The sequence below is a fragment of the Aspergillus mulundensis genome (genome assembly GCF_003369625.1).
Source record: "Aspergillus mulundensis strain DSM 5745 chromosome Unknown scaffold_3, whole genome shotgun sequence".
Lineage (NCBI taxonomy): Eukaryota > Fungi > Ascomycota > Eurotiomycetes > Eurotiales > Aspergillaceae > Aspergillus > Aspergillus mulundensis.
In genome coordinates this window covers 612,599-750,774 of record NW_020797891.1, presented here as the reverse complement: position 1 = coordinate 750,774, position 138,176 = coordinate 612,599, and the positions used below count along the sequence as shown (strand labels likewise).

General features: G+C 46.2%; 35 protein-coding genes across 35 annotated transcripts; 17 read left to right on the top strand and 18 right to left on the bottom strand.

The window, feature by feature from the left end:
* Positions 1 to 31,107: 31,107 nt before the first annotated feature.
* On the bottom strand, positions 31,108 to 32,203 carry ddiA (putative DNA damage-inducible v-SNARE binding protein Ddi1; the record flags this gene model as incomplete). Its single annotated transcript, XM_026746028.1, has 2 exons — positions 31,108 to 31,799; positions 31,906 to 32,203. The coding sequence occupies 2 exons, from the start codon at positions 32,201 to 32,203 to the stop codon at positions 31,108 to 31,110; spliced, it is 990 nt and encodes a 329-aa protein (XP_026605024.1).
* Positions 32,204 to 33,909: 1,706 nt separating this feature from the next.
* DSM5745_04011 (putative salicylate hydroxylase) lies at positions 33,910 to 37,975 on the bottom strand (the record flags this gene model as incomplete). The annotated part of the gene is made up of 7 exons (XM_026746027.1): positions 33,910 to 34,468; positions 34,518 to 35,162; positions 35,681 to 36,620; positions 36,665 to 37,502; positions 37,561 to 37,635; positions 37,690 to 37,815; positions 37,865 to 37,975. The coding sequence occupies 7 exons, from the start codon at positions 37,973 to 37,975 to the stop codon at positions 33,910 to 33,912; spliced, it is 3,294 nt and encodes a 1,097-aa protein (XP_026605023.1).
* Positions 37,976 to 38,298: 323 nt separating this feature from the next.
* On the top strand, positions 38,299 to 40,181 carry DSM5745_04010 (CocE/NonD family hydrolase; the record flags this gene model as incomplete). Its single annotated transcript, XM_026746026.1, has 3 exons — positions 38,299 to 39,093; positions 39,145 to 40,040; positions 40,094 to 40,181. 3 exons carry the CDS (start codon positions 38,299 to 38,301, stop codon positions 40,179 to 40,181), a joined length of 1,779 nt encoding a protein of 592 aa, XP_026605022.1.
* Positions 40,182 to 40,447: 266 nt separating this feature from the next.
* DSM5745_04009 (cupin domain-containing protein) lies at positions 40,448 to 41,020 on the top strand (the record flags this gene model as incomplete). The annotated part of the gene is made up of 1 exon (XM_026746025.1): positions 40,448 to 41,020. One exon carries the CDS (start codon positions 40,448 to 40,450, stop codon positions 41,018 to 41,020), a length of 573 nt encoding a protein of 190 aa, XP_026605021.1.
* Positions 41,021 to 41,226: 206 nt separating this feature from the next.
* On the bottom strand, positions 41,227 to 41,657 carry DSM5745_04008 (uncharacterized protein; the record flags this gene model as incomplete). Its single annotated transcript, XM_026746024.1, has 2 exons — positions 41,227 to 41,307; positions 41,367 to 41,657. The coding sequence occupies 2 exons, from the start codon at positions 41,655 to 41,657 to the stop codon at positions 41,227 to 41,229; spliced, it is 372 nt and encodes a 123-aa protein (XP_026605020.1).
* A 298-nt stretch (positions 41,658 to 41,955) lies between these two features.
* On the top strand, positions 41,956 to 43,549 carry DSM5745_04007 (uncharacterized protein; the record flags this gene model as incomplete). The annotated part of the gene is made up of 3 exons (XM_026746023.1): positions 41,956 to 42,363; positions 42,411 to 43,030; positions 43,102 to 43,549. 3 exons carry the CDS (start codon positions 41,956 to 41,958, stop codon positions 43,547 to 43,549), a joined length of 1,476 nt encoding a protein of 491 aa, XP_026605019.1.
* Positions 43,550 to 43,868: 319 nt separating this feature from the next.
* DSM5745_04006 (DODA-type extradiol aromatic ring-opening family dioxygenase) lies at positions 43,869 to 44,857 on the bottom strand (the record flags this gene model as incomplete). Its single annotated transcript, XM_026746022.1, has 3 exons — positions 43,869 to 44,615; positions 44,672 to 44,802; positions 44,854 to 44,857. The coding sequence occupies 3 exons, from the start codon at positions 44,855 to 44,857 to the stop codon at positions 43,869 to 43,871; spliced, it is 882 nt and encodes a 293-aa protein (XP_026605018.1).
* Positions 44,858 to 45,637: 780 nt separating this feature from the next.
* On the top strand, positions 45,638 to 48,518 carry DSM5745_04005 (putative C6 and C2H2 transcription factor RegA-like; the record flags this gene model as incomplete). The annotated part of the gene is made up of 6 exons (XM_026746021.1): positions 45,638 to 45,890; positions 45,949 to 46,119; positions 46,165 to 46,940; positions 46,998 to 47,132; positions 47,188 to 47,312; positions 47,372 to 48,518. 6 exons carry the CDS (start codon positions 45,638 to 45,640, stop codon positions 48,516 to 48,518), a joined length of 2,607 nt encoding a protein of 868 aa, XP_026605017.1.
* A 518-nt stretch (positions 48,519 to 49,036) lies between these two features.
* Positions 49,037 to 50,530, bottom strand: DSM5745_04004 (PHP domain protein; the record flags this gene model as incomplete). Its single annotated transcript, XM_026746020.1, has 1 exon — positions 49,037 to 50,530. The coding sequence occupies one exon, from the start codon at positions 50,528 to 50,530 to the stop codon at positions 49,037 to 49,039; it is 1,494 nt and encodes a 497-aa protein (XP_026605016.1).
* A 373-nt stretch (positions 50,531 to 50,903) lies between these two features.
* Positions 50,904 to 51,779, bottom strand: DSM5745_04003 (uncharacterized protein; the record flags this gene model as incomplete). Its single annotated transcript, XM_026746019.1, has 1 exon — positions 50,904 to 51,779. One exon carries the CDS (start codon positions 51,777 to 51,779, stop codon positions 50,904 to 50,906), a length of 876 nt encoding a protein of 291 aa, XP_026605015.1.
* A 772-nt stretch (positions 51,780 to 52,551) lies between these two features.
* On the bottom strand, positions 52,552 to 53,820 carry DSM5745_04002 (NADH:flavin oxidoreductase/NADH oxidase; the record flags this gene model as incomplete). The annotated part of the gene is made up of 1 exon (XM_026746018.1): positions 52,552 to 53,820. One exon carries the CDS (start codon positions 53,818 to 53,820, stop codon positions 52,552 to 52,554), a length of 1,269 nt encoding a protein of 422 aa, XP_026605014.1.
* Positions 53,821 to 54,607: 787 nt separating this feature from the next.
* DSM5745_04001 (Acyl-coenzyme A oxidase) lies at positions 54,608 to 56,869 on the bottom strand (the record flags this gene model as incomplete). The annotated part of the gene is made up of 4 exons (XM_026746017.1): positions 54,608 to 55,297; positions 55,347 to 56,013; positions 56,060 to 56,433; positions 56,504 to 56,869. The coding sequence occupies 4 exons, from the start codon at positions 56,867 to 56,869 to the stop codon at positions 54,608 to 54,610; spliced, it is 2,097 nt and encodes a 698-aa protein (XP_026605013.1).
* Positions 56,870 to 57,827: 958 nt separating this feature from the next.
* On the top strand, positions 57,828 to 58,634 carry DSM5745_04000 (Ubiquitin carboxyl-terminal hydrolase; the record flags this gene model as incomplete). Its single annotated transcript, XM_026746016.1, has 2 exons — positions 57,828 to 57,885; positions 57,934 to 58,634. The coding sequence occupies 2 exons, from the start codon at positions 57,828 to 57,830 to the stop codon at positions 58,632 to 58,634; spliced, it is 759 nt and encodes a 252-aa protein (XP_026605012.1).
* Positions 58,635 to 59,051: 417 nt separating this feature from the next.
* Positions 59,052 to 60,819, top strand: DSM5745_03999 (uncharacterized protein; the record flags this gene model as incomplete). Its single annotated transcript, XM_026746015.1, has 4 exons — positions 59,052 to 59,471; positions 59,553 to 60,048; positions 60,108 to 60,683; positions 60,743 to 60,819. 4 exons carry the CDS (start codon positions 59,052 to 59,054, stop codon positions 60,817 to 60,819), a joined length of 1,569 nt encoding a protein of 522 aa, XP_026605011.1.
* A 306-nt stretch (positions 60,820 to 61,125) lies between these two features.
* Positions 61,126 to 62,280, bottom strand: DSM5745_03998 (FAD-dependent oxidoreductase; the record flags this gene model as incomplete). The annotated part of the gene is made up of 1 exon (XM_026746014.1): positions 61,126 to 62,280. The coding sequence occupies one exon, from the start codon at positions 62,278 to 62,280 to the stop codon at positions 61,126 to 61,128; it is 1,155 nt and encodes a 384-aa protein (XP_026605010.1).
* Positions 62,281 to 63,345: 1,065 nt separating this feature from the next.
* On the top strand, positions 63,346 to 64,629 carry DSM5745_03997 (uncharacterized protein; the record flags this gene model as incomplete). The annotated part of the gene is made up of 4 exons (XM_026746013.1): positions 63,346 to 63,495; positions 63,549 to 63,653; positions 63,715 to 63,755; positions 63,825 to 64,629. The coding sequence occupies 4 exons, from the start codon at positions 63,346 to 63,348 to the stop codon at positions 64,627 to 64,629; spliced, it is 1,101 nt and encodes a 366-aa protein (XP_026605009.1).
* Positions 64,630 to 66,604: 1,975 nt separating this feature from the next.
* DSM5745_03996 (uncharacterized protein) lies at positions 66,605 to 67,393 on the top strand (the record flags this gene model as incomplete). Its single annotated transcript, XM_026746012.1, has 2 exons — positions 66,605 to 67,023; positions 67,087 to 67,393. The coding sequence occupies 2 exons, from the start codon at positions 66,605 to 66,607 to the stop codon at positions 67,391 to 67,393; spliced, it is 726 nt and encodes a 241-aa protein (XP_026605008.1).
* A 192-nt stretch (positions 67,394 to 67,585) lies between these two features.
* On the bottom strand, positions 67,586 to 68,374 carry DSM5745_03995 (putative GPI anchored protein; the record flags this gene model as incomplete). Its single annotated transcript, XM_026746011.1, has 3 exons — positions 67,586 to 67,991; positions 68,058 to 68,182; positions 68,252 to 68,374. 3 exons carry the CDS (start codon positions 68,372 to 68,374, stop codon positions 67,586 to 67,588), a joined length of 654 nt encoding a protein of 217 aa, XP_026605007.1.
* Positions 68,375 to 70,338: 1,964 nt separating this feature from the next.
* On the bottom strand, positions 70,339 to 71,397 carry DSM5745_03994 (ankyrin repeat domain-containing protein; the record flags this gene model as incomplete). Its single annotated transcript, XM_026746010.1, has 1 exon — positions 70,339 to 71,397. One exon carries the CDS (start codon positions 71,395 to 71,397, stop codon positions 70,339 to 70,341), a length of 1,059 nt encoding a protein of 352 aa, XP_026605006.1.
* Positions 71,398 to 71,906: 509 nt separating this feature from the next.
* DSM5745_03993 (putative acyl-CoA dehydrogenase) lies at positions 71,907 to 74,072 on the bottom strand (the record flags this gene model as incomplete). The annotated part of the gene is made up of 4 exons (XM_026746009.1): positions 71,907 to 73,437; positions 73,505 to 73,558; positions 73,672 to 73,792; positions 73,940 to 74,072. 4 exons carry the CDS (start codon positions 74,070 to 74,072, stop codon positions 71,907 to 71,909), a joined length of 1,839 nt encoding a protein of 612 aa, XP_026605005.1.
* A 586-nt stretch (positions 74,073 to 74,658) lies between these two features.
* On the bottom strand, positions 74,659 to 75,888 carry DSM5745_03992 (aromatic ring-hydroxylating oxygenase subunit alpha; the record flags this gene model as incomplete). Its single annotated transcript, XM_026746008.1, has 1 exon — positions 74,659 to 75,888. The coding sequence occupies one exon, from the start codon at positions 75,886 to 75,888 to the stop codon at positions 74,659 to 74,661; it is 1,230 nt and encodes a 409-aa protein (XP_026605004.1).
* Positions 75,889 to 76,264: 376 nt separating this feature from the next.
* Positions 76,265 to 78,601, bottom strand: DSM5745_03991 (Amino acid transporter; the record flags this gene model as incomplete). Its single annotated transcript, XM_026746007.1, has 8 exons — positions 76,265 to 76,402; positions 76,452 to 77,397; positions 77,448 to 77,508; positions 77,557 to 77,586; positions 77,636 to 77,726; positions 77,780 to 77,936; positions 77,986 to 78,224; positions 78,332 to 78,601. The coding sequence occupies 8 exons, from the start codon at positions 78,599 to 78,601 to the stop codon at positions 76,265 to 76,267; spliced, it is 1,932 nt and encodes a 643-aa protein (XP_026605003.1).
* Positions 78,602 to 79,700: 1,099 nt separating this feature from the next.
* DSM5745_03990 (uncharacterized protein) lies at positions 79,701 to 82,710 on the bottom strand (the record flags this gene model as incomplete). Its single annotated transcript, XM_026746006.1, has 5 exons — positions 79,701 to 80,147; positions 80,202 to 80,409; positions 80,463 to 80,644; positions 80,701 to 80,986; positions 81,032 to 82,710. The coding sequence occupies 5 exons, from the start codon at positions 82,708 to 82,710 to the stop codon at positions 79,701 to 79,703; spliced, it is 2,802 nt and encodes a 933-aa protein (XP_026605002.1).
* Positions 82,711 to 83,280: 570 nt separating this feature from the next.
* DSM5745_03989 (Zn(II)2Cys6 transcription factor) lies at positions 83,281 to 85,430 on the top strand (the record flags this gene model as incomplete). Its single annotated transcript, XM_026746005.1, has 6 exons — positions 83,281 to 83,357; positions 83,412 to 83,483; positions 83,534 to 84,097; positions 84,148 to 84,336; positions 84,392 to 84,651; positions 84,721 to 85,430. The coding sequence occupies 6 exons, from the start codon at positions 83,281 to 83,283 to the stop codon at positions 85,428 to 85,430; spliced, it is 1,872 nt and encodes a 623-aa protein (XP_026605001.1).
* A 75-nt stretch (positions 85,431 to 85,505) lies between these two features.
* DSM5745_03988 (DJ-1/PfpI family protein) lies at positions 85,506 to 86,213 on the bottom strand (the record flags this gene model as incomplete). The annotated part of the gene is made up of 1 exon (XM_026746004.1): positions 85,506 to 86,213. The coding sequence occupies one exon, from the start codon at positions 86,211 to 86,213 to the stop codon at positions 85,506 to 85,508; it is 708 nt and encodes a 235-aa protein (XP_026605000.1).
* Positions 86,214 to 86,746: 533 nt separating this feature from the next.
* On the bottom strand, positions 86,747 to 87,733 carry DSM5745_03987 (2OG-FeII oxygenase superfamily protein; the record flags this gene model as incomplete). The annotated part of the gene is made up of 1 exon (XM_026746003.1): positions 86,747 to 87,733. One exon carries the CDS (start codon positions 87,731 to 87,733, stop codon positions 86,747 to 86,749), a length of 987 nt encoding a protein of 328 aa, XP_026604999.1.
* A 282-nt stretch (positions 87,734 to 88,015) lies between these two features.
* Positions 88,016 to 89,282, bottom strand: DSM5745_03986 (acyl-CoA dehydrogenase family protein; the record flags this gene model as incomplete). The annotated part of the gene is made up of 2 exons (XM_026746002.1): positions 88,016 to 89,025; positions 89,087 to 89,282. The coding sequence occupies 2 exons, from the start codon at positions 89,280 to 89,282 to the stop codon at positions 88,016 to 88,018; spliced, it is 1,206 nt and encodes a 401-aa protein (XP_026604998.1).
* A 280-nt stretch (positions 89,283 to 89,562) lies between these two features.
* On the top strand, positions 89,563 to 91,768 carry DSM5745_03985 (Zn(II)2Cys6 transcription factor; the record flags this gene model as incomplete). Its single annotated transcript, XM_026746001.1, has 6 exons — positions 89,563 to 89,702; positions 89,756 to 90,526; positions 90,580 to 90,643; positions 90,703 to 90,889; positions 90,947 to 91,121; positions 91,183 to 91,768. The coding sequence occupies 6 exons, from the start codon at positions 89,563 to 89,565 to the stop codon at positions 91,766 to 91,768; spliced, it is 1,923 nt and encodes a 640-aa protein (XP_026604997.1).
* A 259-nt stretch (positions 91,769 to 92,027) lies between these two features.
* On the top strand, positions 92,028 to 92,598 carry DSM5745_03984 (DUF4334 domain-containing protein; the record flags this gene model as incomplete). The annotated part of the gene is made up of 2 exons (XM_026746000.1): positions 92,028 to 92,041; positions 92,100 to 92,598. 2 exons carry the CDS (start codon positions 92,028 to 92,030, stop codon positions 92,596 to 92,598), a joined length of 513 nt encoding a protein of 170 aa, XP_026604996.1.
* A 1,236-nt stretch (positions 92,599 to 93,834) lies between these two features.
* Positions 93,835 to 94,671, top strand: DSM5745_03983 (uncharacterized protein; the record flags this gene model as incomplete). Its single annotated transcript, XM_026745999.1, has 1 exon — positions 93,835 to 94,671. One exon carries the CDS (start codon positions 93,835 to 93,837, stop codon positions 94,669 to 94,671), a length of 837 nt encoding a protein of 278 aa, XP_026604995.1.
* Positions 94,672 to 98,519: 3,848 nt separating this feature from the next.
* On the top strand, positions 98,520 to 99,487 carry DSM5745_03982 (uncharacterized protein; the record flags this gene model as incomplete). The annotated part of the gene is made up of 4 exons (XM_026745998.1): positions 98,520 to 98,538; positions 98,590 to 98,620; positions 98,844 to 99,003; positions 99,482 to 99,487. 4 exons carry the CDS (start codon positions 98,520 to 98,522, stop codon positions 99,485 to 99,487), a joined length of 216 nt encoding a protein of 71 aa, XP_026604994.1.
* Positions 99,488 to 100,162: 675 nt separating this feature from the next.
* On the top strand, positions 100,163 to 100,804 carry DSM5745_03981 (uncharacterized protein; the record flags this gene model as incomplete). Its single annotated transcript, XM_026745997.1, has 4 exons — positions 100,163 to 100,210; positions 100,260 to 100,607; positions 100,659 to 100,708; positions 100,768 to 100,804. The coding sequence occupies 4 exons, from the start codon at positions 100,163 to 100,165 to the stop codon at positions 100,802 to 100,804; spliced, it is 483 nt and encodes a 160-aa protein (XP_026604993.1).
* Positions 100,805 to 104,813: 4,009 nt separating this feature from the next.
* DSM5745_03980 (uncharacterized protein) lies at positions 104,814 to 105,070 on the top strand (the record flags this gene model as incomplete). Its single annotated transcript, XM_026745996.1, has 2 exons — positions 104,814 to 104,879; positions 104,930 to 105,070. The coding sequence occupies 2 exons, from the start codon at positions 104,814 to 104,816 to the stop codon at positions 105,068 to 105,070; spliced, it is 207 nt and encodes a 68-aa protein (XP_026604992.1).
* Positions 105,071 to 106,251: 1,181 nt separating this feature from the next.
* Positions 106,252 to 106,729, top strand: DSM5745_03979 (uncharacterized protein; the record flags this gene model as incomplete). The annotated part of the gene is made up of 2 exons (XM_026745995.1): positions 106,252 to 106,352; positions 106,411 to 106,729. The coding sequence occupies 2 exons, from the start codon at positions 106,252 to 106,254 to the stop codon at positions 106,727 to 106,729; spliced, it is 420 nt and encodes a 139-aa protein (XP_026604991.1).
* A 21,016-nt stretch (positions 106,730 to 127,745) lies between these two features.
* Positions 127,746 to 128,120, top strand: DSM5745_03978 (uncharacterized protein; the record flags this gene model as incomplete). The annotated part of the gene is made up of 1 exon (XM_026745994.1): positions 127,746 to 128,120. One exon carries the CDS (start codon positions 127,746 to 127,748, stop codon positions 128,118 to 128,120), a length of 375 nt encoding a protein of 124 aa, XP_026604990.1.
* Between the last annotated feature and the right edge of the window lie 10,056 nt (positions 128,121 to 138,176).

The following is a 138,176-nucleotide window of genomic DNA, read 5'->3' as shown; positions in this document are numbered from 1 at the left end:
TTAGTGCATAATTACTTTAAATAACAGGGTGTTAACTAGCAAGGTAAGAAATAATATTATATTTATATAATAAAGCTATATAGCATAATTTTATATTTTTTTTTATTATAATAAATAATAATAGTATTTTAAAGCTTATAATAAAAATATAAACTTAATATATAGTTAAAACCTAAAACTATTTTTTTATAATTTATTTAAAAGTTATAAATAACACGGGTAAATTAAAAATAGGCCTAATATTTATTAAAATATAAAAAACTTTTAAAAGGGCTTTATATTAGGTCTAGCTAATATTAGCTTGCATGTATTAAAGTGTAAATTAAAATTAAAAAAAAATATAAAATTAGGACTAGTATAATATAACACTACTTTAAATTTATTAATATCTTTAACTAGCAGGAGATTTAAAAGCACTGCTAGGGTAGTAAAAATAAGTAATAATAGTATTAATACTATATTATTAGGACTAGGAGATAAAATAGGTGTAGGACTTAATAATACTTATAATATAAAACTTGCAGCCAATGCACGTGTAGCTAGTTTAATTAAAAGCTAAGTATTCTTTTTTAATATTTTTTTTAATTACCTTTATTTATCCTGTTATTCGCGTAAATATTAACACTATTATTAGTATTAATATTAGTATTAGTATTAGTATTAGCATTGGCATTAGTATTAGCATTAGCATTAGTACTAATAATATTAAAAAGTATGTTTTTAATTTTATACTGTAAAGTATTTACATCCTTTAATACTAATTAATTAGTAATAAAATTTAAAAGCCTACTATAAATATATAAAGAAACTAACTTTACCTATATTTATTTTATCTTGGTTATTTAGGGTTGTTTCCAGGGGCGTTTTAATAAATAAAATAAAATAATTTATATTTTATACTAGCTACTTTATTAAATTTTAGGTAGCTATAATATTACCCTTAGCCTTTAAATTTAATAGCTTTTAATTAAAAAAATTATATAATTTTAAGCTTTAGTAACTATAATATAATATAATAGTAGTTTACTAATAAAAATATAAAAAACGCCAAGGTACTACTAAAAAAAAATTAAATAATATATATATAATATTTATTACAGGCTTAAACCTAAAATTAATAAACTACTTTTAGTACCTAGTAACCTATCTAGGTAATAATAGGTAATATTTAAAAAAGCTAGTGTAAAAAAATACATGGTAAAAGTAGGAAGTAATTAAATAATATATAATATGCTTATTTATTTTTTAATAGCATTAATTATTAAACTAGGATAAAAAATTATTATAAATAAATAATAAATAAAATATAAAAACTAAGCTAAATAAAACTAGGATAATATAGGAAAATTTAATAAACTTAATTTAAAAATTTAAAGGTGGCTAAAAAGCAAGTTAAAAATTACTAAGTTTTTTATTTTAGTAAAGCGGGCGGTGGTTATGTATTAAGGTAGTTAAATTAAAAATTAATTAAGTTATATTTTTTTACTATATATTTTTTATAAAACTTTATTTACTAAGTCTTCTCCTGTCCCCGCTTATTTATTATTATTTATTATTTTTTTATAATTTTATTAAGTAGCTAGGCTATAAATCTTCCTTTTTTAAACTTAATAAAGTTATAATATTATTATTTAAGTTTTATTATATGCTATTATACTACTTTATTATAAATAATTATAAAGGCTAGCTGGGCTAGTTTAATGCTATAATAAAATAGCTATTTCTTACTTAAAATTTAAAGTTTATTTTTTTAATACTTTTTTATACTAATATTTAAAAATTATGTTATTAATATATTTTTTTAAAGCACTTTTATAGGGGCTTTTTAACTATTAAGTAATATAGTATTAAACTTTTAAAATTTACTTATATTTTTTTTAACACACCTGCGGCTAGCCTAGGTACTATAATTAAAACCCTGGCCCCTGCTTATAAATACTCCCAAGCTAAAAAAAAATTTATTTATATACTAACTTAATGCTAGTAATCTTAAAGTAGCAGCGGCTTTAATTAATAACAATAATAATAAAATTAGTAAAAAATAAATTAAAAAGGCAAAAAATAAAAATAAAGGCCCTGTTAAAAAAAATAAAAAAGCAAGGTTATAAATAAAATAATAACTTTTAAAAATACCTTAAAACTAAAACTTAATAATTTTAAATATTAAGTGCGGTGGCTTTTTATCCTTAATTTTAATTATATAGGCTTGGAAAATCTTATTTATAAAGTTTTTAGTATAAAATTAAAAATAAATATATTATTTACTAAGGTATAAATCAAGTTCCTTTTTATAATATATAAATAAAAATATAAAACCTTGGATTAAGCAAGAGTAAGTTATATTTTAAGTTTTTTAATATATTTACTAACCTATTTATTTTTTGTAAAAAGAAGTTATTAATAAAAAAAGTTTTAATCTTATAAAAGTAATACTAGGCTTAATATTAATAGCTAAGTATATTAATTTTTAATAGCTAGTGTTTTTTTTATATAAATATTTTTTAATAATAAATTTTTTAAAGTTTTTTACTAGGCTAAACTAATTTTAATTATTAATAATATTAATAAGCTTAGGCTTTAATATTTATAATATAAGTTATATTTCTTGTTTATTACTAGTGTTTTTTTAATTAAAAAATTATAAATATTTATGGCAACTTGCTTATTATAATTAAGCTTTTTATAAATAACCTTAATGTTAATAACACCGCCAAGGCTAATAAAAAGTAAAAAAATATTAAAATTATTTATAATAAAATAGCACAGGTAAATACTTATAAAAATATAACTAGGTAATACTTTAATAAAAAGTGTATATATTATTTTAATTACTTAATACCCTTTAAAAAAAGCACGGCACTTAATATTAATAAATTAATACTATTTAATTTTTCTCCCTTGCCTTTGCTAACTAAAAATGCTAAAGCCTCCTAGGCCCCGGCTAAAAAAGCATTTACTACTTTAAATTAGCTATAAATTTTAAGGCTTGTTACTAAATAGTAACTTTATACTTTTTATATTTTTTATAATATTTATATATTATAAAATAATATACTTTTTATTTATTTAGCTGGCTGCCCTGTATATATATTTTTATATTTATAAAGCTTTATATTTTATAATAAATAGTAATGCCCGGATTTTTACCATAGTGTGGAGGGGCGGTACTAGACCATGGGAGCTGGAGGAGCCAAATAATAACGGTAACCTAGAACTAGACGGCACATAGTACAGGTAGGAGTAATAGTAGGAAAAAAAACATATATATTAAGGTAAATAATAAACTAGGTATAAAAGGCTAGTAGCAAGGCTATAAATATTATAAAAATTAATATTAGGATGTAACCCTATTATATTTTTTTAAAAAGGGGCTAAAACTTACTAGTAGGCAAGACTTTTCCCTACTTATATTTTTTATTTTTTTTTAAGGTAATATTTTAAAGTATAATAATTAGCTATGCTCTGCTTAGCTAGCCTTTACTAGGCCTTTTTTTTTACCTTTTTTATTTTTTTTTTTTTTTAGTGTTATGTATAAATAATAATTAAGTAATTTAATAAATATATTTTAGAGCTTGTTAATTTTACTAGGGCAAGAAGTACTAATAATAGTTAACAGGCGGCTTAGCTTTATTTAGCGCTTTTTTAATAGCCATGGCCACGTGGGCAGGAATAAGGGTAGGAGGTAATATTATTTTATAATAATTATAGCTAAAATTATTAAAATACTTTTATTTTAGCTTTTAAAATTACATGTATATATTTATAGTAATAAAAATAGCCTTTTTTTTTTAGGACTTAAAAAAGTTGCGCTTAATAAATATATTTAGGTTAAATACTAGCTTTATTTTATTAACTACCTTAGCTAAATTTTATTTATAATATTTTATTAAGGTATTACTAATAGCTTCTAGCCCCTAGAGTTAAATAGTTAGGGTAAATAATTATAAAATTTTTAAGTAATAATTTAAAAAACTAAATAGGAAGGTAGGGCCAGGCATAAGGTTATAATATATAATAGCTAATTTTTTTTAGGTGCCTTTTTTTATTATTTTAAGTGTTTAATAATTAGCTAACATGGTAATATATTAGGGTAGTATTATACGCCTTGTTTTTATAGCTAGTTTAATAAATTTATATAATATTAATAAGTATATAATTTATATAATAAGCCACAAGCAGGGGTTTTTTTTCTAGTTTATATAAAAGTATTTAATATTATTTTTAGTTTACTTTTTATTTTTCACGTGGTTAACTAAATTAAAAAGGTTATTAATACCATCCCGTGCCTTTACCCGTGCTAGCCATGCCTTTACTTTATTTTTTTAATACATGCTTAGTAAAACCTTAGTATAATTATTATTATTTTTTATATTTAATAATAATAATTCTTAAATAATATTTACTTCCTGCCTATCTTAAAGCGCTTAGTTAATATTAATATTTATATATTAAAAGTAGGTGTAGTTTCCTTGCTAGGCGTACTTTATATAATATAAATATAAAATTAGTTAGTACTTATAATTAGGCCTTAATATAATATACCAAGCCTAATAAAATAGGTCCTGGCGTATAAGTTACTAAATAATAATATAATAAGTATTTTATAGCTAGCTATAGTTTAGTGCCCCTTAATACTTACGCAGGTAGTAAAAATAAATATTTATTTTTTTTTAAGCAAGGTTTAAAAATTAGGTATTTAATTTATATTTCTTAGGCGCTAGATCTCCAAGTTCTTTAGCTAAATAATTAAAAAGATTATTAATATTAATAAAACCTTGGTTATTAAATAAACCTTTATAATTTTTTTTTTATAATTTACTAGGGAGAGTGCCGCGGGTAATTTTTATAATATTAGGGTGTAAAAATAACTTAAAAAGCTAAAAATACTTATAATAATATTAATAAATACCTAGCATGTTTTTTAGGCGCGAAGGTTAAACTTTTTATTAAAATTATATAAAGTAAGCCTTGCTTGCTATAATATTACCTAGGTTTAAATAATTTTTTAAAATAAATTTAATATAAAAACATAATACTTTATTAAGTAAGTTAATTTTTATACTAATTTTTCCCCCTAGTTATTTTATATAAAGGTGGTATATATACTAGTACTTTTTTTTTAGTATTAGTATAATTCTTTTATAAATTTATTATAGGGTACGTGCTTATAAGGCGGTGCTTTATTTTTTACTAGTTTTAATTATAAAATTAATAATAGTTAGTACTTATGTATAGTAGCAGGTATTTTTACTTTTAATAGGCAGGGCTAATACTTTAGTAAACTTAAGTAAGTATAAGTTTTTAGTAACTTTTTATATTAGGTTAGTTATGCTATCTTGTAATATTTTTTATATAATTATTTTTATTATTTAGCAGCTAGTGGCACATGGTGGTAGCTTATTTAATTAGCTAGTTATTTTATATCCAGGTAAATATAAAATACTAGTAATAAATATTTAGTTTATACTTATTAATATATATAAGACTACGGTGTTATAGGCTAATCCTTAACTAATTATACTTACCTATTTTTAGTGGCGGGCTCCTAGGGCTAGTAAATTAAAAAATATAATATTATTAATATATTAAAAGTGGGTTAAAATATAATTTTTAAACTTGCTAAGTATTTTTTAAAAAATAATATTATAAGTAGTAGTATATCCTGCGGGTTTAATTTTAATTAGCTATAAAAAGCTTAAGGCATGTAATCTAGCCCGGCTTTAAGTAATTAAATTATAGTTAAATAATAGGGCAAGGCTAAACTAAGGTAGTAATTAAGTTAATAACTAATTTAGGGCACAGGGAGTTTTAACTAGGTTTAATATATAAATAAGCACGTGGGAAGTTACTAGCTAATTTTTTTTAATCTTTTTATTTATAAAGTCCCGGGCGCGAATAAGTTTATTATTTCTTATAATTAATCCTAACTTTTTTAGGTAGTAACTATTATAACTAGGCTAGGAGGGCATGCTTAAGGCATAATTAATATTTTTAGGTGTAATAATTAATATTATATATTTTTTTTATTTTTTATTACCCACGCGATCCACCATAGTATTATTAATATTATTTTAAATAGCTTACTATTTAGTATTTAAAATTAAGCTATTAAATATTTTTTAAACCCTTTTAGCTAATAGTTATAAGTACACGTGCTTAAAAATATTTATAATAATATTTATTTAATTTTTATTATTATAATACTTAAAAATAAAAATATCCTATATTTTTTTTACCTTAGCGCGCTACTTTTTTATATTTTTAATAACTTTTTTAGCTATATTTTAAAACTTATTTTTATTAATAGTTATAAAGTTAGTTACTTTTCACGCCTTGGCCTTTAAAACATGTTTTTAAAGCTTTATAATAGTATTTTTTAAATTATTTTTTATAATAAATAGCGTTATAAATAGCTTTTTTTATTATTTATATTACATGTTAAGCAGCATGTTTTTAATAGCTTAAATAGCTTTTTTTATACTAGTATAGGTTGCTAGTTTAATCTTAATTAATTATTACTTTATAAGGAAAATAGCACCCATGGTTATTTAGGTTTACTTTAAAATATTTAGTAAACACGGGGTTAGGGCGTGCTGCTAGGGCTAGTAAAGGCTTAATAATTAAAAAGGGCGGTATTAAATAATATTAATTAAAAAACTTATTTATATATATAAAAAGGCACTTTTATTATTATAATTATTATTTAATTTTTAAATATTTTAGCCTTTAAGTACTTGGTAGCTATAGGGCTAGCAGGTTTTAATATACTTAGTGCTAATATTTTAGCTAGGTTAAAAGGCTTTTATTTTTTTTTTTTTAAGCGCTTGTGTTGGGTGGCTATTACTTTTTTACTTTTTTTAAAGGGGTTAAAATTAAAAAAAAATAATAGGGCTATAGTTATAATACCTAGTACCCTAGCATGGGTAGTAATAATTTAGGCAGGTAGGTAGTTAATAAAAAAAAGTAGTATATAATAGTAGGAAATAGTAGGTAAAAATAATACTATAAATTAAAAAAAACATAAGATTAAATAGCAAGAGTTAAAAAAAATAAAAAATATAAAATTTTTAAAAGGCACTAAGTTATAATAGGTAAAGCGGGTCCAGGTAATAATAAGTAAAATATAAAAAAATTAATCTTAACTAATAGGGGGGTAACATAAAAAAAATTAATTAATAAAAGGTAATATAAAGAAAATTAATTAATAATAAAATATAAAAAAAATTTACTTAGTAACTTTTTACTTAGTAACTTCTTAACTTTTTACTTAGTAACTTCTTAACTCTTTACTTTTTACTTAAAAACTTTTTAACTTATCTTGGCCGGTGGCGGTAGTATAATAATAATTAAATCTTATTTATTTAGTACCTAGCTAGCTTTTTATTTTACTATTATATTTACTTAGTTTTTTATATTTAGGTCTTTTCCTACCTTTTATTTTTTTATTTTTAAGTTTTTACCTTGTTTTCTGGGTTCCGCGGTGCCATTAATAAAGTTTTTATTTAAGTAAAATAGCTTTAACCTATTATTATTTATTATATGGGCCATGCGTGTGCTATTAAGTTTATTTAATTAATAAGCTTTAATATTAATATATACTTTTTTAATTTAGTAGGGTCCTAGTTATTAAAACTATAGTTTAGCTATTATTTTTAAATCTTACTTTTATTTACTATTTTATAAAAGCATGTAGTTACCTTTTTTTAGCAGGGTGTGCCTAATAATATAGTTATTATTTTAAATATTTTTATTTTTTTTTTAAATATATTCTAGTTGCAAAACCGCTTTTTTTATATTTTTATTTTTTTTTTTAATTTACTAGGTCCTTATTATAATTAAGTTTTTTTAGGTATAAATATTTTTTTAAGGTAGGGTTGCTTATATAGGTACTTTAAGTTTAATTAAAAGAACTACCTTTTAACTTATAAGCATTTAAATAGGAGTTATCCTAGTAATTTTATAAGTTATTAATTAAATAAACTATAGCATTAGGTAAAAGTATTAGGTTTAGCCTTTTTTAATACTATTAGTAAGTTTACTAATAATATTTTTAATAACTTAGTTTATATATTTAATAATAGTGTTTACTTTTAAGTATTATGGCAAGATATTAGCTTGCTTAACCTTATACTTTTATAAAAAAATATTAATAACTTTCCCTTTTATTTTTAATTTTTTATCCAGGACTATTTGGCAGGGAACTTTAAATTTATAAATAATATATTTAAATAGGAACTTTATAATAGCAGGTATATTTATAGTAATTAGTAATTTACCTTTAAACTATTTTAATAATAGGTATGTTTTTAGTACTATATACCTAAAATTAGCGTTAGGAGGCATGTAAATAATATTAATATTAAATATATTAAAAAAAGTAATATAATAATAAAATAAAGTTTTTTATACTTTTACTAGGGATTTTTAGCTTGGTAGGTAAGATATTTTTTTACTAAAATTATTATATTTATATAGCTACCTAACCACTAATATTTAAAAAATAAATAATTATAAGTGCCTTCGCGCCCCCTATACCCTAATTTCTTATATATTATTTTAAGAATTATATAGCGTTTTTTTATATTATTAACTACTTATTAAACTAGCTGGCCTTTAAAGCCTCTTTAAAATAGATAGCCTTTATATAAAATATAAATAGTAGCAGTAGCTTAAAGCTTGTGGTAATTTAATTAGCTTATTTTTAGTAATTTTAATAGGGTTATTAGGTACCGGGCGATCTTGTAATACCTTGCTAAATAATAGCCTTTTAAAAATATACTTATTTTTAGGTTAGGTTTATTTTTATTCTTTTTTAGCAGTGGGTTATAATTTTTTAGGGTTTTTATAAATTTATTAAAGGCCCTTGCCCTAGTTAATTATATTCACGCCTTAATTACTCCTAGTTTTGCTTTTACCTATTTATTAATATTAATTTTAGTATTTTTTTATACTATATTTTTTTTTATAATAGGCCTGTGTAATAAAATATTTATAATTATATTTTTATTACCTAGTACGTGCTTTATAATAAAGTTAAATATTTAAATTTATATTAATTAACTTACTACTAGCATGCCTAGTAAATTAAATATTAACTTATTTAACTAGCCCACCAGGGTGTTAGCATTAGTTTTTAAAAAAAAAATATATATTATATAACTAGAACCTAAGCTTTTTAAAAGCTATTATAAGGCCTTAATATTCTTTTTTTTTAGTATTATATTATTTTTTTATATTACTTTATATACTAAAGTTGTATCTTACCGCGTGTTATTTCCTGTTTTTTTTTTATATAATACACGCTTTTTATTTATTTAGGCTTATGTTTATTACCAAGATAATTATTAGCAGGGTAATAATATAGTTAATAAATAGCATACATGGGAATATCGCGATAATTTTTTATAGGTAAATAAAGGTGTTTTTTTATTTTTTTTTTTACTACCAGCGGGTATTTTTATAAAGTAGCAGGTGTAGTAATTTAGCTTTCTAGGCATAGTAATTAATAATTATTTTAAATTTTATTATTAGCCCTGTAAATTTGCAAACTTGCTTAATATTTTAAGGCTTAGGCTAGTAAAAAACCTTAATTACCTTTATTATTTTAAAATACCTTTTATTATAGTTACATACTTATTTTATAATTTTAAGCCCCTTTATATAAAATTATAATTTTTTTATTAAGATTATGGCCCTGGCAAGCTTTACTAAGTAAAGCGCGTGATTTAGGTTTACTAGGTATTTTAATATATATTATTAAATTTCTAGTAAAGCTTTTTTATTATTATACTTAGTTTTAGGTTTTTTTATATTAATATTATTTAAAAATATCCTTACTATTAATAGTATTAGTTTTTTTAAAATTTTCTTTTTAACCTTAATAAACTAGGCAACTAAGTTTATGGCTTCTTATATAATAGTTATTTACTAAAAAAGACTTATTATGGTATAAATAATAGTTTTATTCCTATTTTTAGGGTTTAGGGTGATTTAGTTATACCTAAATATTTAATTAATAAAAAATACCACGGCCATGCTAGTAAACTTATTAAAAAATTTATTAGTATTTAATAGAAGGTTCGCGTTTTATATAGTAACCTTATTAAGCTTAATAGTATTAATTATTAGTTAGTAGGCGCTGGGTGTTTTTTTAATAATTAAAAAGTACAGGTTTTTGTAGGGGCCCTAGGAGTGTTTAAATATTTTAGCCTTTAGATATTTTTTAAGTATTTTAATTATTATTTTTTAGGCTGCTCTTGAGATCTTAATTAAGGGTACTTACCATGCTTAGTATTTTATTATTTATAATTACTATAGGGGTGCTACCTTTAATTATATATAGTTAATATTTTTAGTTTTTTATCCCAGTGCTCCTTTTTTTTAATATAGTATATTTAGTAATATTTTTTTTTCTTGTGCTATTAACTAGTTTTTAACTTTTAATTTTATAACTTTTTTAAATATTAATTAGGTTCCCCGCAGGAACTAGGCAATTTATAATTAAAAATAAAAGTTAAATTTAGTACTTACTTTGGGCGCCTGGCAAAGGGGATAGTATTATTTAAAATAAAGTTTTTATTAATTTTTTATGCCTTTTAGTATATTACCTTTTTTTATGCTATTTACTGGTTGCACTTTATTAGCTTTTTTTTTAAATAAAGTTACTAGCCAGGCTATATTTAAAGACCATACCCTATGTATTTTTTTAGTTTTATATTTTATTTATTAAATATATTTTAGGGGCTTGCTTAGGCATTTTAATAATTTTTAAGTAATTTTATTAGCGGGCGCTTTGTATATATTAAATAAGTTAGGTATAAACTTAGTAATTATAAATTTATAACCTGTAATTAGCTTAATAATTTTATATTTATTTAAATATAAAATTACCTAGCGCGAAATTAACTTAATTTTTAGATTTTTAAATAGCTGGGGGGTGTTTAGGTAATCTTTAACTTACTTAATAATTTTATATTTAATTAAACATAAAATTATTTTAACTTTTAGTTTTTTAGGCGCTTGGGCGTAGCTTGGGTGTTTAGCCGCCTTATTAAAAACCTTATTTATTAGTTATTTTAGGGCCCCTGGTATTATTATTCTAGCTTTTATAATAAGTAACTACCTAATATTATAATTTTTACTTAGTTTTTTAAATCCTGCCTAGGCTAAATATCCTTTTTATATTTAGCTAGTAATAGCTTTTAGGGTATATAAATTTCTAGGAGTTAGTTTTAATTAATAAAATAAATTATGCACTTTATATTACCATTTTTTTTAGTATTTATTATAAACAAGGCTTGGTATTAAAAGGGCTTTTTTAGGATAAATTTTTTTTTAAATTATTTAGTATAAAATAATTAACACTTTAGTATATAAGGTCCTTAATAATTATTAAAAGGTTTTTTATAATACTTATATAGCTGCCCTTAACTTAATTTATAATTATTACTTTTACCTGCGGCTTTGGCTTATAGGGTAAGTTAATTTTTTTATATAGTTATTTATTAATAATATTAAGTTCCGCGCTGGTATCCAGGAGCGCTTTTATAAACTATTTTTTTACTTTAATTAGGATTTTAATACTTAGGAATATATAAGGGTTTTTTTTACTAGGAAGGGGCTTGGACCTTAAGCCTTTTATAATAATATTTATAAGTGTTACTTATATATATTAAAAGGGTATATTATTAGTTAGCTTAGGCCCTAATACTAAGTTTATAGTAGCTATATTTTTTAAAATTATTTAGGGGATTTAGGTAACAGCGCTGGGAGGGCTTAAATTTATAAAAAGCTAATAAAAAAATATAAAATATAGGTGTTTAGATACCCTAAAAAGGTTACTAATTATAATATTAGTTACTAGTTACTAAAGTACGTGGTTAAGTATAAAGTTTATTAGTGTTTTTTTTTTTAGCTTAGTTACTAGCTTGTTTTTAACTATGGGCTAGGATTAAATAATAGCCTAAGGCTTTTTATTTTTTTTTTTTTTTTATATTTTAACCTTTATAGCTTTTATTACTTTTTTCACCCGGGGCTGTTTTTCCGTGTTTTTTAGGAGTTTAGACTTCTTAATTATCTTATTCACGTGCTAGCTAAATCTTGCTAATTAAATAATAAGGTACTTATTATTAATAGCTTTATATTTTTTAACCTATTTATTAGCTATAAATAACTGTAGTTATACCTTAATTAAATTATTAAATTTATAATTAAAGTTTTTACTATTTTTGGTATTTTTTCCTAGGTTTTTAGTGTTTATAAGCTTAATAATTAAGGCTTTAATAATATTAATGTTTACCCTTAAAAACTCTGGCTTTAACTAGTTTTTAATAGCTTTTAGCACTTGCTTTATTATTAGTACTTTTAGCTAGTTTTTAATTTTAGGTTTTTTATCTCCCGCCTTGCTAATATATAGCCTATTAATATTTAAGTTTTTATAATATATTTTATTTATTATATTTATTACTTATATAATATAAGTGCTTACATAGTATTTTAAAATTTTATAGTAATAATAATTATTATAAGGCGGGGGCGCTTAAACCAGGAGTACTAATATATTATTAGGCAGGTATTATTATTTTTAGTATTATTAAGGCGGGTACTGCTAGGGTGGGTGCTGCTAAAATAAGTATTATTAAAATAGGTATTATTAAGGCGGGTATTATTAAAAAACAGCTTTAGTTTAGGGGGAAATATACGCGGTAGTTTAGTATATAAATACTTAGGGGGGCGGTATTTACTATATATTTAAAGGGTAGGGGGGCTACTGTATTTATTAGGTTATTATAACTTTAAAATTTAGTTATAATACTTTAATAGCTTTTATAATTTTTTAAAAATTATTTTAGGCAGGGCTAGAGTGCCTTTTTTACTAGCTTGTGGTTTTATTAAATAGGACTAGGGGTTTTTTAATTATTAAAATACTAGCTATATACCTAAAAGTATTTAAAATATAGCCTTTTTTTTTAGCTTTTTTTTTTTAGGAACATAATAACCTTTTTACTAATTTTAAGGTATAGTTTTTTTGCCACCAGGGTATCTAGCGTGTGCTTTTTAATTATTTTATACTTAAGCTAATAACAGCTTCTTACTTTTAGCCTAAATTTTTTAAGGATTTATTAGGCTAGGTTACTTGGGAGGCCTTAGGTTAACTAAATATATTAGGTATAATTATTTAATTTATTAATTTATATAACTTGGGCTAAGATTATGTTATATTTTATAATATAATTATAAAGGTTATTAGTTCACGTGCGTGGCTAGCTTTTAAATTTTTTAAAATACTAGTATAATTACTTAATTTAGCACTAGTTAAGGCGCTAGTATTTATTTAGTATAATAATTTTTAAAACCTTTTAGTCTTATTTAGCGTACCCTTTTAGGTTCCTAATAATATTTAAAATACTATAATTATAGTAGCCTACTACTTAAGTAACTTTTTTTAGTTTATTATAAATATTTTAGTTTTTATAAGCTTGCTTATATACTTTTAAAAACCTAATTATATTTTTATTATTAAATATAAGCGTGCCTAAAGTACTAGGAATTAGTATAAGGATAATTAATAAAGGGTAATACTTTTTTTTTATTATATTTTTTATATTTTTAAAGGTGCTGGTATTACTACTATAAAAGTTACTAAAGGGCATGTAAATTTTATTAATAATACCACCAGGCTTACCTTTAACCACGGGGGATATATTACTAAAATTTTTAGTTATAAGCATGGGTATTTATTTAATGTTTTTACCCCCTTTTTTATTTAAAGACTTAAATACATGGAATATTTTTACTTAATAATAAAAGTTAATAAGTAAGTAGTAGGCTTGTATATATTAAAAATTTTAAATAGTTTTTTAAAGGGCTAGGTTTGCAAATACTTAATAAAAAATAAAACTTTATAATTATAAAAAAGAACTTATAAAATATTTTTACTTTATTATTAGGTACCTAGTATAACTACCTAAATAGGCCCTTAGGAGCTTTGCTTTAAATTTACTAGTTATATTTATATTAAATTTATTAATTTTATTATTTAATTTATTATATTTATTAAGTAATTAGTATTTCTTGGGATTGCTAGGTTTATTATTTTTTTAAAAATTATTAGGGCGCTTTATACGCGGCCTACTTACCTTACTTACTAGGTTTAATTTATACTTACTATTTAATTTTTTTTAACCTTTAGGCCTTAATAGTTTCTTGCCCCTTTTTTTAATAATTTTAGGTACCTAAGTTATTAAGGCATAGCTACTAGTATTAAAAACTTTTAATTTAAGGGTTTAGCGGGCGCCCTTTTTACCTTTATAATATTAAAAAAACATGCCCTATATTAATTACTAATATATAAAGGGGTGGTACTAAACTATAAAAGTTAAAAAAGCTAAATAATAGTGGTAATCTAGGATTAAATAGCACGTAATATAGGTAAAAGTAATAATAAAAAAAAAATATATATATATTAAGGTAAATAATAAACTAGGTATAAAAGGCTGGTAGCAAGGCTATAAGTACTACAGGAATTGATGTTGGGGTGCAACCCCACTACAATAGTAATATATAATTAGGTAGCTTTAATAATCATGTTTAATAATTAATTTAATTTATAATTTACTTTTTAAAAATATTTTAGGATAATTATACTAGGGACCTTATTTTAAGCAAAGAAATATAATAATAATATAGTAAATAACTTTAATAATCCTATAGGCACCTAGTGGCCAAGGGACCTAAATAAATATATCCTTGTCAGGGCCAATGTTTTTCTATTTGATGTCACCGGAGCCAATCCACTGTTAGTCCGGAGTTAACACCTTAGGTAACCTGAGCTTTAGCCTTAGGCTGCCAAGGCTTGGCATATTTTATTATTATATTAGGTTATATAACTTAACTAAGTTATTAATATTTAGGGTTTTAACTACTAGTTAAGTAAGGCTAAAATAGGCCTTAAGTATAAGCTAAAGTAAAAACCTATATATAAAGTATTTAAACCTATATTTACTTTTTAATTAAAAATAGCTTAAGTATAGCTTAAAAATTTATAAAAGTAGCCTTAAGGCCAGCCTTTTTTTTAAATTTTTAAGTAACTTTTTTAATATTATTTAACAGGGTTTAAAATACTTTATTTTTATTAATTAAATTTTTTTATTAATATTTTTATTATTAATAAAGATTTTTAAAACTTATTAATTTTATAGTTAAAGTTGCTTGCACCTACTACTTTTTAAACTTTTTTAATAATAATATTTTAAATTAAATTTTTAAAGGGTAAGCAAAGGCAGTCTGCAGGTATTTTAATTAAGATTTTTAAAACCTAAACTTAAATAGCTAAAAAAGTATTCCCTTTTTTATTTATACTTAAAAATTTTATTACTATTAAAAATAGTTAAAAAAAAAATTAACTTAAATAATTTAATTTATTAGCTTAATAAAGCATAGGGTAAAATATACCTTTTACCTTATTATTTTATATTATTATTAAAGCCTATTAATTTAAAATTTATTATAACTAAAAATATTTTAAAAAAAAGTGGCCTAAAACTATAACTCCTAGCCTATTTATTTTTTAACCCTAATATAATTAATATTATATATTAAAATTAAAATATTTTTTAAAAAAAAATAAAAAAAAGTTGCCCCTGTAACCCAAAGCTAAAATAGTATTAAATTATTAATTTTTATATTAATTTTTTTATTAATCCCCGCGCTAATTTTTTTATTAATATTTTTAGTAAGCTTTAAAAAAAATTAACCCTAGTAATTTTTTTAATTTTAGTTTAAAGTTAAGCTTAAATAACTTAAGTTATTATTTTAAAGCTATTTTACCTTTAAATCCTAGTGCTAGTAAAGCTAGCTTTAAAAGGTTTAAAAGTTTTAAATATATAAAAAAAGGTACTAAAAGGCTATTAAAAATTATAAGCTTTATTATAAAAAAAAAGGCTTTTTAAAAGCCTAAAATTAAGTTTAAAAAGGTTAAGAAGTTAAAAAAAAATATAACAAAGCTTAAAATCTAGTTTAAAAATTTAAAAAATTACTTTTATAGCGCCCCTAAAAGGTTTTAAATAAATAATAAAAAAATTATATTTATTATTTAAAATACTTTAAAAAACGCCCGCAATTATTAAAAAGGTTAAGTTAAATTTTAAAATAATAAGTAGACCTAGGCAAATTTTAAAAAATTTATATATATATAAGTTAACCTAGTTATAAACCAGGGCCACCGCGCCGCCTAGTATTTTTTAATTAAATAATAAAATACTTAAAATACTACTTTTTAAGGACTTTACTTTATAAAATTAAGCTTATACTTTAATAATCTAGAGTTTAGGGCACAAGTACTTACTAAAACTTATAATAAAAATATTTACTTATACTTAAAAAAGTTAAAAAAACCCCTAAAAACTATGCTTAAAGTAAATATAATAATAATTTATATAAAGTTTATTAATAAGCATAACAAGGCCTTAAAGGCTAAAAAAAAGTTTAAAGCTAGTTTTAACTTTAAAAATAAGAAAAATAAGAATAAAAAAAAAAAAAAAAGGTAAAAAAAAGAGTAGTAACTTACTCTTTAAAAAAAAAAAATACTATAAAAAAAAGGGTTTTTATTTTAATTATAGTAAATTAGGCCACTTGTTAAAGGCTTGTTTAAATAAAAAAAAACTTAAAAAAAATTAATAAAAAATAAATAATAATCCCCTGGCCCTAAGTTATTAAAGTTATATAATTTAAAAAAAAAACTACTTTTTCTATCCTTGCGGATCTTAGGATACAAAAAAATAAGGTAAATTAATAATTTAAGGTACTACTTAATACTAAGGCTAATATTAATTTTATTTTAGTTTAATATTTATAAAAGTAAGATATTAAAATAAATACTAACTATATAATATAGCTAGTTTAATATATTAATAATACCTTTATTTTTTATTACAGGCATTTACAAGCCTGTACTTAGGTTTATAATTTAAAAAAAGTTATAAAAATATTTAATTTAGTATATTATATTATTAATTTTATTTATAAAAATTATTAAGTAATCCTAAAATATCCCTAAATAATTAAATTAAATCTAGACCTCCACCTTATTATAGTAAAATAAACCTAGTAAAATTATATACCTTTTATTAAAATTAAAATATTATAAAAGTTTATAAAAACTATGCGCAAGAAACTAGTACTTATAATACTTTATTAATTAAAAAAAGTTAAAAAGGAAGTAAAGGTGGTCCTGCCACCTTAATATATTTATTAAAGTAAAGTTTTTTTTTAAGTAAAAAGCTGCTTAACTTTTAATTAGTAAAGTAAAGTATAAAATCTTATTAAAAAAAGGTAAAAAGTTTTTATAAGGTTTTATTTATAGTCTTTCCCAGCATAAGTTATAAATATTAAAAAAGTATTTTAATAAAATACTTAAAAAAAATAAATTAAGCTATTTTAAAGTAGTGCCGGAGTGCTAGTACTTTTTATTTAAAAACCTAATAAATTTTTATATTTTTATATTAACTACCGCGGTTTAAATATAATAACTAACAAAAATTATTATTTATTACCATGTATTAATAAGCTAATAAATTAGCTAGTAAATATATAATATTTTACCAAGCTAAATCTATATAACACGTATTATAAAATATAAATTAAAAAAGAAAATAAGTAAAAAATAGCATTTTAGACCTGTTATAATTACTATAAGTATATAATTATGCCCTTTAGCTTAATAAATACACTAGCTATGTTTTAATTTTATATAAATATGGTTATAAGCGGGATTTTTAATAAATTTTATATTATTTACCTTAATAATATTTTTATTTTTTTTAAAATAAAAAAGAAACATGTGTATTATGTTTAAAAAGTCCTTAATTAATTAAAAAAACATAATTTATATACAAAATTATTAAAATATAGTTTTTATAAAAAAAAGGTAAAGATTTTAGGCTTTATTATTAAATAAAAAAAAATATTTATTAATTTAAACCATAGCTAGACTGTTATTAATTAGCTAGAATTAATATTATTTTATAAGTTATAGGTTTTTTTAGGCTTTATAAATTATTTTTAATATTTTATTTTTAGTTATACTAAAGTAACGCGTTTAATAACCTAGCTTTTAATAAAAATAATAAAAAAATATAAAAACAAGCCTTTTTTATTTCTTACTAACGTAAAAAACATGTTTAAAAAAATTAAGTTAAACTTTACTAGGCTACTAGTACTACAGCACTTTAATTTTAAAAAAAAATTCTTATTATTATTAATATATTAAGGTTTATTATTACTAGGATTATTATATAGCTAAAGTAAAAAAAGTTACTTAATAAAAAAAAATAGGACTAGTAGCGCCCTATAGCCTTTTATTTTTATTAATTATATAAATTAAAGCTTTACTATAAGGTTTATAATTAAAAACTACTTATAATAGTTAAATACTTTAAAAAATAATATTATTATTTTAAGGGCTTTTTATATTTTATACACGTGTAGTATAATTATAATAACCTATGCTATTTTTTTATAATAAAAGTTTTAAATTAAAGGCAGGTATAATAGGCGGAATTACTTATAACTTATAACTTTAAAATAAAGTATAAGCTAGGTAAGTATAATCTAGTAAATATACTATTATAATAATTAAATTATATAATAAAAAATAAAAAGTATTAAGTTAAAATACTCCTTACTTTATAAAAAAAGTTAAGTTTATTTTTTTAATAAACTATTATTAAAATAGCACTAAAGGACCTAGCTATTCCTTTGCATAATTAAGCTTATAAATACTTAAAACTTTTAAGCCTTAAAATATTTATTATAAAAATAGTAAGTAAAAAAAAATCACTAAACTAGTTATAAATATTTTTTAATAATAATTAATTATAGCCTAATAAAAGAACACTCTTGCAGGCTAATTATAATAATAACTTAAAAATATAATTTTTATTAATTTAGGGCAGGCCTTTTTTATTATTAAATAATATAAAAAAAAAACTTTTTTTTTATAAAAGTATTATTTATATACCTCCCGTGCCTGCGTTGCAACATAAAATTATAAAATAATATTATAATAATTTTTATACAGGCTACTTTAATTATAAAAAAATTATTAAACTACTTACCTGTAAGTTTTAGTAAAAAAAGCTTAATAAAAATACACGTGTGTATATTAAAAAATATTTTTTATATTAAAGGTTTAAGGTTTTAAGGCAGCTACCTTAAAAAAGTTTAATATTTTTTTTAATATTAAATATACTATAAAAAAATATTTTTATAAACTTTATTATTAGCCTACCTTTATTAAAATATAAAGGGCGCGTTTATAACATAATTTTAGTAATTATAAATTAATTTAGTAAAAAAATAAAATATTTTTTTACTACTAATAAAATTACTGCGGAGAAGTTAGCTAATTTATTTATTAAAAAAATTATATATAATACAGGGTTACCCTGGAGTATAATAATAAATTAAGGTTTACTTTTTATTTTAAAATATTAAATAGCCTTTTATTAAGTACTATATATTAAGTAATAACTTAGTATAGTGTATTATTTTTAATTAAATAATTAAATTAAATACTAAAACTAGATACTTAAAACATATTTACACGTGTATTATAATTACTAGTAAAGTAATTAAGTATTATACTTACTACTAGCATGCTTTATTTATAATAACTTAAAAAATAACTTAACTAGCTTTACTTTACTTATAATAAGCCATGGGCAGGAACTAGTAATTCTTAGGCTTAAAAACCTAGGGAAATTAATATTTTATTTTTTTATTAAAAAGCGCTTATATTATTTAAAATAGCTTTATAAAAACTTATAAAATTATATAAATAAGGCATAAAAAAAGCAAGCGCTTTACTATAATTAAAAATATTATTTAGTAAAATTTAAGGTTAAAAATAATATTTTAATATTTTTAAAAAATATTAAATTAATACGCCCAAGCAAGAAACTTAACCTAAAGTATAATAAACCCTTTAAAATTAAATTTATTATTAAAAAGTAGGTATATTAGCTCTGGCTTACTAGTATATATAGTTAGTTAAAAATTTATTTAGTATTTTATATTTTTTTAAAGCTATTTATATAGTAAGATAAGCCTAAAAAAAATAATTACTAACCACAAAGTTAGTTAATAAAAAAAAGAATAGGAAGTTAAGGCTATTYTTAAAAAATAATAAATTTATAAATATAATAAATTTCTTATTAAGTAAAAGGGCTGGCCTAGCTATAAAAACTTATAAAAACTACTTTTTAATTTTAAGCATGCATAAAAAGCCCTAGTAAATTATAAAAAACTAGCTATAATAATACTAGTTCGCCACTAGTTTAAAAAAAAAGGTAATAACCTTATTAAGTTAAATACCTTTTTTTTTACTAGGTTTTAAGGTTTAATAAACCACTAGCATTATTAAAAAATTATTAAACTATTATTTAATTATTATTAATTACCTATGGCTTTAAAAAGGGGTATAAAATTTTTTATTTTATAAGGTTTTAAAATTATACCCAAGGCTATAAATAAAGTAATTACCTTTTTTATTTTTTTATAAGGTTTTAAGGTTTAATAAATTATAGCTAAAATACCGCCGGCTTGGTATTAAAACTTATTTTAAATTATAATTTAAAATAAAAAATTATGTTTATATTAAAGCTAAAGTGTTAAAAAAAAATCTTTTATTTTTTTTAAAAAAAAAAATAATAACTAACTACGCGGCAAAGGCCATAATAAAAAACTATTATTTAATATTAAAAGTAGGAGCAGGGGCCTTTTTAGGCGTTCTTTTTTTATACCTAGTATTTTTTTTAAAAAAAGGCGTAACAAGCTTGTTTTTTAATAAAAAAAATATTAGTAAACTAGTAACTATCCTAGCTATTATTAAAATAAGCTAGGGGCTATTTAATAATAAGTTAAAAAAATTAAATAAGCTTTTATATAACTAAAGCTAATACCTTTATTACTTAAACCTTAGGGCTTATTTTTTTATTATAAGCCTTTATTATTAGTTTAACTTAATAACTAAACATGTTTTAATAATAAATATATTTATTATAGTTGCCGGGGTTTATTTATTATAAAAAGGTAATATTTTTTTTTATATAAAATAGTAAGGGGAGACAAGTGCCCTTATTATAAATATAATAAAAGTAATTACGCCTGGGGGCTAAATAAATATAGTTATTAAGGCTATTAATTAATTTATTATTTTTATATACCTAGATATACTTTACACACCGCAAGCAAATTTATTTTTTATTAGCTAATATTTATATTAAAACTATTTTACTAGTAAACTAATTAAAAATAAAAAGTATTTATAAAAAAAAAAGGCCGGAGGCTAAAAAAAAAAGCTTAAAAAGATAGTAGTATAAAACCTATAATAAGGGTATTAGTAAGGGTAAAGGCTAGTATAATATTAGGTAAAGTAAAAAAAGGTAAGCTAGGGGGCGCGGGAGCTATAGTTAAATAATAAAATAATTATTATAAAATTAAAAGTTAATATATTTAATAAAGCGCCGGCGGAGCGCCACTAATTAGTAATTATTAAAATAAAAAAAACTTATTAAATTATTACCTATAACCTTACTATATATTTTAAAAGTGCTTATTAAATATAAGTTATACTAATTATTACTATTATTATTACCGCCTAAGAACTAATTAAAATTAAAATTTTTAAACCTAAAAAAAAATAGGTATAAAAAAAAATTAGGGACGCCAAGGGCTTCCAAAGTTAGTAAAAATATTATATTAAAGGGGTTTTATAACTATACTACTATGAAAGTTTAAGGGGTAAAGGCAGGGGTATTTTAAATTACTATAGTTATAATAAGGCGCTTTTTTTTACTTATTAAAAAGCCAGGGTAGCGCCTAAAAGGGCTTTTTTTTAATTATAATAAAAAAAAATAATTTTTTATTTAATAAAAAATTTAATAAGTTTAGGAATTTATAAAATTATAAATTATATTATAATTTATATTTTTATACCAGGTATTATTAAAGCGCCGCCTTTCCCCTTTTAATTATAAATAAATATTATATTTTATTTAAAGCGTTATAAATTGTCACACCCACGGGTGCCAAGCCCCGATAAGATAAGGAAACTAATAAAATAAGAGTTATGGTAACATTAACCTAACACGCAGTAATAATATTATCACTATTTTAATAGTATATTTAAGGCTAACGCCCTAGCAAAGAATAGTTAGCCAAAAGTTAGTTTTTATGTATTTTAGGCCTTAAGATTTAATATTAATCCCTTATTAAATAGCCTCTTAGTACTTTATTTTATACCTAGTTAGCTTACTCAAGGTTTTTATAGTTTTAACTCTTTTACCTATTAACCACCTATAAAACGTGTACTATGCTGCTAGTATACTCATGCCTTATCCCTAAACAGGACTATTTTAATAGTCCTAAAGAAAAACCCTTTAATACTTAATAATTTCCTATTATTAAGACTATTAAAAGTACTACTACAAAAAATTATTAAAATACTTGTAAAATACTAGTAACCTAATAATTATAAAATATAAAAAGGTATATTAAGTGTTTAAAAAATTAATTAGCTAAACATAACATACCTTTAAAATAATATTAATATTAGGACAATTTACCAGAGGATTATAGTAGGATTAAAAATAAAAATATACCTAAGTATAATTTTAATTTTAGCCTGCAGTAATATCTTAACTAGCTTAGTATTTTAAAATTAAACTTTAAAAAAGCACCTGGAAAATATAAATTAAATTAATAATAAATTCTAGGAGCTTTAATTATAATAAAATTAGCATGTAAAAGTAACTAGATTTAACATGCTAATAAATTAAAGGGTATAAATAAAAAATATTAGGGATCTTTTTAAAAATACTTTAAAAAATAAATAGCTATAATCCTAAGGAGTTTAATAACTAGTTTACTAGATACTATAGTTAAACTAAAGTTAGCTTGTTAAAAAAAAGACTAAGATCCTAGGGATTTTGCTAATTATTTAGCTATATTAAAATAATATTTTTTAAAAAATAATAAAAAAATATAAATTTAACACTATTTTAGCAAGCTTTTACCTTTACTTTAAGATAAAATTTATAATCTTAATAATGCAGAACTTCTTAATACTAAAAAACACCTAGTTTAACTTGCCTTATAATATTAGTCTTGTATGTTATATTTATAACCTTGCATTACCTTATATTATAATAAATAATTAAAACCCGCCAAACAAAAAGGAAATACTATTAATTTAAAAGGGAATTAACGCGGATTCACCCGCGGTAAGAAAACCTAAAAAAGAAGTTATTTTATAAGATAAACTTTTAAAAAAAATTATAATAAAATACCTGCGGGATAAGCTTTTAGTATAATAAAACCCTTTTAAAGTTGTACTAGAATAATACTAAACTAGGATTAGTTAAAATTAACTTTTATAATATATTTTAAGTGCGGGAAACCTAGTTATATTATACCTAACTATATAAAATTATTATAAAACCCTAACTTTTAACTAGTAAATCCTAATTAAACTGCCAAAGTTTATAAAATAGTGGTTAAAAACCCTTAAAATAAAAAATATTATAAGAAAAAGCAAGATAATTAGCAAGAAGGTAAGTATATAAATTAAAATAAAAGTAAAATATACAAGAAGAAAAATAAAAAAAAGTTAAAGTAAAGTCTTATGCCCTAGCTTAATATTTAAGAATAAAAATAGGTAAGTATTTTTAAATAAAAATAATAGTAAAAGCTCCGTGGAATAAAATTAAAACCAGGGCAAACTTAAATACTAAAGTAAAAATAAATATAGTAAGTATGGAATTTATTAAGCGTGCTTATTTAAATTAGGTAAAACTTTTTTGTTTTATTTTAAAGGGATACAGCGGTTAGTAAGATAATTTAAAAAAAGTATAAAAAGTACTTATTAAAGTTACTGATTTTAGGGGCACCATAAAAACATTTAAATAGCCTTATATAAGAATTAAGTAAACCAGAGTTAAATACCTAATTATTTTTTTTATTATAACTATTTAAACTATGTACATTTATATAACAGTAAATTAATAATAGTTTGGTAACAAAGTAGTAAAACACTAAATTTTTAAATAATATAAGTTTATAAAGGCTTGCAGGAATTAAGCTTATATATTTATTATTATTTTTTTACTTAAAAAAGTTTATAACAGCAGCAAGTTAAATTAAATAAATAATTTACTACCTAAACTTAATATATTTTAAAACATATTTTCCTCACACGGTGTAAAAATAATATYTTTAAAGTTAGTACCTACGCATGGTATTATAATAATAAATGGCTAGTTACCTTTTTATGGGCTAATCTACCCTTTTTTACCTGCTAAATTAGCCATGTTACACTAGTATATTAATAAAAATATTTAATATAGTTATATTAAACCTTTTAAAAGTCCTGCTGGAGCACCTATCCTTTTTATGCCTAAAAAAAATAAAGGCTTATAATTATGTGTTAATTATTAAGGGTTAAATAAAATAATAGTTAAAAATTAATACCCTTTACCTTTTATTTTAAAAATTTTTAACTAGATTTTGGGAGTAACCCGCTACACCAAAGTTAATTTAAAAAATACCTATTATTATATTTAGGTTTGTGAAAAAAACTAATAAAAAATAGCTTTTTAATATTAATATAATTACTATAAGTATATTATTATACCTTTTAGTTTAACTAATGCTCCTGCCACTTTTTAAAGTTATATTTATTTTATAGTTTATAATATTTTGGATTAAATTTATGTTATTTACCTTAATAATATTTTAATTTTTTTTATTAACCCCAAGCAACATGTTAAATATATTAAATAAGTTTTTAAATAATTATGCAAGGCTAAATTATTTACTAATTTAAAAAAATATACCTTTTTTAAGGAAGAGGTAAAATTCCTAGGTTTTATAATTAATTAAAACGGTGTTAAAATAAACCTAGAATAAGTAACTACCATAACCTTATAAAAAGAACCTTGTTTTTATAAAGCCTTATAATCCTTTTTAGGTTTTATTAATTTTTATTGTTGTTTTATTTATGATTTTGCACGAATTGCCTTACTATTAACTAGTTTAATAAAAGGAATATAGCATGGGAAGAAAATCAGGCCCCTGTAATTTTAAAAATATAAAAAGCTAGTATTTTAATTTTTTTTTAATGCCTTTATAAAAGCCCCCTTGTTACATTATTTTAACCCTATACAGAAAAAATAATTAAAAGTAAATGCTAGTAACACGGGAATAGCTAGAATATATTCTTAACTAAATAATATAGGGAAATATTATTTAGTTACATTCTGGTCTTATAAATTTATTAAAGTAAAGATTAATTAGTTAATTTTAAATAAGGAACTATTTACTATTATTTAATTATTTTATTATTAAAGGCAATACCTTAAAGATTTCCCTTATAAAATAATGGTATAGTTAAATCATGCAAATTTTTGTTTTTTTATGCAATAGCAAAAGTATAGTAAAAAGTAAGTAAAATAATATATAAATCTAGCAGCATATAATTTTAAAATCCTATATTATTCAAGTAAGTATAACCCTATAAATACCCTATTTAAAAGGTATAAAAGCAAGATTAAAACAGTCTTAAAAAAAGATTTTTTAGCACTTATTAAAAAAAAAATGGTGCAAGGTATTAAAGTATAAATAATTACTTACCTAAACTTAATATAAAGTTTTTATAAAAAAGAGCTTAATTTAAATAAAAAACAAGATATTTAAGTCTAAAATATTAGGTGCAATAAATGCTCTAATATTTTTAGGAAATTTTCTTGTTTTTAAAATAAAATAAAGTTAAATCTTAATTTTAAAGACCGTGGTACCATAAATATATAATTTAATCTTAAAAAAAATTAGGTTTTAGCCTAGTATCAAGTCTAAAATACTATATTAGTTAAAAATATTTACTTTAATTACATATTAAATTATTTAACAAAGTTACTTTTAGTGTTATAATTTATAAATAATTAAACTTAGGAGTAAATTAAAGCCTTAAAAGCAAAAAATTAGGCTAAAAAAGCTAAAAAATTAAGTTTTAAAAATTAGTTAATTATAAAAAGTAATTTACTAGCTTTTTAAAATTAAATTTATGTTTTACTAAATTAAAGGCTTAAAACTATAATTATTTAAGTATATTATAATAATCCTTTAGCAGGATATTTTAATTTATAAAAAACTAAATTTCTAGTAAAATAAAAGTTCTTTTAGCTAAAAATAAAAGCTATAATAAAAACTTTTACCTATTTATGCCCTATATACTAATATACCATGATGCCTTAATACCAACCCTATAAAAAACTATCCACCCTACTAAAACTAAATTACCCTTTTTTTAAAATTAGCATGGATTTTATTATTGGCCTACCACCTACCATATATTAAAAATAATATATTAATACTATTTTTGTAATAGTAAACTACTATATAAAATAGTATTAATTTATTTCTATTTTAATATTAATCCAAGCCCATAAACTAGCCAAAGTTTTTTATTAAAATTAGACTTTAAATTATGGCTAGCCTAAAGGTATTATATTTAACTAAGATTCCCTTTTTACAAGTAAATATTAGGGAAAGCTATAGTTTTATTATAAAACTAAATTATATTTATTAACTGCTTTTCACCCCTAAATTAATAGACAAACTAAGTAAATTAACCAGGTTTTAAAATAGTACCTATGCTATTTTACTATAAAAAATTATTATGCCTAGCCTACATTACTTAAAACAGCATAATTTACCTGTAATAATACTAAAAATATTATTATTAAAATATTACTCTTTTAGGCTATATATAGCCAAGACCTAGAAATTATAGCATGGTTTAAGGTTAACCCTAAATAAATAAAGGTACCAGCTACATTAGCCAGGATTAAAAAACTTAAAAAAATCTAAATTAAATATAAAAAAAACTAGAAAAAAAACATGGAATATTATTAAACCTACTATAATAAAGGCTGGAAAAACATAAAATTTAAGCTAAAATAACCTGTTAAACTTAGTACTAAAAATTTAAATTTAAAAGTGCTAATAAAACTTAAGCCTAAGTTTATTAGTCCCTTTTAAGTACTAAATAAAATTAATTTTATAGTATATTAACTCCTACTCCCCAAGAAGTATTATTAAATATATAATATTTTTTATATCTTGTTACTTGAGCCTTGGCACAGTAAAATTAATATAAAAACTATGCCTAATTTAAAAAAAGACAAAAAATAGGAAATTAATAATATTATTAGCCATAACTTTATTAAAAATAAAAACTTATACCTAGTAAAATAAAAAAAATAGCCTTTAAAATATAATTAATAGGTTTTTATTAAAAATATAAATACACTAAATCTTATTTAAAAGTATAAAAAAAGGCAAGCGCAGCAAGATAGTTATTTATTATTTANATAAAGTATTATTAAGGGGACAAGGCCTTAATATTACCAAGCTATTGCCTGGTATAATTAAACTAAAAAATAATAAAAATAAATAACCAAGGCGCCAAAAAGGCACCGGAAATAAAATAAAATATTAATTTTAAAAAAGTAAAAAAATAAAAAGACACTACCACTAATACTAAATATATAATAAACCCGGCTAAATGCCCTTAATAGTAATAAAAAACTCTATCTTAATATAAGCAAGTCTAGTATTAAAATCTAGAGTATTAATAAAATAAGCCTAACAGGCAAGCTTAACTTTTTTTTAAAATTAAAATTTAGTAATAAACCACTAAACGTGGCCTAAATTATTAAAAAAAAGATAAAGGTATAATTGTAAAACTTTAGCATTATTTTCTATATTAATAATAAAAAAATCTATAAGCTAAATAATGGGGAGTAAGGCATAACATAATAGTACTTTCATGCGGTATTAAAGATTTAACTTTTGCTAGTCCTTTTTTACCTTGCTTAAAAAAAAGAATTTTTTTTAATAAGCTTTTTTTATATTTTTAAAGGCCTTTAGCAATTAAATTATTATAAAGTAAATTTAAAAAATAAATTCCTAGCCCTACTAATACTTTTTATTTTTTAAAAAAAGCTTTACCCCTTTATTATTAGTCCGCGGGTAAAAAAAATAATAGTATTTAATAAAAAGCTATAAATTATAGGCGTCCCCTGTTATTATTACTTTAACCTAAAAAACATAATAAATTAGCCATAAAACACAAGAGAAAAAATATTAAAAACTTACCGGCTTGTAAGTCTTATTATAGTAAAAATAAATCTTATATAAAATTAATATAATAATATTAAATTTATAACTAAATTAAAATAGCATGTTATTATTATTTAAATTACTAGCTTTTAGCGCGGACTAAAAGCATATTAGGTATTATAATACTATTAAATAAATGGGCACACGCGATAAAACCCTGTGGGTTTTACTAGCTTTTCTGCCCTTTTTAGGCTTCTTCTTTTTTTTACTATTTACAGCGCCCTTTTTTTACTTGCCTTTCCCTTTTAAATTATTTAAGAAACCTTTACTATTCCTGTTACTATTTTTAGTGGCAGTAGTGGTAGTCTTTAGCAAGGGAGGGGAATAGATTTTAAACCTTATTATAAAAGCCATAAGATTAGATAGCCAGTAAAAAAATAAAAAAACAAGATGTTAAACTTTAAGAAACAAAATAAGGGAACCAAAGAGATAAAATAAAAGAATTAAAAAAGTTAAAAAAAAAAAAAAAAACTAGAAAGTAAATAAAAATTTATTTTTTTATATTTAGCTACCTGTATAATATTAATAACATAACACCATAATAATTATATTAACCTTTTTATTATTTATAAAACACTACCTATTTATAATCTATTAATGCTTAAGTTAATAAAAAGTAACTTAAAACTTTTATTATTTACTAAAATAGCTATCCCAGCCACTAAAAGTAAAGCTATTTAAAAATAAAATACTAATAAAAAAATACTATTTTAAGCCTTAAAATAACCCCGCATTTAATAATAAATTATTCTAAATAAAAAAACTAGATAATTAAACATAAAACTAAAGCAAAACAACGGTAAGACATGTTTATTATAAAAATTAAAGCTATTTAAAAATTGGGTTAATCTTAATTAAAAAAAGGCTAAGTTATTACACCCACGGGTGCCAAGCCCTAATAAAATAAAAAAACTAATAAAATAAAAGTCACGGTAACATTAACCCAACACGCAGTAATAATATCACTACTATTTTAATGGTATATTTAAGGCCAACGCCCTAGTAAAAAATAATTAGCTAAAAGTTAGTCTTTATGTATCCTAGGCCTTAAGATTCAATATTAATCCCCTATTAAATAGCCTCTTAGTACTTTGTTTTGTACCTGGTTAGCCTACTCAAGGTTTTCACATAAATAATAAAAATAAGATACTAAATTTAATATATTAAATAATACTTTAATAAAGTTAAGAATAGTAATAATAAAGCTATGTTTAGTATTAATATTAATAATAATAGTAATATTTTATTATTATTTTTTTTTAATTTAGCAGCAGGTCACGGACAACCCTTTAATTAAAAAAAAATTATTAAGGTTAATATTTTTTTATTTAATATTACTAAAGCTAATTTACTATTAATTTAAAATTAATACCTTAAGTAACCTAAGCTTTAGCCTTAGGTTATTAAGGCTTAGTATACCTTACTATTATATTAGGTTATATAACTTAACTAGGTTATTAATATTTAAGGTTTTAATTACTAGTTAAGCAAGGCTAGGGTAAGCCCTAAGTATAAGCTAAAGTAAAAACCCGTGTGTAAAGTATTTAAACCTATATTTACTTTTTAATTAGGAATAGCTTAAGCATAGCTTAAAGGTTTATAAAAATAGCCTTAAGGCTAGCCTTTTTTTTAAATTTTTAAGTAACTTTTTTAGTATTATTTAACAGGGTTTAAAATACTTTATTTTTATTAGTTAGATTCCTTTGTTAATATTTTTATTATTAGTAGAGATCTTCGAGACTTGTTGGTCTTACAATCCTACATTAAATAATCTTACTATTTTTATAATACCTATAAATATATTACAAAGTATAATATTAGGTATTATTAAATTAAGTCTAATAATTATAGTAGTAATATAATAGTAGTATAATAGTACTAAATACTATTAGTATTTATAATACTAATATAATAAAGTAATTAATAAAAAATACTTAGTTAATACTATAGCTATAATTAACATAAATAAAATATGGATTTTTATTATATATTAAGCAAATATTATTACGCGATAAAAATTATTATTATATTTAAAAATTTATACTAATTATTATAAAACACGTTACTACTAATAAACATTTGCCTAATAAAACAGTTACCTAATAGTTATTTTTATTTTAACGCCTAATATATAGTTATTTTTAACTTTATTATTGGTTCGCCGTCTAAGCAACATCCGCGGGAACCCCCCTCTGCCCGCATGGCCGCATAAGATGCATTCTACATATGGATGTCTTGCATCCCTAACTCGAGATTAGGAAAAGATACCCCCACCGTATGCGTGCCCGGACTAAATCAACGAATCAGTGAACTCCAATCCCCGTACATGGTCACAGTGCTGCCATGGTTCAGCTGCCTTGATGGGACGGGAACTACTCATCACTTCGCTGTGCTCCATCGGGGAGCATCCTCGCTCCAGATTATTACTGTTTACCATCAAACCTGATCTACAATATCCTCTACCGACAGGATAATCGCAAACAAATAATACGTTGTTAGTTACTATCATAAACATCGTAGGAATGGCCCCCAGCTTTGAAACAACAACCCTGAGCAACTGGGGAAGAGAAAGCAGGTTCCGGCGGTATGTAGGTTGCTTATCTTGTACGCACTGATGTATGACACTCGAAGAGTGGGAGAATAGGACTAGTTATTGCACTCTGCAAGGACAGATGCGTGATCCACAGTACAGACGTCTAGTACTAGCTTCATAGCCCTATTTACTAGTATTACCGGCATTATTGAATCAGAGATAAGCATTGCCTATAAGAATAAGCTCTGCATTATTTGCACATGTCATAGCATCTCCTTGTTTCAGTGCCCAAGCTTAGTCTTTACGGTCATTACAAGGTGGAATAAATCAATCGCTTATATCAGAAACCCAATTGCCCTTTCTAAGTCTCCGTTCGCTGCCTCCAGCGCACGCGTAGCTTCCTCACGTGTGAATCCAAGCTCCGTGATCTTCGCAATTGCGGATTCAGGCCAGCGCGGTGATGGTCTCTGCGCGGGAGTCGGGCGAGACGAAGATGCGGTCACGTTTGCGGGCGCGGTAGGTCCAGGAGCAGGGGTGCTCCCGCCAGCCTGGTGAGTGACGGCGCCAGTTCGCGCACCTACCTCTGCGCCATCGGCACCCTTAATCCTAGGCTCGTCCTCAAACTCTTCAAGAAGGTGTTTGGGAATCTCTGCCTCACCCAGGAACGGAACTGCCTGGTCCTGAATGATGAGCGCGCCGCGGCGAAGGTCAATGCATGCCTGGTGTCGCCTGAGCATGTCGAGACCCAGCAGGAGATCAATGTGTTTTCCCTCCATGACAGTAAATGAGCAAGGGAGGAACATCTCGCCAATTTTGATCTGGGCGGAGTGAACCCGGCCAAGGATGTTTGCTGTGCCGACACCCTTTGCAATGCCGCCGTATCGCGAGTCAACTAGGCGCATGATATTGCACGCTATTGCGCAGTCAGGAGACATGATTGTGACCTGGGCGCCTGAATCAACAAACGCGTTAACTTTATGGCCGTTCACTTCAACAGGAATATACAGCATCGTCACGCGGCCAAATGCTGTGACACAGGTTAGCGGTCTGTGCTCAAACTCCATGCAGGGCGGCCCGGCCAGCAAGCGGCCACGACAACCGCCGCCCCTCATTTAATCTAGGAGTCAACATACATTCAGGGTGATGCTCCATGGCATTATGAAGGTTCTCCGTGACCGCATTCTGGCGGATGATCTCCTCGATCTCTTTCTGGTTCTCCGGGTTGAAGGGGTCGGCGTTCAGCATCGCGATACGGGCTTCCTTTTCTGCCTCCTTCTGAGATTCTAGTCGCTGCTGGTGAAGTAATACTTCGCGGAATCGGTGCGGGTCGTGCGCGACTTCTGCCAGCTCGGGGTTGCGCTGTCGCACGGCGTCGCGCACACGGGGGTCGCCTAGGATGTGCAGTCGGATCATCTCGGGATCAGAGCCCATTTGCTGCTGTTGTCGCTGTTGAATTTGCTGCGGATGTTGAGCACTTGGGCCGCCGATTCCTGTCGGGCGAGCCTGGCCCTGTGCCGATGGCGCACCTCCACGCAGCGTGACGTGAACGCCCAACATGTCCCCCTCTGCAATACCAACCTGCTCGAGTGTTTTGGAGTCGTCGCCGAGTAGTTGCTGATTATATACCAGGCGTTGCGAGGAGGGCGGGATGGTGGTTTCACTTTCAATGATGCTTTTGAGGAGCTCGATTGTCATGTCCGGGCCGACAACCAAAGGGATGAGTTCAAGGTCGGCCTGTTCCGGTCGGATCACGTTTATGGTAATGCGCCTAGAGACAAGCTGTGTTAGTCATAGTCCTGCTGTAGTAGTGATCTGTATTGACTTTATCTCGCCGACTTACATGGTGGCTAAGCTCGGTGGTGCGGGGAAACCGGAGGTGGAGGGGCGATGGTGAAAGAGGAAGAAGACAAGGAGCAGAACGATCGGTCCGGTTCCGACTGATGTCTATTATACACAGAAATTCGGAGCAAGCGGCTAAAGAGGGGGGGAAAGGAGGCAAGGCTGGATGAGGCTGATATGATACAACGACGCGAGGAGCTGATGGGTCACAAGCCGCGCGGAGGGAAGGCCGTAGAAGTTGAAGGATGGAGTGAAGGAACAGGATAAAGACAGACGAGCGAGCTGAAGTGAGCTGAGCTGAGCGTAATGGTGACGATGGAAGCGAAGAGAAGTAAGAAGTACAGCGCAGGGTATCTGAAACGCAAGGAGCTGGTCAGAGCAGTTACTCAGTAAGTGGAAGAAGGTGCGGTGGTTGTTCCTGGTCAGCGGGCGGAGCTGGAGGAGAGAAAGTCACCGCTCAGGCAGCCATCATGCATCCGTCATTCTACAACGTCGAGGTTGCCAGGACACGGATCATTTCCGAATTTGCCTCAAGCCATCTTCATGGGAGATACTGGCTCATTTACTACTTGCTTGCCTGCCAGAGACTGTTAAGTTGATCTCGAACGGATGCTCCGAAATATATCTTGACCCCACTCCATCACTTTGCGCAAGAACGTGTATCCTTGTAGCAGCTACATGCTCGAGGAACAAGGCAGATAAACACGAATCCCGGCATGACTCGAGGCAGCCGAGATTCAAATCAATAGGTATCGCTGGGGTATCCTTGAAGTGCCAGGCTCTCCTCGCTGATGGTGAGAACTAGTCGGCCGGGCGAATGAAACCACCAACCAGAAGCGCTAGAAAAGACGTTTCGATGGGCGCGACGACCCGGAGATACACTACATCGAGGCTGTTGCCTGTTCTGGTGTTGTGCAGACAGGGCTAACCGTTGATGCGCACATGCATATGCCAACGCAAGGACCAGCACCTGGATTCAGGACTTTTGAAGGAACATCACGAATACCAAGGCGAGGACAAAGCTCCTTCTAACTACATCGATACAGTCAAAGCGGAGATTATCTGATCCTGAGCGATCGCCCTGCCTATCTTGTTCCTTGGATCTGTTTTCCAAATTGTGGTTAGAGACGGGCATAGCCGTTGCGATCTAGACTACAGGTAGAAGCGAAGCCATCTGGATCGGTATATGGTTTCTTTTTGCATGCGCTGGCAACCGGCCTAACCTGTCGGCTCCGAACTCAAGAGTCTCAAATGGTTTGAAGACTAATATACACGTGCGCCAACTTGGCGTAACTGCTCTATCCCATCTGCATGACCATACCCTGCTTGATTGCGTCCATTTCCTTCTTGCCAAGTGGGTCTTTCTTGTTGAAGCTGTGTTGCTTGCGCCGTGCGCTGGTCCAAGAGGTAATGTCGAAGCTGTCCCCGCCCATACCCTTTTTCTGCACTGTAAAGATCGTGCCGTGCTCTTGGGCAAACGCCTTGTAAGCCTTGGCCCATTTCCACGGATCAGCAGAACGGCGAGGGAGCTTCATCTCATCGTCTTCATCGTCCTCGATGGCCTTCACAAGCTTATCGGTCTTGGAAGGGCCCCGCAATCCGATGCTGTGCTTCTTGGCGTATGCAAGAACATAATGATCAAAGCGGGAGAAGTCAGGTCCTTCATCGTCATCCGACCCGAGTGAGGTGTACTCTCGCAGCTCGTCGGCCAGCAGAAGATACTGGGCCATTACCATGCCGAGGTTCTTGACTTCCGAATCGGGCTTCAGTAAATCCTTGGATTCCAAGGTGGCCAGCATGACGAGGAACATCTGCCCGAGAAGGTGGAATGTGGACGTCACCGAATGCGCATCGAGCCTACGGTCTCTATTAGCATGTGTGGTGGTCAGCCGGGATGCCCGCCTACATTGTGAATGGCATGACTGCACCACTCATCCAGTAGAAGGGCAAAGCTTGGCAAACAGCCCACTGTTCTTTCCAGTTGTCCTTGGCCTCAACGAAGTCGACGACGAGGTTTTGCAGCACTTCCCACACGCCATACCCCGCGAAGTCATTGAACACGTACATATCGAAGGCGTCTGGTTCGCGCACATTGGTGTGCGCAATCTGGTCGATGAATTTATTGTGGCCGGCCTCGCTGATGCTAAACGGGTGCTCAGGGTGTTCTGCGGCAGGCTTATTGCACATGCACGTTTCGCCCATGTCGCATTTGGCTTCTGACTTGCTAGTTTCTTCGTCCTCATCGTCTTCTTCCTCATCCTCATCGAATTCATCGTCATCGTCATCGTCATCATTAGGTGATTTTCCATCCACTCGCGCCTGGCAAAGGGTTTTGTAGGTGTCGTAATCGGCATGTTCGGCGAATGACTGCGCGAGATTGCGGGAGACCGACACAGCCGACCATCGCTTGCTCGCGCGGTTGGTAGCTGGAGCTGGAGCTTCTGCTTGAGTTTCCTCTTGAGGTTGCGCGGTGGCACTGGTCTTGGTCCGCTTCGAGCTGCCGCCATGGGCATCGGCAGTGCGCTTCGGGGGCATGGCGATTGGTCGAGGTCTGTATTGTTTTGAGCAGAATGGGAAGAGGCAGCCTTTCTGAGCAGGGAAATGGGAAGAGGCAACCTCCAGTTTTACTTACAGAGAGAATCAGGGGTTGAAGGATGGAAACTCGATAGAGACGCGTCCATGTCGCGTCGTGTCAACAGACTCTAGCGCGGTGGATAGATCCATTATCGTCGATCAATAATCAGTGGAAAGCTATGATTTGCTCGGAATGTTCCCCGAGAATAAGGCCATGATGTCAGTAGTTGATCGATCAACTCCTCCGCGCGACTGAAATCTGTGCGACTCGGGTTGCCTAGTTCAGCATCCCGCGGAATCAGCATGCGACACTCGTGAGTCGACCTCGCCTCCAAACCCAGTCTGTGTCTTGTTCAACCACCAAGCTCGAGAACTTTCCTACATAATGATGAGAACAAATACAGAACACTACAGCCCTGATTCTGCACAGGAGGATGGAATAGGCCGAGTTCATAGAGATTGCTGAGCTTTAGAAGCTGGAAGTGAGAGGCTCACTCTATCCGCCGCGCAGACGACACATCCGGCACCCCCTCGCCCTCGACAATCTTCGCCGACAGAATCTCATCAACTGGAATCTCAGCCAGGCGCTCGATAATGTGGTGCAACGTCGGCAGCGCCTCCCATCCAAGCCCGTCAATCTCAAATGCAGCCTTACTGGCCTTCCGAACCCTGGTCACCTTCGAAACCAACAGCTTACTCTCATCCGCATTCGGCACAAACACTGCATACTCCACGTCAGCCTCACCCTTACAGTCCGCCCCGACTTTTGGGATATAGCGGTGCACAAGCACGCCCGCGTTGACACCTTGCAGCGGCCCGGCGTTTGCAGCGGCAGGATCCTCATCCTCCAGGCCCTCCCACCGGAACCGCCCCCAAACGGCCCCCTCCCAGCTTGCCTGCAGGTAGTACGAGGCTTCGCGCTCCTTCGCGCCAATGGCAGAGTACAGCTTGGGCATGCCAAGCTCCTCGCGGCCGCTCACGATCGGGTCTGCGAGGCTCTCAAATAGAATGGGCAGGTACGTCCCCGATACAACCTCTCCGTTCGCCTTGGTATACTGCACGCCGTCGATATATAGCCCCAGATGGCGATATCCGCCGCCACCGAGCCAGTCCATACCGTTTAGCAGGGTTTGGGAGAAGGTTGCAGTGGCAACGGTGCTTGGTGTAGCGAAGGACCACGAGTCGTTGGGAAGTAGGTTTTGCAGTAGTGTCCGGCTGGTTTTGAACTTGATTGACGTTGTCTGGAACGTGGATTTCTGGGACCGGGCAAGACGGCTGAGGCCTTGGAAGTTCTGTCGTGGCCCAGGCATGGGCCCGAACACGATGGGCTGCCGCCAGTACTTTTGGGGACCTTGGGACCACAGGTCGTTGCGCAGGACTTGCGTGCTATGGTCGTGTTCGTCATGGCCATAGATATATTCGGTCATTGATTTTTCTGATTCGTTAGCTGGGATGACGCATAAAGGAAGATAAGCTTACCTTCAGCCGGCGGGAGTGGGCCGTGGGAGCTCTTCCTGGTCAACTGCTGGATTGTTGTTGCGCGGCTGCGGCGGGCTTTCTCGTATAACTTCAATCGCGCGGGAATATCTTCCACGGTCACACCACGGTGAAGCATGACGCCTAGTGATATGGCGTCCTCGATAGCCATTGCACCGCCTGAAGCACGATATGGCAGGAAAGGGTGTGCAGCATCACCCATGACAGCCAGTCGATCTTCTACCCAGGTAGGCAAGTCGTCGGTATCAAGCAACGGCCACACCTTCAACGTGGCCGGGTCAGCCTTTGCGAGCAATTTTCGAATCTGGGGACTAAAGTCCTTGTACACCTCCAGCAACGACTCCTTGCTCGCACCCTGATCCCACTCAGAGCCATCGTGGATCTTGGACATTGTGTCTGGATGAATGCACACAAAGTTGAGCAGCTCGTTATTGGCGCAGGGATACACGACGACCCGCAGATCCGGACTATCAAACATGTACCAAGTCCCCAGCTCATCTGCTAGCTCTTTCGTCTCGGGGTCCTCCAGTGCATCTTTTCGAGCAATCAAAAAACGAAATGCATTCTTCCCTGAGCTGAAAGACCTTAGATTCGCTCCTCCAGGCAGCTTTGTCTTGGCGACTGAATGCACGCCGTCTGAGCCAAGAACAACATCGCCGGTTATCCTTTTGCCATTCTCGAGGGTTATGGTTGCACTATGGGGGTCAATATCGACCACTTTGTTGGAAGTGTGCAGTCGAGCAGGCACGCCAGGGCCTGGAGCTTGCGCGGCGATTTTCAGACCTTCGTGGAGATGGGCTCGATGAACAAGAAGCCAGCGCTGAAGGCTTGCTATCAGTAAATTCCCCAATTGAAGTGCGGGATGGAATGCAACCTACATGTCTCCAGAACCCTGCAGTCTTCTTGATGTCTAATGAGAAGATCTCTGGACCGTTTGGAGGGAAGACGCGCAGCTGTCACACTCGTGTTAACGCATTCCACTTTCGCAGACCAACGGAAATACCAACCTTTTCGGACTCCACAGCCCCAAGATTTGTAGCGTCAATGCCCAGTTTCAGCAGTGCTGCGTTCGCATTAGGGGTAATATGGATAGCGGCTCCAATCTCGTTGGCGAAGCGCGAGCGCTCGAAGAGCTGTCTCCTATTAGCCAGGTCTGTTCATGAATAGGAGGTAACGCTGTACCTCGACACGGTGTCCTTGCTTCCTCAATGCGATTGCTGCTGAGAGACCGCCGATGCCAGCGCCAGCGATGAGGATGTGGAGGCCGCCCTCAGATTCCGGAGCACTACCCATCTTAGTTGTATTTCGGTTGCGCGGTGAAGATGAAGAGTAAGATGCAATCCTACAACATTGGCTGACACGCACTGCTTTGCGGAGGTTATCTTTAATACATTCCCTTGAATCATCCTGCTGCCGCTCTTCCGAGCGCATACTGCCGCGGAGTGAGGTCTCGGGACCCGAATCGGCTCCACGTCGGGGAAGAGCGCGGAGCAATGGCGCGATGCGCGTCGCAAGAGGGACACAAGGTATTTATCATAATCCCAACTGCCGGATCTTACGATCTAAGCCTCTTAGCTATTCAACTTTGAAGGATCAATCGCGTTTCTGGTGCCAACATGCCGAACCCAATCCGCACCGACATCACCACCGTCGACAGCACGTCCTTCCCCTATACCTTCGAGCAGAATGTCACAATCACGCTGAAAGACAACTCCGGCCTCGTCCGGTGCAATGTCTACCGCCCCAAAACTGAGCACAAGGTCCCAGTCTTGGTGACGTACGGCCCCTACGGCAAAGACATCCCCTACGCGGACTTCCACCCAAAATCCTTCAGCGAAGTCAACCCGGAGCATCGCTCAGCACACTCAGCATGGGAGACGCCAGACCCCGCATTCTGGACGTCGCACGGGTACGCCGTCGTGCGCGCCGACGAGCGCGGAACGGGCCAATCCCGCGGCAAACTCGACACCATGTCCCGCGAAACCAGCGAGGCGTTCTTCGACGTCGTCGAGTGGGCCGCTGAGCAGGAGTGGTCGTCTGGAAAGGTCGGCCTCCTGGGGATAAGCTACTATGCGGGCTCGCAGTGGCGCGTTGGCGCAAGGCAGCCAAAGGGTCTGGCGTGTATGATTCCGTGGGAGGGGATGAGTGATTATTATCGGGATCGGTGTCGGCATGGTGGGATTCTGTCGAATGCGTTCATTTCCTTCTGGTGGAATCGTCAGGTTGTTTCTAACCAGTATGGACGGCCTGGGCGTGCGGAGAGGAAGTGGGGGGTTGATACGATCGAGGGGGATTTGCCGGAGGAAGAGTTGGAACAGAATCGTCAGGATCAGACAATTGATAATAGGGTTAATCGTTTCCGCGATGATCTCTACTATGCGAGCAAGGAGTATACGATGTCTGATATACAGGTACGTGCAGCTTCTGTCTATCTTAGGGCAGCACTGACTGGTCCTGCGCAGGTCCCCCTCCTCTCCGTCGCAAACTGGGGCGGAATTCTCCTCCACCTCCGTGGCAACGTCGAAGGGTACACACAAGCCGGCAGCCAGCTGAAGTACCTCCGTTTCATTACCGGCCGACACGACCTGCCCTTCTACTACAAGGAAGAAGTCGACATCCAGCTCAGCTTCCTCGACGCATTCCTGAAAGGCGACGACCGTGCGGGTTGGTCGAACGGTACCGCACCAAAAGTCGATCTCGTCCTCCGCAAGGGCGATGTCGGCTTCAACAACGCCAAGGCTGAGAAGACGTACCCCCGGCGTGTGGAGAACGAGTGGCCGATTGCGAGAACGCAGTATACGCGCTTCTACCTCACCGAGGAGAAGGAATTGCTTACGAACCCACCGGCTCAAAAGGGGTACAGCAAGCTAAGCTACGCTGCCCTGGGCACCCTGGAGAACCCGTCATACATCCAATTCACCACGCCTCCCTTTGAGCAGGAGACCGAGATCACGGGCCACATCGTCGCGCACTTGAACGTCTCTATGAGTCCCAACGCCGGCGCCCCCACACCAACTGATATTGACCTCTTCCTTACCCTCCGCTATATCACGCCAGAAGGAAAGGAAGTCTTCTACACCGGCACAGCAGGCGACCCCGTCCCGCTGTGCAAGGGCTGGCTCCGCGTGAGTATGCGCAAGATCAATGATAAGCATGCTCGGCATAGAGAGTACCTCCCGCACCGTGACTACTTCTCGACCGATGTCCTGCCGGTTATCCCGGGCGAGGTATACCCCGTTGATGTGGAGGTTTGGCCGACGAATGTTGTGGTTGAAAAAGGTGGGAAACTTGTCCTTGAGGTTGCGTCGGGGGATACGCAGGGGAGTGGGATTTTCTTGCATAATGAGCCGACTGATAGGTATCTTGTGTTACCTCCCATGATTGCGAGATTCGGTGGGCTAACCAGGGCAGATCGCCTGAGAAATTCCAGGGCCAGAATCATGTCAACTTTGGCCATGGGGAGAATTACGTGACTTTGCCGGTAATTCCGCCGAAGTAGAGGTTAGCGGAGATCAACCGAGCTCTTGAGTACTGTCACGGAGACTGCAAGCATGGACAAGCGTCCACATCGGTAGCAGATTTAGGAGATGGGGCGTTGGCTGATCTCTCCGCACCCGATGTGGTCCCGAACGCCAACATCGACCGAGGCACCTAGATAGGATAGATATAAGCACAATCCAAGCAAAGCTTTACCTACCTACCATACCTGCATCAGCCATCAATCGCTCAACCTACCCACCCAACAGCAAACCAAACCAACCCAAAATGTCCACCACCTCAAGACCCCCCAAGAACCTCCCCCTCCTCTCCCGCCACATAACAACCCACAACGCCAACGGCCAAGCCATCTTCTCCACAACCCTGTCCCCAACCATGCCCGTCTCCCCAATCCCCGACGGCGCCGACTTCTCCCTCGCCTACACAACATCCACCTACCCCGTGCGCCTGCCCAACGACCCGGAAACCGACGTCCTCGAGTACGCCTCCTACCTGGCGCCCGGCGCCGCGCCGGGCCTGGTCGTGTCGAGCGGGAGCGTCTGCCGCATTGTGGACATGCAGCCCGGCGCCCTGAGCCCGATGCATCGCACTGTCTCGCTCGATTACGGGGTTGTGCTTGAGGGTGTGGTCGAGCTGGTGCTGGACTCTGGGGAGAGCAGGGTGTTGCGTCGGGGCGATGTTGCGGTGCAGCGCGGGACGAACCATGCGTGGAGGAATGTTAGTGGGGAGGGCAGGTGGGCGCGCATGTTGTATGTTTTGCTTCCGGCGGTGGGGGTTGAGGTTGGTGGCAAATTGCTGGGCGAGGAGTTGGGGGAGATGGGGGTTAGGGGGAGTACTTGATTCATCTCATATCAGAGGATTGTGGATTTGGAAGGCGAAGAGGATACATTGTTGGATGTTTGGATTAGAATTGGACTTCCTTTCTGATAGGTTTTGTATACCGGTACTCGAGCTAGAAATACGCAATGAGACTCAACCGGATTAAACAGTGATGAATCCTCGTCGTATTCTGATACCTTCACTACCTATATAAAGCCATGTCTCAGTTAATATTCCCCCCCAACATCATGCCTGAAAATCCTCTCGTTGATTCTTCCTCCCGTCGCCCTCCAAAGCTGCGCGATGCTCTGCGTCCCCGTTAGCCCATACCCACTCAACGTGTATATGTAAACTCCAGTTGACGTACCGCGTTAATCCAAACCCCATGCAACATGACCTGAATGAAGATATACTCCGGGACACTGGACCCCGCGCTGCGCTCGTTGAAGTCCAGGGAGCGGTTGATGGGGCGGTAGGGCGGGATGCGGCGGTGGTCGGTTGGCCAGGTTGGTGGGTTTGCAGTTTGGGATTGTGTTTGCGACTGAGACTGAGACTCTGGAAATGGTGATGGGGTGCTGTGGTGGAGCTCGTAGTCGGCGAGCAGGGAGAGGGTTGGGGGTGTTGCTGTTGTTGTGGTGGTGGTGGTGGTTGAGGACATTTTGGTGATGGAGGTTGGACAGATGAATGGAGATGTGAAGGCAACAGATGATCTGGAGAGTGATATCTTGGTTCTGTGAGAGGAGGTGTTGTCTGGGTCCCACCTAGTGTTGCTCTCCTGATTGCTCCCCCGTACCGCATCTCCCCCACATCCCGACACGCCCACATCGCTGCCAGGCTGGGGTCCAGTCATGGTACGACTGTGTTGTCTGATAAGCATCGGAAGATGGGGGAGAAGCTGGCTATACTAACTCCTCAAGCTCGAGCTTTGCCTTCTGCAGACCTGCCGACTCACCACGATGCCATCTCCATCTCCATTTCCGCGCATCCAGGCCTCCGCCATCGACGGGCGTGCTTTGAACACACGGTACAAGCAAGCCCAGCTGCATCGTCTGCAGTCAGCTCTTCTCCAGAACATTGACGCCATCAAGGCCGCTATACAAACCGACAGCAACCATGGCGCTCCCGAGGTTCAAGCAGAGATTGTGCTCGCGCTGACGGAAATCCGTACACATTATCTTTCTCTAAGCTTAGAGAAAGATCTAGAGAACGAATACCGCGTTGCCAATGGGCAAGATAACCCTGACGCCGCCAGGCCCGCAGGATCGGGGATCGCGTATATTTTGCCGAGCACGCATACCATGTTCTTTGGTATCATTGCGGCAGTATCTGCAGCGATCGTTGGGGGCTGTTGCATTGTGCTCGAGGTCGGCTATTCTCTTTTACATCCGGAGTGTGCTAACGGAGGCTACAGTTGACGAGAACCACAATGGCCCTCCCTCCTCTGCTTCGACAACTCCTATCCGAAGCGCTTGATGCAGAGACGTTCGCCATCTCAGAGGACCGACCTGACGCATCATTCCTGGAAAAGGTGCTTGTGGTTGCGCAGACCGGCGTCCCTTCTCCAGCTATCCCACAGTCCCTGCAGTCCCCGATCAACTCCAAAACAGTTGCCATCGTCGACCGCACAGCAGACATCAAATCTGCCGCCCATTCGCTCGTCACAGCACGCTTTGCATTCGGGGGGCGTTCGACCTACTGCCCGGATATTGTGCTCGTGCACGAGTTCGCCATGAAGGCCTTTGTGGAGGCGATCATCCACCACTCATCAAAGTACCTCTCCGGCGCTGATGGCGTGGAAAGAGAGAACGCCGCTGTGTCGAATCCGCGCCGATCGAGTCCCGGCTTGTCGACTTTGGATGCAGCGTACAAAGACCCCAGTGCCAGGGTCCTGGTTTCCGGCTCCGGCTGGGCTGTGGTCGAGGTGCATGATCGGCAGTCTGTCCTACTGCGGCGAAAGGAGAAGGTTGCTGAGAAAGTGCTCATTCTTCATCCCTTTACCAGCTTGGATGATGCGATTGATCTCTGTGCTGGGTATGTCGAGACCCTGTTTCTTACTCTCCCTTGCATGGACAGGCTGTAGTGCGTAGTGCTGATAATGTCAGGTCCGAAACCCTAGCGGCAACATACGCCTTCGCTACGCCCGCGTCCGCCAAATACCTTACCCAGTTCATTGACGCGCATGTCTCATTCATCAACCATGTCCCGGTGGACGTGCTTATCGGCCCAGCGTACCCAGTGAACTCCGCCGGCCGGGAAACAAGATACAGCGCATCTTCCTTCCAAGTCCCGCGCCCGCAATTCGTTACCGAAAGCTCTACTGCACACTTGGCCCGTGCAATTCTTGACGCTCCCGCTGGTGGTTCGAAGGCGTCAGTGAAGATCTGGGAAGAAGCTCTCAGGCCGTTACCACCAACGGGACAGAAGACGGGCCCGAGAATCGGGTTCTTTGAGAAGGGAATCCTCACGGGGTTGGGGATTACGCTTGTTTCTGTGTTGGGGGTTGTTGGGGCTGTGGGGTACTATGGGGTGGTGTTTTTGAGGAGGGTTTAGTTTTTAGTTACAGTGGATGGTTCTGTGAATGTAGCACCTATCTGATGAATTCATACTTGAAGACTTGCATTCAATGCCTGAGTTAGACCAATGTCCGTAGGTACTAGAGCCCTGGACTTGCCGACCTAGGACCATAAGTATCAGGGTTATGACCCTATGGCCTGTATAGATCCAAGGCCTGACTGCATAAGGCTAACTCGGGACTTCCATGTCCGGCCTCCCTATTCATTGGAGCGTATGGCCTTGTCTGGACATGAATCAGGACACACCGTAACAAAATATCCAAGCCAAATTGACCAAACAAAAAAGCTACTGCAAACTACACCTCCACCAACTCCCCCCCCATCTCATCCGCACTCCACCCCCCAAACGTAAACTGCGAATTACACATATTCGTCAACTCCCAACTCTCCGCCCCAAGCCTCGCCCTGATCCCAACATCGCCCCAATCCCCCACCAGCCCCGCCACAAACAACGCCGCCATGAAATGGTCGTCTGTCCCATGCGCATCCCGATACCGTGGGTGCTTCATCAGCCGACTCATCGCGCGCCTCAGTCCGGGCCCACCAGCGCTCTTGGTGATGACGTCCTCAACAGCCTGCCGGAACTCCAGCGCCCAGTCCTCAGGCGGCGTCTCCTGCGCAAAGTTATCCCGGAACCGCAGCATCGGGCCCCACCGGTTGCGGTAGAGGTTGTGGACGGCCCCGCCCGTGCCGATGAGGAGGTAGTTCTGCTCGCGCAGGGGGCGGAGCGCACTTCCGATGGAAATGTGGTAGTGTGGGTCGTAGTGGGCGTTCATGGAGATGATTGTTGTGGGCGGCGAGGTGTCCGGGAACATGTGGATGAGGATGAGGTAGACGTCGTGGATCCAGTCGAAGGAGTCGTTGCCGACGGCGGGGATTCCGGCGGCTTCCAGCAGGGCGATGCACTTTTTGCTCGTGGGGAGGTCGGGCGTTAGATTGTACGAGGCGTATTTGGAGGGGTGCACGTAGGCGACGGGGGATTTGGAGGGCGTGGGGTTCGTGGATACTTCGATGCCCGGGCCTGTTGTGTCCCAGTGCGCGCCCTGGACATGTTAGAGTGTGACAGGGTGGATACGGGGTATGGGGGAGGGGAGTGTACCATGATCACGACGCCCTTGATGCCCCGGGCCAGGGCTTCCGCGCCGCATTTGCGCCAGTATTCCGCTGATGAGGACTCCTCGCCCAGCATCATTGTTGAGCCGTGCGAGAAGAAGTGGACTGGTGTGAGGCCTGCATGGAATATTAGAATGATGCTGCAGAGGGACGATGGGGTGTTCATACCCATGGTGCCGGGTGGTTAGGGTTACGAGTATGTCGGTTCTCCTGGCTGATACTGGCTGGGAGTGCCCTGAGCGATATATTGTTGGTGATTTATCTAACCATCTTCTAACGGAGCAGCAGTAAGAGGACTAGGCGAGTCTGACACCCCGGACTGGAGTCTAGCTGATACCGGGCCCATCGGAATGCGCCCCCACATTCCGAGACCACGTCGGGCCCAGGAGGGGGAAGCTGGGTAAGGGGTGGGATGATATAGAGACCAGAGACATAAAGTGAGATGTCCTCGGCTATGATGACTGGGAGAAAGCACGGTTGATGAATATGATTGGGATAGCAATGAAATCGAGTCCTCTCTACACTCCATACTGTAGACCGTAGCAACCCCAGACTCACGAGCCCAGGCCCCAGACTCATAGACTCATGGTAAGCCGTGGCCTCTGATTGGCCCCCGCATATTGACTCCCCACGCAATGCAATCGGCACAGGGACTCGTCTCCTCCAACTCTCCCATCCCCGCCTTCTCACCTTCAACATTTCCCGTCCCACCTCCATAGATGCATGTATCGTAAGATGCAGAGCGCCGACTCACAAGGATACTTCCAGTGCGGATTCGGGTCGTGTCGCAAGGCTTATAACCGGGCGGACCATCTTATCCGCCATGTCCGCTCGCGTCTGTCTCCAATTATTGTTCCCCGGATCTTGACTGACTGACGTAGATACCCGAGAAAAGCCATATGTCTGTCAAGTCTGTAACAAGGGTTTCTCGCGGCCGTGGGTCTCTCGAGCAATGTTTTTGGACGTCGCTGATCTTGATGCTAGAGACCTGTTAAAGCGACACGCAGCAGGACACAGCCACTCGCAGGACGGAAAGCGGAAGCGGACATCGTCATATTCGAAGAACGGACGGGTTTCGCAGGCTTGTAAGGCGTGCGCGACATCGAAGCTCAAGTGTGATGAAGAGAAGCCTTGTCGCCGATGTCGGGACCGGAAGCTGTTTTGTGACTATGTGGACGGGAGTGCGCAGGATGCTGAGCAGCAGGGTATGCGTCCAATTAAATGAGCCAGACAGTGCTAGTATTGGTCGTACTGACGATGCAGGGTCCAACGATGAGAACGACCAAGACGAGGAATACTCGCCGCTTGAGTCGCAGACTTTCTCACCACCGAATCCGGACATCAATGTGCAGCAGCTGGTTACGCCGGGCGTGCCGATGGACATCGATTATCTTCCGCCAAATACTGGGCCGTCGACTATACCAAGCTATGATAGTAGGTCGTGCTAGACCAGGTTTAAAAGCAAGCTAACCCAGCCAGCCCAAACCGTCTCACCCCTCGTCGACCACGAAAGCGGCGTCTTCAGCGTCGACGGGACTTTCTTTCCTGAGTTTATCCCCGACTCGTTGGTTTCGCTGTCACGGCCCGGCGAACTCGACCCCTCCGCATTCCCTCCCAACGACTACTATGCCCACCGGCTCTACGACCATGACCTCAATTTTGACTTTGACCTGACAGAAGTCGACTTCGGCTTGATTGACTTCTACAATTCCCGGGGCTCTGTCAATCCCGCCCTCCCCCAACCCGACGACGATGGCGACGCAGACCGAGACAGCGGCATCGCCCTCGGCGTAGAAGCATACAGCCGGTCTTCCCTCTCGGCATGGAAACCAGGACACAGCGACCACGCTTTTGCAGACCAGAACGACCTGTCTGTGCCAAAGTCGATCGACAGCCCGGAAGCCAGCACATACTCCCAGTCGAAGCAACAGATCTTGTCAGAGCGGTTATCACCCGGGAGTCGAGACCTTATCTTCGGGATGGTCCTGCAAACAAGCCAGCGTGCCAACCTGGCTAGGATCATGAAATCATTTCCCAGCACTGAATTGCTTGACAGTCTCATTCAAGACTTTTTCGCATATCAGGAGCAGCAGGTAGATTCGTGGATCCATGGGCCGACTTTCCATCCCAATGAGGAGAACCCTGATATGGTTGGTATTGTTGCTGCGGCGGCGGCAGTGCGCTCGAGTATCCCGACAATAAGGAAATTAGGGTATGCTTTGATGGAGGTTGTGAGGTTGCAGATGAGCTTGAAGGTACTTACCCACTTTCCTTGGGCTTTCTGCATCTGTGAGCTGATTAGGGATTACTAGTATGAAAACGACAACACAACCATCCGAGACCTCCGAGCGTCGCAGACATATGCTTTGACCATTGATATCGGCATATGGAGTGGAAGTGGGAGGAGGACGGAGATTGCAGAGAGCTTTCAGCAGCCGGTCTTGACGGTGCGTATACATCCTCTGTCTGGGCTAGGTTATGATCCTGACAAGCTTGACATAGATGCTCCGCCGAGGCCTTCGCTTCCGCCGCTCCGTCTACACACCTATAGTCCCTTCGCTTGAAGATGCCCCATCAGTACTGGAGCAGAAATGGCGCGACTGGACCGAACAGGAATCCTTCAAGCGGTACTTGATTTTCCAAATATCCCTCGTTAGTGCTTTCCATTCTAACTTGGTAATGACAGGCTAGTCCACCACCTCTTCCTCCACGACGCCCAAAGCAGCCTCATGCTCAACATCAACCCTCTAATCTCCTACGCGGACCTCGAACTCCCCCTCCCAATGACCCGCGCTCTGTGGGACGCAAAATCAGCGTCCGAATGGCGGGATCTATACATTGCCACCGCACCCTTACAATCCCCATCTCCAGAACGACTACCGTCACTAGTCGACACCCTCCGCGACATGTCCGCATACACCGGCCGCATCGACGCGCAACTTTCGGCATCCGTAATCCTGCACGGCCTCTCGGCGCTAATAAACGAGTACCACCGCCTAAAGTTCATAGCACAGGGAAACGGGACCTCAAAGCACTGGAACGCGCTCGTCATCAACTCCCGGCAGCAGGAACTCGAGCAGGTCCTGCACCACTTCAAGATGATCAGCGTCGATACGAATCCCACCACCCCCAGCGCCGAGATCCGTCTCCTCTACGAGGTGATCTCCATGTTCCTCTTCATGTCCCTCGAAGACCTGCAGCTCTTCGCCGGCAAGGAAGATCGCAACGAGGCGCGCCGCGTGTATAACAGCGCGCTCGAGTGGATCGGCAGCGTCGATTCCCGCAAGGCGATCTGGCACGCCGGGCAAGCCATCCGCTCCGCGAGAGACATCATGGCGAAGCAGGGGCCAGCCAGGCTGACGGGGTTTCTGGCCGTGGGCGTATACTATGCGTCGTTGGCGTTCTGGTCGTATGGCGTCGTGAGCAGAGCCTGCCGGACCAAGAACGCCGGCGCCATTCCAATCCCCGCCTCCGCTGGCACTACCGCTGCAGGGAACGGAGTCGGACTCAGTCCCAACTCCAATACCAGCGGCAACTTCAACACGGAGGGCTTGGTCTTCCTGGACGGCGACGAAACCACCGACGTCCACAAGTTCATTTCCCTTGCTCGTGGGTGTCCGGCGCTCCGGGGTCTGGGCTCGAGCTGGAACTTCAGCTTCCAGGGAACGACATCAGGTGATGGCCCGGCTTTAGTCTCTGACCCTGGGAGAGTCATGGATGTCGCGCAGAGACTTCTGAAAGGTGATGCGCCGTTTGAGGCATTGCCCCCGCTGGTTCAGGGGCTTTGTCAGCTTATGCATGGGCTGGGGAGTGCGGCGGGGGGAGGGACGTAGCTCAATGGCGGAAGGGGGGTATGTTGTATATAGACGATGAAGCCTGGATATAATGATGACTTATCTGTCTTCTACTGCAATGCTGGGCAATAGCTAAACAAGATGAGATCGCTCATCAAAATATACATGAGGCATTCGGTGTGGTGCATCCGATGAAGATTCCAGTAACTGGCTGGATTCTGAGGCACATGCCACTAGACCAGGGAGTGGTATTACTCCCGTCACGCAAGGACGGGGAGCAACCAGAAGACGTCCACGCCAGCTCTAACGTATCCTCCGCCAGGGAACCCGGATCTGAATTCGCTCCTCCGACTCTGTCCATAATGGTATGTCTAATAATGTCTTTTCTATTGTTCACTGCATACCGAGGCTCTTCCCTCTTTCACAGAGTAAATCTTTCTTCTCTGCTCTGCCGTAAACGTATGTACATCATAAAGCATGGCAATCATCGCCTGCGCCTCCCCATATCTGGCTCTATCTGATACACTGTCCGAGAACTAGCGCAAGTGCCCAAGCGACTATTCGAAGAAAATAGGATTCGTCAGACCGGTATACGTCCCCGTAGAGTTTCGCAGCTCTACCCTCAGGAACTCGGTCCCTGCCGCAACCCCCAGCGACAGAGGCTCGCTGTCAGAGACCGTCTTGTTGAGCAGGTATCCCTTCTCCGTGATGAAGCAGGCCATGTGGCCATCGAAACCACTGGTTGCGAGTCGGGCAGTTGCAGACTTGCCGTTGGTCTCGACAGCATCGCCAGTCTGCGCCAGCGTCCCGGTGCCATTGACGGTGACGGTAAAGTCAATCTCCATGTCAGACTGCTCGGCGATATATACCCGTCGCCGCTTGACGCCCTCGACAACTGCCGCCGTGCTCAGCGAGCTTGCTTTGACCCTGGTGCAGGGCCGCCCAACCATGCTCGGCGGATGATGCGAGTCGCTCCCCGCGAGTCCTGTAATCCGACGCCCCTTCACAAGCAGGCTCTGCCAGAGCGCAATGGCAGCTTCATTAATCTCCTGCTCGACCCCATCGTTCCATATCTCAATGGCATCATTGTACTTGAACTCCGCGTCCAGATTCCAGATGCACTCCTTGCACGGCATGTACGGGTGGTTCACGGACACAAACCCGCCAGCGCGATGCACCTGCGCAGCTGCATCAGCGTACCCAGTATCAGTGCCATTGCCGCCATCTGGCCCATACCGCCATTCAACCGTCTGCCCGGCCTCCAGCCCAACAGCCTGCCAGTGCCCAAACCGCGTCGTGACCTCCATCCCCCGCCCAACGAGCAAGCCCAGCTCGTCCGGCGCAAACGCACCCATCACATCATTCCCGCTGCGGCTGTTATGCTCCGTCGAGATGTAGAAGTCCAGCCCCTGCTGCACCGCATGCTCGACCTGCTGCGCCGGCGTATACGACCCGTCCGAGTACGTCGTGTGCACGTGGAAGTCGCCCCGAAGCCAGACCAGCCCATCACCGCTATCCAAGCGCGCGCGCCTGCCCGCGTCAAGCCCCAGATCCGACGCCGCATACTGCGCCGAGAATCGCGGGCCCGCAATGGCCTCATACCCATACTCGACAGTGACATTGTAGTCGACGTACGACCCCGCGATCTGCGTATTCACAACAAGCACATGCCACGTTCCCGACGCCACGGGACCACCCACATACATCGGCGTCGTCTCGGCAGGCGTGAAGGTGAAGTTGCGTAACAGGTTGAACGACCACCCGCGGAAGCCCGTCGTCGCATTACGCGCGTCCTCGATCTCGTACCCGCGTTCGTCGAAAACGCCAATGTCCACTTTGCTCGAGGTGGCGTTTGTGTAGGCGTATGAGACGCGGATCGAGGTCGTGCCGCCGGGGACGTCGAATGGGATGTACGTGTACTCTGCCACGGCGGACGGGTAGAGACGCCCCGTGAAGGTGTCGCGGTCTTTGGGGGCTGCGTCATGGCCAGGGCCATGGTCTGCGCATGCAGCGGCCAGAGCTGCGAGGGAGAAGAGGGTCCAGAGTCTCATGGTTCAGGTTCACCATTTGATGTGTTGGTCCCTTGTCGTGCGTACCTAGAGACCCTTTTATATTCCTACAGACATTAGTGCTCGATCGAAGATATACGACGCAAATAAAATTAAGAAGGCGAAAGGCCAATAGCAGATGACGCCCCCAAGCACGGGGTGTCCCAGGCAAGATCTACAAAACCTTGGCAGCATAAAGTAGAGAAACACGTGGGAGCCATCACGACATAAGATTTGGCAATCAGGCCGTGTTGGAGCTATTTCCAAGGCACTCTGGAAGACCCAGCCAGGGTCCAAGAAGAGCCGGTGGACTTGGCAATAGAGTAACCCCAGCCATTGCATTATCTGTTGAATGGCGGGACCAGTTTCAGATAGGCTAAGACAGTCTCTTCAGGGTCTCTTGACCTTTCTCATCCAAATCCGGGTAATCTCTCAGGTTACACATATCCGACCAAAATGCCCTGGCATCGTCATGCGCCTCGTCATGTACACCCAAGCGCTCTCGAAGCAACCTCTTCCACTCGACATCTATATCCGTAAATCCAAAACTGGCCGAAACGTATTCATACCAGATAGGGAAATAAGCCGCGTACTCCCAGTCGAGTATACCAACAACCTTCCCGTCTCGCACCATGATGTTTCCCAAATTGAGATCGCAATGAGTGAGCACATAGGGCTCGCATCTCGGCAGGCGTTTCTTCAAGTTCTCCAAGAGTTGCCGAGGGAGATGGTGAAGGCTAAGGCATACAGCATCCCAAAGTTCCTGGTCCGAGTGGAATGGTCCGCGCGGTTCAAGGTCGAAAAATAGTAAACCTGGGTAGCATGGGCTTTGGTCGACGCACTGGATGGAGGTCGACGTGATGGATCGGAGCTGCTTGCGCACTTGAACGACTTGATCCGCGATAGACACCTTCTGGGGTTCTGACAGAGAGGGCCATGCCTCCTCGAGCGTTTGGCCATGTATGCGTTCGGTCATGACAAAGTACCGCCCGTCGCCATCAACCCAGTCACGGAGAACTTTTGGGACGGGTATGTCGGTGTGCGTCGCCAAGTACTTTAGTGTTATGACTTCGATCTTCGCTTTTGGGCCCTCGTCGGGGCGGTCTTTCAGGATCACATCAGACCCGATGGACCAGACGCCGCGTGTTGATGCGCCGTAGAGAAGTTTGAGGTGGCTGGTGTAATGGCACCGGGTTTGTTTGTCGAGGGTCCAGCCGCATGCGATGCAACTTTTGTCGAATGGATCTCCCATTGTGGACGGGATAAAAAGGACGACGGGATGTGATGAGAAAGACGTAGAAGAGATGGTTTCTGGTTGAGATTGAAGGGGAGAGGGAGGGTTGGAAGTTTTGGGTGCGGAGGCCCTTGCTCGGAACTGCGTCTTTTTAAGGAGGTATTCTTATTACGGCGCGCTGCCAATATCGACCAAAGTAGTACTGAGCAAATCGCAACTTTGGCTATGAATATGGTCCACAGAGATGTGCTGATCTGGAAGAGTCGGGAAGAGAGATGCAAAGCAATTGAAGAAGTCGAGAGCCGTCAGAACTCCTGAACAGTTTCGGCCTAAGCGACACAACCCCGATGCTGAGCTTGAACTGGATGAGCTTGATGCACCCGTGGACAGTTGTTGCATGGAATCCGAAAAGAGAATGGAATTGGTAAGGAATCAGGGACGATCCGTGCGGATGGAGAGGACATGGAGCGCGTTGGGTGTGCCTCTGCTAAGCGGGTCTCCGGATTATTGGTATAGCGTAGACCCTGGCATGGAGATACCCCAGGTTACCCTTTACGACTGCGCTGAATGCTTGTTTACTGCAGCAGTACCTTCCAGTCTATCCAATGTCCATCTCGGACGGTTCTACTTCCAGTCTATATTCAAAGTTCAGCTTTGAACACGCAGCAGAATTGGCATCGCAACATATAAATAAGCTTAAATAGCTCTAATATCTATGGTCTATGGTATATGTATAAACAAAAAGAAAGACCACGCTCAACCACCCCACCCACATGCAAAATACAACCGCTTACTCAAAGATACTCTCCTTGTAAACATTCGGGTCAATGTACGGCGTTCCACCCCGTCTCGTGAATCCCCAGCGGATCTGACTAGCCATCGCGATCTCAGTACCCAGGTGCTGCGCAAACGTCCACGCAAGACCAGGGTCCTTCTGGAACCCGCGTCCCACAAGCGCAACGTCCAGCCCCTCCTCCTCAAGCAGCTTGTTCGCCTGCTTGCCGTTGGTGATGGTTCCCACCGTTGCAACGAGCAGCTTGTCGCCGACGGCCTTCTTAATGGCGACGGCGAAGGGAGCCTGGAATGCAGGTCCGGACTTGACCTTCTGCGCGGCGTGCACGCCGCCTGACGACACGTCGATCAGGTCGATGGCGCCCTGGGCCGCGAGGGCCTCGGCGAAGCGCACGGAGTCTGAGAGTTTCCAGGATTCTTCAGGGAGGGACTCCTCGATCCAGTCGGTTGCCGAGACGCGGAGGAAAACGGGGACGTTGGGGCCGACGGCGTCGCGGGTGACCTGGGCGATTTCGAGGGAGAGGCGGATGCGGTTCTCGAAGGAGCCGCCGTATTGGTCGGTGCGGGTGTTGGCGGAAGGGGAGAGGAAGGAGGAAAGCAGATACCCGTGCGCATTGTGGATCTCGATGAAGTCTGCGCCGGCGGCGATGGCGCGCTTGCAGGCGTCGGACCAGTCGCGCTTGAACTGCTCGATGTCGGCGGTGCTCATGGCCTTGGGGGTGGGGAAGGACTCGTGGAAGGGGACGGTCGACGGGCCGAAGACGCGGTCAGGCCAGCCGCCGACCTTCTCGGTGGCGATGACGCCCTGGTTCATGAGCCAGGGGGCGATGTTGGAGGCCTTGCGGCCGGCGTGGGCGATCTGCACGCCGATCTTCTGGGACTGCGAGTGCACGAAGTCGATGACGCGCTTCATGGGTGCGATTTGCGAGTCCTTCCAGAGGCCGACGTCTTGAGGGGTGATGCGGCCTTCGGGGGAGACGGAGGTCGCTTCGATCATCATCAGCCCGGGGCCGCGCTGGGCGATGGACCCCAGGTGTGCGATGTGGTAGTCGGTCATGTGGCCGTCCTGCGCGGAGTACTGGCAGAGAGGGGCGAGACCGAGGCGGTTCTGGAAGGTCAGGCCGCGGACTGTGAGAGGGGTGTAGAGCTTGGGGACGGCATTGCCGCTGGTCTGGGGGTTGGCGGCTGTTCCGGCGGCGGGGTTTTGGGCCGGGGTGAAGTAGGGGATGCCCGCGGCGGGTGTGTTCTCGACGTCAGGGAGGGCCATTGTGAGGGATGTGAGGTGGTATGATAGAGTTGATGGACTGCATGGTCAGGCAGGAACAGGAAGGTCTTTATATAGCTCCCGAGTGTCAAACTTGGTTTGCAGAATCGAGTGGAAGAGGGACAAGATCCACCTGCTTTGAAATCGGGGTGGGGATGGCATCGCCTTGTGGACATTAGTCATGGCTATTGAAGTCTCAGGAACCAGGTACACATACGATTCTGCTCGACAGATGAAAAGATCATGCTCAGGATGGAGATCTGCATAGGGCGCACACTTCCATGAAGCTATCCCCGACCTCGGCGGGTTGTCTGCTAGCTCTCAGCACTATCGGAGCGTCAAGCAAACAAAGATCTGACTCGGCTCAACCTCCGGCCGATGTCTCCGAGTCTAACCGCTTTGGGACATTTGTCGCCTTGTCGTTGAGGCAGCGAATCAGATCCCGCTCCACCAGCCAACGGCGCGGGACGATCGCCGCCACCGCCATCATTCCATACATTTCGGAGTTGTCTCGGGGTGAGGAGATTTCGTTTAGTGAGGTTGGTTCAGCCAGAATCATGGCGGCTGGATCATTACCTCACATGGACCTTGACCATATTTGAAAGGGACGAGGGGGTGCGCGAGGTTACGGAGGAACCTATTAAGTGGGTTTGGTCGAAGGCTCAGCAGTGTGACGAGTAGAGAAATATATCTTGCCCTGCTATATCCAGACTCTATTGGAGATCTAACATTCTAACGGACTTCTATCCAGAAAAGTAACAAGCCACCGAACCTATCTAACGTATTTTATTCAAAGTTTCGCCTTGAAAGCCCCCCCACCCAAATTCTTCAAAACATTTTCATTCCACGGATACGGATCGAAAACAAGCTCGTTGACCGGATTCTGCGTACTCGCGCGCTTGAACAGATCCGGATACACGTCGCCATCAGACCGGCCCAGCGCACTATCAAGCTGCCAATCGGGGATCTTCCACGCATCAACGAGACGCACGGCATGCGGACGAATCTCATCAAGGAGTTTCATGACCTCGCTCGTTTGGGTGAGGCCAATCTGGCGAACTGTCACGGCAGCGGAGGAGAAGAACTCCGACGCCTCGCGCTCCAGCGTGTGCAGGGCGTACAGGCGGAATAAGGCCCGGAGGATATGGGCGGTGTCTTTGTCGAGGGTTGAGGTTAGTTCGGGGGACGTCACGGCCTCGTAGAAGTTCTTGACAACGAGGTACTGCGAGAGGGCGGTGGAGAGGCGCCAGAAGTTCACGAGGAGGCTGTTCCAACTGCGCTTTTCGACGTCGCGGTATTTGAGCGTTTCGAAGGTGAGGTGTGCTGTGCGCCAGGCGAAGGCGGCGACGATGTCGGCGTCGTCGCCGAGGATGTCGAAGGAGGCGCCTTTGTCGCGGCGCGCGAGATATGCTTGTAGGATGCGGGAAGTGTCGTTTGCTGTGCCCTTGCCCGCGAGGACGGCGCGGGCGGATTTGAGGAGCTGGATGTTGTTAGTATTGAGACTATATGACAGGAATTTGGATGCATACGTATCGAGCGACCTGCTGGGTGAGCATGTAGTTGTCGCCTTCCCAGGTCAAGGTGGGCAGGTAATCTGAGTACCACGGGCCGATGCCGCTGTAATTGCTGTATCCGTGGCCACCGCAGGCGCGACGGCACACCTCAAGACCTTCACCGGCGGTTGTACTCGCGAGCGCCTTGAGACCGCATGATGTGGCGTGAAGGTCCGCAAGGAGATCTGAGCCGGCTCGGAGCTGCTCTGGGCCGGCACCGCGCTTCTCCTGGTCTGCCTGCGAGGCGGCCTTCATGCGCTCCTGGTTCTCCTGGTACAGGCGCATCATGCCGCGGCCGGTAAAATGCAGGGCGTACATTGCCGCGAGGAGCGGTAGGAGTCGGATCTGGACCATCTTGTAGTTGAGGACTTGGTTCTCCTCGGTGCCGGCTTTGGCGTCCCGGTCTTGAAACTGTCGGCGGACGGCGCAATACCTGACTGCGATTGTCACGCCGCGGGCGAGGACACCGCCGGCTTGTAGGACGATGTTTGAGCGCACCCATGTCATGGTTCCATACATGAGAGATGGCGAGGCGGGGCGAAGGTACTTGTTCGTCTTCTTGTCGACCTGCGCAAATCTCGCCAACATGTTGACATGGGGGATCTTCAATTTGTTGAACAGGAGGAAGCCATTGTCCATGGTGCTGCGCCGGTCAGAATTATCCCACACAACCAAAGCAGCGGACTCACTTGTAACCAAACTTCGGCCCAATATCACCAACATAGACATTCTCCAGCGGCTGATGCGTCTCCATATCTCGGATCTGCACAACAAATGGATGCGGTCCGTAGTTCTTGCCACCAATATACAACTGCGCCATGACGACCGCATGGTTCGCCGTCCGTCCCAATGATCCAATCCACCACTTGCTCGCCGTCAGACTGGGCGAGTGGATGACGAAGGTCTGGTCCGACGGATCCCATGTAGCCGTTGTCTCCAGCCCACGCACGTTCGATCCGTGTCCGAGTTCCGTCTGCGCATAGCACCCGATGATCTCGTAGTTTCGGGCTCGCTCGAAAAACAGCTTATGTTGCTCAGGTGTTCCTTGTTCGCGGAGGGTCACCTAACAGCCATTGACTGTTAGTTCGACTTCAAAATCACGATAGCGACGCAGGATACAGGTGCGGACGTACCAAGAACATCGACGCGTGCAGCCCGTACGGCGTTGGCTCCGCCACCAGCTCATTCGCAACATAAACCTCCTCGTCCGTCCAGTTATGCACCTTCTTCAACTGCTGCAGTCTCTTTCCCCGGGCCAGCGCAAGCTGGATTTTCTCTGTGCGGCCAAGGACGTGATTTCGCGACTTGTCGAACACTTTTTCGCCTTTCAGGACATTCAGGATCTCGTCTTGTTTCTGCAGCGCTTCTTTCGTATGCAAGAGGTTCCCGAGCGTGTCGACGTCGATGTTCGATTGTGCGCGTTCTTGTGTCAGGAGTTGTGTTCCCTGCGGCGAGGCGGGCTTGAGGGCTTGCACCCAGGCGGGGGGTGGATTCGACATGATTCGCAGGGATCGTGAGGTGAGAATGGAAGGAAAAGTTCAGAAAGAAAAGGAGAATATAGGGGTGTAAGCAACCGAGGCAGAGGTAATAAATACGTGGAATTGGCAGCCCCGGACTCCACGGGGGTCAGCGAACGGGACGTTGGGACTGGGACTGGAGACGGGTTGACGTGAAGCTGAGCTGACCCGAGGGTAATCCCAATCCGGCAATTGCCGAGGCTGGTTGGTGGGTGCCTGGGTGCCTTGTCTCGGCCGACAACAAAGTGACCTACGTACTACTCTAGGTGCGAGGTAAATCACAAGGCAACTATTCAGCTTCGGAAAGCCGTATACCGAATGACTTGACCAGGGCCCATGTCTGATCAACGCACGATGGAGTTAGCGCGGCTGCGTGGATTCATTCCCTTTGGCCCGGTGGCCGAGGCGGCAGTTGATGAGCCGACATGCCCTGTTATCTTAACGATCAGTGTTGATCCCTTGCTGGCTGTTTTCACGTGGCTCACGAAATATCGGACTCTTCCTGTTAGACCCGAGTGTTGGGAGCAGCTGGTGGGTTCAAAACCCATCACATGAAGTCCGATAAGAGCTGGTGGCCACAGGTGTGCGTCAACGCATTGCCGATGCACGTGGAATGGAATTGAGTCTCAGGATCTTTGGGTGAGCTTGAGTGTCTGTTCCGTGGTGCGATAGACTTGACATCCAGTTAGCTGGTCAACAGGGCTCGGAAGAGTGATCAAGGTATCAAGGACGAGCTTGCAGGCCTTGCTGATGGCTCTGGTGACCTAAAGGCATTCTGGCGACCTCCGGGGGAGTAAGACAGGAGGAGCTACCCCGCGATCCATCTTTCTCCACAAGGCAGACCCTCATCCACCAATTCCCTCTTATCGAACTAGGTAAACTCCACAGGAGTTCATCCATCACTTAGTATACTCCGTATCTACTCCGTGATCCCTTTGAAATGCCTGCACCGCCTAAAGCAGAAATCGTTGACGGCATCAAGACCTTCATCCCACTTGGTAACAATCCATCCTCCTAGTAAAGAGCACGACTGACAAACATCGCAGAGAACAACCCCGATGTCCTGAAACTCCTCTGTGAGAATCTCCAGGTCTCGTCAGACCTCAGCTTCCACGACATCATCTCCACCTCCTCAGCATTCCTTTCAGACTGCCATTTCCGACCCTGCCACGCCCTCATTGTCCTTGCGCACCACCCTATATACCAAGCTGCCCGCTCAGCAGTTCACCCAACCATACCAGAGTACAAGGGCTCCGGTCCCAATGAACCAGTCATATGGATGAAGCAGACCATCGGACACGCCTGTGGGCTGATGGCCCTCCTGCACGTCCTCTTCAATCTGGAGGGCGGTCGGTATGTGCGCCCCGGAACGGGCATAAACGCACTCCGTCAACAAGTTATTCCTCTGGCGCCCACAGAGCGCGCGGAGCTATTATATGACTCCCGTTTTCTAGAAGAGGCGCATATGGATGCGGCGTCGCGCGGGTCGTCCAATGTCCCCTCGCCCCGAGACGATAATCAGCACCACTTCTTGGCCTTTGTGCAGAAGGATGGGGAGGTCTGGGAGTTGAATGGGGGTATGAATGGACCTTTATTCCGGGGGGTGCTCGGTGATGGGGAGGATCTCTTGAGTGAGCGAGGGCTGGAGCTCACTGTCCAGGACTTCTTGGTTGCTGCTGAACGGACGGGATGCGACGAGATGAGTATCGTTGCAGTCACCGGGACTGACGCTGTGGCTCAGGGTTGAGCGTGAGAAAGGTAGCGTCAAGCCTCTGAAATCTACCGACTCCGAGGGCAAATCTTCCTGCTAACTCTTTGGAGCTGATCCGAAAAGATATCCCGACACAGTAAAATTAAAATATATATTGATTTGCCGAGTAGGGTCAAACGCTACATATGTATGTTTCGAATCACTAGAACGTTAACACAATGCTCTAATCAGGCAGATTCAGGAACTATCTACATGCAAGCTTTATTCAGCCTAATAGCAATGCGGCTATTACCAAGAATCCTTGCTCCCTGTTCAAAATCGCCGAGCTGCCAATGTATTTCCACCAATCACCACTCCGCCCAACGTGTATATCAATATCCGCGGGCCCCTCGCCCCCAGTCTCCCCACACCCCCCCAAGAAAACAAACCAGAAACAAAACGAAAGAGGGGAAAATGCCCTACACAAACCCCATCCTCCCGGGCTCAAACCCAGACCCCAGCATAATCCGCGTCGGAACCTCCTACTTCCTCGTAACCTCCACATTCGAATACACGCCCTCAGCCCCAATCTACCACAGCAAAGACCTAATAAAATGGACACTTATCACGCACGCAATTACGCGCCCCTCCCAACTCCAGATCCAAACACCCGAGCCCGGCGGCGGCGTCTGGGCAACCACAATCCGTTACCACGAGGCCACGAAGACATTCTACGTTATCGCGGCCAGTTTTTCACGGTATAGACCGCAGGATGACGATCGTGTTTGGCCGAGGGGGTTCTACGTCAAGACGGATTGGGAGGGGATGTTCGATGCGTCGGGGGATAGCTGGAGCGAGAGTGTGGTGCTTGATGCGGTGGGGTTTGACCAGGATGTACGACCGCACGGATTCTCTCATGTCCCCTCCAGCTCTATTGTTGTTTGTTGCGGGGATACTGACGTGGTTTTGGTCTAGCTATTCTTCGACGACGACGGAACCGTCTACCTAAGCAGCACATACCGCAAGCACGAGCGCACCCCCGTCCCAGCGGGCTCAAAAGCCCTCAAAGACTTCGCGATCCACATCTGCACGCTGGACATCGAGTCCGGAAACGTCACCTCGGCACCGAAGCTAATCCGCTCTTCGAACTCGGGGTCCGGCGTATCAGAGGGCTCGCATATCTTCAAGCGGGGCAAATACTACTACCTCTTCACGGCAGAGGGCGGCACAGAGTCCGGACACAGCGAGTGGGTGTGTCGGTCTGAGAGCTCGCCATTCGGGCCGTGGGAGGTCGGCCCCGTGAACGAGGTAAATCCGCTCTTTGGATCCGGCGTCGGGCACGAAGACGAGGTGCAGAATACGGGCCATGCGGACTTTGTGCAGGATGTGGACGGCAACTGGTGGGCTGTTTTTCTTGGTGTGAGGCCTGTGTGGAGGGATGAGGGGCAGAGGTGGGAGGAGAGTGTTTTTGGTAAGTCGAGCCCTTCCTCAGTTTTCCATTTCCATCTCGACGCTTTGCGCGTAGGGTAGTGCTGATAGGCTTCGATGTCAAAGGCCGGGAAACCTTCCTCGCCCCCGTAACATGGACCAACGACTGGCCGATCGTGAACGCCCGACAACGAATAACCCTAACCGTCGACACGCCACACTTATACCACCTGCCGTCCGCGGCGCACGTATGGCGCGACGACTTCACCGGAGATACACTGCAACTAGGCTGGTACAGGAAGAATACGCCTCTGAAAAAGGACTACACTCTTCTCGGCTCCGAGCCTTCACCATCACCTTCGCAGGGAAAATCCGGCCTCCGCCTCCACGGCGCCCCATACACGCTATCCACGCCCTCATGCCCAACCCTCTTCCTGCGCAAACAGACAGCGCGAATATGTACGTGGGAGACGAAACTGCGCTTTAGGCCGGACAGCGTGAATGTCGAGGCCGGGACGGTCGTGTACCGCGATTACTATACGTTCGCGAGCATTGGGATCCGGCTGGCAAAAAGCACAGAAACAGAACCTGGGTCTGGGGTTGCGGTTGAGCAGGAGGAAAGGAAGAGAGTCATTCGGTTCACGACGCACACGCATAATACTGGCGTTCCGGGCCAGAGTGTGGAGTTGGATGTACCGCTTGTCTCGGGGACAGCCGATGTGGTTTTGCGGATTGAGTGTGGGGATGCGTATCGGTTTGGATTTTGGGAGGTTCTTGGGAATGCCGGGGAGGGGGAGGTGCATTGGGTTGGTGAGGTCAGTAATAGAGCCCTGATTGAAGCGCCGCTGCCGATTGGGGCGCCGTTCACGGGGGCCATGTTGGGGCTTTATTCGATTGGGGATCGGGAGGCTGTGAGGGTTCCGGCGGATTTTGAGTATGTTGAGGTCAGAGAGGGCAGCGTTTAGGCGTTGGTGTGCTTAGCAGTTGTAGACGCTGCATGAGGGTATTTTTTTAGGTTAGAAGTGCAATCAAGCGGTCGTAATGGGGCATGGGTATTAAGCTATATACAGGAAAAACTCAACGTAAATGCTTTGAAGTGGGTGAGCTCAGCATTATCTTCTCAAGCTGAGCTGATGCGCTGCTCGACAATCCTCTCCATCACCGTCTCATCCCCACTTGGCTTTTTAAGTGCTTCATCCGCAGCAATATCCTGCACCTTGACCATCCCGCTCCTCATCACGGGCGACATCTGCACCTTCTTCCAATCATGCACCATTTCCGTATTTGTCGTGGACATGCGCACCTCCCCGCCCGCGCGCTCAATCATCTCCCCCTCATACTCCGCAATCGCCTCTCCCCTCGCCTTGTCCCCAGAGAAGAACTCTTGGATTGCTGTCGCCAACCTACCCGCGTCCGTAACCGAGTGATTGAGCCCCTGACCCCGCTGATAGGTCATCGCATGTGCCGCGTCTCCTGCAAGCGTCACCCGTCCATTATGATTATCCCACCGATGCTCCTCGAGTCCTGGGTCAAAGTCCGTGAGGCTCATGTACCATACCTCCTGGTCGTCGGGTAGCCATTCAAAGGCGGACCTCCAGGGATCCGTGAAGTGCGATGCAAACTCCTTGACCTGTGCCAGGCGCTGCGCGTTACTCCAGTCTTTGGTAGCTTCTTGTTCGTCGAATGGCGAATGCCAGCTGATATAGAAGAAAAACGTCCAGCTGGCCGGATCCGGATCCGAGGCGTCATGAAGTCCAAAGAACGAGAAGAAGCCCGCTGGGTTTATGGCGGCTATGTAGAGCGGGTGGAATGTCCGTAGGAAGCGCGCTTGCTCTGCGGTATACTTTGCCTGGATCCAGGTCGCGCAGTACGGCACCGTCCGTATAGAGCCGTTCTTCGGACCAAGCAGTAAATCCCTAACAGTTGATCGTGCGCCGTCTGCACCGACAATCAAGCTGGCTGTTATCTTCTCCTGCCCCTCAAAGTACGCCGTCGCGGTTCCTCCATCCCCCGTATAGTCAATCCCTGTGATCTTATGGTTGAACCGAATATCCAGGCCCTCGGCTAGTAAATGGCGGAGCTTTCTCCGTCTCAGGCGGTAGAATTTCTGGGCCGGGATCGTGGTGAGGACCTCGCCCGTCGCACCATTCAGGAACTTGATGCAGTCGGACTCGGTAGTGGGCGTTGAGGGGTCGACCTGCACGGACTGGATGCGCGACCACATGGCTTCCGGCATGAGAGATTCTAGTGCGGATGCCCCCCAATGTAGCCCCATGTTCCAGTCGCGCGGCTGGAAGTCGATGTTGGGGTTCTTTTCGGCGATTGTGCAGGGGATTCCGGCCTGCGGTTTACAAGGTTAGCTGGATACTTTGATGGAGGCAGTGAGATATGGACCTTTTTCAGACCCTGGGCCAGCGCGAGGCCCGTTGAGCCTGTGATACCCTCTCTGTTAGCGGTGTCTGGCTATAGTGCGTGTGTTATAGGAGGGGGGAGAGGAGATGTACGCACCCGCGCCAACAATCAGGACTGTGACATCCTCTTGACTCGAATCCTCAGCGACCGAGAAGCGCCGGCCTGGAAACAGAGCTGATAATCGTCTTAACAGACTCATTTCGGACGAGGCCAGTGTAGGTGCGGAGGGAAGGGGAGAAGGGAAAAGTCGGAGATAGCATGACGGCATTTTCTTCAGGAAGAATCAGGAATAATCAGACCATCGAATCCCCTGCGGTGAATTTATCAGTGGAGACCGTTGACGAGGAAAGTGCCACTGCCATGCCGTGTGCCGAGCCGTGTCTGCAGTGCTATCAACAGGTGCAGTAGATAGTAGCAAGAGGAGAAGGGATGCTAATCCTGCCGCTGGGCCTCGGTTGGAGAAGCCTGTGCGCTGGGGAGAACCGGGGAGATTTGGAAAGCATGATGATATTCTTCAGCAGGTAGACTACTGTAGACTACGCTCCCAGGGATACGGTACCGGGAGGAAACTAGCTTAAGCTTCAATAGCTGTGCAGTGTGGGGTGGAGCGGAGGGGCGACGCTGCAGAACTGAAATTGCCCACCAGCAAAACAAAGTCCTTGTGCCTGGCTCGATCGAGACGGGGATCCTCTTGGCTCGGTGAGTCGGTGCCAACTGTCCTGCATGGAGTGACTGGGATTGCTTTGTTGCAGTCAATAGTGACCGGTCCAGGTGCAATAGTCGATCTGCTTGCAGCGATCCATCCATGGTTCCCCCTTTTGCCCCAAGATCCAGTGTGGCCCACTCGTCACTCTTCGGTTCTGCAAGTCACTCCTCCTATTTCTCCTCCATCCTGACCGACTCTCCTCCCACACCAACCACACCGACCATGACACAATACAGCGACGACGACCTCGACTCGGCCTACGGCGACGACTCGCTCATCGGCGACGACACAAAGACCCTTTCCACCTACATCACCGACTACCGCTACGAGTTCGGCCGCCGGTACCACTCCTACCGCGATGGCGCATACTGGGTACCTCACCACCTACCTCTCCAGCCTCAATGCCAACGAAGCTCATAACGCAGGGACCGAACGATGAACCGGCGAACGCGCAGCAGGATCTCGCTCACCACATGTATTTCCTCACGCTCGACGGGCAGCTGCACCTGGCGCCGATCGAGAACCCGCAGGTCCGTCATAAGTCATCCGTCCGCTCCCACCGATCGCATTTTGACAAAGAGACATGAGCAGGAAATCCTCGACGTCGGCACCGGCACCGGTATCTGGGCAATGTGCGTATTCTGAAATCTCGTTGCAAATTTCAAACCCGACCGAGCCGAACTGACAAATGCCGACCGCAGCGACGCCGCCGACGAATACCCCTCTGCCCGCGTCACCGGCGTCGACCTCTCACCGATTCAGCCTTCCTTCGTGCCCCCGAACTGCATATTCGAAATTGACGACATCACCCTACCCTGGACGTACGCCGAGAACCAATTCGACTTTATCCATATCCGCGAGATGTTCGGGTGTATCCCCGACTGGGACGAGTTCTTCCGGCATTGCTGGCATTGTCTGAAGCCGGGCGGATATATCGAGGTAGTGGAACACTCGGTGCAGCCGATCGCAGATGATGAGACGATGGGCCCAGATCACTTTTATCACGAATGGGGGAGAATCGTCGTCGAGTCGGGGGAGCGGTCGGGCAAGACATTCACGATCTGGGAGGAGAGCTCGGCGCGACTGAAGGACGCGGGGTTCGTGGATATCGTGGAAAAAGGGTTCAAGTGGCCGATGAACGGGTTCGCCTCACAATTTCGAGAATTCTGTACGGTCGCTAATGCTGGACAACGGTGTAGATGGAGCTCAGACCCAACATTGCACGAACTCGTAAGTTGCACCCTTCTCTCGGCTCCCGATCGCGCTGACTCGGTTGCTCGCCAAGGGCCGCTGGAACCAATTCCGCCTGAATGGTGGCATCGAAGGATTCATGCTCCGCCTCCTCACAACGACGCTGGGCTGGTCGTACGAGAGTGCCCAGGTCCACCTCGCACAGATGCGGGCTGCTCTGCGGGATTACCGGACGCACGCCTACCTCCCGGGGACAGTGGTGTATGCTCGAAAACCGGGGCCGGGGACATCGCCCCCGGTTCGCTGAGCCTGTAGCATTTCACTCGGGTCGGTTGTTTTCCTTTTGTTTGTTCAAGTGTCTTATCAGCCTTGTTGATCAAGCTGCATTGCACTGCACTATACCCTGTACAGTACGCTGTGTGCTGTACCTGTACTTGCCCTGTCTGTACCTTAATCAGCCATACCAAGTTATGAAGTTATGACCACGAATGCATCTTGCAAAGAAGTACGAAGTAGCTGGAGTCCTGGACGAGAAAACTGCAAGCTTAAATACCCGAGTATATAAATAGCCAGCACCCCTGACGCGTTCCTCGGCAGCGACGGCAGGATTGTGGATTGTGGATAGCCGTTATCCGTCACCAGCGGGGGCGGATTGTGACCCATCGCTCACTATCACTTGGCCCGCTGTCCATCACTAACGGACTGCGTTAGCGGCGTGTCTAGCTGGACGCCTGGAACCAGACCGGCGTTGATCTACAGACGCACTTACTCCAAGGAATTCGCGTGAGGGGAAGAGGTACTTTTGTCAATTGTCTGGAGTGGCAAGCTTACGAGTTACGACCTCTACCTAGCTGGGCACGGAGTTCGCCGAAGGAATGTGATGTGATAAAGATAGTAGTGACTTGGTTAGCTTGGAGCTGGAGCTGGAGTGGACTGCCAACCACGTGCTTAACCTTACCTTACTTGACACTGCGGCTAAAGCCGTAGTATGAACTCTACAAACTTTACTCCGTATGTAGGTATTCTATTCATTCCGCACGATTCACGAACATTGGATCATGGATAGATAGCGGATGAGGCCGCAGACGGTACGGAGTAGACGGGACGCGATGGGTTGACGGTGGGTACGACTACGACCACGAACGGCATGAGGGTCTCGGGTTTCTACTCGGAGTTCGACTCTACATAACGATGATCTATGCATAGCAATGGTCCGGATAGCGTCTCTGCGCCGTTTTGTCGTTGGAAGGACCTGAACAGGGTAAGATCCATATGGGATATTTACTTACTTGACTGCCGACAAGGCCGTCGCGATACCTAGCATGGCGTATCTTCTTTACCCTAGTTTTTTATTGATGCCATGGTACTACGGTAATGAAACAACAGAGCAGAGTGGGCTCGGCTTCCCCGTGGATAGTTGACTTGGATGGATACCTACGTAGGGGTAAATGGTAGTTAGGTCTCGACTATGTGAAGCAGGATTGGATAAGTAGGGCAGAACCTGTTCTTGACGCACTGTATCTTTTTTGATTTTGGGGTTTTATATTAGATACGGTACTGCTCCTTTGTCTACATATGGACGGACCAGACTCGTTGGAGAGCGCAATTTCAAGGGTGGATTTTCCTCCGAAGTATAAATAGCGTGATTTATCTGTCTGTGTTGAGGGAGAAAAAGCCAAAAGAGCTTAGGCCCGTGAAGATGTAATTGTCTCCAAAGCCGCCCTGGTAGCGCACCGTGTATGGTAGCTATATCCTGCGCAGCTCTAGATCCCGACCCTAACTAGCCGCCATTGCCTAGGAGAATGGAGAGGACGTCAGTAGCCATGTTTGCTATACACACAGACCATAAACATGATCAGATATCAGTGGAACAGATATGAGTTAAAGCCCAGAGAAATCCTCGGAGGTCTCTGGGGTTTGTATAGCCACATAGGCTGGTGTCGATTTCATAGTTACAACCTAAAGCGCAAGGTTGTTGGAAAACACCATATTATCAAAGGTCTTACTTACCTCGCATGAAGAAAGCTCAGTGGCCGGATATTGTCTCTACAGAACCGCATGCCGAGGCCCTAAACAGTGTTTATCCGGGGGTGGAGCGGAGCCCTGGTTAAGCTTATCGGATCCATGCGGATGCTTGTTCCTTTGTTGATTCTTGTTCCAGCCATGATGAGTTCCCACGTCATATCTGTGGCAATGTGACTATGGGAGGGTTAAAGAGGGCAACAGAGGGTACCTTCTCCCCCCCTCTCACCATTTCCCGCACAGCATCTATTGACCTAAAACCTGCAATATGAGCAACAACAACGTATCCCTCTTCAACACACCCGGCCCCAACGACATTCCCTTGGGAGCCGAACCCCCCATCGCATCAAACCGCCTCGTCTACAACACCGACGACGCATCAACACTCGAGCGCTTCAAGATCCGCGAGATCTGTGAAGGATGGCCGCTCCACCGCGACGCCTGCGAGTGGACGGACCTCCGCGCCATCTTCGACCCCAAGGCCTTCATCAACATCACGTGGCAGCAGAATTACCGAGATGAAGCGATCGAGACATGGAAAGAGGGATTCAAGAAGGGAGACTTTATCACCCACCGTGCACTCGGCCATGCAGTCGAGATCAAGGGCGATCGCGCGATCGATAAGATGAAGGTCACGATTTCGTGGAGATTCGCTGATGACGATGGGGTTGAGTGGGATAGTGATTGGTGAGTTGAACCAGCCAAGTATTGAATCGTACTTGGGGGAGTCGGGTTTGCTGATGTGCCCAGCGACGTCCGCTTCGTCTTCTTCCTCAAGAAGCAACCCCAGGGCTGGCAGATATTGTGCAACCACCCTATCTACGAGAAAGACAAGCTTGTCCCCGTTGATCCCACGAGACTGCCTAGGATCGACCATGCGTCGCTGGACAAGGAGCCGAAGGGGTACAGGTTCCTGGCGTATGGGATGCGGCGCCTTGGGTATCCGATCAAGCAGAACCTGCCGCAGCTGTTTGGGAAGGAGCGTGATGAGCTGTATAGGGAGATGGTGGAGTTTCTGGACGGGAAAGAGATTGATTTCTCGCAGGACGAGTTTTGATTCGAGTACTGTTTGTAGAAAGAGTGTTTGTTTTCGAATGCACCCAGAGTATCAGGGCCGGCTGGAACAATAAGCGCCTTTTATAATCGAAGGCGAGATACGGACAAAGTAGAACAATACAAATCTTCTAGCTTAATATACAAGTGCCGAAGATACCACCCAGATCCTGCGTAATGGCAACTCCTGCTCAATCTACAGCACAGCACCCATAAGCGCAACAGCGGCACCTCCAACAACAACCCCAAACACACCATTCAGCTTAACCGCAGCCCCAGTCTCCGTTGGATCAGCCCCAGTCTCCTGCGCAGTCTGCGTAGCATTCCCCGAGCCAGACCCCTGCGCCGCAGTAGACGTAGTCCCCGTAGACGACGAAGTCGGAGAGCCTGTGGCCGTCGCCGTCGCTGTCGTAGCCGTAGACGTACTGGTCGAAGTCGTAGACCCATCAGCACTTGTAATCGTCCCCGCAGTAACAGTCACAGGCATAAGGCTCACATCCGTCGTGCTCGTCTCGACGCCCGGAAAGTTCGCGTCGGGACCGCCCGCGCTCTCGACGCACGTAGCAGAGGACTCTGTGACGGCGCATTTAACTGTGAATTGGCTGGGAGACATTCCGTTAACTTCAATTCCTCCTCATGGGAAGATTTAGGATGGGAGTCGGGCGTACAAGCTATCCCCATCATTCATGATATATGTTGTCTTGGAGGCGTCGGCGATGAGGGTTAGGCCGGGGCCCATGCCGCAGTCGCTGCCGGGGGGGCAGTTTATGCTGTAGGTTGTTGCGGATGCGTCCTGGTTGTTGATTAGTTAGTCTCTTGAGAGCTTGATTGTGACAATTGGAATGGATGGTGGCAAGCGCACGTTTCCCACGATTGAGGCGGCGAGAGGCTGTGGGTCTGCGCCGTAGATGAACATTGAGGTGACGGTGCTCTCGGCGTAGGCGAGCGAGGCCAGGGTTGGGATCAGGAGGGACTTGACGAGCATCTTGGCGGTTGGTGAGGTCTGGTGGGAGAAATCTGGGGATGCAAGAAGAGAGAAAACAGCAGGGGACCGCAATATAAATGGGGACAGATCAGGGGCAAAAAGCAGGGTAAACGGCACGAAGCAGGGTCCAGGCCCAGTCTATGATTAGATCGGGGATGATCCGAGACCCTCGAGATCAAGAGAGTTGATTGGCAGATACCCTGGATTTGAGGGGCGGATGTTTCGCCGCACTACGTATCAAATGTTCAGATCAAGCTTCGGTCACTTGGCCGGATGAGAGTATCCCGATTTCTGGAAAAAGGATACAGTAGATAGATAGGATACTGAGAAGCTAATTCCTGATCTATTGCGTACCTAACATTGCGTATCTTCAAGTTTAATTCTACGTCTAGTCAGTGAGTCAGTCTAGCCTCTCCATAGCTGCAAGGGACATTTTCAAGCAAAAGATCGACGTTCAGAAGGCATATAAGGCCACCGGAGACAGGACGGTTTGAGTTGCATCCAGACTTAGGGCTGGGTTAGCCTGCCTCGGATCCAGATGGTCGGGACTGGACGTCGGTGGCACACCCCATCGGTTAGATTAAAACCTGGGGAAGGGCAGCACGGAGGATCGGCCTTCCAAGGTACAATCTTTGCTACCGTAACCGAGCACCTTTCGCAGACTCCAGCTGCTTCTCCATTATGATGACCGAAGTGCTGTCAATGAGGCCTGGATCCCTCTCAATCAACAGCTTAGTAATTAGGCATAGCTTCCGGCTCAAGCAATTGCGCTGGCAAAATCCGAGTTTACCGGGTACATGGCGGAGCGAGACGAGTTGCAGGATCATTACGATGCACCAAAATGGCACGCCATCAACAAACGACTTCTGCGCCGAATATTTCCCTTTCCATCCTCCAGGAAGACGCAGTCCCCGTGAACGAAGCCAGCTGCGCCAATCTTGTGACCAGAAATCAAGTCCCGCAGCCCGCAGACTCGTTTCTGCTCCGTAACGCGCGCTTTGTTGGTCTATGCCTCCAACGGAGCAGGCATTAGACGCAGGCAGGTTCAGAGTTAAAGGATGTCCAGGCTATATTTGTGGTGTTGCACGCGAAGGCTGAGCCGGCCGCAGTCCTTGAAATGACGCTGGATGCGTTGAACCAGTGCCTTATGACAAGTTTTCGGTTGCCGGAGGCCTTGGACGCGGCACGTCCGCTATCCACGTATGGGATTAACTCGCTGGCAGCTGTCGAGTTCCGTAACGGTTGCGCATTGAACTGGGTGTAGAACTGAGCGTAGAACTGAGCACGCTGTAAATTGTCAATGCGCCGTCACTGGTGTCGATCGGTGAGAAGGTGTTTTCGAAGATTCCAAGTGTTTGAGCGATGGTTGGAAAGACGAGGGAAATAGAAAAGGCGATAGAAGAAGGGAAGGGGGGAGGAGGGAAGAGGAATGGGAGTGGCTCCACCAAATCGGGAAGGACCGGAGCGCCAAGGAGCTGAGAGGGCACTGCGGGGCCGCTTGACCGCCCGCTCCTTTTGACTTAGCTTCGCCCACACAATCCTCGGTTTGAATAGCTTCAATTTAATGCGGTTTGAGCAACAAGACAGTACTCTGATTCTCATCCACACATAAGCCCACTGGGGCCCATTAAACTCCTCTATCATTCTATCTTTTGAATTGGAGATACGGCAAGACATAGATCCATCATCCATTCAACATCTATCTTCCTCACCGGCGAGATGAGCCCCCGCTCAGAGTCGCCCCAAGAGAAACATGGCTTTAACAAGCCTTTAATCGTGATACTCTTATGCTCCCTACAGCGAACCATCAGCGAATGATTGGAGGTTTTTCCTCGACGTTAGACCAACTCCCTCATGTCAATAAGAACCATCTGGCCTCTCACCTTCAGCCCCGAAGCTCATCATACCTTCAAAGCAAAGCGGCCCCCTCTTCCTTCCCTTCCAAGTCATGGGGAGAAACCGGCTCAAGTTTGCTCATCTTGTCCTGAATCGATTGGCAGCGCACCATGATCCAAGAGCAGCCGTCTACACCGCGGGTTCCTAATATCATAATACGCCAAATCTCTACCACTGAAATTAGTAGCATGAACGCGCGCGTGCTCGCACTTAAGAAGCCGCTCCAAGGCATTTACCGCGCCAGCCCGAGCAGCCACATACAGTGGATTCCTGCGCCAATCATCACCATCCCTCGAGTCCCAGCGCGGGCGAATTCCATCGGTCCCCAAAAGCATGTCCACGATGCCAGCGTGGTTCCCGACAATAGCGTGGTCCAGCGCCGTGTACCCCTTATTACCCTCATCATTCACGTTGACCTTCACATCTGCCCGATCCAGTATCCGCCGCACCAGATCATCTTGCCCGTGTCTGGCGGCCATGATCAGCGCCGTGTCGCCGTCCCCGGCCGCATGGTTTAGGTCGATGTTCCTGTGCGCAATAAGGAGCTCAGCGCCCTTGTAGAAATAGCGCCAGAGACATTGGATCAGAGGTGTCCTATTCCGGTACTTGTCCATGACCATATTTGGATCGACACCAGGCTGCGCGAGGAGGAGAGCAAGGCCCGCTGTGGACTCAGCCTCGACGGCCCTGTGCAGTGCGGCGCGGCCTTCTTGATCTGTGAGGTTGATGCCGCTGGGGTCCTTGTCTAGGATTAGCTTGGCGAAGGTCAGGCTGGATGCACTGATTGCGTTCATCAGCGGGGTATCGTTGAATTTGTTTTGGATGTGCAGATTGGCGCTCTTGCACGCTATGAGGTCTGTGAAGATAGCGGTGTCGAGGGCGAGCCTAGGCCTGAGCTCAAGTTGCCTTTTGATGTTGCTCCAGTGGTACCGCCTATGCATGTCCTCCCCTCCCAGGGCTGTAATGGTATGGAGGATGTTGTCCATAAATTCGCCTTTTGGTTTGAATTGGCGGGGTCCAAATAGACGCGCGAGATGTGGAAAGGCACGCAGGTAGCAGAGCTGGTATTCTGGCATGAGATACTCTGCGATCTCGAGCTGGATCTCCAGTGGTAACTTGGTAACCATTGTGGTCTTCTTGATATGGTTTTAACGCAGCATTACATGAAGGCATGAAGGGGTGTCATTCTGTGTGGATACTTGGAGGAACAGAACAGCAGGTGGCTGGTGAGTTTGAGATCTGGAAATAAGATGGCGGGGAGCACTAACTATTTTTAGACCTCTAACTATCCATTACGGGCATAGCTTACTGCTGTTGTTTACTAGGCAGGCATACATACCAAGGTTGGCCTTGTGTCTGAAAGAACGTGATGCTGATGCAGCGATGCTGAAGGGCAAGGTACGTCACAATCATGCAACTGGCGTCTACTTGACTAAGTCTCAATGGACATCTTTGTAGCCCTCACTGACTAGAGAGTATTGACCAGCCACCGTCCCTGTCCCAGCACCTGGCCTATGCCAACCCAATAACCAAGCAGTTTTCCTTGTTCTACAGTACTGCACGGACTCCACCAGTTCCACTCTTTGTGCCCTTTAATCCAATACAACACCATTTTATTAGGAATGTGATGGATTACCTACAGCTTCACGCTCCGATGCCCCCCCACAACCCTCGGCAACTCAACCCCCCAAGCAACCCGGCAATCCCAGCGCACCGTCTCCTCACTCACCACTCTCGCAGACTCAGGTCCTGGAAGGCGGTACACAACATCCCGCCAAACCGTATCCCCAACCCCCAACTCCCCGCTACCCCAGCGCCGCGCGATCTCCCCCGTCACGGCATCCCCGTCCCGCCGCGCATCAAGAAACAGTAACATCCCAGACAGAATCCAGGCAAGCGTGAACATCGCCCTCCGTGCATCCGCAACCGCCAGCGCCGGCAATGACGCAAGAGACGTAAAGCGGCTCCTGAAGGCTTTCCATGCTTCGCGCAATGCACCCGCCATCTCACCGTCTCCAAGCAAACTCAGCACACGCTCAACCCGCCCACCAAACACGCCGAAATTCTCCGCCTTGAGCAGGAACCGCACGCACTCACTGGCGAGCACATTGCTCGTCCCCTCCCAGATACAATTCACAGCCGTATTCCGCAGGATCCGCGAGATGTTGAACTCGGGCTCCTCGGGCTCATCCATGTATCCCACGCCCCCCATAGCCTCCTGGCATTCCTGGATAGCTGAGACAGCCATTTTTGAAATCACGGCTTTGGATAGAGCTGTGAGGGTTCGGAAGACGGTTGTAGCTTCGATTCCTGGGATCGGGAGATGCGGGATGCGATCATTTTGCGTGCTGGGGTTTTCGACAACCCCCATCACAGCAACGGTGAAGAACGCCAGTTCCATTGCGCCCCTATGCCGTCCTTCCAACTCTGCCATTAGACGCAGATGCATCGGTATAAGCCACAGCGGCTCGCCGACCGTCGTGCGGGACCTCGCGAATGCCTTTGCGATGTCCAGGGCCCGGCGCCATGCGGCGAGACTCCCGATGAAGGTATGCGTGCGCGTGATGTTGAGTAAGGGGGCGATAGTCTGCACGCCATTATCGAGCTCTCCAACAAGATGAGCGCGCATATTAGTTAGTTCGAGTTCCGCGGTGGGGAGCTCTTTCGTGCCGAGCTTGTTCTTGAGTCGGTGGATGCGCACGCCGTTGCTTACTTCCTGCTTTCTTCCGGCTTCGTTAGTGATGGTTCGGCGTAACGGCGCGAGGAATAGACTTAGTTTTCCAGCAGGCGCGGTCTTTGCGAGGAGGAGCGCGATGTTTGCGTCTGTGGCTGAGGAGAAGAATTTGAAGCCGGTTATCAGATACGAGCCTTCGTCGAGAGACAAATTCTCCTGTGTCTGTGTCTTTAGTTGTGATGTTGGGAGTGGCGAGTGCACAGCCCACGTCTCTGTATTCTGAACGTCGCTTCCGCCGGCTCGCTCGGTCATCCATTGGCCAGATGTCCAGGCATCGGCACCTCGAGAGACGAGATGGCGTAGCGTGGTTTGGAAGGAGTGGGTTGTTGGAAGGTTCTTGTGCGCGATCTCGTTGGATAGAATTAGGGCGGCGCCGTCCGTCATGCTTGCGGGGCATGAGGTTAGGCCGGAGGATGGGGAGGTGATATAGTTCCTGTGACCAGAATTGTAAGTATCTTTCCTCTTTTGTGTGAGGAAGCTGAGTATCATACACAGCGTACTGCGCCATCCTCCTCTCCTTCCCGTACGTATCCTCATAGCCTAGGGCAACGACACTGGAAAGCACAATCGGTCAGTTATCTCAGCAACCTTACTCACCAATCCCTCTCGCCCTCCGTTATAACTCAATCGGGTAGAAGAACAAGAAAAACTAAATGTTGTGGCTTACCCGTTCTCAGCCCCCCAAGCACCAAGTCTCTTCCACCCCTCACTCGTAACCAACCGATCAACAGCATACTTTTCTCCCCAGACATTATGCCCCTTAACATACGGCTGGTTCCGCTCCGCATCTGCACTCTATTCTGTAATCCTTGCGGATATTGCCTCGTCGCCGAGGGCCGTGAGGTGCGGAGAGAGCGTGGCAAGGTGTTGCGGGATGTACCCTGCCGACAGTCCATTAGCGGACCAGACTGTGGATGTGAGGCAAGGGTATATACATTCTAGTAATCTCTTCAGTGACGGATCGGAAGTGTAGGTGTTGTTTAATGGCGCGGGTCTCGTGAAGTGGCCGCTCGTAGCTGTTGCGGGGGTGGGGGTGGGACTTGGGGTGGAACTTGGAAAGGGTGCCATGTCTCCCTCGATAAAGATACTCAAACGACTCTAAAGAGCAATGTACACATCAAGGCGGCTTTGTGAAGGTGCGACAGAAAGGGTCCTCTGTGCAGATGGTAGGTAGATGAATGTCGGGGCCGAGGGACCTTGAGCCGAGGTCCCCGTGAGTACGGTAGTGCTGAGAGAAAATGCGGGGGAATTAATGAAGCACTTTGATAATTATCATTTTATCACGGACTTCTGAATGTACACTTTGCAGATAGTAGCTGATTGCGCAGCATACCCGACCTATACTCCGGAGCCTCGATGTCAAAGCATCGATCTGCCGTCCCTCGATCGTACACGTTCGCCGAAATCCTTGCATTTGTCGGGATCTGGGTAGGATAATATCTGTCGCCTTTAAGTAGTAAGACTCAGATAAACATAGCTGTGTGGTTGAGTATAGATTTTGTGGCTGATGTAGTGGGTGGTGTAAGGCCCAATACCCTCAGCCAGGACCTATACCCGCCCTGTAGGTAGGCGACTGCATACTCGCTGGAATGTTGGGTGTGTCGAGAGATCATAATTCATTCATTCGATAATTGCTGGTGTCTCCATTCCGCCTCTACCACGCAAGGTCCTTCGCACCAGGCCCAACCCCAGGACAAGCCGCCCTATCCAACTTCTCACAGAACCTGACCTCCTCGCCTACCTTCCCACCTCCAGCTCCCTTCGGCGCAGCCGGCCAGATCTCCCCTCCAGCCTTCTCCTCAGCCTTCTGATGCTCCACAAGCATACTCTTCAAGCTCTCCTGGAACTTTATCGGGCCTTTCTCCTTCTCCGGATGCAATTCCCCATTAAGAAAGACCCCCGTTCTGAGACTCCTCTGAACCCCCTCACAAAGCTCCCGATCCTCATCAAGCACCTGCCGATAAAACTTCATGATTGTGTCAAACTCCTCGTCGCTGGCCTCTCTATGCCGAAACACCTCATTCTCGATCTTTGACGTCGTCGCCGTCACAGGGATCATGCGCTGGATGTAGAAGAACTTGTTGGTCACGGTGACACTCGTCCCGGGGAAGAAAAACGTGATTGCGCGCTGGAACTGCGTGTCTATGCTGCCCTTGTTCACGATGTGGTGCTCCATATACCGCGCGTTACTATTCGGTTCGACGCGATATTTAGGCAGGTCGGTGACGCCGGAAATCAGAGGGTGCGATGTCGCGCAGTGGTAGCACTCGTTATAGTTCTCAATCTGCAGTTTCCAATTCGAATCGACGTCCATTTCCCAAGAATGATCAAAGGTGTAGTCGGCGGCAAAGTCGAATTTCCGCATCCGGTCTTCTGTGTCGACGGTGCCGAACTCGTCGCGCCATTTTATATCTGGTGAACCGGACTGCAGGTTTACCCAGACGAAACCGACGGCGTCGACGTGATTGTGTATGGGGAGGAGGCTGTTGGAGGATTTATCGAAGTCCGGCACTGTTTCAAAGCGGGGCGCTTTGGCGAGGTTTCCCTTTAGACCGTAGGACCAGCCGTGATATCGACATGTCAGTATTGATGCTGTTCCCTCGCGGGCTTGTACGACAGGGTATGCGCGGTGGCGGCAGATGTTGTGGAAGCCGTTGATATTGCCGTCGCGGTCACGGACGAGGAAGAAAGAAAAGTCGGCGATCGTGAAGGAGAGGTAATCGCCTGCTTTCGTGAATCGGTTGGAGTGTGTCAACAGCATCCAGCGTTTGGAGAAGATGGCTCGGCGCTCGAGCTGGTACATCGCTTCGGAGCGGTACCATGACGCTGGGAGGCTTCGAGGGGGTTGTTCTTTTTCGGCGGAGTAGCCGAATAATCGCCACATTTTGACTGCCGTATTATGTCCTAGGTAGATCGTAAAAGAATAGCAGCGTGACGGTTTCAGCAGTTGGTGCTTGAAATAAAAGAGCTGGTCTCAAGTGGGGGCTTGGAGTAACAGCCCAAAAATGGGGGCGTTGCCTCTATCTCACCTTTCGCGATAAGGAGGGAGACATCGATATCTGGGAGACCTGGTGGGAATGATATTACAAACGAATATCACCTCATAGATCTACTCCAAACCAACGTGCATGATAATAAGCGTACCAGGGCCACTTGGTTCCGGTCTTCAATCGCGGTGTTCATCATCACATACATCGTACAAACCATCCAACTCGGAAAAGTGTTGCAGGCAACCATCATGACTCGAACTGGTGAGAGCGCTATGCCGCCGCAAGACGAATATCGTGCAACTTGCGCAGTTTACGCACCACCTTATCCGGATTTGACAAGTCGACCCAGGCCCAACTTCCACCTCGGACGAGCTTCAGGAGGACCCATACACCGATGACGACCAAGATCTAGAACGAACGGTGAGGATTGAAGCCACCAAAAAAGAGGGTGACTTACAAAGAGGTAGGACGATAAGAATGGGAACTTGTAGAAGCCTCCCCAGAGAGACGCTCCGTTCGCAACGACCAAGACGAAGAGGCAGCCTACGAGTGCAACGTAAGAGACATACGGCTGGAATCGCCCGCGGTAGGGATAGTCATTGTCCTCCGGTTTGGAGAAGCGGCGCACAAGTGGAATCCGCTGTCTTTCGATAACAGCGCGATGACGGCGGATGCAATGATAATATCGGATAAAGGCGAGCGCTTCGCACGTCCAGACGACGACGACTGGAACGCTGCCCATCTGAGCAAGGATTTCGATAAACATGCCAATGGGAGTCTCGGTTGTTGTGCCGCCGCGCAACTGGAGAAATGGGACCCAAACGAACGCGAGTGCGCTGAATATCATGGCCCGTACCGGGACCTTGCGGGAATTGGTGCGGCCAAGGAATGCCATGAGGCGGATGTACCATGGCTGGCCTCTGCCTCCATCCAATCTGCTAGTCAGGCCGAAGAGAGCTCTGGAGGCTACGTATAGGTTGGTACTTGCGCAGGTGACGCAGGTAAAGACCAAAAAGGCGTTGAACACGTTGTGCAGTTGCGGGATCCTAGACTCGGCAGCAATAGCTACGAATGCTGAGGCAGTATCTGTCTGAATACCAGGGGCGGCGGGGACACATTCTCGCGTGGTATTTATCCAGCTGAGGCGGGGAAGGCTGCAACGGGTCCATGGTATGTCGAACGAGACAAGTAGCCCGCTAAGGGAGTAGGCAAGGGTGGCGAGAAGTGAGAAGTACATTGAAGAGAACTTGACCGTGCTTCCGATCTGCGTATCGTGGCGTGGCAATCCCTCCGCACCTGTGTTATCGCCCTCTTGCTTGCGGTTGTCTGGAGCTGACTCGAGAGCCGACGCCGCGACAATCTCAACCCCCACATATGCGAAGGTGGCGATAGATAAACACATTCTGCGATATTAGTCTACCAGGCTGTCCGGGGAGGCGAGGAACTAGCTTACAGGAACGCAGTCCCCCAGCTATTGGCAGCATCGTGGTCGAACACAACGGGATGCGCCCAGTCTGCAGGGTTCAGCAGTGTGTAAGGTCAATGGAATAAGCGGTACGCACATTCACCACCTTTGTACCCGTTCCCACCAGCTATGCATGTCAATTCGACCTGTTGACTGGTTGATATTCGAATCCTTACCTCCTGCGTTGATTGCGCCCAGAGCGACGATGATAACACTAAGACAGGCAATCTTAATAACGCCAGTGGCCACCTCAAGTGAACCATACACCTTCAAAGGAATTAACACCCTTGCGCGTGGGTAAAGAGACGTATCGCACATACCTCGATGCCCGTGGCATTTACCAACACCAATATAAGTGGGACCAGAAAGTATATCACGACACCGTCGAGTGCCTTGCTGCCGTCGGCCCCGGTCCAGAAATCAACTTCTGCGGCCAGAGTGGCTATAAGGGCGCCGAAGCTCACTGAATACGTGAACCTGTTGAATTGTAAGTAGACTAAAAGTGCTTAGAGGTAAGGGGTTGTACCAGTATGCAATGCCAACAGCAATTCCAAGTTCATGGTCCACAAACTCGCTAACGTACACAGATAGCGCTCCGGGAATCGGCCATATGCAAAGCATCTCAGTAATGCATTGCATAACAGTGAAGGACAAAAGTCCTATCAGCAAAAAGGAGAGTAACGCCGCCAGCGGGCCCGCAAGTTCAAGGATCTGACCGCCACGCCAGTACAAGCCAGTTCCCAGCGTGCCGTTCACCGTAATCATCTACTGTCGGTTAGTTGGAGGCCACGCCGTCAACCACGTGGTTGGCACGATTTGCGGGTTGCGCTGCCGCGAGCGGCACGAATCGGAACGCATGGGATGGAACTTACGAAGATATGTATCCCTCTCAGCTTCCGTTTGACGGTCCGATTCGCATTTGGCGAGACATAAAGTGTCTTCGCTTGCTTGATATTAAACTGCTCGTTGTCGTCATGGTTGTCGCTAAATACAATACTCAAGGGTGGCCGATCCCGAGAGCTGTGGGAGCTCACCCTGGGATTATGGATAACGTCTGATCTCACAGTCCCTGCTGCAGGGGACGATCGTGGGTACCACTCAGGAATCCAGTCCGGCAGTTCTACTGCCTCGTACACTTGCATACTTCGTGTTTACGTGCGGTTGAGCATTTGTCAGGAAGCGAAGGATATCATTCCACGAAGCGGGCGGAGTTTGCCATATAGCAATAGATTGACTCTGGGTAGCTCGTCCCCAGACGCCACATTTGCGGCTGGAGTCTTCGAGCGAAAGTGATGGTGATAACATTCATGAGCCCGGGCACCGTCGCCGGGCGAAGGCGAGTCTGCTGATAAAAGAGGGGGGCTCAGGGGGATGCTTCAGCCTCTCGTATTGACAAGGTCCTAACCAGACAGGGAATGGTTGGCGCCCACGGGATGTTTGACCAGGCCTGTTCTTCCACTAACATTGCGAGAATCTGTTGAGGATGGTAGTAGCTGACTGAGACTCAACCAATGAGATGGGTCACAAGTCATCTTTACTTTTTCATCGCCATGTATCTGAGTCTCGTACTCCGTAACTCGTCGCCTAGTTTTGAACCCGGTGACGTGGCACATGCATGCATGAAGGGGTCCACGGGGGCCACGGGATCAGAGGAGGCTCTTCCGAACTGATGGCCGTTATCACCTCGACGACACAGAAAAGGCGTATGTATCTGGTTACTTGTGCTTTTGAAGTTGAACCATTCTATCGCTGCCACTAAACCTCGGCTCCACCAGCCTTGTGGTCCCCAAGCTTTATTGGGAGCGCCTAGCTCAGGAACCATGCCCGAGCAAAATGTCAGCGGTCGGTACATTCGCGGGTGGCGCCTTAAGCTGCTGCTGCAGGACCTGTTCCCGGAAGTCGATGACTTCCATATCCGGGTTCGGCTCTCTGCTTCAACCCATTTACATCGGCTACTAACGCGTCCTCTAGATGAGAGAGGATGAGTGGATATTCGAAGCCCCAAGATTAGTGACAGAGGTAGGTTTGATGAGCAAGATACTTTTATGGCAGGGAAGGCCGCTAACCAACTTGTTGTAACAGGAGGAGCTTGAGTACGCCCGTCCCCGCTGCTCTATGAGGTCACGCTGACACAGTTCATCCGCAGCAAGATTCAGGAATAGAGCAAGACTCGCGGGGTCGCGTTGACGAGTGTAAAGGTCCATTTCATTTGGGATAAGTGGAGGGAATCCGTAAACGCTTTTAGTTCGTTGCTTCATTGAACAAGATTCTGTGGATCGCGCGACGACCGGCACCGACCAGCGATGCAAGAAGGATGCCCTTTCCATCGGTCGTATCATGGAGCCTTTCTGTGAATTGGTCGTCTTCCGCCAGATTTGGGAGGGTTGTCAGTTCTCTAAAGCGGACCTCATCCTCGTTGGACCGGGGTACAGTCAGCTCCACCAGCAGGATCTTATAGTTAACCGGATGGCGAGCGACTGCATACAGCTTGTCGTCTTGAGAACTCATCATCAATTTAAGCACTCGATAATTTTTGATATCCTTTCGAATAGGAGTCATTGTATTTTCAGCCGCCAGATCCTGTATGTGTAATTGCTTCTCTCGCGTAACAACGGCACACATGGTGGGCCTGTTGTGGAAGGGGGCCAAGGTTGTGAAAAGCCGCGCGGTGCTGCTGCTATCCAGACCCTTATTACTTTGTCAGCTGACAATAGCCTTGGTTGCGTAGTTATTATCTCTTACCCGTGGTTCGATTGGCAGGCAATGCATGTCCTTAGTGATGATATTGACATGAACAACGTACACTTTGTGGTCGGTGCTTGGAATAGTGAGCTGAGGTCGGACGACGAGATAAACATCTTCGGCGGTGCTAAAGAAAAGCCTCGCAATGTGACCAGCCGGCCACCTTAGCGTACGCTTCCACCATCGCTCCGCGGACGATGTTGGGTCACTAATTGAACGTCTCAGTTATAGACCCAGAAAGTGCTAGAAGGAAGAACAGACGTTCTCGTAAGACGGAAGAGCAGGAGAGATCCGGGCTTGCGTTCGTCGTCGCTGGCCTTCACAACACATGCCAGTGTTGAACTATTTGGGGATATGGCGATTTTCCGTATTGCTGGCTGTGGTAACTCCACTGGATAATGACTATCGAGGCTACGTTGTTTCTGAAGGTCGAATACCACGCACTTTGAAAGGTGGTTCTTGTCAGCAACCGCGTAGTGTTGGACGAAGAGCGACTCACATGAAAAGTAGCTTCCGTCGTGGAAGCAACCAAGTACTTATCCGTCAAGCGAACACTATCCCAGAAGCAATTATCCCTTCTCAGTGTGAACTGTCCAACGCATGAGACACTATCTCCCTTTACAAAGCCGAGCGAGTGTGTCTGGTAGAGCAAGATCTTGCGGTCTGTCCAGTACGCAACAAACGAACAGTCTGGAGATATCTGGCAGCCCTTGAAGGCCTCGGCTTCGGAAAGATACCATTGGTCCACAGTTGTGAATGGTGCATCTGGGTCTTTGCGCGGTAGTCTGCTTTGTTCAGCCATTGTCCTTCAATCCGAAAAAGACGCTTACTTTGCCAGGATCTGCTGCCGGACGCGGTAGCCTCGCGACTCTGTAAATTCTTTCAGCAAACTGCTGTGACGGTCTTCTGCTAATTTGTTGTATCCTTTGAATGTAGTCTCAAGCATGTCTGCGACGTCTTTCGCACCTTTACGTTTGGACTGGTCGATTTGCACAACATGCTTTTCGATATAGGACAAGGAGTCATCCACTATAGCTCCTTCACGGCCGCTGCGTCCATTCGCTCGCTTGGTGAGATAGCCATGTATCTTACCAATTGCCGGGTTTGGCTTTGTGCCCCTAAACCCGCGGACAGCAAACTTGTCGGAAGCACCAGCCTCGTTGCATCGGAGGCGCTCGTCTGCGTATTGGATAACACCCTCCCTTCCATCCTCCATGTAGGCGAAGAGAACGCTTAGGACGCAGCCAAGGGACCAAACATCACTATTCGACTTCATCACGCGATCTGGAGAATCGGCCTCCGGAGCTAGGTAGGTGCCCTCCGCTCTTCGATTCAAGGTGCCGGACAGGGATGGATCCTTTGTATCTGGCTCCGGTCGACGTATAAACCATCGGTTGACGTTCCTCTCTGCTTCAAAGCCACCCTTGGAGCGACGAATCTTCATGCACGACATGCCAAAGTCACTGATCCTCCAAATGTTACGTATCCTGCCATCTCTTCCAGGCTCGCTGAAAATCAAAATGTTGCTAGGTTTCAAATCCATGTGATAACAGACGAGCTGCTCCATCTTTGGGGTTTTCATCTCATGGTGAAGAAAGTGGAGGCCGCCCGCAAGACCCACGGCACAACGAATGATATCCATTTTCTCCGCGATACTGTTCGGACGCGATTGATGGTGATCCATCATATATGCTCGGAGGTCACATATTGCAAGAGGCATGAAGAGGCTATATGACCTTGGACCGAACGCGAGGCTGCCCATGTTTCGGAGAATATTCGGGCATTCCCACGCAGAACTCGCATGAATCATTTCCATTATCTCGCGCTCTGCCGCCGGATCGAATTCGTTACTGACCTGGTAGTCTTTGCGAGCCACCTCCGTCGGATCCAGATTCGCACTTCCGTGAATGGGGTCGTATAGATGACCCTTGGCTATCTTGACCTTGAAGACCTGCCCAAAGAAGCCCTTTCCCATTGGCTGCTCTTCCAAGTATGGGAGTCGGAGGTGATCTGTTGCGTCGAATCTCATTTCTGTCCTGCGGTTGATGATGATGGGACAGAAGTATGCTTGCTTTCCGAGAAATTTATCGGCGTCGACTTCGTCTCCACCAAAAAGCACCTTAAGGTCCTCCCTATTTGCGGGCAGCGAGGGTATTCTAGTTCCATTTCTTCCAACCGCAGACTCATCGTCGGCAAGGAGAACCCCAGTGGCAATCCTCGCCGATCTCACAGAGCACCCAGCGATAACCAGCACGATAAGAAATCGATGAAGACGCCTTTCCTTCGTTATTTCAACAAGCTCGTCCTCGGTAGCCTTGAACTGGTCGAGTATCGTACGTCCTGGCTCGAGCAAGCTGCGAAAGAACCGCCGAAGTTTGTCCGTGTGGAAGACCAGCTCGGCCGTTCCAACGGGCGCAAAGCGAAGAGATTCTCGATCCTTTCTCTCCAGATACGAGTATACCTCGTCGTACACCTCTTTGTGGAGGCTGTCATACTCGTTTGATGCCATGGTCGTATGATCTCGTGTAGATTGTTGAAGTAACAACGGAGATTGCAGTGTTCACAACAAGGCTGAGGCTGAGTACATTGTAGTCACATGCTGGCCTTTTCACGCGTCGCGAGCGATTCGCCACGAGCAGCTGTCAGGATCTAAGAGTCTCGGGCGATTCTGCGCACTCGCTTCGTTTTTCTTTTTCGTGGTGCTTCTGTTTGGCGCAAGACCGAATATCTTCCTACCCTCCAAATTATAGAGATGATGAGGGTAGGCGCAAGACGATATGACGATATGATCAATATAATGCATTTTGAAGAAGTTATCGCTTGATGGTTGGGGGTCCTGGTCGGCGGAGTTCCAGCGACCGAGGAGGATGGAAAATGCCCAGTGGTCACCTGATGACGCCCAAAAAGGAAGGCGCGTCTGGGACCTGCATTAGTCATCCGTAGCCTCAGGATCCCAAGGTCAGACTCCAAGACTCGCCAAGTGTCAGCATTCCAGTGGTTTGAAAACATCGCAGCCTAGGCAATGGAATCGCACAGCAAGATTCAGATCATTGCCATCCCAATTGTTAGATGATCCATCATGGCCTTGGCCTGTGAGAAGTGTCGCGGGCTAAAAGTGAAATGTGTTCGAGTGGTGGAAGGGCAGCCATGTGTCAAGTAGGCTTGTGTGGAAATATATTCTCGTCACTCTCTGACCATCGCTACGATTAGATGCACCAAAACAAAGTCTCAATGCATAATTCGAGAACCAAGACAACGAGTCCGACAGTCGCGGGCCAAACCGTAAGTCGTCACCTCCTTCATCTACTACACGGCTGACCTTGATAAACCAGGCGCCTCGCTGAACTAGAGTCCAAGATCACCGATCTACTTGGTCTTCTGTCGCAACCGAACGAAGCAAACTCTGTCGAGGAAAATGTCATGATTGCGGATGATGGACGCTTCACAAGTCCTGTCCAACCGGCCGGTATAGACCAAGGTCAATTGGACGCAGAGTATCCGACTCCGGATGATACAGACCTGGATTTTGTCCAAATGCTCGACTCAACCACCGGAAAGGACTCAGCCATGACGTGGTCGACTCCTACCAGCACCGACAGCAGTTGGGTCACGGATTTAGGTCTAAGCATGACTGCCCTTGATCAGCTCCTCGACGATTTCCGCGGCATGGCATCGTATTTCCCGTTCGTTGTCATACCAAGTGGTTGGACAGCCGCCTCAATGGCCGAAGACAGACCGTTTCTATTGCTGTCCGCTGTCGCAAGTGCCTCGTCAACCTACAGTAACTTACAGCGAGCTCTAGTTGAGGAACTGAAAGGAATCCTTAGTCATCGTGTTGTGATGGCTGGAGAAAAAGACTTGGACTTGTTACAAGGCTTACTTGTTCACCTAGCATGGTGTGTTTTGTTACCACCCCATCTGCAGGACTGACTAACGTATGATCCAGGTTCCATTTCTATCTGGATCCGCGAAGTCAACAGACCTACCAATATCTGCAACTGGCGATTGGAATGGTGGTTGACCTCCGGCTGGATAAGAAGATTGCCGACCTAATGGAGAACGACGCTATTCCCAGCGATCTTGATAGCCATGAGATATGCCGAGCCTATCTGGGCTGCTATTATCTGTCAAGCACGTAAGTAGTAGCCATGCACTGTTTATGTGGCATTAAACTTACGAAACTTGCATAGCATGGCAACGGCAACATCGAAGCCTGACAATTTCAGCTTCTCGGAGCACATACTGTCGTGCGCAAGGATGCTTCAACAAGATCACAAGTTCCCAACCGATGACTTGATGTATCCGACAATCAAGCTTCAGCAGTTCACTTGGGAGGTGCGCGACACATATCAATTGGGATCCATCGCGACAAATTGGTCTCATCCTGATCGATTCATGGCACGGTTACAAGAATGGTGGTCCACCCTATCCGAGGACACGCAACGCGCCGGTAAGATCTCTCTTCCGCAATGGGCTTGAATGTAACTGACGTCAGTCTCTACTACTCTAGCAATAATAGTGTCCGGATATCGAGCGGCAAAGATCCGGATCTACGAAATGGGGCTTGTCTATCGATATGGTCAGAGAAAACGAGCTCCAGCAAATGTCTCAACCCAGCCAACTGCGCCGGCACGTTCGACGGTCAACCATAATCTCATCCAGAGCTTGATTTGTGCCAAAGAGTACCTTGACGCGTTTCTGGTAATGACGCAGCGCGAGTACAATAAATTGCCCTTGTCAGCGTGGTACCAGCTTATTCTCGCCATTATAGTGCTCTATAGGCTGTCTGTTGGTCTACCGGATTACCCCAACTGGGACAGAGAGATCGCACAAGATACTGTCAAGCTAGAAACATACCTCGATATGCTCAGCCAACGTCTGCGACCCACTGAATTCCAGGTTGGAACAGGAGCTCGGGCTGAAAGCAACAAATGCTTGTTCATAATGTTCCCCGATATGGTGGAGAGCGTCAAGGTCTCCTATATGGCGGCAAGGGCGCAACCGATTCCAGATAACTACGAAACCGCCGCTCATGAGGCCTTTGTTAGTGGGGATACCATGCCCTCCGCCCGAAAGCATCGCTGCCCCGGAATGCGCAATCTCCGACGGCTCACTGGTGAGACCACAGAGGAAGATACTTTGTTACAAAGCGCTATCGCCGATGAAGTTCAACAGATTGAGAATGAGAAATTCTGGAACGATTTGATTGTTGCCGATATTTCTAACTAGCTTTTCACGCAACAAGAGAGCACACCCTTTCATTCTTGAAGCTGAACAGAGCATCTCTTTGGAATTCATCTCCACTCACTCAGGAAAGACATGGCTGGAAACCCTCTTCCCATCGGCATCATATCTCGCCGGCAAAACAGTAAACAATCCATCCACACCCCTCGGCTCGAAATCCAAACCTCTCGTCGCTTCAGTCAACACATCCAATCCATAATTCTCCTTGATCCAATGCGCAACCATATCCATCCCTGCAACCGCACCACTCCCGGTCCAGATATTCCCGTCCACAATCCACTTCTGTGCCTTCGTCCACCGAACAGCGGGATAACGCTCCTTGACCCAATTGTACTCGACGTTATTGACCGTTGCATTCTTCCCGTCAAGAACACCCGCCTGCGCAGCGACCGCCGCGCCGGTGCAGTTGGTGAAGAGCAACTTGCCGGCCTTCACATGGCGGCGAATGAAGTCCTTGTAGCTCTCCGGGATATTCGAATGGATTGGGCTATCCCCGCCGATCAGCAGGATGTCCAGCTCAGGGACATCAGCGACAGTCGTTGTCGGGACGAGCGTGATCCCAGCGGTAAGGGTGACCGGCTCCAGCGTCTCGCCGATATGGTGGAAGATGAACTCCGGCGCTTTGGCAATGGTATCGGGGCTCACAGTCGTGTACTCGGTGAGGTGGCCGATGAGGGTCTTGCTTGCGGAGTTGAGGAGATCAAAGGGGCCGATCACGTCGATGGCTTGGTAGTCGAAGAGCAGGGCGCCGACGTGGATGGGTGCCATTTTGGTTGGATCAAAGGACGGTGTACGGTAATGTAATGCAGATAATGATGTTTCGGATGATAATGATACTGTCTCCTGCTGGACTTTGGGCGAGTTATATAGACATCCTTAGGGCACGGAGCGGGATTTAGGTGTGGCTCCGTCCTCCGCGATCCGTCTACGCTACTCTGACAGGGCATGGACAGCGGAGGATATCGGACACCGTGGCCGCGGCATTCAATATAAGGGGTATTTAAAAAGTACGAGTTGACTCAGTAACTGGGATGACCCTTTCCGTGATTTGGCACAGCATCTAGGTTGATCAAGTCCATGAGCGATTTTCAGCATTCGAAATTCAGCTACGGCCCCGGCGTGGCATGGAGGACACGCGGTAGGCTAAAAAAAAAAAAACCGAGCTATTGGTTATTTACATCCTTGCATTGTGCAGCCGTTTATCCTGCGCTATCCAAGGTAGGCCAGGGAGTTCCATTGCCTTGCGTATTCCCAAGCGTCCAAACATCGTTTCCAGTCCAAAAAAAAAAAAAAAAACCACCCTAAGCATATATGAGCCTCTCAATCTCAGCATCCTGATCAAACTGCCCACGGCCCCCCTCCATCTCCTCATTCCCCTCGCGGTACCGCCACCTCTTCCCCATAACCTCCTTGAACTCACCAACCTTCATCTCCCCCTCCATAACAAGCTCCGAGAAAGCCCTAACAGGCTCAACACCCTCAAGCGGCGCCAACGGCACATCCAAATCCGGCGCGAGGAACAGAATCGCGCTCAGCCGGCGCACGCCGGGCATACGACGCACGCGATGTCTAGCGGCCTTGATGCGTCCCCCGCTTAGGATGACGGCGCACCAACCTGTTAGGATGACGGTTGCGTCGCCGGGGACGGGGGCCCAGGTCTTTTTCCCACAGGGCGAAATCTCTTCGAGTTCCAGGCCGGGGGTCCCGTCTTGGAAGATGATTGTGAATGTGCCGTAGTCTGTGTGTGCGCCGCAGCCGTTTAGCGAGTCAGGGCTTGCGGTTAGAGGGTTGTAGTCGGCTAGGCGGAGGTTCACGTTGTAGTCTCTGTGGACGGAGTGGAGGTCCAGGCCGGAAAGGCTGTTCAGATGAGACAGAACGGGCGGGATGTAGGTTGTGCTGACTGTGTTGAAGAACTCGAGGACCTCGGGTAGACCGTGGGGTGCGAGTGCGATGCGGATGGCTTCGGGCATGAGGGCGCATCGCGGGCCAGAGATGTCGATGGTGAATTTCTGGTCGGAGGTTGTGTTGTGTGTGGCGGCTGTTTTGAGGATGCCGCGGCGGGGGTACGTTGCGTTTAGCTCTTTGGCTGTGTCGGGGTTTGTGTAGAGGTGGTCGAAGAGAGAGCGGATTGCGTTGAAGGGGGCTTTGATGGAGGGGTTAATAGTGACGGTGGTGCTGTTGCTGCTGAGGGGGGAGGTGGTGGGTGGAGGAGGAGAGGCCTGGGTGGTGGGCTTGACTGCGTCAAGAGGGAGGGTTATAGGCTGGTAGGTATCGACGTTCGTGGCCATGATGAATCACTGAAGTGGTTGGATAGGGGGTGTTGAGTGAATCGAGAGGAGGAATTGGGGATCAATGAAGGACTCAGGAGGGGTACGTCTTCTTATGAGGAGGGGCAGGCCGTGTACCCACAACTCTCCGGAGCAACGCTCCGATGATCATGATGTATTGTGGAGCTTATTGGCTTATGGGTGTCGAATCCAAACAATGACATGCACGAAATGCACAAATTGGGTTCTCAGGAAACCCGGTAGCTGTTGATACACCCATGGTAGCGAGCACTGCTACCTGCTCTAATAACTCCTCGGCAGCCCCAAGACCTTCTCACTAACATAATTCAGGATCATCTCCCGGCTTACCGGTGCAATCCGCGGTACCAGACACTCCCTCAACCACCGCTCGACATCGTACTCCATTGCATATCCCATGCCACCGTGCGTCAAGACCGCTCGCTCACATGCTGTAAAAGCTGCCTCCGCAGCGAGGTATTTTGCGCTGTTGGCAGCAACTCCGACGCTGTGCACAGGAATGGAGTTGTCTGTTTTCGAGGCGTCGTAGAGGCGAGCGGCGTGGTATGTCGCCAACTTAGCGGCCTCGAGCTTCATGTATACATCCGCAAGTGGGTGCGCAATAGCCTGGTTCTGACCGATGGCTCTGCCAAAGACATGTCGCGTATTCGCGTACTCCGCCGCCCGCTCAAGAGCGACATATCCCAGGCCAAGCGCCTCACCAGCAAGAAGACACCGCTCGGCGTTCATACCGTGCAGAATCATCCTGAATCCCTCGTTTTCTCGACCGATGAGCGTACTCGCGGGCACTTCATACTTATCAAAGAAGACCTCGTTCGCGTCAACCGCCCTTCCACCCATCTTCTTGATCTTCTTCAGCTCCAGCCCAGGGGCACTCTTATCAATGTCGGTGCAAAACATACTCAGTCCCTGCGTTGGCTTGCTGACTTCCTCTCTCGGCGTTGTCCGTGCCAGAAGGATCATCTTCCTCGCGACCTGCGCGCAGGTGATCCAGATCTTCTGGCCGGTGATGGAGTAGTGCGACTTCGCCTCATTCAGCTCAGCGCGCGTCTGCAAAGCAAGCGTCTCAAGGCCAGTATTTGGCTCTGTGACTCCAAAGCATGTTCGCCATTTCCCATTGATGATGTTGGGTATTGTCTCGGTGAGTTGCTCGCGATTGCCGAATTTCGCGAGCGGTTGCGTCGCGTAGACATTTGCATGGATAGATTGTGCGCCTGCCATGCCGGCGCCGGATTGTGTGATTGTTTGCATCATCATTGTTGCTTCGGAGATGCCTGTTTATATTTGTTAGGAGACGACCTTGGCAGACTGCCAGGGTTGAGGGGGGGTACATACCAAGTCCGGCACCACCGTGCTCTTCAGGAAGCGCAATTCCTAACCACCCGTCTTTCGCGAGTGCTGCGTGGAACTCCTTCGGATCACGTTCTTGCTGGTCACACTCTTGCCAGTATGTGTTTGGGAAATTCGCGCAGATTGTTGAGATGGCATCGCGGACCGTAAGCTGGTTCTCCGAGAAGCCCGTCAGGTCCATGATGGGTCGACGGGCTGAGGACGAGAAGAGGCGTCTGGAGCCATTGCAGGCACTCGATAGTCGAGATAAGCTGCGTAACATAATGTCTATATTTGCTGCGCAATTGAGCCGGAGAGTTGACAAACGTGGGGAGTTGGGTGGTCTTTAAATTCCCCGTCATCCTGGCCCAAGTAACCGAGCATATAACCGAGTAGCCGTCCGCCACTGAAGATCTTCTTCTGAGAAGCCATCTCACTCTCCTCCTTCGGCATCTCAGTGCTGTGTCGACGAAATCGCGAATATGCCACTTAAACGTGCAAAGCAGGCTTGTCTCCACTGTCATCGCCGCCGCATCCGTTGTGATGTGTTGCAGCAGCAGCCGTGCTCCAATTGTGTCACGCAGGAAGTTCCCTGCGAAGTTGGTGTTTCGCGGCGGGGAAAGTACGCACTTGCTCGCCTATCTTTCTTGTTTCTAAACCTAAGCGTTGATCTAGATATCCTCGCAAGAAGACTACCAAGACGTCCTTGGAATCATCATCTGCCACTATCCAGCCTCCGCCTCAGTCTCATTCTCAGCTACTCCCGCTCCCCGATCTCACCTCGCCTACCACCATAACATCCACCAACGCATCAACCCTTCCAATTTCCGCAAGACAAATAGTTAACGACTCTACCGTCTTTCTCGGCGAGTCAAGTCCCTTAACCTCCGTCATGGATCCAACTCAGCCGCCAAAGCTGCAGTACCCGCTGCCCGACCGTCTCGCGCCGTCAAGCACCCGCGACGACGCTGTCCGTTTGCACCAGGTCCAACAAGCCGCGCAGCTGGAGTCTAGCGGTGCTCTGTCTTTCCCTCCAGACGCCACCATCAATGCGTTGTTACAAGCGTACTTCCGCTGGTTCCACCCTTGTTTCCCAATAGTTGATCGAGCGGCGGTCTTCCGTGCCAGGACAAACACGCCCGCCAGGACAGGAGTCAGCAGTATCCCCCCTCTCCTGCTTCAGTCAATGCTCTTTATTGGCGTAAGCCTTTGTGACGATCAGACCTTCGCGAAAACCGAGTTCCCCGTCCGGTACCGCGCGAAATTTCTCTTTTACTCGCGGGCGAAGGCAATTTACGAGGCTGATGCGGAGGCAAGTCCGATTGTCAAGCTCCAGGCGCTCTTCATGCTCAGCTTCTGGCGCGGCGGGCCAAGCGAGGAGCGTGATGTGAGGTACTGGCTGGGGATTGCAATTAGCCTTGCTCAGAAGAGGGGGATGCATATGATGTAGGTCTTCCCGGTTGTAATGGAATTGGAGAACGTGAATGCTGATGGACAAGGTCTCAATTCTCGCCTCCGCCAAGGGAGAAGAAGTTATGGAAGAGAATATGGTGGGCTTTATACGTATGTCAGTTCCAATGTCTCGTATCACCAGGGGATGTACTGATGAAGGATGATGACAGACACGCGATCAACAAAGCGCCGCTGCTCTCGGCCTACCACCACGCATACGTGACGAAGACGGCGACGTAGAGATGCTTTATCCAGACGACATATTGGATGAGGAAAGTGTCGAAAACGATATTTATGGTCCTCAGAAAAGGCAGGATCTGGTATATCCAGTTGAGATGGCTAAGCTGGCCAGATTGCGTATGTTTCCCACGTCCCGAACCCCTTTGGCATGACCTTGCTAATGTCAATCTGTAGTTCGCACGATTGTATCTACGCAATACCTTCACCACCAACAACCGGACCTTGCTACGAGAAATTCTCTAAACAAGCAACTCTGTCTGTGGGAGTCTCACTTACCGGTTGAGCTCCGTCTGGACCATGTCTCGCCAGATTCGCTCTTCTTGACTGGCCTTCTACACATGACGTACCAGTGCGCCTGCCGTTTTCTTTCTTTTCGCTTCTATTTGGCTAATCGTACGGTGACATTTTAGAAACCTATACATCCTGCTCCACCGCCGTACCTTCCTCGACCCAACCCCTCATGATAGCGGCCAAATTGCCCTGGACGCTGCAACAAAAAGCACGCGTATCTTGGAAGATTTACTGTCCCATCATCTTGTCCAGCATGCTCCACCTCACCTGATCACACACGCCTTCTCGACCCTTTGCATCCATACAATCCACCACCGACGGAACTCTGGCACAATGCGGACGCTGGCTGAACACCGCGCACGACTCTGCCTCCTCAGCCTTGAAGAGTTGCAAAAATCTTGGGATCTGGAAAACTGGGTTCTACACTTGTTCTTTCGAGGGCTGGATGATCGGACCGCTGAGAGCTTGCGCCGGATGAGTGAGAGTCACGTTGACCACCAAGAGACTCAGGGACCCAACGTGACCCCAGGTGATGCCACCACTATCGTGGCTGCGCCTGATAATCTACCCACTGGGCCTCCCGCCAGTTCTGGAGAGATGTTCATGCCAATGGCCCAGGACGACTGGTACGGCTGGGTCCCTTGGGAAGACCAAGCAGATGCGCTTAACTTACAGAACTTGGAGTTTCTGTATCGTTTTTTGTAGAAGTTCAACGCTACTCATTGGAAATCCGAACTTCAGGGCAATTTTTACTGCCGGCTGCCTACAAAGCTTCCCACAGGTACAATATTCCCCGCACCCGAGTCAGACCATCTGAGTCCGCCTCGGTCCGTCGGATATCCAAACAAACAAGGCCCGAAAGCTTGGAGCTATAAATGTCAACCTCCCTGTTCGAAGTTTGCACTGGTCATTTTCTCGTGTCACACTCTCACCAAGCTTTGCAAATGTGATTGTCGCAGCCATAATGTCCATACAGTTGTACGTGGCTTTTTTCCATCCATTCCATTAACAGAATCAAGTCTAACCTCCCAACCAGCAACAAAGAACCCCTCACCAACATCCTCTCCAACAAACCCATAACTCCTCTCGCCGCAACAACACTCTTCAACTCCCTCCCTCCCCTCGAGGCCACCGAACTCCTCGGCCAATGGGACGGCACCTGCGCCCTAACAAACCACCCTGGCATAACCGCCCTCAAAGCCGCGCGCTGGGTAGGCAAAACCTTCCACACAACTGAGGACGTCGACCCCATCATCTCCCTGGATGATTCTGTGACCTACGGGCACCATGCGCCTGGAGAGGGACGAGTTGTGAATACCTTCATGGGCAAAGCGCGCATCCGCGAAATCAAATATAACGGCGTTGTTTCCGCCGCAATGGTGTATAATGACAAGCCGATCATTGATTATTTTCGGCGCGTTGATCACTGCACGGTTATGGGGGTTATGGATGCTGCGGGTGCGGTGGAGGATCATCCGCTTTATTTTGTGCTGGAGAGGTTGGATGAGGGTTCGAGTAAGGGTGGGAAGCTCTGAGGAAGGGAACTGATTAAGAGACTGATCAAATCTATCGGCAAAAATCAGCAGTTGTGAGGCAAACGAGGCAATTCTCTCCCGACCTTCGTTAAAACCATGAAAGCCCTGATGGATCGACTCAGCACCGAGTAGTTATAGGACGCATGGATGGGTGCGCATCACTCCTTCTTGGACCGCCTCTTAGGGAGAGAACACCGGAGCTTGTTCTTGAGCATTGAATGCAACTAATGGCGGGAGTCCACTTCAAGGGCTACCATGCCTATTCAGAACTTAGCACTTGGGGTAAATTCCGAACGATCGGACATCCTGTTGCCCGCATTTCTCAGGTAAGCGAACTTTAAGCGTAATAATTCAATGAAAGGGGTGTAATGGGACAGGAGTGATGCCCAGACAACGCGTGTCAGCTCCACGACTGGCGGAAGGGGATGTCAGCGCTTTACCGGATGACGCACGTTGATTCAAGCTGTAAAAGAAACACCGTTAGTTGGTCTAGCCCAACCGTCCACAGGTTCCAGAGGCACAAGTCACTCAGGCTGGTCGCTTTCTATACCTATGTAAAGAGCACAAGCCATGCACCGCCAAGCTTGACCTCAGCCACATTGGCCTGGACTCGCTTGGGGCTTGGCTGGAAGTAAATAACTTGGGAAGTCGCTCGTTGCATTCTACTCTGCTATATCAGTATACCTGATTCCAATGTTCCAGTGGTGTGCTCAGAGCGAGCTTCCAGCTTTCCCACATCTTCTGCCTTGTTGATGGTTGAACAGAGTTCTTGGTGGTCCCTTGCCCAAAATATATCCCTGCCAACAGTCAGCAATGTGCGACCAGGGGGACAAGATATGGAAAACGCCACCAAGGCCAATAATACGAGGCGCATCCCGATAATGAAGATGCTCAGCCTAAGACGGAACCTTTATCGCACCTTCCGCTCTTGTCGCTGCTCCACAGAAGGCGCGGTCACCCGGAGACGTCCTGATCGTGACATTCAGCAATTGACATCTACCTTGACACGAATAGCTTTTCAGAGCCTTGTAAGCTAAGATTCGCTATCAAGAACATGCGGTGAAGACCACTTGTTTTGAAAACTTGACTGCGTTGGGTGAACTCCTCTTCTGGTAAGTGATCTCTTAGCATAAACCCTTCGCAACCACTGGGGGACAGGATGACTTTGAGCTACATCTGTCAGTTATGTAACTGACGCTCTCTTTGCTCTACGACTGAAGATTCCAAGTTCAAACCATGGGGTGCATGTGGTCCTCTACCAGAGCCGCCCCGGAAAACGAAGCACCCAATCAGCAAAACACCATCAGCATCGGCCTATTTGCAACTATTCACCGACTGAGCGATGGAATTGTCCGGAAGATACCCTGCAGCTCGTCAGACTCTGATGGTCCCCGAGCAGCCCATATCGAGGCGATCATCTACCGGCACCTTGGCAACCATAGACGCATTGCGCGGTGCCTCCATGCCTGCGACGACTACATCGATCTTAAATACGAGCCTTACGCAGACGCAGCGAGCTTCCTTGGCTGTTGGCAGGTTCCCAGCGGAATCAGATACCAGTTCGCCCGCCAGGCTGTGGAGGCTGTCCACTACATCCACGGAAAGGGGGTCATCCATTCAGACCTCGCTGCACGCCAGTTTCTCGTGGACGAGACGTTCAGTCTGAGACTGTCAGACTTTGGAGGCTCGTCGCTGCACGGAGGTGAATCCATTATTGTTGAGAACGCGACGCATTTCCTGCCCCGAGACTGCTCGTCGCCCACGACCGTGCAGAGTGATCTGTTCGCCCTCGGCTCTACGCTTTACGAGATCCTTGTCGGCCAGAAACCTTACGGTGATCTTAGCGACGAGGAAAAGGTGCTGCGATTGTATTCCAGTAAAGTCTTTCCCAACCTTGATGCAGTGACAGATGGTCAATGGAGAGCGGTCATCACCGGATGCTGGATGACGCAGTACAGAAGTGCCTCCGAGATCCTGAACAATCTTCCACCTCAGTCCCTGACTCTTCGGCTATTTCTTTTTCTTTGGAAGGCTTATCACCGGCTGCGACGCGCTGTGAAGAGGGATAAGTGAAGGTTCAAGGTTAGCGGCTGGAGAGGAGTCCGTGGCCCCGGTGCGAGACAAATCTGTTCCGAAACAAGCATTCATTAGCAAAGTTTGTGGCGTTTGAGCCAAAAGAAAGAATGTACCTAGTAATGACAAAGGCGTTTATTCTCTTGCAAGAGGGTGCAGCGTGACAAGCCTTGTAGTCTCAACTGTTGTTTTGGTTCCTTTACTACGTCGAGAAACGAACACAAGTGCGCTTTGCGCTGGTAAGGCATAGAAAACACGTAGAAAGATTGGCGGCTGCAAGATCAGAACAGCGAGTGTTAGCCAACTCTAGTAGAGACAGCGGAAATAATGGACAAGGCGAGGTTCACTCTCTAATCATGAACTTCAATGGGCGAGGTAGAAGCAAGCGGGGGGCAAAATCCACTTGAAAGTGGACGCAACACCGCGCTCTCTCGACACCCACTATCACTATCCCATCCACGGTGAGGGCTACAGAGCCACAGGAATCTTCACAACGGACTCTTTTTTTCTTCCTACAAAACGAAGACCTACAACGCTGATGGCGAAGCAGAAGACATCTTCGGCTCGATAGAAACCGCTCTGGCAAGTGGCAGCCACTCCAAGGAACAGAGGAAGCCCTGTGTTGCGGGGCAGCTAATGTTTGTTTTGCGTGCAGAGTGCCCAGATCAGTCGAGATTACGCGTCTACGTTCGGTTTAAGGCGTACATCATGCAGGCCTACGATCCTACAAGACGGAGCCCTGGAGAAAGGTGTTTGTTACTGCCGATGTTCAACGCACGTTTCGGCTCTTTGCTCTTTTCTCTGCAGCGTGCACCTCGATCCTTCATCAACGCGCGTCATTCACACTCGTCCTGTCTAGATCAGGCAAGGTTTCAGACCGTACCGAGCGCAGCATTGTTCAACTGCCGTCTACCGGATTTTTTTTACACGATTTTCTCGTCGGCGAGTATGTCTCGGGTGGAAGCGCTTGCAATCGGGACGTTTGGATTGCGTTCTCATCCTACAGAACGGCGAGACCTGGACTTGGAGGAATTTGTTGAGAGACAGAGGGAGATCCAGGGGCCGCAGTAAGAGAGGATTACGTTCAGCCGAATACCACTCTCGGAGTCGAGTGAGTTGACAAGAGGAGATGGAAGTCGGCGGGGAGCAGCGGGCGTTGGGGGGGCCCGTTGCTTGGCCGCCGCATGAGGAAACCTCGGAAGGAAAGTGTGGTGTTTGACGCGCGGCAAGGGGTCTGAAGAAGGGCGGGCAGAGTCTGTGCTCGCTCAATCAAGAAGATACACTACAGCGGAGCTGGGAAAACGTCTCGACTGCGTGTACCATACTACATACAGGTCGCCAACCACATGAGGAAGTGGAGAACCCCCTGTTGGTGGGAATATTCACGCTGGCTCTGCTGCTACCCTACAGTATCCCGCGATGAGGGAATCCCCGGGTTGAAGGGCAGGCCAGAGCATAGGGATTCAACAGCCTTCTCAAGCAGCTCAACAAGTGAATAGCTCGATGCTACGAAACAATATTGAGCTTACACGAGGGCTTTCTCTGTGGAGCTTCATGCTATCGGGAACATGCGCTGGATGTCAACAGTTGGATATGACCGCATGCCGTAGTCTGGCGCGAAATGCGCGGCGCGTTTACAGGTAAGCATACGATCGAAACAACCGGACTGGCGGCAGTGGAAGACAACGCCTGCCTACCTCGACAGTGCCGCCGGAACGAAGAGAGGGCTGCATGAGGCGCGCAACAGATGTGGTCGGCTACTGAGCAATATTCAACCCGAGTCGTTGTACCGGATCTGCGGTTGGGTGGCAATGGGCGGCAGCAGCAGCATGACATACGAGTGAGCCAATGTCTCACGGTGCTTAGGGTCCAGCTTCCGCTTACCCCAATGAAGCATTACGGTAGACAATCTACATACTCAAAGCTTGTTCTCCGATCGTGGTACCTTCGCTCGCATCAACACGGAAACGGCGACGCCAGTATGCTGGCAGACAGTATTGTCCAACATGATCCGTTGTCTCCGCGCCAGCCACATTGCCTTCAACTGGAAGGTATTAGCCCAATCGTGAATGAAGGAAAAGACCAAGCTAATAGGAGCGGAAATGCAGAGGAAAAGTGGTGGTATCTCCGCTCCCATCTGAGACACGACCAGGGTGACAGCCGAGTACACCTTCCTGCCAGTGAGATTAACAGGGGTCGAGAATGCCACTCCAACGGCGAGGAACATGCGTTTGACCATCGGACTGACGTGGCCTTGGAGTGGGCGGAGCCTGAGGACCTCGTCCACCACACTTTGTTTGCGCGCGTTTGCCGCTGAACTCTGGGTCTTGCCCTCCTTGCTTCCTGCGCTAGCATCCCGTGGCTCTACGACTTGACATCAAGGAATGGAGCGGTGTTTCTTGGTGGTCGATAGGGACATCCAACCGCCTAGTCTACGAGGAAGACGGACCCAGCGCCTGTACTTGGGTGTCAGCCAAGCATTGCCTCCAGCGGACATGCGGCGATAGGTATCGGAATGCTGGTGGCACAGCCGAAGGCCAAACGGCTTAGAGCATCCCAGTAGGCCCGTGTATCCGGATTTCATCGTTTGCTTTGAAACGCTATCTGATCTGGACTGTCATGCGTCATGGACCGAGAAAACAGGACAGTGCAGGCTCTCCGCACGGCAAAGGGCCTCGGTGGCACAAGTCCTTGCTTCCAGGCTTGGGTACTAACAGAGCGTCAAAGTTGGATACCCCGTCCAGCCCCCGACTTTTGGAACCTGATGTTTGTTGCGCGAAGATAAAGCTTGCGTCGCCCGGCCTGCGGTAGACGATAGCCAGCGCTCGCTCGACATTTCTCCCACGGTTTTCTTCCCACTCTCTATATATTATATATTATCTTGCCTATCTTTGCCTCCTCTCAAGCCCCTCCGCTCCACTGACCATTTTGAAAACTCGGGTGCTGCGGCTGGGCCACGCAACCAGGAACCTGTACCCAGTGACTTTGCTGCAGGCGCGGCCGCTATCGCGCCTGAAACAGGCAACCAAGGGTGAGTCCGGGCGTTGAAGAAACCTCCTTAAAATCATTCGAATGTCTTAACTAATACCATCAATGGCCGCAGGGTGTACGCTGCATCGATGGAGACCAATGGCACTAAAGGCAATAGTGGGCAAGACGTCGCTCGTAAAACACCGACACCACCTCCTATAAACAATGAACGGATCCCCGACTCGCAACAATCGATGAATCCGTGTTTCGAACCTGGACATGCCCAGCTTAAGGTCTTCGGCTCCGTATAAATAGGCATCAAGGAACGGTAGATCCTGTCGATTGCGCTGACGTCGTTCCTTTTATAAGATTTTGATCCCATGCATTTTAATTTCTTCATCACCGTGCCCAGCTGCCTGCCCGTGTGCGTCCACCACGGAGGCCGTCATTTGCCAGTGTTCTGGAGAATGTCCGCTTTAATTCCAGAGCCTCGATGGCGACAAACGCTCCACGGCCTTAGGGCGTACAGAAACAAGAGGCCAATGCCGGAGTGAGGCGCCCCGCGGCTGTGAAAATCCCAGGCTTGAGAATACAGCAGAAGCCCAATGCCCAGGTAAGCACGTTTTCTGTTGGACTAAACCTTTGCTCGCTCAAACACTGATAGCGTTGTACTATAGGTGAGGATTCTGCACATGACGGACTTTGTTTACAACCATCCCAATCCACTCTGGAACGGGCAACCGCGGACGGCTCGCTTCTTTCGGAATTCCATTACCATCCACCATAGATATATTTATTTGTGGTTGATGGCTTTCAAATATTCCCTGACGCGAGCATGCCACGAGCGCCATTAAACGGACCCGATCAAGGAAGGCCCTATGTCACAACTTCAAGAAGGTACGTGTTCTGTTGCACTGTTGAATAGAAACACAAACTAACGATCACTAGTGGAACTCAACCTCACTTACAATGAGCTATGGTATGTGAGCGTGAGATCTTCATGGCGCATCCAACTCTCAAACGGCTGTCTATCCTCCATGCGGATTCTTCAAGCGTACCCTCGCGTGGAATACAGATGGTAGTAGGTGGCGGAGATAGGTCCTAGAAGTTCTTGAAAGGAGGTAGGACATCCGTGCCTTGACAGAGCCGCATACCGGTATTAGAATAATGGCTAATAACTCTGTTCTCAATTGGTTCCGCAGGTTTGTCACCAACTCACGACCTCTCCGCTGCCGTCAGTCCAATGCCGCGAAAGCCGCGAGCAACCTCTGTCCCATTGCCGAAGAGCATGTCGACATCTTACAGATACTTCCCTCGTCGGATACAACGAGTCCAGTAAACACTCGGTCTGCCGCAAATATTGTTAGTTCACCATAGTCCAGCCCGGATACACTGCCACGTACCTCAGGGCGCTGGACAAAAAGCAAAACATCCTTAGACGCGCCCCAGACTCCTGCTTTGGACTGACATGCTCCAAAGCGTTTATTTGGCCGTGGTCACACACAGTAAGTTGACCGCCCCATGCTTTTGTCACAGCTTCCTGATGATCCCCAGATTGACAAGCTACTCACTCGGTGATCTCGGTGGATGTCATCGACTCTGTTGACTCGGTAGCTTCGGCATGTATAACGCAGCGAGTCATTGGCTCAGCAGCAATGCAATTTTGACAGCTCTTGCCTGCGACTCTACTACATGAGGAACCATAATGACAAGATTGGGTCACGCACATTCCTGACCTGGATGTGGGTTCTTGACAGAGAAAACGGGCTTTTCTTCATCGAGACAAAAGGTAGTACGTCGATTCCCACTGAGGAATTTCTGGTCTACGGCTAACAGCGAGTTATAGGTGCAGCAGATCAACTGTGCTCTGGATTTACAGCCTTTTCCCATGCTCTGACACACCATCCTCCGAGAGCCTTGTTGGTTACGGAGAGTTAGTCTCGCCCCTTGTCTACATGCCTTTTTTTTGACGATCTACTAACCATGCAAAACACTGAAGAAGATTCCGCTCCAGACAGTGAGTCTACTCAGCGAACGTGTCTTCCTCCCCTCAAAATCTTGACAAGGATTCGTCCAGGTCCCCCGAACGTCTTTCCTTCGACCGGGCTTTCGTGAGAGACATGGAAAACACACACGACGAGCTTGCAACACAAGGCCTGCCAGCTCCGGATTTGCTCTATGCACCTACAAGGCCCAGTAATGATCCTTGGACTATGTTGGGGCAACGTACCAATCTCTCTGCGCTGCACAGGTTGCGACAGCCGCGTCATGGCTGAGCGTTGTTGGGAGTTTCACACCATCCCAGGCACGGTTGGCGCTGCGTTGACCGGGGTGTTTATTTTTCGTCACAGTACAACCCCAGGCATCACCACGATGAGCGGACGGCGGGTCTGATCGGCTTCGCGCACGGACATGCTTGGGTGGTGCACCGTCAATGAGCTGCAGTGAGTTGGCTGAAACTCTGATTACCCCTCTCTATACCTTGTTGGCTGGCCTTACAAACCGCATCGGCACAGATAGAATGTCTTGTCTCGTCGTACACAGTCCTGAGCGAGTGGGACACGAGAACGTAAGTGCCCTTACTCGTTTGGCCAGCAGTGAGTAACAAATCGTGACAGGACATTGCGGTCACTCGGAGAGATCGGCTGCTATACCATGACGAAGCATGGACCAAGATCGTACCTCCTCCGTTCCGTACCCAAGCAACACTTCTGACCCAGGACATGCGCCAACCCAAGGCTGTCGTTCAGCTGGAGGCTGTGCAAGATGTGTATGTTCGCTCCCTTGCCAACCTAGAAACTGTAGCATCGCCAACACGGAAAGAGGGGTGGAGGTCTTGTCGGCCCTTGTCAAAGGCTTCCTGTCACGAAGACGCCCTTCTGCCATGGATCTCCGTCGACAAACCTTCCACAACGGGCGGACACCCCGGTCTCTCCCACGTAAAGTTAGGAGATGGAGCCGGCGATGTGAGTCTAATATCATGGCAGGAAAGACAGCATCTCTGACCGGTAGGAAAGTTCTGTCCTGCAGAGCAGATACCAATGGATGCCCACGGCCGCGCGGGGATGTAAGTCGATGAACATCTTGGTGGTCTCTCTTCTTGCCGTACTGGCTAACTGCCTTCAGTACCTTCCTAGGGACTCCTCACGCCGTGGAAGATTGATTTGTACGAAGCGCGAGTGACATACGATGGAACAAAACAAATCTGGACCTGGACAGACACGCATCAGAGAACGAGATTCGAAGGATAAGGACATACCGCCACAGTGGTAAGAGCTAACGAGTAATTACATGCGTTAAGATTTGCTCCGGCTCGACATTTGGTGCTGATGCTTGTTCTCTCCCTTTCCGACACATGACACCATTGATAGTCATACAAGCTACAGCTACGCCAAGCATTCAGTGGGTTCGACAAACCCCAGATTGACAAGTTAACTGGAATTACTGACGAGGAGTATGTGGCAGAGGGCAAAGACCCTGCCACCGAATTGCTGCTGGTCGCCTTCAAAATTCGCACACAGCACACAGCACACAGGAAGCTGGCCGGCAGCAAACACCCCCACTGAGCTTCCGAACCACCATCCAAACTTTGCAGGGCTACCGAACAACCGCCTGATCTTGTAGTTGAAGTTGCGACTTTGCCATCATCAGTTCCATGACTCGAACCTTTTGAATGCGCAATCATTCCGTGATCAGGCGGAGAAAATGTCTCAGATCAGGCATTATCTCCGGAGTGAGAAGGTCCTGGTGTTCTATCTCAACGGCAGTAATCCAGGAGAAGCATTTCAGAAGCTCCAAGGCATCTTCTACAGCAATAAACTTGACAACCCGCTTGATCAATGGCCTTGCTCGACCTTCTCACAATCGAATTCGATATGGTAGAGTGATGGTGTGCCCGTTACCACGCTGACTTCAGTCGGATTTCGAAATCTCCTGTTACCCTCACAAAAGGATCAGCCAATGATCCTGCGAAAAGCGATTCCTGCGACGCTGTGCGCTTCGCTCTAGCAAGTCACTACAGAGGCTGCTTATGATTCTCACACCCAGAACATCCTGCTTTGCAACTGTGACTACGCAGTTTGCTAAGCAGGGCTATATCCTTAGGTATGTTGTTGTTCCTCCGCTGCCCCCGGACTTCGTGCATGAGACAGCGAATGGCTAATGGACTTGACCACCGCATGTTTAAGTCATCTTTCTTCTCGCTCTCATTCTCGACAACGAGGCGATGCTTGTATGGGTTGGGTGCAAAATGCGCGCCTTGTCAATGCTACCAGGCTTCGCGCTGAGGATTCATATGAGATCTATTGCGCCCTGAGATGTCACCGTATGATCATCCGTGATAAGCCCCCACCACCGCACGTTTCGTGTCTTCTAGCTAATAGCGCACCAAGCGTTTCAAGTTTGACGGGTCGCTGCGATTGCATGGGCCACCCTCGACAATGAAATCGGCGATTTGACATGTGGCGGGAGTCCCGATGGAGTGCAACCGGCCAGGATATTCTTGCAGCACCAAAGAATACCCCATATTTGGCCCTGGTACGTTCACCACCCGCGTTGACTATAGACTTTGAAGGACTCCATCAAGATCCTGGCTTTATGACGGGACTGAAATTCCGACTACAGGACGTGAGACCATTTCAATGGCTTGTCGGATATGATGGTGGGAGCAGAAGCAAGGTGCCGAGGAGCCATCACCTACTCCTCTATCTGCGAGTTCAACCCTCACGAAGGTATTCTCGTTGCAAAACTTGCGACTCAATGGGTCACGGAGCTCGTCCCCAAGGATAGCTGATGCTTTGCCTTTGCCTAAAACCGACAAAGCCAACCGAGCAGCTTTTGCTCCCGGCCACGGAACTGCACAGGTACAACTCGACCTCGAGTGGACCATGTCGCCTTCCCCAGTACGAGTACGACGGTGAAGCTCATCTCATATTCGTGGCCGGACAAAATCTTCTGTCTAGACCTCCATCACTTCAAACTGCCTCAAGTCACGCCTCGCCTCTTCGCTGCCTGAGGATCAATCCTGACCTTTCATCAATTCGCCTTCGCCCATCTAAAACCAATCAATACTGTGACAAGAGATCGTAAACCAACCACCGCAACCTTACCCATTGTTTACTTGTTTAATTTCCCTGCGTCCGTGCCGTTGTTCGCGCAAGCGTATGCTCATCCACGATGCACAGGAGCTTTTCTGGTCCCGCGCATGTTAAGGAAGTCCTACGAAGTGTCCCAGCCTCCCCGAACCTTCCCCCCCCGCGTCTTAATGGTGAGGATGTATTGAAGGCTGCGATCAAGACAGCCACCCACGCTTCAAATTCTCGACAGGAATTACGCTTGTTTCGCACCCTGGGAGCCCACTAGACACGGAGGACACTCATTGTGGAAACATCGTGCTTGATGTCGCCCCATATCCATTACTGTTGCGAACTGATTGACCACCAGCATTACAAGAGAATCGGTGCTTATCTTCTCTGGATTCAAGGAGTTACGGCTGCCCTCGTGGAATACTATGCGAAGTTCAATGCTCCTATTCCTGTCCGCGCTACAAATCACACTTTTATGGAAACATTTCTCTGGTTGAGAGGGAAATGGCAGAGTATCTGGAATGGGGACGTCTTCGGCAAGATGAATTATACCTCTCCGAAGCCAGATTTATTAGCCTCCCCCGATCGCATACTGGAGCGAGCGAGTTATGGCCTTCCTCTGAACGTGTGGAGAACCCGACTTGCGATGCGGTTCGTTTGGGAGACACTTGAGAGAACTTTGCGAGACTTGAGGTCAAGAGGCTTTTCCATCTTTTCAGGATGCGTTTCCAAGATGTATTGGCGTCTTCGAAAACATTTGTGAGTATGCTGAGCCCAATATACTCGAAGTTTGCCGTTACCTTACTAACCGCGACTTCTCAGGATAAAAAGGACATTTGACCTACCTTGCATCGCCCGTCAGTTCGACAAGTTGAAGATCGAAGTAATGTCGAGGATTGGAGAGACCATGGTAATGATACCTTGCCCGCCGACCCAAGCTTCCAATGGTAAGTCTCCTTCCTCTCCTCAAGATTATCTTGTCAGTACAAACAAGAGGATGGAAGGACTGCAGATTACGCTGTTGCTCAATACCTACATTATTGGACCGATTCCATCACTAACACTGCGTCCGTAGCCATCGGCCCCGGCTTCCCGCTGTGCATTGCCGTTCTCTGCCCCTTGCCCTGGTGCCTTTCATCAACCTGCTCAAATCACGGTCATTTGTGAGCGTAAATACGTCACTACGAACATGGGAGCGCCTGTCCCAGGCCTTTTCGAGGACAATCCGAAAAGTCAAAGAGCACACCCATCAGCCGCGCCACGGTGGATACATGGGAACTTCAACTTTATGATACCGTGGAGGTCTGTCTCCACGGACGAGCCACGGGCCATGCCAAAGTGACCGACATGGCAGACGTCGAAGATGGTCGTTTCATGGTCATCTACGCGTGATGGTATAGCAGAGATGAAATATTGGCGGAGTACACCGGTGGTAATCCGCACTCTCTCCCGTTTCAAAGGGATATCGATGTTCAAGAACGGCCCTTTTTACGACCCCGACATGAATGACCACACAATAGACCTGCACGCAATCCATCCGGTTCGCCGACCTACTGCGGAAATTCAGCTGCGACAGAGATGACAGCACGGAAGGAAACCGAGAGGTTACCACGAACATCTTACCATTTATCATGAACAGGCAGATAGTCCGTGCCGACCAGGTCTACCGAGAAACAGGCTGTTGAAGATAGGTGTATAACTGCAAATGGCACTTCCAACAACCAGCCGAGTCTGAAAGTGCCCCCGTGCCTTTCAAGGCGACGCTTGCACAATGAATGCTCGCTCATCGAAGTTCATGTGTCCTCTGGCTTGGGAGGTCCACGCCGCTGAAATCATACATCTCTTCTATCCACAGCGTGTATCAACTCAGCAAATATGGCCAAAGGTGCCTGGTTGATAGACATATGTTTTTATATCTCCTTTAATGCCAACCGGGAGGGACTTATGCAAGTGAGGGGGCCCCAGCTGAAGTTTACGAATCATTCAGCCGTCGCTGAAGCTCCCTTCTATCTTCCTTCTCTCTCTTCTGTCCCACAGTCCCCCACACATTCTGCTTTGCTTGCCATTCTATAACTACACTACATCACCATGGCGCCCAAGCGGCCGAACTCGAAGGCGTGCGCCGATCCACTAGGATCAAGGCAAACGCTAGATGTAAGAGTCCCCTACCTGCCTTTTGTTCGAAAGGCTATGTCCTAACATAGCAACCTGCAGTGCCGGCCCAGTCTTCCGCAGAAGTCAACGAGCCTTCTGATGTTGGCTTCAGGAACATATGTGGACAACCGGACAGTGACGATGCGTTGTTGATTGAAGAGGCATACTATTCCGCCGCCGGAAACATCTAGCAGTTGCCTCCTTCGACGTTTACATTTGCGCCGGGAGGAAGCCCATTCGTTCAACGGGATAAGGGTGGCCGATTCTACAGAGCCCGCTGACTGTAAGAGTCATTGTCCGCCTTTTTTCTTCGCAAATTCGGGCAGTCTCAGAAGAGGTATGATGAAGATTGGCATGAAGACCAACTTGCCAGACGACGTCCTGCGCCCTCGTGTCCAGTTCGTCCTAGAAAATCGCCTGGACCTGGGAAACATCATGGCAAGCGAGGATTACTTCGCGTGGTTCCGACATGGCATCCGACCTCCGCGTGCAGAAGACGCGCTGGGCATTTACCAGTACCACTCCTGACCCCCGACGTCACGGAGGTCGCCCGCGGCACTCTCCCCCAGGATGAGCGGGAGAAGAACTACGAAGGCATCTTTAACGATCGCGGATCAGTCGACATTGATGGTCTCTTTCGGCCCCGAGCTGTTTAAAGGTATCCAGTCTCCCTGGCTGGGAGGTAATAAGCGCCCTCACTGATCCAGAGACTTTGGTTAGGTTGTCTACGCACTATAGAGGATATACCAAAGGGCGCCAATGCCTCAAAAGATATCCGCTATACTCGCGCAAGGCGGACTTGTTACCAAGCCCCTGACAATAAGGTTGGTCCAAGAAGAGCTCTGCAAGATTCTTAGATAAAGGATTGATGAGTTCCCACTATTTGTGACCAGAACCCATGATGGCGTGGCAGGCGACGCTGAAAAAGTGACCGAGGCATTATACAAGCAGGCAGTCCACCAGAAGCGCCCACCAGCTGATTATTCAAAAAGGAAAGGATCGATATCCGGCGCTCGTGTACAAGAATTTCGCGATACCGAACTAATCTACGACTGTGAGATCTTGGTGGGAACATGATCATGAATCTGAAAACCCGCGATAATGCTAGACGGGTGCATGGAACACGGCCACGAATACGACCATCAGGAGTATCTTAAAATCGTCATCGTTCCATGTGTTTTCATTTCCCTCATTTATATGTCCGAGTCCGACAGAGCGTTCCTTTCGTTACATGCGATGGGATTTCTTATGAGGCAAGTCTCGAAATCAACAGCGTCAGACAATTAAAGGCCTGTCTCCATTAACATTGTCATGAATCAGTGCATTCCGAGTACCGGTACGCGCTGAAGAAAATAAAAACAAAGTACGCACCATGTCAGAGCCACGAAACGAATCACAACCAGCGCCAGTCGACGATGAGCGAATGTCGGTTGATGCGAACAATAACGAGGACTGTGAAGCAGACAGGCAAGGGTAAGTCCGGGCGCCGAGCACACCTCATCGCAGATATTTCAATCAACATTATCAACAGTGGCAGTGTACGCTCTCCATTGATCGAGAATCATAGCACCGAAGCCAAGGGTGATGCAGTGGGCAAAACGGACGTAACCCACGAACCGAGGGCAGAACATACCAGAGATGTCACAGAGAAAGGACAGACAACCGGGTTGCCTTTGTCTGAGGAAGAGAAAGAGGAGGTTTTCACCCAGCCTTCTTCATTTACACTTCCAAAAGGTATACCTCAGCTGGCGAGGGGATCACAAAACCAGAGAAGGCTGACGGAGGACAAATTACTGCCGAGATGGCTCGAACTTCCTCACTGCGGCGCGTACTGCAACTCGAAGACCTGAACTGCCAGACTGGCGGATCAGCAGAACAATGTTGAAAGGCTAGAGGAGCAATGCACAGTCTGCTATCGCTTGTCAAGCAATACTACGCGACGTGGTTGGACAATTTTAAAAGGAAAGCCCGAAAGTCGAAGCGTACGAGTGTGCATTGTATTCCCCCTGAATCACGGACATATAATGTCCATGCAAGGTGCTGGCATCCAGAAGTACTACGAGGTATGTTGAACCCAATCATAAGGAGCACCCAAAGGTATGATTCTGAACGACCACTGACAGCATGCGGTTGCGCGAAAGAAAAAACCGAGACTGGCGCAAAGCTGCGCTTTGCCATCACGGTTCGTCATGTTCTCTTCAAGACGAACACATGAAGGATTGGCACATGGGAGAGTATGATTCAAACCTGGTCCCCCAGTACGGTGGCAAGAGGAACCTGAGCAGTCGCCGAACCGTGCTGCTCACTGAGTTCCCAGAGAGCTATGAAATCCGCCCAGGCGATGTTTACACTTTCCAACTGGCGATTGGATTCACCACCATTGATGATGATATTCTTACCTTTCCTGATTGCAGAGAGTTTGCAGAGGTCTCAGTTCCTTGCGACATTTTTGGGAAATGGCAGAATGAGAAGCATACGTGACCTGGCCTGGGTCGACTTACCAAGAACACCCCTCCCTACCTGGTACTCTTCTCAACGATTTGAAAAAACACCACTATCTTGCACATGTTCAGCTTGGTGATCGGCACGAATCTTCTTCCCCAACCGGAGAACGAAGGAAACGTCTATCGTCGAGCCGTCACGCCCGCGGTCCCGTTCGAACAAGGGGGTTATCCCCTTGTCTGGTTTGGAGGGTGCTTGAGGGTGCCAGCACAAGACAAAATCTAGGGTGTGTACTATTTTCCAACTTTCTATAGCATATTCTCTGCGCGGTGAGGTTGTTGGAGCCTGTTACTTGAATGTTGTCGTCGTCGTGGCTACCCGAGACATCCTTATCAACTCATTAGCATGCAGCTCTGATGGGCGGATCATTGTTAACCAGTTCGATGGGAGGACAGACCCTGGAGTATCAACGGCACCGCTATCCTTTCTTCTCCTCGCGATGAGAAATCTTGCGCATGAATTCCCGAACAGGACAATGCAGGCGACTGACTCGGGGCATAAGTGTCTTGAGGATACTTTTACCATCCACTCCAGGGTGGGAGCTCAATGAGTGGGTTCAGCTTTGGATACACCTACGACCGACGCCCTTCCGACATTCTTGACCAGAAGTACGCACCATCGTCTAGGATTGGGTGAGTTCCATGCGACTCGTCTCACCTGCCACTTCTGACCGACACCAACCCCATCCACATCAAAGACCATACGCCCATTGATATGCTTGCGGATATCTCAACTTCATGGTCAACCTTGGTCGGTCGAATACCGAACCCCTGGATCTACGCCCGCCCTAACAGCTGGAGGATTCAACATCCAACTCGACGAGTTGTACAATGGTTGCATCTACAAAGTCCTCCACCTATTGGATATCACTTGCGGTTCAGATCACAAGCTATGCATCCACGGCACAAGCGAACACAGGCTTGTCCATAGTTTGCAACAACAGTTGACATGTCTGGTAGGTCCCCAATCCATCACAACACACATCAGGGCTGACATCATCTATAGCACCTCGAAAGCACGGCCGTCGAGGTTCAGTCAAGGAAATTTCAAACAGAGAAATGATAAACTAGGTACACGTGGTGATCAAAGCCGAACACTTCTCTGCCTCTACCAGTATCTGCAGCGGTACCGAATACATTCTAGGCGACATGACAGTTCTGGCCGACTTGGCCCGCTGACTGGGATACTGACCTGGCACGACATGGATTGATATCCGATTTTTCTCGTTGAAAGATCTGGTGAGAAAAGCATTTGCGAAGGTTGAGACGATTGATGGAATGGAGAACCCTGCAGACTGCCTCGCTAACGGAAGGTGCTTTGGTCCAGAGCATCCAGTAAGGCAGAGCTGCAGCTGTTGAAGGACTGCGGTAGTTGGATGGAAGAGGGAGACGAGATGTCAACATTTCCATCTTCTCTCGATCCATCTTTAACCTCAAGCCTGCTACTCAACCCCATACCCACTCATCAAGATCAAGGGCAGCTGTCAAGGCATATCTGCGCCAATGACCAAAACGCCCACTATGAACAAGTCATCGCCAGGCAAAGACACTCCCAATGCGACATGCTTGCTGCGCCCGCGGTAATTCTCGTCGCCGCATAGAACTCCGCACAGTGCTGTGGACAATAAGCCATTCGCTCGACTTGCATTTCGTGCTTAGGGCGGTTTTCCGTCAGAATACACCCAGTATCCTATGCTTATCACCAACAAATACGACCAGATGCACGCAGCTGAAATTGCCTCGGAGGAAACATTCAATCAACCTTGACATCGTCCGTGTGGATAAAATGACTCGATGACCTGTCCTCATTCTGTCGGTTTCGCGGCCAGCTACAGCACTGACGGCCACCCGCATGGGCAGAGGTTTGTACCGTCCTCTGTCCGCATTGACGCTACATAGGACCTCGAAGACACCAATGTCACCCGTGGAGGTATTGGATTAGGTCCGGACAATGGTTTGGACGGACATTACACACTACCTCAAGCGTTTAAGGAAGTGTTCGAGTTCTTTGGAAAACCACCCTCATGGGGCGAAGTTTGTACCTTCTTCGTACTGAAGGTCCTAATGGATGCTAATAGATACTAGGACCGGACCGGACTCGCGGACGCATTCCATGGTTCGAAATAGCCCATGAAGGCATGTAACATGTACCCTGGAGGGATTAGCGTACGGCATCTTGCTGGGCAAGAACGGTGGGCTTAGTTGCCTTGGAGGCCGAGACCTTGCCGGCATCCCGGGGCACTTGAACCGCTTTGCGAGATCTTTGCAACATTGCACCATCCGAACCGTCCTCCGACCTGGTGCCCCCTCGCGTCACCTTCATATTGTCGTGCCATCTTACACTTTGGATTTGCTTTAACAGGGTCGATAAGGTGGCTGCTTCCCGCATCCTGGTAAAATCTATAGGAAGGGAAGAGGGCAAGGATAGTGCTGTGCCTGGTTGCAAGTTCGATAATAGGTCCCCACACCATCTCAATGCGGTTCGAGAGCTGCCCTATGGTGTTCCTTTCGAGGTCCTGTATCGTCTAAGATGAACAAGGCTTGACTCGGTGTCGACAAAACAGCTCATCAATCAAAAGACCCGCCGCGCAGTCCAGAAACGCATGAGCGAAGCGAAGGCCCGGATGCCCTATTTTGACCGAGGTTCGAAGTAATAAGCAGAACGAATTTCGACGATGCGAAGTCGCACAAGCTAGGGTTCTCTGTGGCCAAGTTGTTGACTGCATGCATCTTCACGACGGTGCAGACCTAGTCAGCATCACCATTTTGTCACTTGTTGGATCGGCACCTCATTGACAGGCGGGAAATAAATGGCTTGACACCTGCAAAGAGTAGCAGGAGTGTAGTCAATGGTCCTCTGCGCCAGCAGATACTTCGCTCCAAGCCGCACGGGCATCTCTGTATCATCGCGGGATCACACTTAGGGATCCAGGGTTATATTTTGCTACGCATCATGGTGAAGTTCTTTCTCTGGAATACTGAGCTTTTGGCTTCTCTCACCACATGCCCTTATTGCCTGTGAATCCGCGGTCGTCATGGCTCTCCTCTCGGCCATCTTTTGGCCACCTTTTAGACGCAGTGTGTTCTGGGTCAGAACAATAGTCTCCAGCACATTGTCATTCACGACCGGGAAGTGGCGGGGTAGGGCTCGAGCTTGCGGATCGTCCACTGCTACCTGGTTTCTCGATGCAAGAATGCTGGCATTTACGCCAACCTTGTGCGGTGTTCATACTCGCGAGCACGGATCGACACCACCAACTGCCAGCAATAAGAGGGTATCGTCGCTTACACTAAAGGAAGATCCGATGCATCAAGTACGTTAGTTGGCATGGGATTCCAATATCTAAACTTTGTGACGGTCTCTCCTTCGGGCCTGCCGTCGAGCCACCTTGTCCAGTCATAAGGAAGTCCATCAGAACGCTGTCCTTCCGTCATACCGGCTGTTGTTCGGCCAACGGCGTGGATCACAGATGAGGAGTCTATGTCTACGTGTGTCGCCTGGATGGGATTGATTGATTCAGAAATATACGCCCCTCGCTTTCCGCGTCGCCGTTTGTTGGACGTGATCACAGCTCATGCGACACTATTGTCGTCTCTATAGCCCGACTACTTTCCACCTACCCTACTCTACACACAAAGCAATTCCGAGAACTTCCTTTTCATGCCCTTGGCCCCCTAAGAGCAACGGTCGGGTCGATTATGCAAGGATGGACCGCTCCAAAGCAATTTGGGGTCCTGGACCCGTTGGACAGATTCATCAACCGGTAGAGCATGAGGAAAGGTTTCGCTGGGTTATTCCGTGTGCATGGACCATATCAACCAAGACAGCAGAACATTCTTTCTCAGAATCAAATGAAGTATCCATGGTCTACCAGTGGCATCTTCAAGGGCAATATCTCGGCAATGTCATGATGCGGCACAATCCGATGTTCCCATGTTCCCGATTATGTTTCTTCCATGGCCCATCACAAACTTTGCCACGAGTGGTGGCAGTGACGCACAGCGTACACCTCGCGCCCGCGCCGACCCTAGGGCTCTTCGCCTCTCTTGTGCCAGATTTGCTGCTACCCGTATCTCGCATGCTAGCCAATACCAACAAGATGCGCCAATTCGTGACCCTCAACCAGGAACCATGATGATCAGTCTACCAAATCAGAATCATTGCTTCGGTAGTATGTCGATATACAGCCTCCGAGTATACCATTTGCACAATGGGCGTCCTCTGCATCTATGAGCTGTGACAGGCGCACCACGGGAGACATCCAGCTGTATCATGGTGCTTTCCAAGTGGGATTAGTATCGCGGTATCCTGCGAACTGGTGATGTGTCTACACTGTACCCATTCTGACCTGTGGTCCGTACTATGGATCTGGCCCTCGACAGGTTGCATTGGATTGACGAAATGGATCTGGAACAGAACCTCCTTTCCCATGATATCCAGACCATGCCTGGCCATCTGGGAAACCCCGGTGAACAGAGCACGCTAACGCGCTAGGACCGTGTTCACCACAGTTACGGGGATCTACCCCGTACAGGGAATCACGCCGCCATCAGAATGCAGGCGTTGAAGCCAGACGCGAGTTGTCCGGAATGGAAAGACCGAATCAACAGACCTGGGATACTATTGATGCGTGACTAGGCGTCGACTGGCAGTCTAGGATAGTAATATACAGAGATATTTCGAGAACATGGGCGCCAGCAAATCGCAAACGAACTCGCTGCCACGCCAGCATACTGCCCGAGACAACAGAACATCATCCACTACTACCTGTACACGGGGTACCACCCCTCCACTCGGCTTCCGAACGTACGCGGCAACAGACGATTTTGCGCCCCAGGATTACAACCATCATTGTCGAACTCTCGCTGATTTGCGTTCCTGATCTGTTCCTTACTCCACTTCGTATCTGTTGTTTTCCCAGTCAAGGTTCGCTTCTCAAAGGTCAATACAGGAATGTCTCGTTGCGACGGGAGCCAGCATGGGACCCTTGTTCGTTTCCTCTGACTGCATGCGACAACCAGCGCTTCAAGCATCTAACGCCTGGAGCCTGCGCTGGGGCCATTGACTACTGGGGTGCTGTATGGCAGGCAGCAATGCACCGAGAGGTTATGCTCTCTTACAATCTTCTGCTTCAACAATACTCCAATTGCTCATGCTCACAGTCGTCCACCACCAACATGAACACCCCAGCACTGCACTCCGGAATCAACCTCCAATCAAGCAACCGGGAAAGCACACCCATTGCCACATCCTCACTGGCCGGACGGACCTCGAACGGCCCAGAGGTGAGGCAAGATCTTCCATCGAAGCTAGATCCAAAGATCTGGTTCTACCCTCATAGGCAACTCGCCCTACACTGGCAGAGTCCACGAAGACTGTGATCAGACTGCCTCGACAGCATGATGACAACAATCCTCCACCTAAAGACACCTGCGCTTGTCGTTGCTCAGTCTCGAACGGTGATCATCAGTTGAAAGCTTGAGAGATATTATGTGCCCTTACACCAGCTCCCCGCAGAGAAACAAGAGGCCCTGGCGGAACAAGTCAAGAAGGACGAGGTTAGCTAACAATTTGAGAGGTCGCGCAGCCTTTGAAAGCGTTGCCCTAAGACCTTGGGCAGGACTAATTGGACTCGATGGCTGGCTGGTCCCATGCGAACGGTCAATGTCAAGGCTTGGAAGTCCCTTCAACTGAACTCTCACCTCTGCTATATCTTGCAATGTTGTTCACGCCGCTACTATGGTGTCGACCAAGTCTGAAAGCCGGCTTCAGCTCCCGTTCTGCCAATTTCATGCCATGGAATCCGCTTCTTCAGATCAAACCCACGATACCTTGGTGGATGGTAACCTCGGGTCTTCGGAGCCCACTGTGTATGGAGACTAGTCATTCATTCCACTGACGGAGCAAGACGCTATTTTCGATGCACTCAGCGCGCAATGCCATTTGGTACGAACTCTAAACGTGGTGGAGGTCTCCCTGAAAGCCAGGAGCTGCCACGCACTGTTGGAGTGCTGCGAAGGCCTAACAACCCGTCATCAAGTATCGAACCTGCCGAAGACAACATGAACCCACGGATACATTGGAGCTGGCCTCGGCCAAACAGGAGTCATTCCTGTCGGTGAACCGTAATCGTGGACATTCCGGGCCCACACAACGACATCGCGATTGCGGTAAACAGCGCCAGGAGGAGCGTGGAGCCCAGCAATTGCGGCAATATCCAGACCATGAAGTGTACCTGAAATGGCATACATCCACTGTCCACAACTACGTACAATTCTTCATGGCACCATTCAACGGAAACCTGACGGGAAGGCAAGGTCTCCAGGTTCCAAGGACCGCCCAGGTCTTCAGAAACATAGCAGCATCTCTCGATCGCCCTATTCAGGAATAGAAGCAGCAATTCGATGCGTGGCGTGACCGCAAGGGGCAGCCGAGGTCTATATCATCATGTGCAGGCCCGCCAGACCTTGACCTGAAGTATGTCCCCAAACTCCTGATGTCAGGATCCGCGTTAATTATGTCACAGTTATGCCAGTCCTTGAGCACAATCTGCGACAGCGAGGCGCGGACAAAGCAAGCCCATACGTCGGCCGTTTCACGATCGCCGTGGCAGTCCTCGAAAAGCGTACCATGAAGTCAACATGCAGTATCGACTGTCTGTCCTGGGGATCCAAGCGAGCGCGGCACAATGGCTGTATCAGGGACCGGAATATGCCCTGCGGCCACGTGCTATAACCAACCTTTGACGGGGCCGTTATATGCTGCAAACAGCCCCAAGACACCGAGTACCAACCAAGTCCGAGACAATTCTGCGCCATTTCTGCTCTGCCGGTATGGAGTTTGGCGGCTAGGCCGGGCAGCGCTGAGAAATCCGGTCTTGGTCCGCAGCTGTTGAGTGCCAAACTCACGGTCGACCGAAGTTAATCCTTTCCACGGAATCCGGTTAGGTCCGGCGTGCATGTCGCAGTTGTCGGAGACCTTGCATGCCTTCCGTCGTTTGGGGTTTAGTACGGCAGTCAATACCTCATCGGGTTGTGCAATATATCCATCAGGCCAGCGGCTTTCTTCCATACCTTCAACAACGGTCACACCCACCTAGAACATGTCTTTTACGAATCCATGGACGCATTGAAGGTGCCTGTCTCTTATGTCCACCTTGTGAGAGCATATAAGGAAAGGTCGATGATATGTCTACTGCATCGAGCCTGGCTGCCCACAGCGCGAAACACTGTCTTGCCGAGCGTTATGTTTATGGAGTTGTGGGTATTCCAAGGGTGACAGCAGTGACGACACTGGTGAGTTGGTAGCGAGTTGATATTCAGATATCATGGGCAGCTGATCCTAGTGCCCGAAACAGGTTGACCACCTGATACCACAAATGGTGAGACTGGCTATGCCGTGACCTTTGATGCGCTCGACTTGTTCCTCAGGTCTCCCGGGCATATAGGAGCCTCAGACAGACAGCAGATCCCGTTCGCCCAGTATATGCGTTCGTGCATACCCCCCCTGTGGCCAATGGAGTGATGGCAGGACAACATGACCTCGGAATTATGTTCAGCTTGCGGTACACCGTTGCTCACCGACCTGGAAAGTTGGCCAGTACCAAAGGTGGTGGCACCGACCAGGACCCGATGGAGCACTATGTCAGTAGCGAGCAGTGAGCGAGACTCGTGGTCAATTCGATCCTCATTCCTTCTTCATTGCCCATTGTCCAAATTGCGGTCAAGCAGGGGCACGGTTATCGGCGCTCTTGCCATGACATCCTGAGCATTTGCCCCAGTGAATTCCCCTGACCGAAGCGAGCAGACCAGGACCGTGGTGACAATTGCTATTACCCAAAGCCCATAAAACACGCGACTGCCCAGCGAAGAACGATCCTTCAAAACACGCGGCTGGCCTGGGCGTAACCGGCATTGTGATCAGCCACCCTCCAGCGAAATAGCCCATGTGCTGAGGATGGTGTCCTGCATTAGAACTTATATGCAACCAACCGATGTTGAAGGTTTGCTGCTACAATGACTCCAGTCCATCTACATACTCGTCCACGCTGATGTCAGAGCACCGTCGTGATCATCAAGCAAGATTGTCAGTGTATTTTTGGAGAGTCCAAGGGCGTGTATGTGCACAATGCTGCTGGCACAAGGCGCACATCGCGATTGTGGTGATCTCTCTTCGGGACAGTGTATTGCCCATAATTCAATCTTTAACGGCTACCTACTGGAAGCGGCAAGCCGGATGCCTGGTCACATTCACTGAATTCGGTGGGATGGTTTGTTGTTGTCGTGTTCTGTCCATTGGTTTCTCTATCCGAGGGAAAGCATGCGATGCTGGAAATAAGACATCATCCACATGCAGGTGCTGCTCTCCAATCGTCTCATGTGCGTTCAGGGACGTTAGGTTGCAACACCCAATTGCTATGGTACAGCACTCGGCATTTTGACCCAGCAAATAGCAGGACGCACTCTGTTCTCGGCAGGACATGAATGCTATTGATGGACTACAATATCAGACCAAGACGACCATATCTGCTCACCATTATCTTGAGTTCAAAGCGCCGGCCTACACTGGAACCAACCACTGCTGGCAGAGAAAATACATCAGAAGCAACCGCCGGTGGTTTCTACGGTCGGTTTGAACGAGCGCGTCATCTCAGCTATTTCGAAAAACTGATCTTATTTGGCTCCCTAGGGCCAAAGGTCACCCAGCCAGGCAAGACAACAACCCCCCAGCCAACCTGTGTCCCAAAGCCAAGTTCAAGCTGTTCTCGACAGCCCCGGACAACGCGGCCGCCGCAGCGATATTTGCGCGACCACAAACTCCCGCCATGACCGCTGTTTCGGTCCTGGTTTGCCATCTACGATTCCCCGAGCATCGCACTGCTCTCCAAGCTGCATGGCCTGGTGTGGTTTGCGGAGTAGAACCACCTCCACCACCACTGCGGGCTTTCTTTACAGTGCTACGATTCCACAATGTCACAAACCGGCTACGCGGTATAATATCACCTATCTTTCGCCAGGTGACCAGCGCACTGCTTTGGGGTTGATCTGCAGCACGGCTATTTAGCCCCTACTTGACAATGCATTCCCGCCAGCCAAATTATTGGAAGACCTGATCAACGAGACCGAGGCCTGGAAAGCCAGCTGTACAGAGTGGGCCACCATAAAGTTACCGCTCCTTTCAAACGTTGAAGTCCTCCTGCCATATGGACGAGTATGCTTAGGCCCGGTGGGACCATGCTTGCCATGTTTGTCCTTCTCCGTTGCCCTCCAAGCTTGCGCACATCACTGCAGATCGACTGTCAATCGGTCGGCTCCTGGCTGCCTCCGTCTTTTGGTACCATGGCTTTCTAGACCCATTGTTGCTCGCGCCGACGCCTAGTCTTGCAACCTTATCCGCCTCAGGTCCTGGCGACCAGAACTTACCTAGACACACAAGATGTCTGAGATTGACGGAAGAAGATAGTGGACACAAAGCGCAAAGGTTGCCGGGAAGCATTTAGGAAGATCAGGTGGATGAACATTGCTGTCGTCAGAGCCTCCAACGGTTTGGTGGGAAGGAATGGTCGTATGCACATCCGTCCAAGCAAGCAAGCAAGGACTGGAAACATAAGACCGCGAGAGACGGACAAACCCGACGCATTTTCCCGTTGTCTTGCTCGGAATAGCTCAACGCAGTCGAGGTGCTCGGGTCAGCAGTCCTGGCCCCTGGCAGTCTCACTCGCCCGCACGCTGTGGGTGTCTCCATGGTGCCCCAAGTCCGACAAAGGCCTGTTCATCTCCCAACTCTCGGAACAACCATGCCCATTACATTTGAGAAGGGGAATCAGAATACCTCAAAGTGCAACTCTCCATGACGCCTAGCAGGCTTTTCCAATCCCACGGGCAGTTTATTCGAAACCTTAACTCACTGTCGAGCCACCGACCTGCCTTCCCACTCGCCAATCGATAACTCGTTCCAGCGACGCCACTCATTCAACATGATGCGCGACGAGCATGAATGTCAGAATGCCACAGCTCTCAGAACCAATCATCTCAACTAAGTCCTTGGAACTTCGGCATTCAGCGCGGGCTAAGGAAGGTGATTTTGAGGCTGCAGTCAAGACACTACTCCAGGCCAGGCAGTGCCGAATGCGCCGACTTCTAATGCTCGATGACAATACGCTTATTGGACTGTCACCCCTCACAACAGAACGTGGATCCATATATTGAGAGGGCGCGCTTCCAGGAGTTTAGCCCTCCGGTCTCGAGAATCGACCCCGGCCTACTCCTTGCTCTTGCCTCTTACGGTAGAACAAATTCCTCCTCATGCACCCTTGACATTATCCTTGCACCCTCCAAAGTTACATGGTCAAGCCACTCGGGCGCTGGTGGGCTATCCTAGCGCCCTCGAAACTCCCTCCGACGTAAAGGACTGCTCATTCTATCATATGGGGCCAGTTAAGGACGGGTCAACGCTCAAATACCAACTCATATTGAGAATGCACAACCTACCTTGGCATGACCGTCCACTTCTCATCCATATCCTTTCCAGAGGCACGCCCGCGATGCGCAATCCCGCCCCAAATACCCGTTCTCGTTGTCTGAATGTTGGGATTTCAGGGTCGTTACACCTTCTCCACACGAGCCACCGCCATATGACGGTTGTGCGCGGTGCTATCGGTGGCGCAATGATAGCAGCATCGGCACCGAGGTATCACGCTTGACTATTAAGCAACAAAGGTTTCTCGCACTGACAGATGCCCCGGAGTCCTGGTGTTGCAAGCCGGACAGCGAGTATCGCAAGCGTGTGGCGCTCACAGCTGAACTTCTTCACTCAATCCTCTTGCGGAGCGTAATGAATCGAGAGTATTCGCAGCTGTCGACATGTTGTGTGCAAGCCTAGGCTCTTCAGGCCACCTTCATCTTTCAGCAGGTAGATCATCCCAGCCGCTTGAGACTGCAAGGTGTCTGGCTGCAGCGCAGTGCGGCTAGTCGTGGTGCCATGACTGTGATTGGCAGCTGGAAATGGGTATCGTGTCAACTAGTACGGTACTCCGTATATATGATCCTTCCTGGAGACTGCGAGAGGGCGGCAGTTCTTTATCTACCCCCACGGCTTTCCATGTGTGTTTGGTACAGCAGCACCCAACCCTGCTAACGCCGCAATAACGGGGATACAGGAAAGGTGGAGAGCAAGCTGGCGATTAGAATTGTGCTCTGGAACGCGCCTCGCCTGTTCAACAACTGGTTGTTTCCACAGCGAAACAGAATCTACGCTGATTGACGGAGCACGGTGTGCGGCAGCACGTTACATGACAGCTATTCGCGGTATTATGGCTTTCTGCCGAGGAGCTGTTTGCCTCGCCGACTTTCAACGCGCAGACCTTCCTAAAGCCAGATGAATAGTTGGAATGTGACCCAAAGCAACTCTCCTTGCACTTGCTTTGGAAGCCACCACTTCCTTACCTGACTTACGAACAATACATGTGCGTTGTGCACTCCGCTGGAATGTTATTTCAACCCACGAGCATGCACTATACACAGCACGGGAGGTTAGAGCAAAACAGCCCTGTGAGTGATATTCACGGACGCATCATGGCGGTCCATAACCCTGCGCCGGGTCCGCATGGGTTGGTCAGTCAAGCTTAAGTGGTCTCCTGGACAAGATTGACGACAGGCTTTGATATTCACGATGGTGATCTTTATATCCCGTCTCAATTTCGCCATTTCACCATCTGAAATCGGTCAAAAGATCAAAAATGCCTTGGTCGAAGCCGATCCTACCAGCTGTTGCTTTTTCGGCATGTCCGATTTCTTGACGGGGCATAGTTGGATGCATGTTGACCTCGTTCCTGAGGTGAGATCCATCTACACTTCCTACTCGTTTGCCTGGATATCCTGCAGCACATGGAATGGTGGTATTTTGCCACCTTGATATAATCTTCCTCCACGACCAGCTAGGCGAACGACCGCTAGCAAGTACAGGAGCATAGCGCTATTAAGAAGGCATTCTCACATCCTCATTTGTACCATTGGCGTCCCCGCCGTTGTCAATTACTGTGACATTGTCCAGACCGCTGCATGCGGGCCACACTTTCATCTGTGACCACTATCCCAACTAGATGCCATTTGCTCTTGGGCTCGGCCAAAAAAGACAAGACCAGGATCACTCAGTCAGGTTTTCTCAAACCAACACGACATACTTAAACGACGTCTCATCGAGGAGATATGGATATTTTGCACGTCGGAAATTGACATCGACATTGAGGTTGTGTTCATCGCCGCCCTCGAACACGTCACTGAGGACGTATGAAAAAACACCATCCCTCCGGAAGAACACCTACAACAAGACTCGCCTTCCCAAACTGCTGTCATTGTGCTGTTGTCAAGAGGCGGAACCCAGCCGAGCAATCCATAGAGTGCTTGAAACACTCCTGGCTTCATGCATGATCATGATCCGGTCGTCAAGCCATTGACACAATGCCATGCTTGTCAGTGACTAACATCGCGCGTTGTACCTCCACCTTCTGGGCTCCTCATCCACCCCTCATCGTATACCTGCCGCTCAAGGTCTCGGGGAATTCGAACTGCCACCGTGACTCTGTCTCTGTCGCGCAATGAAGTTTCTGTATGGAATTTTTCACTACCTGAAACGTCCGCTTCGCGACATGTCTGGTCTCCGGTGCATACCAAAACATATCCAATGTCCTTCTCGGTCCTCTTATCTCCCTAACCGCCCTGTCTCAGTCGCGCAGACGACACCTGCATGTCAACATCGCCTCTCAATGTGGCTACATTCGTTCCAGAACCAGCCAGTATCGCATGATCAACATTATCAACTTCTCCTCCGACATTCAGAACTATATCTTAGCGCAGGTATGGTGATTGATCCTTCATTGATATATCTTCGGCACGTATGCTGATAATTGGAGGACGTCTTTCTGCGTGGTTGTCGCCCAAATAGTCAGCTATCTCCAACATGCTCTTCGGCGGTATTGCTCCACGTCGCACGTATATGTGTTGCGCTGTCGGGAACTACGATCCCTTACCATGTTGCCAGCATCACAAGGTAGCAGACACGAGGACAACATACGGCATGAGCTGACGCTGGTATGAGATACTCCCCACGTCAAAAGAGCCCCACGACATCAAACAAGCCATAGTGCACGGAGATAATTGTCACATCTACGTTTTCTTGCCTCGCCATTTGGAGTTCGCGGACTGTCACTCCTCGCATGTTCTTGTGTTTTCCTCCAGGGAGGAGACTAGTCACCGTCTGTTGCAAGGAATTCTGGCCCTCGGAGCGCTGGGTGTGAAGGTTAACATGTAGCCCTTATGCAGGGCCCGAAATCTCTTTCGCGCATCAAAACAACGCAAATTTCGATGCAGACTATCCGCACCGTCCTTGCGAGCCGGTCATCTCGCGATGTGGATGATAGGGATCGGTATGGAACCAGAGCCATCATCCCTTTGCCGAGCTTGGATAAAGGTCGGGGAAGAATACAGTCCTGGCGGCGTACGGATTTGCAGGGACAATGGCTGCCGAGGTATTCGTCTTTCCCTGCAGCAAGCTTTTGCTGAGGGGCAAATCCTCCGGGTACATTTCATTCGCCTGTTTGGACGACCGGCAGCGAAGACCAACTAGGATGTCGGTTCAATCCCGCTATGAAATGGCATGATAGGCGTTGAAATATGTCTCCGTAGCAGCACTTTCTGGTACTTCCGCTGCTTCTCCTCGGATGGTCGCTGGTAGTTGGCCTGACGCACGGAAAATGCCAATTGGAAGAACAGGCAGAACTCATCCAAGCGACTTATCTGCTTGAGCTCACCGCAGCAGCTATTGTTGATGAACGTATACGTACCTTCATCAGATGCCCGATTGCACCGCGGACATCCCACATGTGAAGTCGCTTCTGACATTTGTCCGGGTTATGCTGCGCCATTGATGTCAACTTCCTCTTCAGCGTTGGTGCGGTAAAATGGAGAGGTTCGCAGAGCTAGCATAGGGCCCTGTGTTCCTGGGGCTGCTGGTAGGCCATGCGTTGGACTAGTCGACTGCCAGCTAGGGCTACCGCGCTGGAAATTCCACCGCATGGCCGGCCGACATTTACGCTGTACTTCGACATATGGGCCCGTCCATCTTCTCCCGGACCGACGGTTGCAAACCTGCCGAATCAAGCAGTTGCGCGTGGCGCAATAGCTGACGTTTGTACAGCCTGGGGGGTGTTAGCTGTGCCGAGCTCGAGTTGTTAGCAGTTCAGCAGCGAGCTCTCTTCCAAACAATCCGCCTGGTCTCTGATAACACCAATTTCCGTTGATGACAATCCCTTTGCATATGGTTGGAATTGCTTCACGGAAAAAAAAATCTGAAGAAGCAACGTTTGTCGATCGAGAGGATCATTCCGCAAGAACTCTCCCATGCTCTTCCAAGCTCGATCTTGACCGATTCCCCACGTCCGAACCATTTCCTCTCCATCCAGACCGGACTTCCAATATGACTTCACTGACGGCTAGTCCGCTGGTAATGCCGGTTTCGCGATGACGCCTCAGCAGAAATATATACGGCAGCGATCGACTGCCGAGCGCAATGTCTTTTTCCTGGGACTATGTTGTCGCCGGGCTGCCCCTAGGCATGGAACGGTCTCAGGCTCGCTGCCAGGGCCACCGGGATATGAAATTCAAATGTTGACCCTGCTAACTGAATATGAAGCACCCCGGTCTGCAATGTCGTCCCCACCACAAGGTGGGAGAGCAAAGGGCACATGGGGCATTTTGAGAAGCAAAACCGCTATCACACGTTCCACGTTCACGGTTAGGGAGGGACTCTCTGGTTCTTGATCTCCTGGTCAAGTCGAAGTCCTGCAGACCGAACGAAACAGTCAATCGTGCCGGGGGGTTGCCTCTCACGGACTTCGTGGCTTTCACCGCGGCGGCGAAGGAAGGAATATGGTTGGAGAAGTTGTGTAAGGCGTTGGGATTCGAGGTCGAGTAACCAACGACGATATGCACTGATCCTGCGAATGCGATCACTGAAGTTGAAAAGTCGGGATACACTTGGCACGGAATGGATAGATATCCGGTATTTCTTGGTGAAAGATCAAATGAGAAAGCATTTGTTCAGCTTGAGCGAATTGATATCGCAACGATGACCCATGATATCCTTGCCTACCATCAAATGGCAACGTGGTATATATCGATGGAGCAAGAGTAAGTGCTGTTATTTACCTGAGGCCTGTTCAGTGCTGACTATACACATATTCCAGGTCACCGCGTCCCCTGAAGACTCCAGCATCTTCTATCTTCCCCCAAGTTTATCACCGCTTTGTACGATCGACGGATACCTGCTGAGCATGGGCTCGCGTCCAACATCAAAGTGGGATAGAAAAACTTCGATGTCCAACCGGATTTCGACTTGATCAGTGGTGGCCAAGCATATGATCACTGGAAGAGCTGATTGGGGATCGCCGGATACATGAAGATCGCCTTGTGAGGCTCTCGATAACCATCCCAGCCCATCTTATTAAGATTGAGGCCATTTGTCTCAATTGTTGGTCATATTCGGCACGTTCTACGAATGAAGATCGGCACACCCATCTTACACACCCTCTGATGCACGTCTGCAACAGAAGCCAAACATATGTTGGCCTGTGGCCGTGAAATAAGTCGCGCACAGCCCTTTCTGTGTGCTCTCCTTCCTAAGGTCAGCGTACGCCAGTCCGCTCCAGTCCATGCAGAACCGCCTGGCCTCTCCATGCGTGCTTCGACAGGGAGCAGCCAGTTGGACAGACCATATCATACCTGCTCTTCCTCCCTGGCTGAGATGACCGATCTTCAACCAAGTTGACGGCCAACCGGAATCCAGAAAAGATTCGATTGTCTTTGGTGTGTCTCTCCCATGAACAAGTCTCAGCCGCCTTCATTATCCCCGTGCTGTCACTATGTGATATCGAGTATGAGGAACGCTGTCGCTCTGTTCCTCCGTCTGGTCCGGTTAGTCTGCATTTCAGCCGCTGGTTGACCCTAGCACCGCCGGTGGAGAACCTTCCTATGGCAATGCGATGGCGCTTGGCGACCCAAGCGAAGAACACACTGAACCAGCCCGTGGAGGTATCGGAGCACGTTCGGACAAGGATGTGAACGGAAAGCACACCACCTGAAGAGCCAAGGAAGCGTACAAGGTCGTGGGAGAACCACCCGCATGGGCAGAGCGTTCTACATCAGACCTCCCTGATATAGGAGTGCTTCACCGTGCTGTGCTCTGGTGCAGAAAGATCTGCCAGTCGAGGCTCGACACATCAGTTCCACTAATAACTGGCCGGCGAGGACACAATCAGTGCTCCATGACATTATTTTCCTTTTCATACTTAGGTTACTCCTCACACTGCATATTAACCACATATCCATGATAGCGGCAGATGGAGGTCCCATCTCCATGTCCGTACTATTTGGAACTGGACTGAAAGGGCGCTCGACCGGGAGGCTCTCCTTCGCCTTTGATGAGATTAAGGACTTGCTTAGTTGGGGTTCTCCGTGGGATGCTGGAGTGAATTTCTCTGAGTCAGTGGATGGGGCAGACGCTTGTTCCATCTCTTACCTCATGTGCTCCTGTTGCTTTGCCACTTGCTTGGATGTGCCGTCTTCTTCGTGCGCGGACAAGATAGGCCGACGACATGCTATCTTGGTCCATAAAGGAAATGAGGGGCCTTCGCAACAGCAGCGTACGACGGAGTGAAGCAGAACGGTGTAGCCATTGGTCAACGGGCGAGGGGAAGCCTACTCGATGTCGGAATGCTGCCAAATGATTGAAAAGAGACAAGTATTTACTCCCACTACTCCCGCCACCCGCATACAGAACTGCCAAATCAGCTAACATTATCACGGATCAAGGACAATTTATATCGTGCGTCAGGATATCCTGTAACGCTACAGCCTCCCACGGTGAACAAAGAATGTTCGCCGGATGTTTGGGGATGGATGGAGGGTGGGCTGGCCGAACCGGGAGAGAGCCTTCAAGGATCATGGCGAAGCGAAGCAACTTCCACCCGTCAATCCAAAACCTGCATCGGTTAATAGAGAGGATGGGAACCTAGCATTGCCCTATCAGTACCTTCTTATACCAACGACAGATGATGGTTAGGTTATCAGAGCAAGGTCCTCCCGCAAGTTGCGGCCTGGGCTGAAAGGAATTCGTGAGTCCCAAGGCTCACAAAGTGTACTACCGTTGCTAGCAGCCTGGCGCGAGAGCAACAGGGCCATCGCAAAGATCCCTCGAGGAACGCGACGCACTGAACTCGCTGTTTCGACCCACGGGTCACGCCCCTGCAAGGCAGCCGTGAGGTTTGCCAGCGGCATGATACCAATTTACAACAGTGGACCCGATGACGCAGGCCACAAATCTGTGATTCGCAGGCATCGAAAAAGACACGAGCTATTCCGCGATCCGCCGCTCTTCCGTATCCATCATGGATCGTCCACCTCACCTGTGTTGTGAACCAGGTGGCACGACGCCGTTGAAACGTCAACCCAGCTAGTCTACAGGTTCGCTACCACAGCTGGGCTGCCGATACAGTGACATCATCGTGCATTCGATGGACTGTGTGTCGAGACATCGCAATACATCAGCGGGAACGCCATCGTTCACGGTTGGCGGCGACGTGTATCATCACAGTCTGCACGAGGACACCTCAAGGGCACGCTGTTCCACCTCAAGAGCCCCTGATAATGGTGGATAGACTGCATCCGTTTTCGCTGGCCTGCGCTGTAACCGCTCACTAAGCCATCGATACACCACCCTACGCATTCGCACCTTTTGCAATGACATACCTGGCCACCAAGATAAAGAGTATCACCCTACGACCGGCGCCCCTAGGTCCCTGCTTCTTACAGGGTGATTACACCGGCAACGATGCCACAACCGATTACACTTATGGTCATGGTGCTAGCGGCTGCAAACCGATATCTCTACGCAACGTCCCAGTCCCACAGCCCCAGACAAATTATAGCCACCACGTCAACAGACGACCTCTTCATCTCAGACACACTAGACCTCTACCTCGCGCCAACGATCGCGACGCCAAGCCGCTCCAACTCTATTCTACTCGGAGTCCAGTTGAACACCTGTTATTGGTTCTGCGGTGGCTTGCATTGGGCGGAACCAGTCGACGAAAGCAAAAAAGTATGGGCTTTTTATGTTCATCGACATTTGAGCCATGTAACAATTCCCGACATCCAAGGTTTGCGAGCTCACGATATGACCATTTATCCCAGTGACAGAGAAGTTGGATATGATTTGTGGTGCATCCTGAAACGCTGTCGTCGTTAGCGTGCAAGGAACTCGCACAATGGCCTCATCATATCCATGTAATCCTATTCGGGAAATCAGGCAGTATCGGGTGTGAAAGTTTGTGATACCCCGATCGAATTCCGGTCAGAGTCATAAGCAAGATATGAGTAGCACCCCTATCGCAACTGGAATCCATTGTTTCCATGTCCCGCGGTGTTGGTGGTGTCCTACATGAACTCAGTCAGCCCTATGAAGCAGCATGTTTGAAGCACCAAACTAACAACCATCCCACTGCGGTCGTCTCTGACAAAAGCAGAGTTAACGTCCGCATATGCCGTCCGTCACTGGCCAATGGCCGGTGTCTATGAAAGAAACAGCACGACAAGGGGCGACGAACTTGCCGGTCAGAGAGCGCTGGCATCAGCTTCCATCTATATCAACCTCCAGTCCGCTGAGCTGTTTCTGCTTTTTCCTCAGTATACTTCTTCGGGCGGCGTACTAATTGACATCAAGCTAACTCCGCTCAATCCATGGAGATTAACAGTGTGTTATCACCAACTGCGTGGCCACCAAACTCAGCTATGACCGACCGCCAAAAGGTGGGCTCGAGTGCGGCATCCATGGATGACCCACGCAGAGGACATTGGTCTGCCATGTCCACTGTTCGGGGAAAGGAATATCACCCGTCTGTATCCACGGCATGGGGCAAAAGGGCTTCTATTGTTACTTACACCTGGGGCCTTCACCCCGGATTCCTTGCTAGAGCATTTCGCTGTCTCCGAGTCTGAACCATGATGCCCAGAAGTCCCCTACCCCGGCCGTGATTGCTTCGTAGGTGCTACGCAGTCTGGCTATATCTTTCGCTGATATAATAACGTTCTACTGCAAGACATACGAATCGGCAGATATCCTCTCGCAGTTAGTAACCCTTGCTTTGTCTCACAGGCCGGCCCTCCAGATTGGATATCTCTTTGGGCTCTTAACCTTCGACACTCCCCGGGTGCTTGGACCGAAGGACCCTGACTGTCATTCCTCCCTTTCCCCTGGCCGAGGTCAGTTCCATGACACTCCAGCGGCTTGCATACACACTAGCATCACCTTTGCTATGACCCGTGGGCTAATATACTTTCCACCAGTCATTCCCTCTGACGCCGGTTTTCAAGATCAGATGCGGCTCATGCGGTGAACTGGGAACACACATGAATGACATGATGCCAGAGGCAGCGGCACCGAGCGAAGGACACGACGCCGCCGGGTCTGGTGGTATCTGTCTATTTCCAAACCCGATAATGTCGATATCATGACCGCCGTCGACGGGAGACCACCATCAGATGCAGTCAGTGTCACCAAGGCAACACAGGACCACGCAGTCCTGTATAAGTCTGGTGAATCATGTACTCGAAGTACTTCGTGCCAGCATCGAGGTTTTCCAACCACTACCCTTCTTGAAGAGATTCTATCACAGCATCTTCTGGTGATATCATTACCTTTACCTCCATGGAAGCTACGAAAAAGCCATTCAATACCCTCTTCTCCCAGACGCATGCTTGTTCGAGCAAAAAAGAGCCCACAGGTTTCTGCTCGCATAGGCGTCCCCCAGCCTCCACAGCCCCCGCTGACTCGGGCCTGGTTACACTGGTCTTCGTCCTATCTCTCAATTCCATGAGTATACAATACAGCATCTGCTCGAATGAGTTCCCGCAAGCACATGATCAGAATCAGACACTGGTGACGCCGATACTCTTTCAAGATCTTTTCATTCCGCCGTCAAAATGGTGGTCCTTTTTCTTTGTAGTAACTGTGATGGCGCATCGCTCAGCGGGGGTGCGCAACCTTTCAATCCAGCACGGATCCCAATGTACCGACAAGGAATCCCTGTGCGAAGAATATGGTATGGAATGTACCAGCGACAGGCCCGAGGCACCTCCTAAATGTACATGACCTTCGACAACCGCGATGGCTTACATTCTGGACATGGGCTCTTGGGTTCGCTTAGCACCTTGGAATATCCGATGTCTTGTTGCTTCGATATCTTAGAGAGGGCGTTACCCTGGCGATACATCAAGACTCCGGCCATGTACCTAGGACTGGGCGCTTTTTGTCATGTGGATTGTGATGCCAGCGACGTTTCATGCCGCCGAATGGGTGATGGATTTACCCCCAAATTGCAGGCTGATCCTCCACGAGGAAATTCTCGAGAAGGACGAATCGAGACTCACGCTCCGACTAATCGAATCGTGCAAGCCTACAAAAACGGAGATACAACTGCCATATGGTTCAGAGTTGGTCGGAACGCTGGTCGTTACTATCAGCAGCATCTGTCTGTCTCCCGCTGTGGGACACCAGGATCGTCCGCCGTTCGCCGTTCGACCGACTGATTCCTGTCAGGTTTTGAAACCAAATGTGGCAAATATCATTAGGCATCAAGCGGCTAGCTCCTACATCAAGAGCCGCCGTTTCAGCCGCTCTTCTCCCTGATGTGATGACCGAACTGAATGTGCGCGTGGAGTCTACGACCCTTCTCCTGATTTTGGCATCAGAATTACTGTTGTACAGTCTGAGCATGAATATGCGATACTGAGCAACGACAAAAGTGACGAAGACATTCAGCCCACCCGTACAGGGATCGGACTAGGTCCTGACAAGGATTCGTCGGCTCAGTTCTCTACGAAGGTCAACGACTCCTTCACCTGGTCTTGGCTTCACAAACACCGGTGGACAAGTGGACCGTGGCGTTGCGATGTATGGATTTACGTTGACGACAGGACAATGGGACTTTTGTTCTAGGTGCGCTCCGTTCCGACAACAAACATGGAATGTTGAGTCACTGCGTTGGATATCGCGGATACTCGGAGGCTGGTGATGAACCTCAACCCTACGTTCTACTGAAGCTTCGACGCCCTGAACGCATGTGGTGTGCTGCGTCTGGAGAGAGATCTCAGCCCTGGTGAACCCGCCCTTGGTTGGCCGGTCAATTCCACCGCACATGGCGCCTACCGAGTCCATCGCATCCTACTAACTTTGTCTCAGAAATTCGACCATGTTCTGGTCCTCTCTAAATATACTTGCAGTGGTGCAGCACATTCCCACCTGTTGCTCCACATTCCAAGGGTGTGTCAAGCAGCATGGGAAGGAGTGACAGACGCCTTCCCTTTTCGCACATTGTCGAGGCATTCCGATCTGAATCAAGCGAGGATGACTTGCGTTGGGTTGTTTCCCGCCTTCCTCGGGCCTTTCTGTCCACTATCTCAGCCATCACCCATGCTGTGTCTGGATCCAAATCATGAATAGATATCGAAGCACCTAAAGCCTCAACCAGGGTCAATGTCTGATGTCCAGGAACAACCCAACAATGCCACGCGGTCTGCAGCACACAAAGAAACTCTAGCAAAACACAAAACGCACGGGTCCACTGAGATCAAGAACACCCAAAAATGCTTCACCACTACAGACTCTCTACGGGCATGCCGCCGAGCAGTTTGTTGTCGTCGCACTGATTGGGACTTTGTCGGCTTTTTCTCTGACGAGCTAAACATGGGTGACCTACTTCAATTCCTGCCCAGTTTTGCATCCGAGAAGTGGTATATGCAAGATACTGGCTGCAAGTAGACCGCAGCTTCTCGCCACATTCAGCTACAGAAGGAGAACATGCACGGTATACGGACAGAAGTCACACGTGAATTGAAACCACGCGGCCAGCAGTGTTTGGAGGTCCAGTCACTGTTTCCAAGATATATCTGACGGACTATCAACAAACATTCGGCCAGAAAAAGAAGACATTGATCTTACTCCAGCCACCAGGACCTTCCATCATCTAACGGTGGTTGAAGGCTTATCCTTCGCTCGTTGACAACCCTGCTACATACACAAGTGTCTTATTCGCCTCAAGTCCAGCCATGCCTGACATTAGCCGACTGCGCCTACGTGTCTTGGGATCTTTATTAGCGCGTCCTACGCAGCAGGGCATACGCTCCAAGAGGAATCAGACTCCAAGAGCGCCTGGTTCCTGACTCGATGAAAAGCAGGCCGCCACAAGATATCCACCAACAATACCGGCTCGACCCACTTTGGGGCATTTAATGCATGCCTTACTGAGTGTTGGTCGCGGTTCCCACAGCAAATGCCAGTCTGGCTGTGGAAAGTCACCTCCCAACGTTGTTGGCCCCAAAGTACTGCTCAGAATTCATTACAGGAAGCGATACAACCTCGTCCTGAACAGGGCCCGTCTACAAAAAATTCGTCTACCAGTAGGCTCGATGCAAACATCACCAACTGATGTCTTGTTTCTGTCTATCCAGACTATTGATGTCATCATGGGTTCAACTCCATGCATGCTTGCTCGTGCACCTTTTCATCTTGGTATGGCGGCGTCAACTCGCCATGAGGAACCTCCTGTATCAGCGACATGCATCTTAGGTCTGCCTCGCACATTCGACCTTTGTACCCGTGGCACTCTGACTCCATGAACCAAGTCTTTGCCATGCTGCGTGGTTTTACTCCGCCTCCTGAGCCACTGTTACAATGGACATCTGATATCCTACAGCATTTACCGGGCTCACCAGCACTTCTCATCCAACAAGCAACTACCAGCTAATTCCACGCCTGTTTCGCAGCTGTTCCTATCCGTCCATCAAGAACATAAGGCATGTTAAGACATATCCGGATAATAACCAAGATCTCTGCCACAAAGTTCGCCCAGTGGGCGGGTGCTCGTATTGCAACTGCAAAACCATGCTTGCTTACAGGTCCATTATGCTAGGGATTTCGAAACAATAGCTGAAAGGGATACGCCTACGCACGGTCTCACCAAAGCACTTGCCGCTGTCCCTGGCGTGGGATCAGCACACCAGAACCCTAAGTACTTGAGGGACCAACTTCGCCAGCAAAGACAGTCCCGGGAAATCACGGCACCGGTCTACGGCTGCTGACACTCGGGGGGTTTGCAAGCGGAGTACTTGATCGCTGTGGGTTTCGTCGAAGTAAACCAATTCGGCGCACACCAAATCAGCTGGGGCTATGGTCTTGAACAGACTTTATGCTCCAACGAGTCCAGTTGCAGCAGATCAATCACTGGCTCACACAAATGACGATGGTCTTTGGCCCAGTGCATTGTCTCTCGTCTGGCCATGTCATTCGGCTTTCCCGCCGAGGAAGCAGCCACTTGTATCATTCATAGATGCAATCCCAATGCTGCGAGATGTTTCATTGGCCATCTCTACCACCTCCTGGCGATGACAACACGGGCGTTTTTCTCTGGACGAATTCATGGACGGATTTGATGAGACCGGGGGTACCGCGGTTTGAAATCCTCCGCCGTCTTGACGACGGCCGCAGACACGGAGGACCTTGACCATGTCAACGATGGCCTCTGGACCCAGTGCACTTTTCTTTGCCGCATGCCACATACCCAGCCTTGCTGTCAATGGCTCGGTCGCATATATCAGTAACCCTGCGAGATGTGTCATTGGTCATGTGTGTCAGCTGCGATGGGCCCCTCGACAAGGCCAGCGTCTTTCTGCTCGACGAATTTATGGATGAATTCAGGAAAACCGGCATACCAAGGTTCGAACCATTTTCGTCAGGTGCGTCCCTTGTACAAAGTAAGGATTTTCATCCGCGACGAGTTCCACGATGAGTTCAGTGAATGCGACTGTACCATGGTGCGCTCGTTATGCTGGTCGTCTGAAGTGTGCTGAATGCTGTTTGCCTAAACCTACCTCGACACCTACATCGACGCTGGAGGCTCTAGGTTCTTCGCATGACCTGGCTGCTATACTCCATTCCTAACTGGTGCAGACAATGCAGACAATGCATTCTCGATCGAATGTCTCTGGGTAGTATATTCGGCAAACCTATTCCCCGTCTTTGCCGGGATGATATATATTCAAGCGTCGACCACTACGCGAGGTCGAGCGGCCGTTTACAGATCGGACAGAAAACGCAGCTATGGTCTTCTGTTAATTATACCGTGTTGACGCCGAGAGGGCCCGGTGCCTTCTTGCTTTCCCAGCTTGGATTTCCGGATAGTCGCGGTAATAAAGATGAAATATGGGAAACAACTTCCCAGCTGGGGATTATTCTGATTGAATTTGCCAGCGGCAGTCTCATGGCAATCAGCAAAGTCAGCAATTACCTGCGGCGGGAAACACGATTTTGAAATCCGGCTGCTGTCACCAAGGCCTCAAGAGTCAAATGATTTTCACTGTTCTGATGGTGTTGTCCGACTGCACTCTGAAACAGCATGATGGAATATGACGTTTCTCGACAGACGTGGGAGATAAAAGGCCATGCTAATTGAACTAGCAATATTACTATTGATGATTTGAAAACGACACAAGGTAGCCCTTGACATCATCAGGGACGCGGCTACAATCACCCAGCAACCACCTGGTCTTATGACTGTCTGATGAATATGTTTTTCAGCGAGCAAGAGAGCTTGCCTACCGATCATGGGGTGTTCGCTGCAAAGGCAACAATCACTGGTTTTCGGGGGTTGAGTCGTGCTATATATCGCCCGGTCAAGCCTACGGTCCCTCAATCTTCAGGGCTGGGTGGCGTAGAGGGACCATAAGCGACTGACTTTCCGGATGGATGTTGGCCAAGGAGCTGGCAGATTTGGGTGGATTCGAAGCAACGGTGTTCGAAACGCGGCTTCTGCACCCAGTGACCTCAGGGCGAGGGTATAGCAACAAGCGCCAAAGGTTGGAATGATGTTTCCGGTTGGCCGTACAGCAGGTCAGCAACCAGACCGGGGCTGAGCTGGTGAACCAAGACGGCCCGGGCCGTCTACGACCTTGGGACGAAGGGTACGCGGCGGTCCTCATGGATGTTCTTCTTGTAACGCTGAAGACATTCCGTCGGACACCCGATCTTCTGTCCAGGTGGACGGCGGCGTCCGTTTCGTTCAATAAACACGCCCCCGAGATTTCCTTTTTCCGGGGAGACGAGGGGCATATCAAGAAGTTTCAATAATCTAGCTACCAGGCCGACCTAGATCGAGGAAGCCCTCTCAGGCCTTGGGACGCGCGCTTGTTACCAGTGCCGCGATCCCAACGATTTTTGTTTTCCAACGCCGATGACATGGCAGAACCTGGACGGCTGGACCTCAGCTCAAGGCATAGGAGGCATTTTGCGCATAGCCGACCTACTTCTGATGCGTTGGCTGTCTAGAACGGAAGACACGAGGGCTGGGTGTCGAACCTGACATGGAGCGCAGCGAAGCACAACAACATTGGGTCTGGCTTGACCGCGGGACCACATCATGGTGCTGCCATTGCCATGGCCTTGGTTGTTATACCATCCTGAGCAACGGCCTGCGATGTCCATCATATCCATGCGAGCCGCCATCCGCAGTTCGACGCTGCACAAGCAACGCCCTCTGAGGGTTACCACATTTGCCATTTCAGACTATGACTGCTTCCTTATCATGCTGCCTGATCAATGTGCCAGCGCTTGCAGGCGGTATCTGAATATATTGGGACTACCATCAGTTGCAGAACCTGTAAGAGGACACTGGCTGCTTGATATTATGCCCGCCGAGAAGCGATGGCGCCCCGATAGCTTGTCCACCAGAACCCAGAAACACTGCCGATAGGGCATGAATCGTTTACTCTCTGGCGCCGTTTGTCAACTCCCGGGCCTTGACTCCATCTTCTTCTCGCCGTTATTCAATGCTCGCAGATAAGATCACATTAGTTACATCCGGTCTGACCGCTGCAATTGATCGCACTTGACGTTCCAGAACCAGCTATAATTATCAATATCAGTTGCGTCGCCCTCACACCACGTTTCCCTCGCGGGTTCAGGTAGTGATTACGTTGCCCTATGGACTTGTCAAACATCGTTCACGGTTTGCGTCAACTTTCTCACTTATTCTCGGCGGCACAGCTTTGCACTCCCAACAAATGCCAAACGAACTGTTGTATCTAAGCGTTGCCGGCGATCGGTCTATGTCAGCTGCCCTTCAAATACATGTGGGCTAGGACAGACCATTGCACTTGGTCCGCCGACACCCTGATGATATCAAGGGCCAGATTCAAACACCTCCCTCTGATGTCGGCCATACGCTTGTTGATCAACGCAAAATGCCTTCCAATCCGTCCCAGTCGGGTACAGTTAGGTTTGCAGTTCAAATTAAACCACCGCAGCCGTGCATCCCCTCCACTTCGCCCTCAGTATCATTGTGAAGGCGTGTTTTGGAGAGTGGCAAATCGTCGGTCTCATCTATTATGCGATTGAATCTATTCACTATATACTATCTCACGGCTTGACAATCTGTCTAGTGCTCCCGATGCAGTATGGTTACCCCTCAGGCTACTCGAGCCCCTACCTGATCAACAACTTTTTGTTCTTTGCGTTGTTTGCGTATGGGCCGCGATGAACCCATGGGCTCCTGGCAGGTACTACGATCCTGTTTAGCTGCATGCGTCCGGATGCTGGACAGCATTTGAAAGCATGCTGGGTGTTAGAACCGCCGATGCGCCATGCCATATGGCCATACAGTTCCGCCGGCGTGATGAAGAACGGACTCTTTGCATCAATACCATCATGTGGACCGAGCAACCACATGAGAAACCATATCCGGAGGGCCCATGCAGTGCATTGCCATAAGCAAGTCGACAGTGCCTTCCCTGATACTACCGATCCATCTTCCTTCCGGCGATCCGACGGCTTCACTACCCGCGCGATGCTCCTAGAGGTGGCTGTGGAGCGCATAGCCCATTGCAATCTCCATGCTGTCGTTGCTATCATGGGTGCGGGCTGCAAGAAACCTATCATTGTTGTTGGTGGAGCTCACCCGGAGCTTAGCAGCGGAGTTGACAGTACCTCAATGAAGCTCCTATGAATCACCAACTGAAAAGGTAGAGCACGACCCTTGGGGTGTTAGACCATGTGCACAATAAGAGCAGTTGCTCAGTGGCCGCGGTACCCTCCATTGGCAATCCATATATATATTCCGAACGGGATTGAACGAGCTTTACGTACATGTGCTTGACATCCGGGATATGGTCCAGGCAAACCAAACCGGCTACTGCAGGAGATTTCCTTGCTGGCAAAAAGCACACTCGCCATAACTGGACTCTATAATTACCACGAATGACCCTGATAGGCTCCGCGTCTCCCCTCACCTTTCTGATATTTGCGAAACAAGCGTTGGGCTTACTACCAATATCCTACCCAGGCGAGCTTTACCCTTGCAACTCACTGGATCCGACCATGTCGCGGGCGTCGGTCTAGAAGGGCCTCGACATTTGTTTCATACCCCTCTTGCTTCTACACTCCATCCCAAACACTGGGAGAAATATACCAGCCACCGGGCGCACTGCGCGTTGCACTCCAACTTGTCCATACATTCCGAAAAGTACTACTGGCAGCGGATTCAGCTCATGGACATAATATATTTGCTGACAACAGACTCCCCAAAGCAAGGATGCGCAGACCTCAATGGCCGCACTCGGGCAACCATCGTTAACCTAACGTTCTCCTCGACATCAGAGGGGCGACAGTCAAGACAAAGCTACTCCTCCAAGGTTGAAGCCATCCGCGTGTAACTAAACAATTGCGGTCGAAAGCCATGGAGATTGGAGCACATCTTATGCGTTTGTCGCCTTCTGGCGCACGAAAGGCTTCCCACACGAACCAGCGAGGTCCAACGTGTCGAACGGAATTGCCGCCAATAGGGAGCGTATACCCTGGCCAGGGCCGATTTATGTATAGCTGATCAAACCAACTTGGGCTCCCAGAATGCCACTCCATCTGGGGCCCCTGCGGATCTCGGCGCCAGCATGTCGTTGCATCCAGGGCTCATGGTTTTCTATGCCCCTGTCATCCCGGCTACCAGAAAAGAGAATATAGAAGTGGGACAGGGCGCAAACAAGAAGCTAGTAAGAGCCTACGTCGCCTTCCCTTTCCTTCCATACCGATCTACTAACAGCGGCTGCCAGCAAGATCACTCACGCAGGTGCCCTTCTTACTGCAGCATTATACTGAGAACACAAGCAAGGCACTGCTTTCGTGGGGTGTTCGGTGGTAGGAAGCCATAGTCCACGGCGATATAAGGGCCATATCATATCCACTTCTTGCATGCATCCTGCGGTGTTCCCTCGGTTCCGCCACATATCAGTATCCACATTGTATCGTCATCGAAGCGAGGATACCGTCTCCAACTGATTTCGGCACGACGGCGAGTGCATGGTTTGGCTCATGAGACATCTTCAATGGCTGGAAACTGAAAACAACGACGGGGCCAATTGATGTGGTATAGATGCCCCATACTCATTGAACCATCTCTTGCAGACGGTGCGGTCTTTTGTCGAGGTCGAGATAGCGAGCTTTCGAGGCCATCATTGAGTTGCAGTAGCATTGTCTGAAGGCAAAACGACGTGTCCCGACAACACGACTATGGAGGGTATTTACTTCCCGTCCATGCTTGATCTAGGTAAGCGCATATCTAAGGTTCTTTCAACTCGAGTAGCCTGCGCTAAGGTTCCGTTTCAGATCATCTACATGGTCTCAGAATCAGAAGCCTAAAGTCTTATCGCGGGTTCTCACTCTCGGACGCAAACAACAGGTGCTCGAAATCATGCTCGCGTGGTGCGGCGGCTTCCTTGACGTGCGCTGGAGTTTGAATAAGCAAGGCATCTCCGGTCTAAGTCTATGGCGAACTCATCATCTGTCCTCGAGCCGTACTTGCTCTATAACATACTGTCTGGCATCATGGCCCTGGACTCTGACATGGTTGCCTCGCCAGCCTGCTACTTGTCTCGCTCCAGTGCCAGTCGCCGGCTGCCGGTACCATTGAGGATGCCTCGCAAAGACAGACGAGGATATGAAGGCTAGCACGAAATCTGCTAGTAAGAACCCCTTTGCTTCGCTGGACGATTCTCCCATACACACCCCCAGGCCATGATGGCCGGATTCAAGAACCTCTAGACCGTGTTCTAGTGAGCAGATTGTTTACGTCTATAAGAGCTCCATACCAAAGACGTGGTCTTTGGCGCTCCGTCGCGGTTGCCGACTTCGCTTCAGGTCAGCTTCCAACCGGTGTCTAGTGTCTATACCACGGCGCATTGCATGTCTAAGAATGTAGACCAGCGGTTACCTACGAAATTGCTGGGTCAAGCAGGGGTCTTCTTCCGTGGCGTGTTCAAGGATCGTCCTGGAGCATATTCCCTGCTGCAATTTGAGAGCAGGCCAGGAAAGCACGAGAGCTGTCGTCATCTCTCCGTGGTGAACCTTTGCCCCGAAATTAGGAGACATTCTCACCCGGGTGGAGGATGCCCTAATTTTAACGGCGTCGGGGGAAATATCCATTGACAGACATGGGCAGTCACTTCACAAATCCTTTACTAGGCTCTGCCTCATGCATGTCTGATGCTATACCGTACCCCTCGGACCGGCGCAATGCGTCCCGCATGGATTCGAGATCTGTCATCAAGCACGTACCCTCGCGCTCAACTGCCTGGCGTGCAATGGATGCTCTTTGGTGGAAGGCCAGTGTGAACCATCCGACTACTCCCCATGCTTAAGGTGGTTCTTTTAAGCCAAATACGGCAGTTGTGCTATGAAAGATATGGGTTTTAACAGCGACAAACTGGTTTTCGTCAGAAGATACAGCCGCAACAACAGTGATTTCCCGCAGATGTCGTCAGGTTGCTTTGTCCAGCTCATGCATATAGCGCGGATGAATTCTCGCTACCTCTGATAGCATGCGCCCATCAGGAGCACCAGGAGTGGATGGCGGCGTACCGCGACGGCTGTCCAAGTACCAAGGGGACGGAATCGCGAATTCAAGGGCAATCTTCCTCTTTGAGCAGCCACTTTTGATCTGGCCAAACATGGCATCGAAAACCCGTGTGGGACGCTGAGTCGGCAGGTAGTGATGCCGGACAGGCTGGGACATCACTGCAGCCTAATGCTGCCTCCAAGGTCATTAGACTCTAATTCCAATTCAACTCGATTCGCGGCCATCGATGTTCGGGTGATGGGCGATGCAAATACACACTCCCAGTCAAGTCATGGTTGTTCCTTGAAGGTATGCGAGAGGCAGCAACTGCGGCCATCATGCTTTGTCGCCGGCGCCTATGCAACCCGTTAAACCGGCAGAGGTGAACTTCGCCTACCGTCACCGCAGTCCTCGCGTATAATATCTGAGTATTTTTGCAGTCGCTGGCAGCTGACCGGTCGAGAATATCACATGAGTTTCACCGCGGCATGAACCCTCGTCGTCTTGTAAGAATCCACTGCTCTACCACCTATACTCTTTCTCCTTATCCTCCAGCATGATCTGGGATTCCCAGGTTGTTGCCAAATTGCAACGTGCTACAGGAGGACTCAGTGTACAAGCATTGTTCCACGCCCACGGCCGGGTTTTGAGATCTGGAAGTTTTCTACCTCGATGTTTGGTCGAGAGACTTCCGAACGCCAAGCGCTGCCTGGGGTGCTCGGTATATTTTTGAATGCCCAGGCGCAAGGCGTGGTGGAGATAGACGGTCGGGCATTTGAGTCGTGATTATACCTGCTGGAGGAGAGCAT